This window comes from Ochotona princeps, chromosome 19, assembly GCF_030435755.1.
Source record: "Ochotona princeps isolate mOchPri1 chromosome 19, mOchPri1.hap1, whole genome shotgun sequence".
Lineage (NCBI taxonomy): Eukaryota > Metazoa > Chordata > Mammalia > Lagomorpha > Ochotonidae > Ochotona > Ochotona princeps.
Genome location: NC_080850.1, coordinates 35,308,981 through 35,422,028, shown reverse-complemented (window position 1 = coordinate 35,422,028; position 113,048 = coordinate 35,308,981). Strand labels below are relative to the sequence as shown.

General features: G+C 51.0%; 1 protein-coding gene across 6 annotated transcripts; it reads left to right on the top strand.

Moving 5' to 3' along the window:
• Positions 1 to 34,381: 34,381 nt before the first annotated feature.
• Positions 34,382 to 112,094, top strand: JADE2 (jade family PHD finger 2). Of its 6 annotated transcripts, none has more exons than XM_058677838.1 (12): positions 34,382 to 34,633; positions 80,195 to 80,252; positions 82,161 to 82,255; positions 92,199 to 92,356; positions 95,955 to 96,097; positions 96,714 to 96,925; positions 97,821 to 97,988; positions 99,301 to 99,417; positions 100,545 to 101,009; positions 105,739 to 105,856; positions 107,335 to 107,463; positions 108,312 to 112,094. In XM_058677838.1, exons 2-12 carry the CDS (start codon positions 80,195 to 80,197, stop codon positions 109,124 to 109,126), a joined length of 2,478 nt encoding a protein of 825 aa, XP_058533821.1. In that variant the 5' UTR covers positions 34,382 to 34,633; the 3' UTR covers positions 109,127 to 112,094. The 6 variants fall into 6 exon arrangements, with proteins under 6 accessions (XP_058533821.1, XP_058533820.1, XP_058533816.1 ...); XM_058677837.1 differs by lacking the exon at positions 34,382 to 34,633 and adding an exon at positions 71,401 to 71,480; XM_058677835.1 differs by lacking the exon at positions 34,382 to 34,633 and adding an exon at positions 72,941 to 73,081.
• The last annotated feature ends 954 nt before the right edge of the window (positions 112,095 to 113,048 follow it).

Below are 113,048 nucleotides of genomic sequence, written 5' to 3'. Positions count from 1 at the left end.
CACTGTCAAATCCTGTGGCTCAGAACTCCTGGCTTTCAAACATGGGTCTGGGAAAACAACCAGCGAAAATTGACCCTTCAGCTCTTGCAGCTCTTCTGTGCTGATTTTGAGCTTTTGCAAGAAGAGTCAGAGAGATGGGGAGTTAGGATAGCAGAAAGGAGGCAGGAATTCCAGCAGGTTGAAGCCCCTCTGGATGGTAGGAGCACTGAGCCATGGATCCCAGAGCTGCCTTTTCTTGCCACCACAGGCAGCATAGGAAGTAAGTTAAAGTCCCAAAAATCCCAAAAGGGCCAGGAAGAAAAAGAATATTGATTTTCCTACATAGACAACAAAACAGTTCCAAAAGAGCCAAATGAATTTGAGAGGCAGTTTGAGTCTTGGCCATCTTGCCTGGGAAAAGCTGAAAAACAAGTATTTTTGATATTTAAAGGGAAACATTCAACTTAGAATATTTGATCATGGAACTGACTGATGGAAGCCAGTGTCATAGGTACTGAAAAAATCCCCCCAGAGCCATGGGAGAGTGATTTATTAAACAGGCTGCCAGGGAGCGCTGGAGGCTGAGTGTGGGCCAATGGGCGGGGCGGCAGGGGGTAGGGTGCTTGCTTCCTCGCAGGTGGGGTGTTTCCTATGGTCCAATGGGCTTTTCCAGTTATGTAATTTGCCTTTCTGGGCGGAGCTGGGGAGTCTGCTCTGTGCTTCACTAGGGACTTTCCCAGTGCACCAAGTGCTCCGCATTGACCCTTCACTTTATTATTTTTTTAAACATTAAGAAAAGAACTCAAAGCTCTTTGATCTGCTTCTCCATCTGCAGTGGAAGGGAAAAATGCTTTGATACCTGTTGGAGAAGTATCTGCATTCCAAATCCTGTCATCCCTTTGTAGCTTTCTTGGGTCCAGTGTCTCCTGCAGATACCAGAATCCAGATACTCAAATCCCCCAGAGAAAATTGTGCCACACATATTTGCATATAACCCACTCATATCCTCCCCTATGCACTACATCTTCTCCAGGCTACTTAGAATTCAAATATACTGTAAATGAGATGTAAATAACTGTTATACTGTATTGTTTTGGGGGAATAATGACAAGAAATGTAAGTCTGTACATTCCGAGACAAGACTTTCCCCTAACATCAAAACACATTTTTAAAAAATTATTTTTTAAAGACAGGAAGCTCCCACCCACTTTGGTTCACTTGCAAATGCTATAAAGGACAAGGCAGGGTCAGTTCAAAACTGCGAGTAGGAAACGCAGTCCAAGTCTCCCACATGAGCAATAGGGACTCAGCTGCTTGACCCTGTTTTCTCCCACAGTGCTTGTTAGCAGGAAGCTGGAATCAAGAGCTGGAACCACAGCTGAGTTAAGCAGTGGCCGCAGACATCATGGAGTGCCTACCGTGAAAAGCAATGACCATTTGGTCTTTTTAAGGAAGTTTGCTGACCAACGTTTTCGATTACACACTTTGGGAAAAAAAAAGACTTTGTGAATATGTAGTTTTCGATATACAATTCCTGATCCAACTCTGTGCTTAATAAAATAGCTAACGAATCTCCTTTATAATAATTTCTGTAATAGTGGCCTAAATAACATCTTAATCTGAAATACAGAAAAAAGAGAGAACGAGCTGGAACCTGGCCTCAAATCCGGGAACTTGGCGAGGAGACATGGGGACTTTGCTGAAATAAGTGTCTCCTTCTCCGTTGACCTACTGTGCTCTTCTTGTAGGGTTGTTCCTGCATCCTGGCCATCTGCACAGGGCTTTCACAAGACAGAATTCTGTGCAAAACCTTTTTAATATACTTGTGATAATTGCTTCAAATTGGCACGACAAAGCATTGGGAATGACATTCCCCAAATCTTTCTACTGCAAAGGTAGTAAGGATAGAAAATGAGGTTAGCTTCTGTCTTCCAAAAGTTTGTCCATTGGGCCATGAGTTATAGTCATACAAGGCAGCAATTTTCCGTACACAAATGCATGAACATTGCTGCCTATTGTAAAAGTAAGCTCAAGTTTGTTGTGATGAATTCAACAATTCTCTGCTAGCAACCTGAATATCGATGTTCTCCTCACAGCAACCTAGTGGCTGGTTTTCCTTTGCTAAATGGATGTTCAGTGCTCAAATCACAGAAAGTTGAAGTTCTTTGCTATCATGGACGCCTCAGGCCATGCTAGAGAGTTTGTGTCTGAGTGACTTATTTTAAGAACAACCTTGATGAATCATGTGCTCCCAGGGAGTGGGGTGGAGTAAGGGACTGGAGACCAAGTTGTCTGAGAAGTAGAGGATTCCGCTTGGAGAGGCCCTGGAACATCTTCAGATCTCAAGGGCTGCTTCAGAGAAAATGGCTCATTCTTTGTTCTATTTCAAGGCAAGCAGAGAGCCCTATATGAGAGCTCTATAAAGACAGATTTCATCCTTAAATGGAAACACTTACATTTTCTACCCCCAGCTGTAGGCAACTGCCTAGATTGCTTTGTACCTAGAAAAGTGTTCCACTGCTGGGAAAAAAGCAACCAATAGCTGGTGAGCATTCTGGGCCTGGTTAATGCCAAATTTGTGTTAACCATACCAATATGCCAGTACAGTTGTTTATTCTTTTTTTTAATTAAATTTTTTTTTAATTTTTAAAGATACGTGAGGAAGATAGGGAAGATATGTGCAGGCTGGGCTGCAGTTCCCACTGGTGGGTTCGAGAGCTAGGGCTGTGGACTGACCAGGCAGCCGCATCTACTGGGCTGTGCGTTGGCTGGTGCAGATAAAGACCAAACCTGACTCTGCACTGACTGGTGTACACAAGAATCAAGTCTGAGGTTATCCCAGATGAAGTTTCTTGGGGGACTCAGACCCTGACCAGGGAAAATCACAGAATGTGTTGTCCGTCCTTGGAGTGTGTGTACTGGGACTGGGCAACAGACAGCATAGATGCTGATGCCTGTGCGATGGACAGCATGCTCAGATGCAGACGAGGGGTGGGGCATGACAGCCAGCTAATCTAGACCAAGAGGGCATTTTGACTGTCTCATCAGAGGATGGAATGCAGAACAAGTTGGACAATTCTCCTGGTCAAACTTTGTAGCATGTTCCTGGGTCTGTGAATGTAGTGAGGTAATCTTTGTCAACCAATAGACTTTGGAAAGATATTCTCAACCCTGAAGCAATGAAACCAACAACTTCTCAGAACTGTCGAAACTGCTCAAGTAACATTCTTGGAACATATCAAGATCCTAAGGCATGCATCATCAAAGAACTGTCCCCCATCCCCAGATGCTGATGTAGTTTGATAGCAAGGAGCAGTCCCTTCTCTCTCCTCCTCTGGGCATACAGGAGGAAAAAAAAGTGAAACATTTGTCCCACTCAACTTCCTCCATACCTAATCCTTCCCATCCTATTCAGAGGTCCACATGGGCATACATCCCTCTCAAGTATGTAAATAACATTAAAAATGAAATTAAAAATTAACAAAAATGTTTTTAATTTATTTACTACATTTATTTGCAAGGGACACACACATATTTGTCCATCCTCTATCCACTAGTTCACTTCCCAAACCCCTGCCAGAGCCAGGCCAAAGCCCAGAGCCAGGAATTTAGAATCTCCCATACAGGTGGCAGGCACCCAACCATTGGAGCCATGGACTGTCGGCTATCCCCGCCGTCACCCTGGGGAGCATGTTACTAGGAACATGGGTTAGAAGAGGAGGCAGGACTGAAACCCAAGGGCTCCAGCAGGGGATGCAGACCTGCCAAGCAGGGATTTAGCCACTGCATCATATGTCTGCCCCACACGAAAGAATTTTGAATAAGGAAAGGTGTATCAAAATAAGGAAAAGTTGATGAAGCTCCTGTACTTGGGAGAAGTCAAAGGAATGGTCATCTCACTTGGCTTTGATAAATTCACATCCAAACTATGTACATAATTAAAACACTTTACTTTTTTTTTTCAATAGGGGACCACAGCTTTTTGTTCTTAGACAGCTCTGACCATGTCTAAGCCAATACTTCTGCTATTCTGACCACAGGCCACAGGTTTTGTAGATCAGGACTGTGTGGTTAATTGTCTTCACCTGAGTTGGGTTTCTGACCTGGGGAACTCGCCTGGCTGGCTGCTAGTGCACATCAAAGGGATAATTAATGTCAAAAAACAATACAAATACTTTGAATTCTGCATCTTTTTTAAAAAAGATTTATTTATTGTATTACAAAGTCAGATATATAGAGAGGAGAGACAGAGAGGAAGATCTTCCGCCCGACGACCCACTCCCCAAGTGAGCCGCAACGGCCGGTGCGCGCCGATCCGAAGCTGGGAACCAGGAACCTCTTCCAGGTCTCCCACGGGGGTGCAGGGTCCCAAAGCTTTGAGCCGTCCTCCACTGCTTTCCCAGGCCACAAGCAGGGAGCTGGATGGGAAGTGGAACACCTGGGGTGTGAACCAGTGCCCATATGGGATCCTGGCAGATGCAAGCCAAAGATTTAGCCACTAGGCTATTGTGCTGGGCCCCTTATCCTTAATTCTAAAACCATGGAAGAGCAGTTTCATAGGGGAGGGGGAAAAAAGGCTTTTCTCCACCCTCTCAGTTCCTTGAGTGGATGCATTCAATTTGCATAATGCAGGTTAATAGAACCCCCCTATGTAATTACATATGTGTGTGCAGGAGTCCCACAGAGTGAGAAGCTCTGAGAAGGATCAAGTGACTGAAGTTTCCATAGCAGCTGGAGCTACAGAAAGGAGCAGGGCAGGGGCTGGGGGGAGAGGGGTACCAAGGCTGTGGGAAGGTGGGAAGGTGAGGACAGGGGCGGTAAGCAAAAGCTATGCAGATAAAAGGCCTCTCAGGTGCTCAAGGAGGTCTCTGAGAAGCACCCCGAGAACAGTTGGTGTCAGGGGGTACTGTCAGTCTCTAGCATCCCCCTGGCTTGAGGAGAATCCCAGGGTGGGGGTTCATGGCTTTTGGTAGACAAAGTACTGGGGCAACAATGGTGACCTTATTGAACTTGCATAAACATCTCCCCTGTCACTATTCCCAGAGCCACATGTGGGACAGCTTTTCACACAGCATTAGCGAAAGTGCACATCTGTGACCCAGGCGTCCTGGAAGCGGCCCCTGTCCATACTAAGGGACCGCAGTTATCAGGATCCCAAGGGGCATTCTCTGATCTCCTTAGGTTTCCTAAGCACAGGGGGAAAAGATGACCCCTTCCTGCCTTGAGTCAGTTCAAGGAGCAAATCCTCCTCTGAGTGTTAAAGCTTTGAGTATAGCACATCATAGACAACTGAATACAAAATGTGTAAGTGTGCCTGAAGACGGGGTTTTCCATAAAAGGCAAGAAATGGTGACGTGCACAGTCCCACTCCTGAATTTAGCTGCAGGTGTGTGTGGGGGGGGTGGTGGGAAGGGGTAGTTCATGACCTACTACCCCGTCCCTATGAGGAGAAAGAGTGCAACCAGGGCCTGTCAAAGCTAAGAAGCATGTTGGGCCCAGCTCCCCATACATGTAGAAAGAAGGACCAGCCATGTGCTGGGTCCTCAGGAGCGGGTGTAGGGGCCCTGCTGCAGGTCCCCAGGACAAGAGCTGCACTCCCCTGCGCACTCCTGCACTCATAGACACTGGCTGGTCCTACGTCTCCATGCCTTGCACGTCTGGAACATACCCTGCATGGAACTCACAATGTGACTCTCTCAAGTACCACAACCAGCATGTGGAGGGATCTTAGTGTGAGAGCAAGGGCTGCCTAATACCCAGGTCATTGATTCCAGTTCTAGAAGGAATTCAGGAGGCTGGTGTTGTGATATAGCAAGTAAAGCCACTGCATGCCACATCATCACCTAAAACAAGCACCAGTTCATGTCCCGATTGCTCAACTTCCAAGGCAGATCCCTGCTAATGGCTTGGGAAAAGCAGCAGAAGATGGCTCAAGTGTTTGGGGCCCCTAGCACCTATGTGGGAGACCAGATGAAACTCCTGATTTTTTTTTAAAGATTTATTTATTTTCATTGCAAAGTCAGATATACAGAGAGGAGGAGAGAGAGAGAGAGGAAGATCTTCCGTCCGATGATTCACTCCCCAAGTGAGCGCAACGGCCGGTGCTGTGCCCATCCGAAGCCAGGAGCCAGGAGCTCTTTCCAGGTCTCCCACATGAATGCAGGGTCCCAAGGCTTTGGACCATCCTCGACTGCTTTCCCAGGCCACAAGCAGGGAGCTGGATGGGAAGTGGAGCTGCCGAGACTAGAACCGGCGCCCATATGGGATCCTGGCGCGTGCAAGGCGAGGACTTTAGCCACTAGGCCACGCCGCTGGACCCCCCCAAACTCCTGATTTTTTACTTCAGCCTGGTCCAACCTTGGCTGTTGCAGTTATTTGGGAAGTAAACCAGTGGAGGGAAGATTCTCTTTCTCTTTCTGGCTGTGCCTTTCAAATAATTAAATGGATCTTAGAAAAGGAGAAGAAAAAGAGGAACAGTGAATAGCAAGCAGTGAGCATTAGACAGAGAAAACAAAGAATACTTACAGAATGAGGCCTGCTGGAATGGGTCTGGACTGTGTTTACTGATAAATGAGTGGTTTAATGAAAGGGGAAGTTTATCCTAATAAATGGAAGGTACGTACTAATCGGGGGGAGAGATAGGCATGTGGTGTTTTTTTTCTGGGCAGAAGGTGGAGGTTTTCTGGAATGGAGCTCTTGCCCTTTTCTCTCCTTATATGGTCAACTGTTTGCAGGCAGGTGTGCCATTAACATGCCGCTGTGAGGTGCGGGTCAATCCAGTTAGCCGCAGGCCACCTCTGCTGGTGTGCACCAGGTCCAGGCAAGGGCCTGCTGGGAACCAAAGGCCACCTCTTGCAGCTCTCAAGACCATGGTTGCAGCCCCACCACCTCCTCACTTCCCATCTCTGGGAAAGCCTCAGGATGGGAGGCCTTCCCACCTTCTGTCTCTTCTACCTCCTTCTTCTCCCCCATACCTGGAATTCAACCTCCCCACCAAAAGTCAGCCAGAAAATGTACAAAGGTCATCCTGTCTCCTCCCTCCTTCGTCCTCCCGCACCCCTCCCTGGGAGCAAGGAAGGCGCCACAGAGGAGCCCAGAGGAATCTGAGCAGGCAGGTGCTGCTGGTCCCTACCCCGCCACCCCCCACCCCCAGGCCACATCCTAAAGGCTACTATGTTTCTACAGGACAGTGCACTCTGTCCAGCCTGAGCATAGAAGCAGTTTTCCTGAAACCTTTTTGTTTTAGTTTCTGAAGTCTCTCATGCCACCCCAAGAATTTGGATGCAATGAGCTTGTTTTGCTTTTCTCTTGTGGATCAGTCTTTTGTGAGTGGAGCTTGGGCTGTGACCTTTCTGGCTAAGGCAAGGTGTCTTACCTTTCCACCCCTGGATACGTGATCTGGGCTCAGCATCTAACCAGAAAGTGTCATCAACTGGGGTGCCCTTCTCCTACACTGTGAATATTCATTACCAAAGGCTTTTCTGGTTCCATTATCTCTTCAACCACTGTCCCAGCGCGTGGGGGCCATGAGACCCAAGTTGACATTTTATCTTCCCGAGTCTGGCAAATAAAAATGAAGGATGACTAGCTACATTTGAATTGCAGATAAACAACAAATAATTTGTGGTGTAAGTATATATCCCCAGTGCATAGAATCTGGCAACCCTGCCACATTTTTCAGTCAAAAATCTAAGCTCTGGAAAGAAAGAAAACAGAGGGAACTAGAGAAGGGGCAGTTAGCAGGACAGAAACAAACCAGAGATGCAATTAATGGCTAACACTTCTTGTCATTTTTCTCAATTTAAAAGCCTGCTCTTTAACTTTTTTTTTTTTTTTGGGGTCCTTTAACTTCTAATAGTTATGTTTTGAGTCAGACATTTGGACTAGTGATGGGAAAGTCAATTGAGATGTCCACATTCTATATCAGAGTACCTGGGTTCAAGTCCCAATTCCATTCTCGCACCCAGGTACCTGCCAAAGTGCACCCTGATGGCTCAAGTATTCGGGTTCCTACTACCCTACATGAAAGACCTGAATTGTAGTCCTGCTCCCAGCTTCAGCCTGGGCCAACCCTCACAATTGCAGACATTTGGGGGAGTCAGCCAAAGGATGAGAATTCTGTGTTTGGGGCTCTCAAACTAAAAATAAATAGGTGAAAAGTACTCTCTGATTTGTGTGAGAGCAATGTGGATGTGCACAAAAATTAAGAAGTTGAGTAGTACTCATAGGCGTGTGGTGATGACAAGGCCCTGACCCTCCCACTCCTGCTCCTACTCTGGTCTCTGCAGGTCTCCAGTTCAACTCTTTGGTCATTTCTCCCAGTTTTGTTTCTTCAGATAGAGAGAAATGTTAGGAGGGAGAGAGGTAGGGAGAGACAGAGAGAAAGAGAGATAAAGGGAAAGAAAAATGCTTCTGTCTGCTGAGTCACTGCCCAAATATCCACAACAGCTAAAGTCAATAGCGCATCTATAATGGTCTCCCTTGTGATTGATCATCCCCCAAGCACCACTTGGGTCATCTTCTGCTGCTTTCCCAGCACATGAGCAGGGAGCTGGATCAGAAGTGGGGCCCCTGGGACTCAAACCAGCATACACATAAGATACCGGCATTGCAGGTAGTAGCTTAACTTGCTGTGGCACAACATTGGTCCTTGTTACACACTCTTGGTTGGGTGGAGGCCTTCTCAAGAAAGGAAAAAAAGGGAGGCAAATTCCACCTCCCTTGGTAGAAGCTTCGTTTAATTCTTTGCCTGTTGACAAAGGTATGGTTTTAGGTTAGAGTCCTGGGCTGTGCCTGACTCCCATTTGGAATGTTGATTCTCTCTCCATTGTATAGGGTGGCAGCATAGAGTTCAAAACCCCAGATTCCTGACCCCAGAAAGACCTGCTTTTCTCTTCCATGTACTTTCAGGTTTTTCCTTCAATCTGGTGTTTTTGCCATGTCACAGTAATGAACTTTGGCATGAAAATCTTCCCTTCCTAAGGATTTCATAGCATTTGAAAGGTTTTCTTCTCCACCCCAAATTTATCCCCCTTCCTGCCCTGGCCCTCCCCCCTTCCCTAAGGCATTCCTTAAATATCTGAGGATCCTGGCCCTCTGATCCTATTAAAGGATTAGGTGCTGAGGACTAGACTAGGCACCCTGCATGCTTGGGCAGAGCTTGTCTGAGGGTGGACTTCCCTGCCTGGTGCTTGGTCCCAAACTGGCTCTTTCACTGGTATCCCCACATGTCAGTGTCTACATGTCTTTGTGAGGTCAGGTATTGTGGCACAGTGTGTTAAGCTGCTGCTTGGGATGCACACAACTTGTATGGAGTCCCAGTTACTCCACTCTTGGGATTCAGCTTCCTGCTAATGTGCTAAATATGTGGGTCCTGGGGCTAGTGACAAATGCCCATGCCCTCCATTCCCATTCTTTTTTTTTTTTTTTTTTAAGATTTATTTATTTTCATTGCAAAGTCAGATACATACAGAGAGGAGGAGAGACAGAGAGAATTATCTTCTGTCCAATGCTTCACTCCCCAAATGACTGCAACGGCAGGTGCTGAGTCAATCGAAAGCCAGGAGCCCGGAGTCTCTTCCAGGTCTCCCACACGTGGGTGCAGGGTCCCAGGGTTTGGGCCATCTTCGACTGCTTTTCCATGCCACAGGCAGGGAGCTGGATGAGAAACGGGGCTGCCGGGATTAGAACTAGTGCCCATATGGGATCCCAGCGTGTTCAAGGCGAGGAGTTTAGCCACTAGGCCACGGCACCAGGCCCTCCACTCCCATTCTTTAAGTAACAGTACCATAAAATAGTTCTTTAAAGTTTACAATATCCTTAACATGCATGAAGAGAACAAGAAAGAGGCCAGAGTTGTGACACAGCAAGTTAAGCCATTGTTTGTGATGCCTATCTTGGAGTGGTGGTTCAAGTCCCACTCTACTTTGGCTCCAGCTCCCTGCTAATGCACTTGGAAAGGTAGTGGATAATGATGCAAGTTCTTGGGCCCTTGCCATTCACATGGGAGACCCAGATGGAATTCCTGGCTCCTAGCTTCAGCCTGGCCCAACCAATGGAAAATCTCTCTGCCTCTCTCTCTCTCTCTCTTTACCTTTTGATAAAATAAATAAATCACGTATCTGTCTGCATGTGTATGACTTTCCCTTGAATTTGCTCATATTGTATAGAAAAGGATTCTTTCACTTTCAGCTTGAGGATGAGGGGTGTGCCTGACTGCCAGCTCAACTTGAAGGAGGATGAGGAGAGTGGGCTCAGAGTTCACCTTTTAGCCTACATGGGGTTTTGTTGTTCGCCCTATTTTCTTTCTTTTTTTTTTTTTAAGATTTATTTATTTTATTGGAAAGGCAGATGTACAGAGAGGAGGAGAGACAGAGAGGAAGATCTTCCGTCCGATGGTCCACTCCCCAAGTGACCGCAACAGGTCTCCCACACGGGTGCAGGGTCCCAAGGCCCTGGGCTGTTCTCGACTGCTTTCCCAGGTCACAAGCAGGGAGCTAGATGGGAAGTGGAGCTGCCAGGACTAGAACCGGCGCCCATATGGGATCCCGTAGCACTCAAGGCGAGACCTTAGCCACCACACTATCACACCGGGCCCTGTTCGCCCTATTTTCAGTCCTGCACCTGGTAGTATCCTCCATAGTCCCTGAGGTGCTGACCCAGAGTCCTCGGGAGGTGAACTTCAGATCACCTGCAGGAGCCAGCAGGTGCAGGCCACCCATTTCTTACCTGGTCTCTCACCTGGCCCTCATGCAGCCCCAAGTCTCCCATCCCAGCTCTGTCTTCCTTTCTGCTGGCAGCCTGGCCTGCTTCTCCCACCACTCTGCCTATGACTCATGGCTCCCTACTCTCCTCCTACCTTCCAAGATGTTACACAGCCCCTCTCCTGTGCAGCTTGCTGCTCCTTGGAGATGCAGTCAGTTTGTCACTCTCTCTTGACTCCTCCACAGTTGCTCTTGTAGGGTTTGGGGAGGGAGCAGACTCTGCCATGTTGGACAAGAAGTTATTGGTGTCACATTTTGTGCTTAATGATTTATTTTCTTATTTTAGAAGGAGAGAAAGAATGATCTTAGACTCACTGGTTTACTTCCCAAATATCCACGGCTAGGCCAGGTGGAAGCCAGGAGCCTGGAACTTCAACCAGACCTTCTAGGTGGGTGACAGTGACCTTAAGCACTTGGGTTGTCTTCAGCTGTTTCCCCAGGGGCATAAGCAGGGAGCTGTACTGGAAGTGGAGCATCTGGGACTGAATCAGCACTATGAACTTAACCACCTGTGCCACACACCAGCCCCTGGTGTCACTGTACTCCTAAAACACTTTCAGATGACAATGTCTAGGTCCGTTCTGAAACCACAGCTTTCCACTTAGGATTGTATTTTGGAGGTCCATGTTTTTTGATGGGAAGCAGAGCTGAGCCTAAACACAGGCATGGTTTACGGAGTTATTAAAGCTCTCTTGACCTCCCAAGGAACAGCACAAGACCCATAGGCCACACAGGACTCTAGGTACACTCTGTATGCTGGTTCTTGCATCACAAGACATGTTCAGGACAAGCTCCTTGTCCTTAAGGGCTTTGAGGCTTAGAAAGGGGCAATCCCCCATTGCTAGGGCTTTGCTGTGCCCAGCAGCAAGCTTGAAGTACAAACATGTCATGGGGCAAAGCAGGGCTAGGGGCTGGCCATGGTGACCATGAATGTGAAACGGGTGTGAACACCAAGGACTGGCATGTACAGATGAACACAGCCTTGAATGCCACACTAAATGCTCTAAATGCAGTGGAGCCACCTGTGAAGCAGGAGAATGACATGAGATAACCCTCAGTGTGAGCAGATCAAGTTGACAGCTTTGGAGGGGAGGGGCCGCAGAGGTAGAAGCTGAAATTTAGAAAAAGGGCTCTCAACTGGACCAGGCAGGCCGCTGGGGGAGCTTCTGAAAAATCCAGATGCTGAAAAAAGATTCCAGATGCTGATCTCTATCTAGGTGGTCTGGGTGTGGTCCAGGAGTCTGTGTTCTCACAAGGATAAGTAGGTGCCACCAGGGAGGCACTTATGCCAGACTTCTCCAGGGGAAGTAGACTCCATGCAGAGGGGGTGACTCTGGGAAGCAAGGGCGGAAGCAGATTACAGTGAGCTCCTCAAATGGGGGACTCCCCACCTGACCTCTGCTCTCTGAGGGTCTGGGGAGATGGCAGAAGGGAAGACCATGGAGTGGGCCCAGAGACTCTCAAAGAACTCAGAAAATCAGAGGTTTCAGGGTATTTTTGAGATGTATTATGTGAAAGGCAGAGTTACAAAGAGAGAGAGAGATTTCAAAACATTGGTTCAGTCCCTAAATGGCCACATGGCTGGGGCTGGGAAAGGACAGTTAGGAGCCAGGAATTTTGTCTGGGTCTCCCCTGTGGGTGGCAGGGACCCAAGCAGTTGGGCCATTTTTAGCTGCTTTCTCAGATGCTTTAGCAGGAAGCTGGATCAGAAGTACAGCAAACTTAATATAAACCAGCACTCATAGGACATGCCAACTACTTAACTCATCATGCTATGAAGTCAGCCCCAGAAGACGGATTGGAAGTGGCTAGTGACAAGGAGCACCCAGGAGCCACAGGGCCCTGGGACTGGGGCTGGGGAGGAGTAGAGAACCTGTGAGCACCTCACTCCTCTCATAGTCAAAGAGCTGGGAAGAGGAGGCTGCAGCCCAGATCCTTTGAATCTCTCTCACACACACACGTGGTACACACAGGGACACATGAGGTCATGCACATAGACAGGAGGACATGCACATGTCTTCTGCAGGAGGTGGAAGGGGTGGTGACTCGGACACCAGGCTGAACGGAATGCCATCCTGGGTGGGTCACCTGTGCTCTCCTCAGCTGCTGACAGCAGATGATATCAGCCCTGATGGAAGATGGGCACGGTGATGGCTGCATGAGGCACCATGCTTGCCAGCCTGGGAGCACTGAGAGAAGCCCCCAAGGATGCACCCTCCTGTTTGAAGCCCGTGGACCTCATAGTGGTCTCCTAAGCACCAGCAGACAGGGCCTGCACCCTTGCCTTTGGTGCCCCCTCCCCCCCGATCCAGCAGGCTGTCTGTGTGTGTGGTGGGTCTTTTGCCTTTGATTTCCAAGGACTAGTAGAGGAATGACAGTCCCTAGCTGCTGCATTTAATTGGAGAGGAGCACAGAGACCGAGATTATAATTATGACGTCTTAAATGTCAAGCTCTTCAAAAGTCTGCCGTTGCCCTCCCTGTCACCCTGAAAAGCTCCGGGAATCGAAACCCTGCAGCGCCCCCAGAGCGTGCCCCAGGTCTCTTAGCCAGGCTTCACCTGGGAAATGTGAGTGACAATGACGTGCAGGCAGCTGGAAGACGCACAGTGAACCGCGGAGCCTGGGATGAGCTCACAAGAGGTGAGTTGATGATCTGCTATTTATAGCTCCACTAAGAGGCTCTGGCCGCCAGCTCCGTGTGAGGCTGGGTGGAAATGATGCCTTCGCAGAGCTGAGAGCATAAAATGAAATTGGTGATTCACGGGCAGCAGCCGCCTGGAACACAAACACTCCCGCGGCCTGGCCCCACCAGCTTCTCATGCCCACTTGGCTGCAGGCTATGCCCTAGCCGGCAGGTGTCTGGGCACAATGGGGGCACCAGCAGGCTCTTTCTTGGCCAGGGCCTGTGAAGCGCAGCAGCTCCTGGGAGAGCTTGGAGGACCTCAGCCCACCCCTCCCAGAGGCCTGGGCTGGACCCCGGTGAGAGACAGGAAGGCTCCTGCTCCTGCCTGCTGTCTCCCTGGGTGACGCTGGCAGCAGGTTCCCAGTGATCCTTACTCTGCTGAATATGCAAAACTGTGTAACAAGGAAATCCTTGAGGCTTTCCCATTCCTGTTCAAACCCATAGCCTAGCACCTGTCACCTGCAGGAGCTGCTACTTATTTTCCTGGGTAGCTTGTTGACTTCCAGGCTAAAGTCTACTTGGGAGAGGCCAACGCAACTAGTCCTGTGGTTGGGGGAGGGATGTTCTGGAGGCTCCTTAGTGTCCTGCAGCCCAAGGTGGAATAAAAGAGCCAAACCAAGACACAGAGGCAGGACACAATCAAGTTCTGAAAGCAATGTGCCTGGGTTCAAATCCTGTTCCATGCTGACCTCACTGCAGGACACACAGTTCTGGGGCACTGAGGCTGCACAGATAGGAGTTGTCCAGGAACCTCATCCTGTCATGACCACATCCTGTCTCAGGCTGTCCAGATAAAGGATTTCACCCCTGGGCAGCTCAGCCTTGGCTTAACCAATTCCTTGCCCTTGAAGTTGACCTTGCTGGGGCTTGACCACCCTGATTCTTCTGCTCCTCTGGGTCTTGGGGTGGTGTCTGGGGTCATTCACTCTCCCTTCCCAGTGGAGAACCTCACCTGAGAGTCCCAGGTGCTAGCTGAAGGCAGGAGGCAGCAGGCTGCCGGCTGAGGGAGGACCCGTATGATAGGCAAGAAGGGTCCACCTAGCCCACCAGCTGGACATGCAGCCTAATCTGCTGATTCATGGACACTCCAGAAGCTCAGCAATTTGTACGTTCTCTCAGTTCCAGCTGGCAGCCAAAACCTAATTGTAGTTATCACTTTGGCAGTGAGAGACTGTGATGTGTCCTAATACCAGTGCCTCGTGAGCTTTTTGGGGTGGGTGCTGCTCCCAATGAGCCAGCCATTCTAGAAAGTGGTTTGTGTGGCATTTGCCCAGGTGTAGAGCCAGGAGTGGCCTGAGCAATGGTAGAATGTATGCTGTTGTTGCCTGCATCTGTATCAAGAGGGATACAGTCTCTTTCCATTAACGAGGGAGGCTGCGTTGAGATGGGTGAGGCATCTGAGGCAGCTGTGAGAGCTTGGAAAAAAGCATTTAGACCTGTCCCTGGGTTGGATGGCAGCATGTGTGGCATGAACAGGTGGTGAAGCCATGGAGCATGTGGTATAGGGAGGAGGTGCAGATATGGGCTGGGACCAGTCTGAGAAGGAAGGGATTTGAAGGCCAGGCTATACAGCTGGGACTTGGGTATTATGGAATGACTTAGAGGACTGTGGTCAAATGGCTTAGTCTGAGCTCAAATATCCTTGAGCAGTAGCAATTATGTGGGAGACCCTACCTTCGCAAGTGGGAGGTGCGTACTGCTTGAGAAACTCCTCATCAAGGTTCAGGCAAGATTCAGACTGTGGCTCTGTCTGACGAGCAGGAGAGGCACTGTGCACCTGCCTTCTCTCTTCTTCAGCACTTCTTGCCTTGGAGTGCATTCAGGTAGCACCTGTTGCAGAGGACAGAGTATGAGAGACTGCACATACTCAGCACCAAGTGGTGGGCACTCCCAGGACTGGGAGGTGGCCCCACTGCCCGTGGTGGGCAAGCTGACTTGGCTGTGGCATTCCTAGAAGGCAACTTTTACCCTTCTGTGCTTAAGATCAGACTGGTTTATGAGTTAGATAATGGAGACAGAAGAATATAAGGTGCTGGGAGGCCCAACCAGCTGATGATTCACCCATGAGCATAGAAGCCAGGGCATATCTGAACCATCATGTAAGTCAGGAGGAAGACAAGATTCAGTTGACAAAAATGCTGTATACCTCTCAGAAGTGCATTGTGCAAGACACGGCTTGGCAGGTGCCCACCTTGAGGGCAGGCAGTGAGGAGGGGCCAGTGGAGCCCATCTTCTATTCCAGCTTTATCCTTCCATTAAGGGCTCTCTGGGCTGGTCTGCCAGGGGCCAGCTACAGGCAGTACCTGTTGCATGAGGGTGTAGTGGGGGCCTAGAACCCTGTGATATGGGTACAGTGGAAACCAGCCATCTTCCCAGAGGGCAGACCTGTGACCTAACCACCCCCTGCTTATCCATGTCTGGCTTGCAGCAATATGCCATGGTGTAATGTTGCCTATTGCTTTGTGTTCTCCTTTAAAGTTTGAACAACTGAATGATAACATGTACTAGGTTTTTTATTTAGTTTTTGAATTTTGTATTTGTTTATTTGAGAGGTTGAGAAAGAGAAAGATAAATAACAAGAGCTTGCACGTGTTGATTCATTCCCCAAATGCCCACAGCCAGGAACCAGGAACTCAGTCCAGAGCTCCCATGTGGATGGCAGGAACCCAACTACCAGAACCATCATCACTGCCTCCCAGGGTGTACGTGATCAGGAAGCTGAAACTAGGACCTGAAGTCAGTATTGAACCCAGGTACATGGATGAGACATGGGCATATGAGCCACTAGATTAAGTGATTCCTCATGTATTTTCTGGGAGACTGCAGGGAGCTTTACACATTGGAAACTGCAACATACCACCAGAAAAGTTCAAACAAGTCCTACATAATTTGAGCTTAACAGATAATTATAAAAGTGCTGTAGTGCCCCGCATTTTGGCATAGCAGGCAGAGCCATCACCTAAGAAAACTAAATTCCAGTATAGGCACAAGTTCATGTCTCTGATGCTCCTCATCCTATGCAATACCCTGATAATGCCCTGGGAAAAACAACCAAAGATGACCTATGTGTTTGGGTCTCTGTCACACTAGTAGGAGATTCTAGATGAAGCTCCTGGTTTTAGCTTGTCTCAGTCAGGGCCATAGCAGCCATCTGGAGAGTGAATCATCAGATGAAAGATCTCTCTCTCTCTCTCTCTCTCTCTCTCTGACTTTCAAATAAGAAACTTTCACATCAATAAATAAATTTTAAGAGGGTTAATGCTGTTTTTTATTTTAAAATTTAGTTTTATGAGGAAGGCAGATTTACAGGGGAGAGGAGAGATAGAAAGATCTTCTCTTCTCTGGTTCACTTCCCAAGAGGCTGCAATGGTCAGTGCTAAGCCAATCCGAAGCCAGGAGCCAAGAGCTTCACATGGGTACAGGGTCCCAAGGCTTTGGGCCATCCTCTACTGCTTTCCAAAACCACAAACAGGAAGTTGAATGGGAAGTGGAGTAGCCGGAAGCCAACTGGCACCCATATGGGACGCTGGCAACTTGAAGGGGAGGATTAGTCAATTGAGACATTGTGCTAGGTCCAACGCTGTTTTGTTTTTTTTTAATACAGAAAAATTATTTAAAACAAAAGCAAACAAGTGAACCGTAAGCAGTTGCCTGGGCAACTTTCATTAAAATTCTTTTAGCATATATTAAAAATCAAAATTATTCAAAAAGACAAAGGATACATGCTTGTGCCTGGCTCGGTAGCCTAGTGACTAAATTCAAGCCTTGCACACCCCAGGATCCCATGTGGATACTGGTTCTAGTCCTGACTGCTCCACTTCCCAACCAGCTCCCTGCTTGTGGCCTGGGAAAGCAGTGGAGGATGGTCCAAGGCCTTGGGATCCTGTACCCACGTGGGACACCCAGAAGAAGTTCCTGGCCTCACATCAGCTTAGCCCATATGCCTCCAACAGCTGCAACTGGGTCAGGGTAAAACCAAAAGCCTGGAACTGAAGCCACTTGGAAGGCAGGGACTCAGCCACTTGAGCCGTCACCTGCTGCCACCCAGAGCATTCATTAGCAGGAAACTGGAATCCAGAGCAGAGCCAGGGCTCAAATCCAGGCACTAGGGTATGGGAGTATCCCAAGAGGCACCTTAACTGCTAGGTCAAATGCCTACCCCCACTATCAAGTTTTTGTTTGTTTGCTTTTTTAAGATTCATTTGCTGGGCTCAGTATAAAGGCTAGGTGACTAAATTCTTGCCTTGTACATACCAGGATCCCATATGGGCTCCAGTTCATGTCGCAGCTGTTCCACTTCCCATCCAGCTCCTTTTGTGGCCTGGGAAAACAGTCAAGGATGACCCAAAGCCGGTACCCACGTGGAAGACTCTAAAGAAGCTCCTGGCTTTGAATCGGCTCAGTGCTGGCTGTTGTGGCCACTCAAGGAGTGAACCTGTGGATGAAAGATCTTTCTATATCTCCTTCTCTCTGTAAATCTACCCTTCCAATAAAAACAAATAAATATTTTTAAAAGAAATATATTTATTTAATAACTTGAAAAGCATAGTCGGTGATTTAGAGAGAAGCAGAGAGAGAACACAAGATAGCTTTCATTCACTTGTTTGCTCCCAAAATGGCCATAATTTCCAGGACTAGACTGGGCTGAAGATAGAGGCCCAGAATTCCATCAGGCTGTCCCACACGTGTGGCAGGGGCCTGAGTACCCCAAGACCACTATCTGCTGCCTCTTCAGGCTCATTGGCAGGAAACTGGATGGGAAGCAGAGCAGGTGGAACTTTAATCATCACTCTGCTATGGAATGCAGCTTTGAAAATTGAACACCTGTCTTGGGAGAGCTGAGAAATAGTCTAAGACAGTAAGAGGCAGAGATAATCTAGATGGACAAACTGTTCAGGATACACAAGCTTTCCAAGTTCTCTCTATATTTTGTTTGGCTCCCTACCAATAGCCCTTGGGAGTTCCCCTAGGCATATTCCCTGATGCCCTGCCTGTACCAGTGAATGTAGCCTATCCTCCCACACTACAGTGATGGTTAGGGCTGAAAGCCTAGGTTAGGGTGGGTGGGATGACTGCCAGCCATAGGCTAAGCCTAAAAACGCTCCTAAGGCTTTGCAGCATTCTGCTTCTAGGGTAGCAGGCACTAGGCCATGAGTCAAGGCCAACTCAGGGCTGATAGCCATGATGGCTTGCCAAACATGGTGAAAGGGTTTTGTGAAAAGGGGAGAAGATCAGTAACACAAAAAGAAGACTGTAGGTAGGGCAGCAAGAGAGATGGAGGTTGCCCAATGGGATTCCAGTTCCTGGGATGTTCCTGTATTTCTGCTCTTTTTAAAAAAGATTTTATTTATTTGAGAGGCAGAGATCTTCCATCTGCTGGTTCTCTTCCCAAAAGGTTGCAACAACAAGGGCTGGGTCAAGCTGAAGCCAGAAGCTTGGAATTCCATCTAGGTCACTCATGTGGGTGCAGGAACCCAAGCATTTGGGCCATCATCCCCTGCTTTCCCAGGACATTAGCAGAGAACTGGATTGAGAGTGCCAGGACTCCCAGCAGTGCCAACAGGGATGCTGGCATTGCCAGCAGCAGCTTTATCTGCTGGATCACAGCACTGGTTCCTGCATTTGAATTCTTTGCAGTCCGTTTCTGGCTGGGTTGGCTTTCTGTCCCAGGATGTGCCTACTAAGGAGAAACGCTGACACTTAAGTCGTCCAACGACCTCACGACTTCCAGGCCTGTGTGCACATCTCACTCCTCACTGGCCACAGGGAAGCTTCCCATGGTATCTAGGTCTGTGTAGGCATCACAGACCCTTACATCAACCCCACCATGCTTAATGGACTATGACTTGCCCTGTCCCTTGGACCACCACCTCATTTCCTTATGCAGGTTTTCTTCTATTAGAAATAGGGAGTGAGACTTTGTGCCTCAGTCTCCAGAGCTGGCGTGGGGGTCCAGTAAGAGCCACAGCTGGGAGTGTAGGGCCAAGGCAAATCATGAAGCAGCAATGGAGCTCTGGCTGGGTAGGAGAGCTAGCTCTCTGCAAAAGTGCTTTGTGAAGAGACATTTTGTGCAAATGGCCAGTCATGATTAATTCATGGGATGCTCCCAGGCAGAGGATCAGCTTTCACAGATCTATTCATCTATCTATATATATTCACATAGCTTGCCTCTTTGGAGAAGGAAATGTTCATTCAACATAAGGCAAGATTGAGCAGGGTAAGCATATCTATCTACATCAATGTTTGTCATTCCTTAAAAAAGACTATCTTCCTTTAATATATACATATATATATATATATGTATAAAATGTGTGTGTATGTATGTATTTTACCTATTTGGAGAGTTACAGAGAGAGAAATAGAGAGAACTTGCATTTGCTGGTTCATTCCCCAAGTGGTTGTAACAGCTGTTGCTAAACCAGGACAAAACCAACAACCAGGAGCTTCTTCTGGATCTTTCACATAGGTGGCAGTTTGAGTCCTGGCTGCTCCACTTCCAATCTAGCTTCCTGCTTATGGCCTGAGAAGGCAGCAGAAAGTGTCCCAAGTGCTTGGGTCTCTGTACCCATATGGGAGAGCCTGAAGAAACTCCTGGCTTCTGCCTGACCCAGCCATGACTGTTGCAGTCATTTGAGAAGTGAATCAGCAGATGGAAAATCTGTCCTGTTTTTCTTCACTCTCTGCCACTCTGCTTCTCAAATTAAAAAAAAAAACTTTATATATATGTGTATTTACATAAATACATATATCTAAGGACAGTGTTCAGGGTTGCAGTGGCTCTTATAGCTCCAAAACACCAAGACTCCTTGTATCTTGTTGCCTTCTTCTATTACTGAGGAGTGATTGCGTCAAAATTCAGTAGTCTGGGGCCCGGCGGCGTGGCCTAGTGGCTAAGGTTCTTGCCTTGAACGCCCCAGGATCCCATATGGGCGCCGGTTCTAATCCCGGCAGCTCCCTGCCTGTGGCCTAGGAAAGCAGTCAAGGATGGCCCAATGCTTTGGGATCCTGCACCCACGTGGGAGACATGGAGGAGGTTCCTGGCTCCTGGCTTTGGATCAGCACAGCACCGGCCATTGTGCTCACTTGGGGAGTGAATCATCGGACAGAAGATCTTCCTCTCTGTCTCTCCTCTCTGTATATCTGACTTTGTAATAAAAATAAATCTTAAAAACAAAACTCAGTAGTCTGCAGCAACCAATATCTCACATTTTCCTTTTTCTAAAAAAAAATTGTTTTAAATTTATTTGTACATCACAGAAACAGAGATCTCCCTTTCATTTGTTCACTCCTCAAATGCCCACAGCATCAGGGCTGAGCCAGGTCAAAGTCAGGGCCAATAATTTCATCCAGATCTCCCTCTTGAGTGGCAAGAACCCACTACCTGGTGTCACCAAGCATGTACACTGGCAGAAAGCTGGCATAAAAAACAAAGTTGGGGTTTGCACTAATATATGGGATGTGGGTGTCACAAGGTTCCTGTAGATCACCCTCACACTTTGTGTGTCAGGATTTGGGGTTGTCTTTGGGGTTGATTCCAGCCTGAGCCAGCTTGCAGCCAGCCATCCGATGGAGCTGTGGGGCTCCAAAGGCTTTCTGGTGACTGCCATTTCTCTGGTAAGATGCCCTTGGCTGCAGGCAGGAAGCTTGGCTTCCTCTGCGCTTTACTTCCTGGCCAGGGTGACTTGTGTGGCTGACAACACAGCCGCCGGCTTCTGTGCTAGACAGGTGACTCAAGAGAGGGTAAAACAATATCTCTTACAATGTCATCTCAGACGTCATGTGCCCTCATTTGTGCGAGAACCCATGGCCCTTACAAGTCAGCCCTATGGAGGGAGGGAAAGAACCACACAAAGACCAAACACCAGAAGGAGGGCATTTACCAGACCTGCCACCCTCTTGGTTTGTTGACATCTTTGTGTTCCCAAACAGGTGTTCTAACTCCGGCTTTGGTGTTGCTGATCAGAACCTAGTCTAGCCACAAAGGAGGCTGAGAAGCCTCATGTTTATTCTGGTTTAGTGTCCAGACACTCAACCAGCCCAGCCATGGGGGAGTCAAGTATCTAGGCATTCTGGCATTAATGAATCTGAGCCTAAAGAGAAAACAGTCCCTAGAGGAGCTCAGGAGACATGAACCTGAACACCAAAGAGGCCGGGGAAGCCCAGGCAAGGGTTGTCCTGACAATGAAGACAACTCAGAAAGCGGAAGCTTAGCACTGGAGGCTCAGTGAGGGCAGCCTCCTTCTAGTCTCTGGCCTGCAGGTGTCAATGAATTGCCAGCCAGGCTGATGTGCAGAGCCAAGTGTGGAAGCACAGATGGGCAGCTCTGTCAGCTGTGTTGTTGAAAGATCATATGATTCCTGATCAATGAACTGGAGAGACCAAATGCAGAAGCATTTTGAGCTGAGCTGCAGGTTTGACCGGAGACCTCTTAGAGCCCATGGCCAGGCCTCTCACAGCAGAGTGCTGACTCAAGCTCAGGAGGATATGGAGGGTGGGGTTGGGTGGCAGAGCCTGGATGGGCAGAGCATGAGCTATTGGTCAGCTAGAGAAACCGTGGGAAGAAAAAGCTGCCCTGGCAGAAGGAAAGGAGAGGCTCCGGCTTGGTGAGTGATGACTGACAGGGAGTACTGTGACCCAAAGAATGCAAAGTCTGGAACAAGAAGATCAGGGCTGGTGCACCCAGGTGGGCAGTGGGTACTTCCCAGGACTTCTTGACAGGGCCTGGGTTTCTTTTGCAGTCCACAATCTGCTGGACAGTGGATTGAATCAAGGGTGGAACAACTCAGTGGCACTTGCTGAATGGTGCATGGTGTCTCCTACCTGCTTGGCTAGATTCATGCTCTCTGTCCATGGCTAGGGGTGAGGGACCAAGCTGGGTGACATAGGTCCTGGGTCCTGTATGCCTACCTGGCTACTGGCAGTATTAGGCTGCTGGGTAAGAAGTGTGTTGTCTCACTCAGGCTATAGCACATGCTTCTCACGTTGCTCGGGGTGTCAATCAGCACCACATTGCTGCTGCTGCTGCACAAAGACTCAATTGTCAAAGTAGAAAGCAGATCACCAAAGCTCCCCGTCTTCCCCAGTCTATCTCAGTCAATCCCAGGTTCACCAGCAAGGCCTTGGAGGATGTCTATAGACTCCTTGCTTGAAGGCCCTTGCAAGAGAGATACCTCCAGTCACAGCTGAGGTCAGAGTCCCAAGGGGAAAACAAGGAGGGGAGGGAGGAGAGAGAAAGCAGCTGGAAGGGCCTGCAATGGACTGAGACATTCCATTTGTGGTTCTGCTGCACCAATGCAGTTTGAGCATTTGTCCTACCAGTTACAACTGGGAGCAAAGAGCAAAGACAGGCTCTGATGAGACATTTACCAAGACACACAGATAAAACAACAAAGGGTGCAACATGCAGTGAGAGGTTAAGGGCAAGGTCCAGTACTAATGTGGAAGCAGAAAATGCCTGTGGAGTGGGGAAGGAAAAGCTTCACAGAGGAGGCAACATGTGAGAGAAGGCGCTAGAGTTCCCAGCTGGCAAGAGCCAGCAGCAAGGACCTTCCAGGCAGAGGGAGGAGTAGGCCCTGGAATCCCAAGATACAGGAAGGAGGTTTTCTGGCCTATAGTGTTCTCTGCCCTCTGGAGTTTCCGGGATCCTTGGGGACAGAGGGAGACCTCGATTCTCTTACCACTGAGGCAGCCAGAGGAGTGAAGTCACTCCTCAGCAGGAGTTGTTGAGTGTGCTGTTGTCTCAGGGTCTTTGGTGCCTGACTGTGATGGTGGAGGTCCCACAAATTGAGAAGGAGGTGAGACCTCCATCTTCTTGGAGAACCTGACTGTCTTGGTCCATTTCCTACTGCCTGATGACACAGTATCACAGTCTGGGTAAGTCTAGAGAAGGGAAGTTGATCTGGGCTCATGGTTTTGGTTCCAGGTGTAGGGATTACATTTGGTGATGACCTCATTGCCAGAAGGTCATGCAGGGCATCACATGGCGAAGGGCAGGTGTTTGTGTGTGTGTGTGTGTGTATTTCCTCTGGTTTCAGACTGCCACTTCATACAAGGTCACAGTGCTCAGTCATGCCCCTCCCTCCCCCGAGAGCCTCATCTAATCTTAGTTTCAGAAGAGCTGGAAGCAGGCTAGAGCTAACAGGGTCACATTGCTCAGGTTCAGAATCTCTCACATCACATAGGACCTGGAGGCTACGATGTCAATTAAGACTTCCACATCATGAGCCCAGCGTCGTGCCTAGCAGCTAAAGTTCTCACCTTGAACGTGCCGGGATCCCATATGGGCGCCAATTCTAATCCCAGCAGCCCCGCTTTTTATCCAGTTGCCTGCTTGTGGCCTGGGAAAGCAGTGAAGTATGGCCCAAAGCCTTGGGACCCTGCACCACATGGAAGACAGGAGGAGGTTCTTGGCTCCTGGCTTTGGATCAGCACAGCACCAGCCGTTGTGCTCACTTGGGGAGTGAGTCATCGGAGGAAAATATTTCTCTGTGTCTTTCCTCCTCTCTGTATATATCTGACTTTGCAATGAAAATAAATAAATCTTAAAAAAAAAAAAAAAAGACTTCCACATCACCTATTGGAATGCACGGGTACAGCCTGGCTCCAGCCTGTCTTCAGCTCCCTGCTGGCATGGACCCTGGGAGGTAGTGGTGATGACTCATAGGATTGGGTTTCTGCCACCAACGTGGAAGACCTGGCTTGAGGCCCCAGATGCTTCCCAACATGGCACTCTGCTCAACCCTTGCTACCACAGCATTAGGGGAGAGAACCAGAGGATGGGCTTTCTCTTTCTCCCTACTCCACTAAGTGAACAAATATTGTAAAGTATTACAAAGAAAGAAACCCTCTCATTATAGCCTCCTTGGTCTTGGCATTCAGGACCTACTAACTAACCATGTGCCTGTCCTTGTACATGCTTGCCCAACCTCTACCCTGAGGGACTACCAGATCTCGCTTTCACCTTTCTTAAATGTCCCCTTGTCACTGTTGTGGCTACCTGCCCGCCATACCCAACTGTCCTGTGCTAGGTCCAGCTTCCCCGCAGCCTTACCCATCGAGCTGCGCTGTCATCCTCTGCCCTCTGAACCCATGGCCTAAGGGATGGAGCTTTTTACTAGATTTGCATCTGTAATTACAGAGGTGATCCAAGCTTGTAAAAACATTCCCACATTACAGTAGTGTGAGTCTCAGCCCGGCTTTCTCCTCTCAGGAACAACCCCAAGAGTTCAGCTTGCAGTGGGCTGTACACATGAAAACCCACTTCACCCAGCAGCAGGGGGCCTGGGGAACCTTCCAAAGCCCATGATGTGCTGGTGGCAGCATCAGAGATGGTGGAAGAGGTCAGGCGGTGCATATCTGGGTTCCTTTGAAAGAAAATCTGCAAGGTCAACTAGTTGGATCCCTTGATTTTGTTCACAAGTTGCTTCAAAGACCAGAGTCCCCAGGAGGCATTCCTAGCTTATGTGGGAATAGTCATTCTATTCACCCGACAGCCAGCAACTCAAGTTCAAAAGGCAACTAGGCCTCCAGAGACTGGCCTTGACCTTGTGCAACCTGCCACTACAAGCCCAGGCTGTGCTGAACCCAAGTCTGGCAACCTTGGCCATATGATCGCTCAGACGGAGGCACAGCTGGAGCCCAGGCTGCTCCTTCTCTACCCTGGGCCTTCGCCAGACCGCACCCCTAAAGCCCAGCCTGGATTCCCTGTGTTCCAATTGGCCAGCCTGGAACTCCAAAGACCTGTGTATGTCCTGGTGGCCAAGCAGTGATGGTCCCTACAGTGTGCAAAGCCCACTGGAATCGGTGCTTTAGTCTAGAGTGCCAGCATCACAAGCACTGACTTTTTCTGCTGTTGCCACACCACCATCCCCTGTGGCCCAGCACAGAATATGGGTGAATGGCATAGCTCAGAACTGGGAAATGTGCCCTGTGGATGGGCCTGGAGAGCTCTGCTCATGTGTCCATCCCTCTGCCCACAATGATGAACTGGGTGAAGAAGTTATTCAACGCCAGTCTTAGGGCTCATGGGGCACCTCACAGTAATCTAGACTGCAGGAGAAGGCCACCCATGCACATTTTCTGAAACTACTGCATGTGAATGTCATCTGTGGAGGTCTTGTCAGTGTCTTACACATGTAATGTCCTTTATTCAACTGGACATTATACAGCCAGATATACAATGTGCATTAAATACCTGCCCTGGAGCCCACTCTTGGATGGAGAATGCTCAAGAAGAGGCAAGGCTTCTGGTATTTTTGAAGATGGGCATTCATTGCCACCACCCTTTGATACACTAAGCCTGGTCTTTCTCTTCTGCTCAGCCGTTCATTGTCATCAACATGCTACCTTCCAGTCGCCTTGGAAGACCCTCACTTGCCCAGCCCTCTTTAACATATGAGTCAATACTATTGTTATCAAATCATTATCAAAATCCCAATTTTTGTTAGAAATGGTAAAATACCTCCAAACAGATTCATGTGATCCCTAGAGACCCTGTGTAGCCAACACAATCCTGAAAAAAGACAAAACTGTAGATCTTGCACCTCCTGACCTCAAAACTTGCTGCAAAGCCACAGCCAAGGAATTGGTGTTAACATGGAGACAGACATCCCAATGGAATGAGACTGAGCTCAGAAATAGCCCTCATGAGCACAGGGTCAAATGATTTCCAGCAAGGAGGCCATAATGAGGAAAACAGACTATTTAACAAATGGCTTTGGACAAAAGAAAAAAAGAACAGAACAGACTGAAGAATGACACTGAAGCCTTACTTTGTACTATATATCAAAATTAACACGTTTCAAAGATCTAAACACAAGAGTTAAAACTATAAAACTCTTAGAAGACGGGTCTGGCGCTGTAGCCTAGCAGCTAAAGTCCTCACCTTGAACGCTCCGGGATCCCATATGGACTCTGGTTCGCATTATGGCAACCCCACTTCTCATCTAGCTCCCTGACTGTGACCTGGGAAAATGGTTGAGGACAGCCCAAAGCCATGGGACCCTTCACCCATGTGGGAGACCTGGAGAAAGCTCCTGGCTCCTGGCTCCTGGCTTTGGATCGGAGTTGTGGTCACTTGGGGAATGAATCATAGGACGGAGGATCTTCCTCTCTGTCTCTCGTCTTCTCTGTGTATTTGACTGTCCAATAAATAACTAAATCTTTAGAAAAAAAAAACCTTTTAGAAGAAAACCTAGGTGAAAACTTCACCATATTGGATTTAGCAATGATTTCTTTTCTATGATCCAAAAATTCAGGCAATAATTTTTAAAAATTATGCTTCATCAAAATGAAAAATATTCAATGGATACCCTTAGTGGGCAGCTTGGTGTTCCAGCACAGTCCAACCTCACATGGTTGCCATGAAGAGTAAACCACACTAAACTGCTCAATGATGTAAACCATGCAAAGATGTTTAGAAGAGTATCGGTCACATAAAATGTGGTCAGTAAGGGACAAAGACGATGATGATGATAACGGTGACAACAGTGAAGACAGGCTGTGGTTAGCTAATATGTCTGTAAGATGGCAGCCCAGGAGCTGTGCAGGTGGGAAAGCCACAGTGGAGAAAGAAAGGGCATGTGGAAAGAGATCAATGTGCCTTTGGGCAGTGGCCAAGGCAGCAAGAGATGGAACTGAAGCCAAATAGGGGAGGGAGTTTGTCTGGGGTGGTGGGAACAGAGCCTTCAAGGGAGGAACTATTGGCTTGCATCTGGGTGCTGACTGTGGATCGCAGGGGGCATGGGTGGGAGCAGGCAGAGAGGAGGCTGCCGCAGGAGTTGCAAGGGGAGAAGGTGCTGCTCAGCCCAGGGGAGGTGAAGGACTCAGGCATTTCAGAACAGGAGGCACTAAGACCTGCCCCAGCTTTGGCTGTGGGCCTGGGGGGCCGTGTCCCCAGAGAGCCTGGGTGGAGGGCATACCGTCAGACTATTTCCCAAGTCCCAGCAGAAAGAGTAGAAAGACCAGGCTGGCACCCAGCTGTTGAGAGCTGAGGGCTCCACATATTTCTCCCCTGCCACCAGTTACACATTCACAGTCGTCCCAGCCAGAGCGTTCTTGGCATCTAACTTGGTCCTTCCAGCTGTAATCTGAGCCCAGACCATTGCACCCTGCCCTGGTGCAGTCTGCCAAAGTGCTGAGAGTCCGTGGGAGTGAAGGGGTGGCCTGGGGGTCTAGGCCCTGGGTGGCAGGCATGCCTGGTGCATGACCACCATCCAACATGCCAAGCCCCGCGGCCTGTGCCAGGGTGCGTGGGCTGCAGGACCCAGTGCAGGAGCCTCCTGCCCTAAGCACTTCAGGTCCACACACGTCCTTCCAACTCCGCCTCTGCAGCCCTCTCAGATCAGAGCATTCCCCAGGGCCCCCAAGATAGCTTCTTCCTCGTGGCTCCCTCAGAGGTAAGGAGGTGGGGAACAAAACCTCTGATCTTGATGCCAGGCATAAACCCCAAGAAATTACTTACTAGAGGGCAGGACTTCAGAAACCCAGGCCTGAGGCCCTGGTCCCATGCTCTGATGATTAGAGTTACTGTTAGCAGGAGTGCTGGCTTCTTGCACTGGGCTATCCCATCTACACCCTGTCCTACCAAATTGCAGGTGAGGGCAGAGGATCCATGTGTCCCTCAAAGGCCCCACCTTGCTGAGATTGATTTGCCAATAATTTGGGATCTCTCATTCCTGATCCTCCACCTTGTCCTTCTTGGTGCTACAGTGCCCCATCCTTATCCTGGAAACCTGCTCCCCAATACTAACTGAGTAAATGTCCCAGTCTGAGTGTCCCCCAAGCTGCCAGGATCTGGTCACCAATGTGCTCCCTAGGGACTTCAGAAAGTTAGAAGCCCTCTCTTCCACCCTCTTGCCACAGGGAACTCATCCTGCCAATCACTCCCTACTCAGCTTTCCTGGGGTGCATCCTAGGCCAGTCCCATGCCTGCCAGAGGGCAAAAGAAAGAGGCCTGGACAGGTGATTGTGCAGTGTGAAGTACAATCAGTAGGGCACCAGCAATGTGGGCAGCAGACCTAGCCCAGAGAATGTTCTCATGGATCTTGAGTTCTGCAGGGGTAGAGTGGGTACACAAAGGTGGCCACGCCCCCTTCACCCTGAACTGGGTTTGTCCTCCATGACCTGGAAACATGGACCCTGGTTGAGAAAGGGTGAGGATGCCTCCTATACAGGAGCAAAGTCTCTTGGGCTCTTAGTCCCCATGCCTGGCTGTAACCCTGCAAACAACAGAAATGCCTGGCCCTTGTCCCCACTCTACAGCCTGGGGAGTTCCCTACCCTGCAAGCTCCAGAGGACTGAGTGGAGTGAGAGAGACCTCACAGAGTGTCCTGGTTGGGGGGAGTACGGTGGGGGACAGAAGATAACACTTGGGTTGGTGCCTGTACAGAGTTGGGCATGACTGAGTGACTTGCAAGGGAGAGGCTTCCCAGGCACAGTGAGGGTGCCAATAGAGAGGCCGGTAGCAACCAGGTGAGGCTGTAGAGGGGGTCTGAACACAGTGGGCTTTGCTGGCAACCACTTGCTCCATTGCTACAGTAGTCTGCCATGGTTCCATGGGCTCCTCTGATCACATGGTAGCCTTCAGATCCTCTGGGGCAGCAGACTGTGAGGGCCAGCTGCCAGCTGAGCCAGCCAAGTTAGCATCACCTTCTATCTTCCTTCTATCCTTCTGCCTTCATCTGGGGTGCAGAACAGGGACAGAAGAGCTGTGTCCACTTGCCACCCTGGCCAGACTGTGTCCTGTGGTGCCTCCTCTACCCTCACCATCAGCTCCAGGCAGGGTCTCTGGCCAGTGTGTCTCCTCTGCATCCAGGGAGGGAGCATGTCAGGGCATTCAAGGGCTCTATGTCTGTTCCTGGACTGCCCAATGACAGGAAACCCAAGTCCCCTAAGGACTGAAGGTCAGGCAGGGAGGGCAGATTGAGCCAAGGACAAGCAGACAGCCCTTGCACTGTGACCCTGCTCCGGCCAGGCATTTCTCCCACTTGACACCAGAGTAGGGGCCTCTGGGGCCTCCCCATGGGGGCTGTACACACTGGAGCAGATGGGGTTGGGTAGTGGGACTGTGGAATGAAGCCCCTGGTGACACCTGTAACCTCTGCAAAGGTGCTTCTGGGAGTAGTCCACCCGCTTCTATCTTGTGTCCTGTGGAATCCCCGCCACCACCACTCCACCTGCAGGGCCAGGCTTGCAGGGGCTGGAAGAGCATCCCATGCCACTGTAAGAAAAGCCCCCAGGGACCCAACCACAGGGGTCCTGGGGTTGCTTGGACCAGTTGGCTTGGACCAGTTGCCAGTTTCACCAGTCTCTGTCACTCTCTGAGCTACTTTTTGAAGCTGTATATTGGGTGTTGTTATTCCTAAGGCTTGAGAGAAGTCTCTTTTATCTCCAAAGAGCTCCCTTCTCTGCCTGTCATTCATTCCAAAGCCCACTGGCCCCTTGTCAAATCCACGTGGCTCTGGTCAGCTTTCAGATGGGGTTTGCATCTGTCTGGTGGCCCAGTGCCTCTATGCAGCACCCTTGCCAGCTGCACCCTGCCCTGTGCCCAGGTGATCCCAATCCACCGGGCCACAGCTTGGGCTGTGGTTGGCCCAAGCAAGAACCCTCAACCATGTCCCTTCCATTTCCTCTGACACCTGTTGGTTATCTCACATCGTGCACTGAGAGAGTGGTCAAAGAAGAGGAGCCATGTAGATCACGGCCTGGAGATTCCACTGCAGCAAAACTATCCAGGAGAGTTGTTAATGCACCCAGCAAGAAAAGCAAGGAGTGGATCAGGCAGGTGCCCAGGCCTCCCTTGCTACCTGGATGAGGTGCAAGGGCCATCCAATGTCTGATCAGAGTGAAGTTCTCTCACGCTGAAGGGAAAATGGGATGTTGGGTTTCTTATCAAGGCTCAGGAGCTAGCTGGTCACAAATCCAGGACTGCAAGCAAGGTTAGTGCTTCCAACTGAATCTCCAAGCCCAGAAAACAACTGTGCATTAAAATCTATTGAAGGGGGGGAATCTATTAAAACTTCAGGAGAAATGCTTTGCTATAAATTAGATTTTTCTGCCAACCAGGATAATTCAATAATTTCCCCTTGACATTCTCGAGATTGCTCTTTGTGGGGGGAATTATGTTGCTTTGAAGTTGGGAGAGGTTTGTTGCCAAGTGAAGATACAGAGGAGTCTTGGAGTGGAGGTGAGAGGGTGGGGGTTGGGGGGGCTCTTCTGATTCAGAGGAAGGTCCCCCTCCTGGGCCTCAAGGCTATTGATGGTGGTCTGTGATGCCTGTGAGGATTGCAACACAGGCATTGACCACTAGATGCTCAAGGTCAGTTCCCGATCCAGAGGAGAATGCGGAAGGAATCTGGGGTGCCTCCAGGATTTTCTTATAGTCAGGGGCAGCCCTAGCCTTACAACTTCCCTAATGAGCTGCCTGACTGCCTCAGCCGTCCTGGTACCAGTTCTGGTCTTAGGTCCTACCAGGGGGGCTTTGGTCATTCCCAGTTTGCAGGGGTCAGGGAAAGGTTGCACACACTCCTAGACTTCCTGTACAAGGTAAGAGCCCAACCCCCAACCCATTTCACCTTCCAGCTCCTGAAACTTGGAGCTCTGATCCAAGCCCCTGCCAAGCTCAGTCTTTCTGCACAAGGTCCAATGCAGTTGTGATGCCAGACTTCGTCAGGTTGGCCAAAGCTGCCAGAAGAGGCAGAGAGAAGGTGCCAGGCAAGGTGGGGAGCTTAGAAGGCTGAGCACAAGAGCCTGGGTCCTTGGGCTCTGGCCTCCAAGACAATTGTGGAGGAAGGCATAAAGCCAAGAACAGGGAACTGTACCAGACCTTGGGCAGGACTCCAGAGTCAGTCTCCCTGGCTCTGCATCCTGCCTCCTCCACTTTTCAAGACTACTTTAACACTTGTGAAATGGGGGGTAATAATAGTTAACACCTGTTTCAAAGTGACAGTGTACATGAAGCACGTGGGGTTATGCCATGCACCCAGAGGCAGAATGCAGCAGTATCTTTAGGACACTGGTCCCCTGCCTCAGGCCCACTGCAGGAAGCCCAACCTTCTGTAGCCCCTTGTCATATTCCTTGCTCTCTATCTCCTCTCCAACTCAACCTGCCTGTCTTTGGGAACCTGCCTCCTCCAGACAGAACCATGTGTACCTTCAAAGTTGGGCCTTGCCACTCTGTTAGGCTGGAGAAGTGTAGTTGAGAGAGGAAGTTTTCTCATTTTGCAGGGGCTCTGGGAGGTGAAAGGACACAGCCCAATGTTCCACGTTTGGGGGAAAGAGTTCCAGGTCGCACCAAGTGAACCCTAGAGCCATGTCTCGGTTTCCTCCTTGCACCCTCTACCCCTCCCAGAACCCACATACACTGGTCCCGACTTCAGACCAGCAGACTGCAGCAGAGACACGTGGAAAGGTCCTTTGATCCTGCAGGAGGAAGATCAAGGGCCCAGCAGAAAGAGGTCACAGTGGGAAGGAAGTGGTCAAGCCTGGGAAAGTTTCCTGAAGGGAGCTGTGCAACTAGGAAGGGTCCCAGCACCCCACCCTCCCTGCCACAGGTGCTCCCAAACCCCCACATTCACCACACCCAGCACAGCTCCTTCTGCAGGTTGCCTTTTTTTTTTTTTTAACCCAACCTCCGCTGGGGCTCAGGCTGGATTTGTCCTGCCCCTGCCCCTGGCTGGGCAGGGGTACCCACTTCCAGCCCGTCCTACAGGAGTCTGCTTCTTCTCACTTGTCAAGGCCCCAGGTTTCAGGAGCTGTGCTGTGAGCAATCTGGAACTTTCTAGAAACTACCTCTCTCGCAAGCGGCAAGGCCGAACGTTGCAGTGGGTGTTATTCCCAAGGGCGCCCAGCCCCCTCCCTAACCAGGACTTTCCCTGAGTGGAGATCTAGGGCAAATTCTAGGCTAGGGCACTCTGCACCCGTCTGAAACGTGCCTGAAGACTCAGCAGGCGCTTAATCAATACTCCCGGAAAAATGTTTGCACGGAGTTAGTCCCCCAATCCAAGGAATATCTGCCTTCCTGCCTAGGAAAACACTCCCTGGGGACCCGCCGGCACCTGGCCGGGTGGGTACAGGAGTTGAGACTCCCAAATTGCGGCCTCTGCCACTCACACCTGTGACCTCGAACAAGTCACCCGGTCCCTTGCATCTACCAGGAGAGACAGCAGGAGCACCTGCTTACAGAGGTGTGTTGGGGAAATATGCGTGACACCCGCGTCGGGCATAGCACATGGCGAGCGCTCCGAACGCGTCAGCCGCCGCCGTCACTATTTGCAGCAGGTGGGGAAGCCCGTGGGAAATCCGGGCGCCGCTGGGAAGCCGGAGGCGGGGGGCGGAGGGCGTGCCTTCCCGGAGCCGGAGGCGGGACGCCGCAGGCCCCGCCCCGGTCCGCTCGAGGGCTCCCGCAGCGCTGAGTCACCGCGGGCCGGGCGGGCCGTTGGCCTTATCTCCTCACGTCGCCACTGCCGAGTCCCGCCAGGCCGCCGAGAATGGTCGCCAAGTCCCTCCAGCACTTCTGGAAATAGTCCCCGGGGCCCGTGGGCTGGGGTCGCAGGGAAGGAAGCAGACGCCTCCCGGGCCGCCGTCTGGAGGCCTTCCAGGAAGGCCTGGCCGCCCGCCCGCCCCACACACACCCAGCTACTGGCTCCTGAGGAGTCAGCCCTCTGCAGAGACCCCTCGAAGGACAGCCCCTACTCCCAGAAGGCGGGCGAACCGGGGGCAGGTTAGGGGCTCTGGTCTCCTGGGAGGGGACCCACCTGGGACGTGGCGGCAGCTGCATGCCTCAGCTCCCTCAGGACCCGCCCGGCCTCTCCCCCACCCCCGACTCCAGGGGAAGTGGTGGGTGGGGGAGGGGACCCGAGTTGACAGATTCTGTAAACAGAGCCGGTTTGGGCCTCTGCCAAGGACGGGGTGTCCTGGGCCAGCCTGGGTGTGAGGCCCATCCGCGGCTCGGCAGGACACCCCGCCCTGCCGGGCTGCCCCTGGGATGCCCGGCCTGCAGCCAGTTCCAGCCAGGATGTTTCTAGAATTTTGGGAAGTGGCTAGTTCCCTCCTAGGGACTGTGTCTGGGATTAGGGGGTAACTTGAGGGAGGAGACTTCTTCCTAAGGACCACCTTAGTCCTCCATTCACCAAATGCCAGGCTCTTGGCTGAGACCAGCCTGGGGGCTTTCCCTCCCCACCCCCATCTCCACCTCCAGTCCAGTCCGGTTCCCTACTCTTCTGCCTGAGGTGGAGTCCCTGTGGGGTAGGGAGGCAGAGGCTCAGGTTCTGAGAGGACATCAAAGGCCAATCATGCCCCTTTGGCTTGTTGTCATGTGTGGTATGCCATGGACTGCAAGGAATGCCTGCAAATAGAGAGGGGGATGGTGTGTAGCATCTGGGGATCTGAAGCCAGAGGCGGCTAGGGGATGAGGTGGGTTCATTCAGAGATGTAGGCACCGCAGTAGGTGGAGGCTTCTGTGGGGGTTGCGGGGTATGGGATATGCCTTGTAACAGTGTGTGGAGAGGAGAGGAGCTGGCCAGTGAGGCTGGCAGGCTGTCAGCACAGGCTCTGGTCCCAAATATGGATGGACACAAACACTTCTGGACCTAGCTGAACACCTATCAGGTCTTGAGCATCTTGGTTCTCCAAGTCCCCAGGCTCCAAGGACTTGTGTCCTTGAGGCCCAAAGAATAAGAAGTACTTCTTGGTTGCTCTAAACATGCTTTTCAAGAAACCATTTTCGACGACCACCTCCTCACATAGAACCCCAGGAGAGGGTGAGAATGTTCAGGGTAAACTAGTTTGGCAAACTTCCTGGAAGATCTGGGTCCCTGCATCTGATCTGATTCAACCTCAGGCTGTGGCAGAGAGCAGGCTGAGCACAAGTTGTGAACTGTGGCAGGAGTTGCAATTTTGAGGCTGAGTGTGGAGTCATTCCTCTGTATCTCCAGAGTGGGGCCCCAAGTAGCTTCACATCTGGGTCCACCAAAAAAGATACTGGCATTCCTCACCCCCACCTAGGTTATGTGACTCAGGCGCCCTCAGACAGCATGAAGCTGACACCAGCCAAAGCTACACCTTTGCTGGGAAGCAGAGGGAGACCACAGGTGACAGACTGCATGGGATGCCTTCTCGGACATATTCCAGAGCTCACCTGCAACAGCCCATGAGGCAAGCACAAGCCACTGGGGCACCAGCAAGGGACTAAGGGGACCAGCCTGAGCAGGTAGGAGAAAGGGCTGCTAACACAGCTCCTCCATCATATGCCTGGGGAGTCAGGGAGAATTGGGGGGGGCGTGTCGTGACTACATCCTTCCCATGCTTGTAAGCGTGTATGAAATTCACATGCAGTGTGGCATTGCCATCTTGGACTCTGCCTGAAAGCAGGCTGGGAAGGGAGTGGTCAGTGGAAGCTGAGAGCTGCAGGCTCCAGGGACAGGCTCCAAGAGGAGTAGGGTGTGGCAAGTCCTCCCAGGTGGCTGAACTTTTAGGAGAGTCCAGAGGAGAGGACTGGCCTGGCCGGTCTGGCCAGCATTGGGAAAGCAGGCTGGAGAAGATCCTTTGAGAAACCAGGTCTCAGGCTCCATGTCACGAAATCTTCTGGGGGTCCCCCTCTCCCCACTCCCCTTACCACACTGCCCCGTTGTGGCCACTCCCTCCCATCAAGTTGCATTCTGCCTTCTTGGCCAGCTGCACTCCCTGTCTTCACATCTTTTTTCCTAGATCAAATGCGCTTAACCCCTGCCACTGTCCACCACCCTACCATGGCATCCAAATAGGATGCCTGCATCACAAGTGGTACATTAACTCCCGAAGCCACGAGTTTAGCTCCAAGTGTGTTTTCAAGGTTTATGTATGAATGTTTTCAAGGTTTAGGTAGCATGTATGAATAGCATTCCTTTCTATGGGCAAATGCTATTGCATTGTATGGATATAACTATTTGTTAACTAGTTTGTGGACATTAGGGTTGATCCACTTTTAGGATGGTGTGAGTTACTGATGCCATGAACATTCATGCACAAGTTTTTGTGTTTTGGTTCCTTTTGGATGTTTCGCTGGTAACAGAATGTCTGGGTTGCATGGAAATTCTGTGTGTAGCCGTTTGAGAAACTATCCAGTGCTGTAAGATGGTCTTTTAAAACAGCCACTCCATTTTACACTGCTACCAGCAGTGGACCAAGGTTCCAATTTCTCTGTATACTTCTCCAGCAGCTGTTATTCCTTATCTTTCTGATTGTAGCCATCTTTGCAGTATTGAGATCTCAGGTTTTAATCTGAGTTAATCTAATGGCCAATAATGTTAGCATCTTTCCATGTGACATTTTTGTGTTACCTTCTTTGGAGAAATATCCAGGTGTTTTGTCTACCCCCTTCCCACACTGGGTTAGTTGTGTTTTTATCATTGAGGTGGAAGGGTTCTTTACAGGTACGACATACCAGTCTGGAGTTGGAAAGCTGTCTTGACACTCTCTTGTGGTGCACTCTGCTGCAGAAAATGTGTATTTTGATGAAGTCTGATTTATACAATCTTTTCCTTCATTATTTGAGCTTTTTTAATTTTTAATTTTTCATGCTATAGTTTTTAGGTTCAGGAATGGCTATTTGAGCTTTTACTTTCACAGCTAAGAAACTATTGCCTAGTCGAAGTAATGAAGAATTACGTGTCTTATTTTGGATATTTTAGCTCTTATATATTTGATCCAATATGAGTTAATTTTTGCATATGATGAGATGGGATTCAGTTTCATTTTTTCATATGTGAATATGTATAGATATCTCAGAACTACTTATTGACAAGGCTTTTCTTTCCACTGTTGTCTTTATACACTTGTCAAAAATCAATTGGCCAGGGCCAGTGCATGTTGCAGCATGTTAAGCCACTGCCTGTGAGACCAGTGTCCCACATGGATGCTAGTTTGGGTCCTGGCTGCTCTGGGTCCAGTCTGGCTCCCTGCTAATGGCCTGGGTAAACAATGTAAGGGGGCTCAAATGTCTGCATCCTTGCCCCCTACATAGGAGAAGAGAAGATGCTCCTGTCTTCTAGCTGCAACGTTGGTCATCTGAATTAGTGGACGGAAAATGTCTGTGTGTAACTCAAACTTTCAAACAAATCTTAAAAAGAAAATTAGTGGGCCCAGCACGATAGCGTAATGGTTAAGGTCCTCACCGATCCCATATGGTCTCCAGTTCTAATTCCGGCAGCTCCACTTCCCAGCCAGCTCCCTGCTTGTGGCCTGGGAAAGCAGTTGAGGATGGCCCAAAGCCGTGGGACTCTGCACCCGTGTGGGAAAGCCGGAAAGAAATTCCTGGCTTCTGGCTTCAGATCGGCGCAGCACTGGCTGTTGCGGTCACTTGGGGAGTGAATCATCGGATGGAAGATCTTCCTCTCTGTCTCTCCTCCTCTCTGTATATCTGGCTTTCCAATAATAATAAATCTTAAAAAAAAAAAAAAAAGAAAATTAGTTGACTTTAAAACCTAAGAATTTGGGGCCCGGCGGCGTGGCCTAGCGGCTAAAGCCCTCGCCTTGAATGCCCCGGGATCCCATATGGGCGCCGGTTCTAATCCCGGTGGCTCCACTTCCCATCCAGCTCCCTGCTTGTGGCCTGGGAAAGCAGTGGAGGACGGCCCAATGCATTGGGACACTGCACCTGCGTGGGAGACCCGGAAGAGGTTCCAGGTTCCCGGCTTCGGATCGGCATAGCACCGGCCCGTTGCGGCTCACTTGGGGAGTGAATCATCAGATGGAAGATCTTCCTCTCTGTCTCTCCTCTCTGTATATCTGTACATCTGACTTTGTAATAAAATGAATAAATCTTTAAAAAGAAAAAAAAAAACCTAAGGATTTGTTTCTGGATTTTCAACTATCTTCAATGTGTATATCTGCTCTGTTTTTGTTTTCAAGATTTATTTATTTTTATTGACCATTTTTTAAAATAAACATAGAAAGAAGAAATGACAGAAAGATCATCCATCCACTGCTGGAGCTGAGCCCATCGGAATCCAGGAGCCAGGAGCTTCTTCTGGGTCTCCCAAAGGGGTGAAGGGTCACAAGGACTTGGGGCATTCTCCATTGCTTTCCTAGTCTATGGATGGGAACTGATGGGAAGTGGAGCAGCTGGGACATGAATTGGCGCTCATATGGGATGCTGGCACTTTACAAGATGGAAGATTAGCCAATTGATCCATCATGCCAGCCTCTGTGTGTCTGCTGTTTTGGATATTGCCATACATACTTTTTATTTTTAGATTTTTAAATTACTTGAAAGGCAGAATAGGATGCAGAGAGAGAGAGAGAAAAAGAAAATGTCTTCACTTCCTAAATGACTCAGTTGCCAGAGCTAGGCCAGGCTGGCACCAAGGGCCAGGAACTTCTTTTGGGTCTCCCAATCCCACTTGGGAGATAGGGATCCAAGTACTAGGGCTATCTCCTGCTGCTTTCCTAGGTATATTAGCAGGGAGCTGGATCAGAAGTGGAGCAGCCAGGACTTCCCAGTTAGAGATACTGAGGTTACAACTAGCAGCTTAACCCACTGGGTTTACTGCAGTTTGCCAGTAAACCTTGTGAGAGGTACCTGCCTCCCAGTTTTTTTCTTCCAGACTGTTTTAGCACTCCTAATTGCTTTGCATTTCCATATGAATTTTAGGGTCAGCTTATCAATTTCTGCAGAAGGCAACTGGTATTTAATGAAAATTATATTGAATGTGTAGTCCAACTGAGGGAGTTTTGCCATCTCAGCATTAAAGCTTCTGATCCATGAACATGGGATGTCTTTCTGCTGACTAAATTTATTCCTAAGTATTTTATTATTATTTTTTAAGATTTATTTTTATTGCAAAATCAGATATACAGAGAGGAGGAGAGACAGAGAGGAAGACCTTCTGTCCAGTGATTCACTCCCCAAGCGACCACAACAGTTGGAGCTGAGCCAATCCAAAGCCAGAAGCTCAGAGTCTCTTCCAGGTCTCCCATGCAGGTGAAGGGTCCTAAGACTTTCCTCAATTGCCCTCCTAGGCCACAAGCAGATAGCTGGATGAGAAGTGGGACCCCCAGGGTGAGATAAGAACCAGTGCCCATATAGGATCCTAGCATATACAAGGTAAGGACTTTAGCTGCTAGGCTACCACACCAGGCCCTAGTATTTTATTATTTTTTAATTGTTTTCTTAGCACATTAAAAATTTTTTTTGCTAATATATAGAAACACACAGGGTTTTTTTGTATAGTCATCTTGTATAATGTGACCTTACTGAACTTCTTTTTAAAGATTTAGTTTATTATTTTTATTGGAAAGGCAATATATAGAGAAAGGCAGATAAAAAGAGAAAGAGAGACAGAAAGGAAGATCTTCCATCTGCTGGTTCACTCCCCAAGTGGCTCCAATGACCAGAGCTGAGCTGATCCAAAGCCAGGAGCCAGGAGCTTCTTCTGGGTCTCCCAAACAGGTGCAGTGTCCCAAGGCTTTGGGCCATCCTCAACTGCTTTCCCAGGCCACAAGCAGGGAGCTGGCTGGGAAGTGGGGCAGCTAGAATATGAATCAATGCCCATAGGGGATCTCAGTGCATGTGAAGCAAGAAATTAGTGAGAATTTAGGCACGAGGCCATTGCACTGATCCCTGAACTTTTTAAAAAAATTGTTTTAGGGCCCGGCGGCATGGCCTAGCGGCTAAAGTCCTTGCCTTGAACGCCCCGGGATCCCATATGGGCGCTGGTTCTAATCCCGGCAGCTCCACTTCCCATCCAGCTCCCTGCTTGTGGCCTGGGAAAGCAATTGAGGACGGCCCAATGCATTGGGACCCTGCACCCGCGTGGAGACCCGGAAGAGGTTCCTGGTTCCTGGCATCGGATTGGCGCGCATCGGCCTGTTGTGGCTCACTTGGGGAGTGAATCATAAAAAAATAAAATAAATAAATAAATCTTAAAAAAAATAAAATAAAAATAAATAGATAAATAAAAATAAATAAATAAATAAATCTTTAAAAAAATAGAAAAAATTGTTTTAGGGCCTAGTGCGGTATCCTAGTGGCTAAAGTCCTCAACTTACATGAGCTGGGATCCCATATGGGCACCAGTTTTAATTCCAGAGGCATTACTTCCCATCCATCTCCCTGCTTGTGGCCTGGGAAAGCAGTCGAAAATGGCCCAAACGCTGGGACCCTGCAACCATGTGGGAGACCTGGTAGGAGCTCCTGACTTAGGATTGGCTCAGCTCTGGCTATTATAGTCACCTGGGGAGTGAATCATCGGATGGAAGATCTTCCTTTCTGTCCTCCTTTCTGTATGTCTGACTTTCTAATAAAAATAAACAAATCTTTAAAAAAGGAATATTCCTAATAGATAAACCATAGAGAAATAATGCAGAGTGAGGAGTTACCAAGGGCTGGAGGAGGGTGTGGGGATTGTGGTGAAAGGGAAGACAGTGACTTATGGGCAACAGTGCTTCCTTTTGCAATGATAATGAGATTTTGGAACTAGATAGAGGTACTGGAAGCACACCTTTGTTAATAGACTGAATGCCACAACATTATTCACTTTAAAGTTCGTGTTTACTTTTTACTACTTATTTTACTTATTTGAGAGACAGGAAATGAAGAGAGAAACATCTCTAATACATGGATTCACTACCCAGATCCTGGCAACAGGCAGGGCTGGACCAGGTTGAAGGAGGGGCACAGAATTCAACCCAAGTCTCCCATGTAGCTGACAGAGACTCAAGTCCCTGAGCCGTCACTATGCCTCTTATGGTGTACATTAACAGGAAGGAGGAAGGGAGAGCAGACCCCAGACACAGTGTGGAAGTCCCCCCATGGCATCAGGATGTGGCATAGGCACCACTCTGTCCTATGCCCGCCCCTGAAGAAAGTGTTTAGAGGTCATAGGCTATCGCAAAAAAATTCATCTGCATACCAGCATCTGTTACAAATGTGGGTGCAGACATCCTCAGCAAAATGCTAGAAAGCCAAATTAATTTTATGTCATGTGAGTTTCACCTCAATAAAAATTTATACTTGTAAGCATCACTATGTAATTTAAAACCCTTTAAAAGTGTGATTTCAGAATATTTTATTAGATTTTTAAGCTTCATATGTACGTATTTGTTCATGATAAAGTGAAATAACAGTTGAGGTTTATGTGCAAATCTCAGAACCCTATAATGATTTTTCAATAGCTGCAGAATATTTCATTAGAGATTAGATTTATTATATATCTAACTTCTCTAAAATTTTTATTATGTATTAAGTTTAGTGATTATTTTTATGATTATTTCTTAGCTGTAAGTTAATTCCTGAGGCTCATTTCTTTACATTGAGTCCTTAAAGTGAGTGAGCAAGTCAGGGAGGACTTATCTTTTTTCTTTAAAGATTTATCTATTTTTATTGGAAAGGGAGATGTACAGAGAGAAGAAGATACAGAGAGAAAGATCTTCTGTCCCTTGGTTCACTGCCCAAGTGGCCAAAATGGCCAGAACTGATCTAATCTGAAGCCAGGAGCCAAGAGCCTCTTTTGGGTCTCCCATGTGGGTATAGGGTCCCAAGGCTTTGTGCTGTCCTTGACTGCTTTCCCAGGCCACAGGCAGGGAGCTGAAGGGGAAATGAAGTAGCCAGGATTAGAACTGGTTCCCATGTGGGATCCTGGTGAGTACAATGAGAGTACTTTAGCCACTAGGCTACTGTGCCAGGCCTAAGGACTTACCTTTTTAAAAAGAATTTTGCATATCTGTTTTATTTAAGAGATACAGAAAAGAGACCTCTCATCTGCTAGTTCATTTGTGTACCATAATGCACAAATTGGGCATTATTAAAGTAAATACTTCTGCTCATCAAACTATTATTACAAAAAATGTTATAAAGGGGCTGACACTGTGATAACTGGTAAAGCAGCCTCCTGTGGCACCAGCATCCCATAAGGGCACCAGTTTTCATCCTGGCTGTTTCACCTCTGATCCAACTCCCTGCTAATGGTCTGGAGAAAGTGGAAGGGTTTGGCTCAATTACTTGAACGCCTAGCACTCTATAGGGGAACTAGAAGCAGCTCCTATCTCCTGGCTTCATGCTGGCCTGAAGCCATTTGGGGAGTGAACTCGAAAATGGAGTATCTCTCTGTCTCTGTTGCTCTGCAACTCTTTCGAATAAATAAACCTTAAAAATATATCTAGATCAATAGGAAATATGTACAAAGCATGTAATTAGGAAATTACGTGTATGCAGAATAGAAAACTCAATTCATAAGAAAAAGAACTAACAATGGATATAGGTGTGTGTGTGTATATATATATACATATATACACAAATTTATGTAATTTACATGGCACTTATATATCTTTGCTGCACACACATGCGGGTGTAGCTAATGTAGTATGTAAAGTTTTTTTTTTTTTACTTTTTTTTATTAATTATTATGCATTATGTGACAGTTTCATAGGCTCTGGGAATCCCTGTAGTATGTAAAGTTTTGATGTATATATTTTAAAAGAATTATTGTAACAATGCAATAAATATTCATCTAGAAAGTTATGCTTAAATAAGTACAGGAATTAAATAATAAATATAACAAAATGAATCAATGAAATAAAAACCAAACATACAATTTTTTTCAAGTACTAAACTTTGACTTTCAAAAAGATTAACTAAATTGATAAAACTCTGGTGAGACTGAGACAGAAAACGAGAATGAACAAATAATTTCTATTAGGAATGAAAAAAGGATCATTTTCAAGAACTTTCTATATGCACTTATAAGATACTAAAGTATAATGAATAACTTAATTCCTATACATGTAAAAAAGTTCATAGGAAATGGAAGATTCCTAGGAATTATAATTTACCAGGTGACTCATGAAGAAATGGAAAACTAGAATAGTCCTACAGTGACAGAAAAGATATAAGCAATAATATAATATTTCTCAGAAAGAAAACTTCAAACCCCAATAGACTTACTTGTGAGCTACATTGAATATTCAAGGAAAAAAAGGAATTCCATTCACATAGCTACAATTTCATTCACATACAAAGTCTTGTGGAAGTTTAAAAGTCTGTAAGCATGTGACTTAGCAAGAGTGTGGAGTTCAAGTCCCAGCTTTGTTCCTGAATCCAGCTTCCTGTTCAGTCGCATCCCGGGAGACGGCTGGTGATGGCTTGGGAAGTGGGGTCCCTGCTACCCTTGTATGACTGAGTCCCTGATTCTCCACTTCAGTGAGCTTTTAGAGAGTGAGCTGGTGAATGGAGGATCTGTCTTTGCTTTTCAAATAACTAAAAACAATTTAAAAATCAATTAATTTAAAAGAACATTTTGGGGCCCTGCGCGGTGGCCTAGTGGCTAAAGTCTTCACCTTGAACACGGCAGGATCCCTTATGGGCGCTGGTTCTAATCTCAGCAGCTCCACTTCCCATCCACCTCCCTGCTTGTGGCCTGGGAAAGCAGTCAAGGACAGCCCAAAGCCTTGGGACCCTGCACCCACATGGAAGACCTGAAGGAAGCTCCTGGCTTCTGGCTTTGGATGGGTGCAGCATCGGTCACTGCGGTCACTTGGGGAGTGAATCATCGGACGGAAGATCTCCTTCTCTCTGTCTCTCCTTCTCTCTATATATCTGCCTTTCCAATAAAAATAAAATAAATCTTTAAAAAAAACCATAACGGAACATTTTGGAAGTTGCTAAAGAACTGAAATTATCTTCTTCAACTCATTGTATGAAGGCATATCACTGTGACCCCCTAAATATGATAAGTTTGATAAAGGAAAACAAAAGGCAAATTTCATTTATGAACATAGTGAAAATATCAAAATCCTAAATAATTATGCAGAATTTAGCAGTACATACCTCTGACCACCAAGCTGTACTTAATTCTATGTTGCAAAGTTTAGTTAACATTCAAAAACCCATCAGTGTCACTTATCACATTAGTGTGTAAAAGGAGTAAACCCATGGTTATCTCGATGGATCCAAAAAAAGCATTGGATATAATTCAGTGCTGATTGAATTAAGTACATAGGTAGTGTTTCTTAAAAAAAAAAATTTCTGCCAACTAGAAATGGAAAGAAACTTCCTTAATCTTATAAAGGCTGTCTTTTAAAAATAAGTAAAGCAAACATCATACTTAGTGGTGAAACACTGTAAGTTTTCCTTTGAATTTTGAACAAAACAAAGATATCCATTACTACCACTTTTATCTGACATTATGCTGGAGGTTCTGGCCAGCACAGTGAACAAAGAAAAAGAAAGAAACGGAGTGAGGATTGAAAAGGAAAGAAATAAATCTGTCATGATTTACAGATGTTAAAACTGTATTTAAATGATTTTTTTCACTCTACAGATAGTAGAATGAATCTATAATTCAACTAGTTTCCTGTATTAAAAAAACTACAAAAATCCTGTATCTTAAAGCAACAAAGAGAAAATTACATTTTAAAAGCCTAGATTTAGGCACAGTAGTCTATTGGCTAAAGTTCTCACCTCATATGTGCTGGGATCCTATAAGGGTGTCCTGGCTGCTCCACTTCCCTTCAAGCACCCTACTTGTGGGCTAGGAAGCAATAGAGGACAACCAAAAGCTTTGGGACCCTGCACCCGCGTGGGAGACCCAGAGAAGGCTACTGACTCCTGGCTTTCAATTGGCTCAGCTCCAGCAGTTGCGGCCACTTGGAGATTGAACCAATGGGTGGAAGATCTTTGTCTCTCATTCTCTCTATAAGTCTGAATTTCCAATAAAAATAAAATACATCTTCAATAAAAAAGATTATTTAAAATAAAAAGCTAGTATTTAGGAGCAGGCCTAATTTATTAATTAGCCATACAGTTCTTCATTGGAGGGCATGGGTTCCATACACACTTCTGGTTCCTGTCTCCAAATGTTTGCTAATGCAGATCCTGGGAGGTATGGTGATATTTCAAATAATGCACACCCACATGAGAGACCTGGGTTGTCTTCCTAGTTCCTGGCTTAGTCTGACCCAGCTCCAGGTATCACAGATATTTTAGGGGAAGCAAATGAGTGGATCAGAGCAGAAGGAAGGGGTCAGGTTTGTGCTGCAGTGTGAGTTAAGCATCAGAATGCCAGCGCTGGCTAATTGGCTTCAGATCTAGCTTCCTGCTCACACACCCTTCAAGGCATCAGTAGATGGCTCAAGTAGCGGGGCCACCCACATGGAGATCTGAGTTGAATTCCCAGCTCCTAACTTCAGCATCACCCAACCTTGGCTGTTGTGAGTATACGGGGAAATGACCCAGTGAATGGAAGATCTATCACCCTCTCTGTTTGCATTTCAAATAAAATGGAAATAAATAGATATGATACCATTTAAAAAAAAAAAGTAAGGAACAGCTGTGTTTGCCAGGTCACCCAATGAGATCACCACTTGCTGCTCCTCCTGACAGTCACTTACAGATCCCTGAGTCACTTCCCTCATTCCTTGAAGATGTTGGCTCCTGGCCCAGGGTCCCATTCTGCAACCCTAGCCCTCACTGCATGCAGTTCCCCTCACCGCTGTTCATGTGGAGGAACAATCCTCTCATCGCCTGAGCTTCCCCTCTGAGATCTTGGCTTCAGCCAGACCTCAGCCTCAATCCCAGAGCCAGACCTTAAACCAGCCTTTTTCTGCCAATGCAATCCATCATCTCAATTCCATGTGTCCCACTCTGACAAACACTGCCTTTCTCTCCAACTCCCTCACAGTCCTCCCTGGAGCCTGGGGACCCAAGCCAGTCTCTATCATCCCTCACCTTGGGATGCTGCTTCTTCAGCTTGGAGTCCATGATTCAGTGTTAGACTCAGTCCTTGGCTCCATTGTAGCCACCCTGCCAAACCACGGCTCTGGCAAAATCAGCCATGCAACTGCCCTCCCCCTTCCCCACCCCCAAACTGACCAGCACTACAGAAAAACCCACTCTGGGGCTGCCCAATCTTACCTTCAGTTAGTGAACACCACCCTCCCTAAGTGAGACCTTGAGGCTGCCCGTCGCCTGCCCAACAATCCTACTACCTCCGGGAGTCTGTTCACATCCCCTCTCCTAGACGGCTGCTTCACGCCTCCTCCTCCACTTCACTCTCAGCTGACAACCTCTTCCGATTCTGCTAAGAAAATAGAAGCCCTGGGAACAGAAGTTGCAGGGCTCCCCGCCCCTCCCCCGCCCACCTGCATCTGTGCTCATCCACTCTGCCTTGCCTCCCACCAGTCCCCGCCAGCCGACTCCTATTTCAGGGCACCCCCACTTCTGTGCACCAGATGCATCCCCACCTGCCCACTCAAGGGCTCCCCGCCAGCGCTCACCCCTTCTCTCCAGGAGTGACTCCATCAGCACACAAGGATGAGGCACTTTTTAAAAGAACCTGCTGTTGACCTTATAGCTCGTTCAAAGTCTCACCCTCTTTCTGGGCTCCTCGTTGTGGCACAGCTCCCAGAAGGAATACACTCTGTGCTGCCTTGTGCTCTCCTTCCTTCCTACCTACCTGGCACCCACTTCTCTTAGGCCTGAGGCCCCGCCAGTCACAGTGAAACTCTCCCTCTATTTAAATCTGGCTACCAATGCCAGTCCGGCCTTGCCTCTCCCTGGTCCCTTCCTACCTCTCTGCCTCCTCATCTCCAAGGCTCAGTCCTCAAACCTTTTCTCATCTCTGCTCTCTTAGCTACACTTGCTGGTTGGATAACTGCTTCCTCTAATGTCCTGACTTTTTCTGAAAGAGGGAGAGTGTATTTTCTTTTTTCTTTTCCCATTTTTTTATTTTTGACAATCTTTACATAGTTAATTAGGGTAAAAAGGTTCAAGGGCTACAGGAAAATGGGTAAGACTATTATTTGTTTTTTTTTAAAGATTTATTTATTTTGTTGGAAAGGCACAGAGGAGGAGAGACAGAGAGGAAGATCTTCTGTCCGATGATTCACTCCCCAAGTGGCCGCAAGGCCGGTGCTGCACCGATCCAAAGCCAGGAGCCAGGAACTTCTTTCTGAGCCTCCCACGTGGGTGCAGGGTCCAAGACTTTGGGCTGTCCTGGACTGCTTTCCCAGGCCACAAGCAGGGAGGTTGATGGGAAGTGGAATTGCTGGGATTAGAACCGGCACCCATATGGGATCCTGGCACGTTCAAGGTGAGGACCTTAACCATTACGCTATCACGCCGGGCCCAGACTACTATTTCTATATTGTTTCCATCATATATCTGAGGTAAAGGGGGATTTTAAGGGAGAAGCCCCACCCAGTCTCCAACTCACCCCAGGTCCTTGGTGTGGAGTATGCTCTAAGGGTCTTGCTCAGTTGGTTTTGATAGTTCAACAGTTATGAATTGCTGCTAATTTCGCCACTCCAAGCACCATGAGGTGAGAATGTATTTTCATCCACCAGTTTGCTCTCCAAATGCCAGCTCAGAAAGGGCCAGGCCAGACGGCAATGGGAATCTGGAAATTCAATCTGGGTCTCCCACATGAGTGGCAGGGACCCAAATACTTGAGCCATCATTTCTGCCTCCCAGGTGTACATTGCCAGAAAGTTGCAGTCAGGAGCTGGAGGTGGACAAGGAACCCAGGCAGTCCTGATGTGGTATGTGAGGTTGTTAACCAATAGGCTAACTGCCTGCCCTCAACAATCTGGCTTTAAACCTCTTTCAGGTGCTAATGACTTCCCAAATCTTTGGCCTAACCCCTTTTTTCTGAATTCTATCGCCCATGGTCCCCAGAAGTTCTCCTGTGGCTAAATCGCAGCCACTCTGTAACACTCAGCTGGTCAGTTCTCCCCATCCTCATCTGGCTCACTTTTCCATGGACACTGGAGTTTGACTGCTGACCTCAAAGATGAAAACGGAGACCTTCTCCTGCCCCCCACACAGGCCCCGGGGCGAGGGCAGTGGCTCAGTGCTTGCTGCCAGTTTGTAGGCTCAGGTGCTCACTCATTTTCCATGTTGGGCTGGTCAAGCCTTCCCAGCCAGGCTGTAGGGGACCATCCTGGCTACATTCCTGTGTATTATATGCGGATAGGGCCTGGCTCCTGCCTCCACTGTATGCTGCATGCTCGAAGTGTCTTCCTGCATGCTTCTTGACGCACCGGGACACACACTGGCTCTCCCCTCACACTCCAGCTCATGCTGATGGAGCGCAATCTGACCTGGGGAAGCCGCCTGAGCTTTCAAGGCAGGTTAGCTCTCCCTAGCTCAGAAACCGCAAATGGTAGGCCAGGAGTGTGTATCGGCTGCTGCAGGAGGTGTCTGTCCCCCAAGATGCCTCCTGGGTGGGCTTCTCAGCGGCAGATGGGAATATGGAACCAACTCCCCCTCCCCACACCACTCAGAGCTGCAATTTTGCAAACCAAGAATTAAAGTTGGGATACTCAGCGTCCTGTGGTCTTCGAAAGGGGGAGGACCCTGAGCAGGCTCCAGTGCTCTGGGATGCCAGGCTTACTGGCAGGAGGTAACTGGGTAAATAAGCAGTCTTGGGGACGATACAAATCTGCTTTCTCCTCTTCATGGTGTTTGGCTAAGCCCAAATTGAATTATTAATATGTGTGCCCATGTCACTTTTCCAGACTTTTTCCTGACTCGCACACTATCAATTTCAACATGTAATTTGCAATGAAATTTGACTGATCAGCAATACTGTAATTAGTTGCAAATGTCTGTGCTTGTGTTTGTTTGGTGTAGGGGTTTTTTCATTAAAGTGATGGAGGCCAATAAAGACCATGACTTTGCCCTGGGATATGGCACCAGGAACATCCATGACATGAGACAGGGACAGGACAGCTGAAAAAGGTTGTGAGAACCTAAAGCTGTGCAGTCTAGGAGTTGCATTTTTGATTCAACACTTTCACACTGACCAAGAGCATTCTGGGTTGAAAAAGGGGTCATCCTTGGTAACCTCTTCTTAAAATCCATACCTCCAGTGATAGGAGTTTCCTATCTGGTCTGGTAGTTCTGCTTAGGAGAAAGTTCTTGCTGGTAGCCCAAAGAAGCAAAAGCACAAGAATCGTCACTCTGAGTACAGAGGCTGGCCAAGCTGGCAGAGCTAGAGGGCGTGGGCAGCACCAGCCTTTTTGACTCCACATCTAGTGCTCATGGTGACAGTGATATCAGCAAGGCCCTAAGCCAGTTCTGTCATGGGACTGGGGCCTTGCTCCCGACTCAGCAGCCTCCGGAGCTTGAGCTTGGAGCCCGTGCTTCATTATCAGAGCCTGGTTCAGGTGCCCTTGCCTGGCCACTGGGAGGCTGGGAAAGCCAGCCTGTGCTGCCTTGAGCTTCCAGGATGGGCAGTGATCTCTGCCTCGGTGGGGAGGAAGGGCGAGCAAGACCAGGCAGCCCAAAGAAAAAACAAAGAATCCAATAAAGTGTAGGCATGAAAGAGGCCAGAAAAGGTACCAGGTACTACACATTTGCCCAAGATGTATAGTTATCCAGTTTGTAAATACCCCTGCATACATGGAGAGGAGAAAGTTATAGGCCATGCCCTGGAAGACCCACAGCACACTTGAGCATAGGAGGCCTGGCGATTGTCAACACCTGGCCTGAGGAATCCTGCCCAGCGTGCTGCTCTATGTTGACACCTGCTATAACATCCCTGCTTAGCATTCCTTTCTACTATTGCAGCCCAACTTTTCACAGAGAAACAATTCTTATAATTTTGAGCTCAGAGTCAGTGGGTGCTATTCATTTCCTGGCATGTGAGCCACAAGTGAGTAAGTCCAGTCACTCAGGGTTGTGTAGTGATTGGTTAGGGCTGGACAGGGCCCAAGGCAAACCAGAACATCCATTCAGAGCTGGGATAGGGTATCTGCATGGTCAGAGAAGAATGTACTCCTTTCACCTGGACTTGAGATGCAACAGTCCATTAGCAGTTTCCCTGCTACCACGGAACCCAAGAACAGGGCCAAATCTGAAGGAAGCAGAAGTGAAGAATGACCTGGTAACCAAGCATATACCTGAGACCCTGGATCAGGCTGGGCCTGAAACCTCTGAATACTTTATTACATAAACCAACCAACCAAATGAATAGTTTCTTTTTACTTAAGCTAGGTTGAGCCAGTTTTTTTTTTTATGTGTGTTTTTTAATGGTTTATATTACTTTATTTTTAGAAATTTGTTTGTTCTCATTGGAAATGCAGATTTACATAGAAAAGGAGAGATAGAAAGATTTTCCATTCATTTGTTCATTCTCTAAGTGGCCTCAGTGGTTGGAGCTTGGGGAGTGAACCAGCGAATGGAAGATCTTTCTCTCTGTTTCTCTTTTCCCTATAAATCTGACTTTCCAATAAAAAAATAAATAAAATTTTTTAAAGGAGCAGCAAAGGAGAGAAAGAATTCTTCCATCTGCTGGGTCACCTCCCAAATGCAAACAACAACAGGAGCCAGGAACTTTACTTGATTTTTGTATAGGTGGTAGCACCGTTGAGCCATCATCTGCTGCCTTCCTAGGTGTGTGTCAGAAGCAGAAGTGAGACTTGAACTCGACACTCTGACATGGGATGGGGCATTCCAGGTAAATGGCTCAACCCACTGTACCACAGTACCCAACCTAGGTGGGGTATGTATGATTTGCAGCTAGAAGAGTTCTAGTTGATTTTCTCTCACACGTCTCACCAAAACACCAGCCAACTCCTTGGGTTGTCCACAAGAAATACAGCAGAGGGCTTTCTCTGTAGCACACCGGATCTTCACATTCTCATAACAAGGCAAATCCTCTAGAATCAACCCATTTTGCCCATGGGAATACAAGGCACCAGCTGGTCAACAATGACTCTTTCCCATCTCAGGAGGAAGCCTACAGGAGTCCCTCTGGAAAGGTATACCCTGAAGCAGCCTGACTAGTGGGTAAGGCAATGACTGGTATAGGCTGTTTGACCAAGTACACTTATTTTCCATGTAGGGCAGAAGAAATTACCCTAGGTCTGTTATGAAATCCTTCCTGGTACAAGGGTGCTCCTCAGAGTCAGGGCTTTTCCTTTTTGTAACTTCAAGATTTGTTTATTTGGAAGGGGGAGCTACAGAGAGAAAGAAGTAGAGACAGAAAGAGAGAGAGGTCTTTCATCTACTAATTCAATTCCCAAATGGCCACAATTGCCATAGCTGGGCTGGTCCAAAGCCAGGAGCCAGGAGCTTCTTCCAAGACTCCCACATAGGTATGGAAGCCCAAGGACTTGAGCTGTCTTCTTTCCTAAGCACACTAGCAGGGAGTTGGATGGGAAATGGAGCAGCCCAGATTTGAACTGGAATCTATATGGGATTCTGGCACTGTAGGTGATGGCTTTATCCATTATGCCACAACACTATACCCTACCCCACCCACCCTGTCCATTCTTGGTCCAGGTCTCTGCAAAGGTAGTCCCCAGAGAGCCCAGTCCCTCCTTACAATGAGATGGAGAACAAGTGACCGTGGGTTGACTTCCACTGTTCCCTCCAGTGAGTTCACTGTGGCTTTTGTCCTTAATGGCCACTCAGACTGATGGAAACACTACCCAAAACTTATGGAAGCCACCCTCTTTCCATGGATAACACAGAGATTATTTCAGTGATGCACTCAGCTGTGTCCTTCTAGGGGAAAGGGTTAAGAGGCCTTTGAGAAACCTGCTTGAAGATGTTGACAATGGCAAGGAAATCAGGGTGCTCAAGCTGGAAGCAACTCAAAGTGAGCTAATGGGGACCAAGCTCTGGGAGCAGCCTGCCAGCCCCCCAGTGATTCTGGATCAAGTCATTGGGAATGGTCTTAGCACAGGTAGAGATCTGTTGAAGCCCAGAGAAATCCTGCCATGTTGAGAGCATCACTTGACTATGTTGGAGTACCAGGCCCTATACAAACCCAGAGCCAGGAAATATGGGCTTCCTGGGATTGCCCTAGTTCCAAACTTTTCATCCAGCTTTCAGAGCCCATGTTGTGATGTGGGGTCTGGTGTGTAGGGCCCACTGATAACTGAACAGAAATCCTGCTGCTTCTGGGACTAAGGACTTGGCAGCATGTGTGCCCTTCCCCCAATTCCCCAGCCAGGCTGACTCTGCGGAGCTGGGCCACAGTTTGAGGAGGGAAGCCACAGAGGCTGCCTGGGCAGTGCTTCCGAACCACAGTTGGAGCTGGCCAGGCAAATGTTTGCAGCCTGAGAGATGGGTGGCAACATGGCCTTTCCCCAGTAGGGCCTGGTTTGGGTTGCCCAAATGAGGGTTACAAGGCTATAACTGTGGGAGTTGTACACTACACTTTGTGTGTACAGAATTTGGAAACATCACCTGAAATATCAGCCTGTGCTTCTGAAAAAACTGACCCAAGTAAAGTCATTTGAAAACTTCAGCAGCAACCTCCAAAGCAACCCGTAACCTCACAGGTCCTCTCCTAAATGGGTGAGTCTACTTTAAAAAACTCATGGAGGGCCTGGCGTGGTGGCCTAGTGGCTAAGGTCCTTGCTTTGCATGCGCCAGGATCCCATATGGGTGCTGATTCTAATCCTGGCAGCCCTACTTCCCATCCAGCTCCCTACTTGTGGCCCGGAAAAGCAGTCAAAGATGGCCCAAACCCTGGAACCCTGCATCCACGTGGGAGACCTAGAAGAGGCTCTGGGCTCCTGGCTTTGGATTGGCTCAGCTCCAGCCATTGTGGCCACTGGGGGAGCGAATCATTCGATGGCAGATTTTCCTCTGTCTCTCCTCTTCTCTGTATATCTGACTTTACAATAAAAATAAATAAATCTTTAAAAAAATCATGGAGAAATTAACACAGTAGAGCAAATTAAAAGTACAATGGAGAGACTCCAAAATAGAATGAAACAAGCAGAAGAAAGAATCTCAGAATTGGAAGGTATTTCCTGTCATCGGGGGAAGCAAACAAAAAACTGGAAGCAGAGCTAGATCAGGCCAAACAAAGTATTCAAGAATTGAAAGACACTACTAAGATGCCAAATATAAGAGTTATGGGAGTCCCAGAAGGTGCAGAAAGAGAAGCTGAGTTTGCAAATGTATTTAATGAAATAATAAAGGAAAATTTCCCTAATCTGGAGAAAGAATTGGGAAACAAGATCCAGGAGGGGCACAGAACTCCCAACAGGCTTGACCAAAAGCTATCTTCACCAAGACACATGATCTTCAGGTTCTCTTCAATTGAACATAAGGAAAAGATCCTTAAATGTGCACGTGAAAAAAAATCAATTGACATATAAAGGAATGCCAGTTAAACTCACAAGAAATCTCTCACAGGAAACTCTACAGGCAAGAAGAGAATGGAGTGACATATTCCAGATTCTAAAAGAATCTGTCTGCCTAGGATAACATATCCAGCAAAGCTTTCTTTTGTTTTTGAAAATGAAATAAAATTCTTCCACAGTAAAGAAAAGTTAAAAGAATTTTCCTCTTCCAAACCTGCCCTACAAATGATACTTAAAGATGTTCTCTTGACAGAGAAGAGGAGTAGCACCAAAGAAAACCAAAGGCAAATGGGAAGAACATCCCAGTAAAATGACAACAGAAGACTAAACCAATGAACAACCCATTCCTGAAATGACAGGACCAAAGTACCATCCATACATTTTAATCCTGAATGTAAATGGCTTAAGCTCAATCAAACGTCCTAGATTAATAGACTGGATTAAAAAAACCCCATCTATTTATTGTCTAGAAGAGACACACTTCACCAACAAAAATCAGTGGAAACTATATCTCATGGGATTTGATGTTTTCTGTTAGTTTCATCTCTTCAAAACACTTTCTTCTGATTAAATCATTCAGTGACTCCTAGATCATACAATAGCATCATTTTCTGCAAGAATGTTTTAAGATTTATTTATTTTTATTACAAAGTCAGATATACACAGAGGAGGAGATATAGAGAGGAAGATCTTCCATCCAATGATTCACTCCCCAAGTGACTGCAACGGCCAGTGCTGAGCCGATCCGAAGCTGGGAACCAGGAACCTCTTCCAGGTCTCCCAAGCGGGTGCAGGGTCCCAAAGTGAAACAGCCAGCACACGAACCGGTGCTCATATGGGATCCTGGAACTTGTGAAATGAGGATTTAGCCATTGAGCAACTGTGACAGGCCCAACTCTGCCTTTCAATTAAAGTAAATAAGCATTTTTTAAAAAATTCATGGAGAATGCCTGCCTATTGGAAAATCTACATGTGTATTTCCAAATATTTTGCACAAAATAAACTTATTTTTTAAAAAAAAAAATTATTTTTGGGCCCAGCGGCGTAGCCTAGTGGCTAAAGTTCTCACCTTGAACACACCGGGATCCTATATGGTTGCTGGTTCTCATCCCGGCAGCTCTACTTCCCATCCAGCTCCCTGCTTGTGGTCTGGGAAAGCAGTTGAGGACAGCCCAAGGCCTTGGGACCCTGCACCCTTGTGGGAGACCTGGAGGAAGTTCCTGGCTCCTGGCTTCGGATCAGCACAGCACCGGCCGTTGCGTTCACTTGGGGAGTGAATCATCGGACAGAAGATCTTCCTCTCTGTCTCTCTTCCTCTCTATATATCTGACTTTGTAATAAAAATAAGTAAATCTTTAAAAAAAAAAAAGAAAAAAGAAAGTGCCGGGATCCCATATGGGCGCCAGTTCTAGTCGTGGTAGCTCCACTTCCATCCAGCTCCCTGAGTGTGGCCTGGGAAAGCAGTTGAGGACGGCCCAAAGCCTTGGGACTCTGCATCCATGTGGGAGACCTGGAAGAAGTTCCTGGCTCCTGGCTTTGGATCGGCATAGCATCGGCCGTTGCGGTCACTTGGGGAGTGAATCATTGGACAGAAGATCTTCCTCTCTATCTCTCCTCCTCCCTGTATATCTGACTTTCCAATAAAAATAAATAAATCTTTTAAAATAATAATAAAAAAATAAAATATATTTATTTTTACTGGAAAATCATATACAGAAAATAGGACAGAAAAAGATTTTTCCATCTATTGGTTCACTTCCCAAAAGGCTTCAACAGCTGGAGCTGAGCTGATCCAAATCAGGAACCAGGAGCTCCCTCTAAGTTTCCCATGTGATTACAGGGTCCCAGGGACTTGAGCCACCCACCATTGCTTTACCAGGCTACAGGCAGGGAGCTGGATGGGAAGTAGAGCAACCAGGACACGAACCAGCATCCCTTATGGGAGGCTGGCGCTTGTAGGCACAGGATTAGCCAATTGAACCATCATACTAGTCCCCAGTAAAATTCTTTAAATTCCACTTTCCATGAATTTTTCATAGTACTCTTGTATTTTCCTAGTGTAGAGAGAGGCTTATTCACATATATCCCAAAAGCCATGCACAATTTGTAGTAGCCAAAGCTGGAAGCAAACCCAATTTCCATCAGCAGTGGCATGAATAAGCAAATTGTAGTAGTCATAAAATGGAAATACAGCAAGGAGATTAGACAGAGGATTTTGTACTTAACAACAGGGCTGAATCTGAGTCAGAGGACTCAGATGTAAAAGCAGTACCCGCTGTATGATTCCATTGATGAAAAGTTCAAACATGGGCAGAAGTCATCTTGGGTGATCTGGACCCCCATAGTGGTTCACCTTGGAGACAGGTAGGTGCAGAGGAGCCAGTGGCTCTGGGGGCCAGTGAGGTTCCTGTTCTGAATTCGCAAGTGGTGATTCCAAAGTGTGAACACGAGAGCTTGACTTTTGGCAATTGTGTTCTTTGTATGTATATATGTGAGTTTGTGTACACACACACACACACACACACACTCACAAATATATATATGAAGTCTTCAAAAAGGTTATAGAAAATGTAATTATGAAAAACTGTGAGTAGGTTTATTTATTTACTTACTCTATACTTTTTAATTCTTTTTTTCCATGAACTTCAGTTTTAAAAACTTACTTAAAAAAAGAAACAAACTCTGACCCAACCTACTCCAGCAACTCAAGGGAGAGCCCGGAAACCGAGCATCCCTTTGTGCGGTGACTTCTGCTGATCCTTGGTTATTTGAGTTCCCTGACATCAGCAACCAGAGCTGTGGGGACACAGGAGAAGAGGGAGGCGTCTTGGCGGGTGACTCTCCCAGGAGGCCTGCCTCCAGCCTTGCCTGTGTAGACCAGAAGATGGCTGCTCATTAACCTCATGTGCCCAGGAAACACATTATTTCACCTTCCAGGGACAGGGGGAGATCCTCCTCCTGTGGGGCTGGGATACAGGGTCCCACTGTCCTTGGTCTTTTTACCCTGTTTGGCTCCTTGTGGATTATCCATTCCCTGCTGACAGCTCAGCAACACTTAGGACATGGCCCATCCCTAAGGGAGTTTTTGGTGACACAGGGTGGGGGATGGAGGCTAATAGCCCCCCCATTCTTTCTGTCAGAGGAGAGAACTCCCCAGCCCCAATATCTGGATAAAGGGAAAACAGGGATTCATTAGGCAGTGGGAGTCTGACATGCCTCATGCATAGTGGGTGCATCCTGACTGTTGTCAAAGTCTGGATATTGAGGAGGTTCCAAGCCAGGGATAGGATTGGGGCTGACCCAGCCCCCATGCTGTAGGATGCAGGAACCTCTCTGCCTGGTGTAGGTTACAGCCACATCTCTCCCTTGTGGCTGGGGTGTTAGAACAAAGCCCACTCTCTCTGCCTTCACCCCACTGTACAGATGGGTGCACCAAGTCTTGGGGGGAAGTTGGTGCCTGCCTCACATCCTTTCTCTCCTCACATGGCTCTGGGTTCTTCTGCAAGCTCTGCTTCTCATCCATCACTGTCTGGTCTGCCCAAACAGCAGGGGTTGGCCACCATGAGGGTCAGAGCATGAATCTCTTTGCCTTTGCAACCAAAGGCCGTGTGGTATCAACACAGCCAGAGACAAGCTGCGGGCAAACCCCTTACTTATGCATACTACAATTTGAATTTCAGATCATTTTTAACATGTCATGAAGTATTAGTTTGCTTTAATTTTGTTTGCAACCATTAAAAATGTAAAAACTATTCTTAGCTCAAGAGCTGTACAGAGACAGGCAGTGGGCCAGCTCTGGCCCTGAGGCCATTGCTTGCCAGTCCCCCTGTTTTAGAATGTACTGTCTTGGGGCCCAGGCTCCTCACAGTCACTAAGGCAGTAAGTCTTGGAGTTTCATAGGAGTGGCAATGGAATTTACCAATGGTTCTGGTTTGTCTAGGCTTGAGAAGTTCCTAAAATTCAGGACAGAGAGAAAAAGAGAGAGCGAGTGTGTGTGTGTGTGTGTGTGTGTGTGTATTAAAACCAAACAGTTCCAGGCAACCGGGCACAGTTGACTACCCTAAATGGTCACCATTCATACAGAGGGACAGGCTCAGGGAGCCAGGGTCCTGGCGTGGCCTGGTGCCTGTGCACTGCCCAGTCCTCTTGGTTTGTGGTAGGGCCTCGTCCTTGGCCCTCTGAAGGGAGGTGCTCCCTCCTCCTCTGAGGAAGAAAACCTCTGTGGTCTGGGCACTCTGAAAAGGCAGGAAGTTGAATCACTAGCTCTGATAACCTCTCTCCCAGTGATGGCCTGTAGGCCTGCCCCAGGAGCTCAGGGCTCCTGGCCCAGAGCACAGGCTCTGCACCGCACTCTTCCTGCCCAGGAAGAGTTCCAAGCAGCTTCTTATGAGGCTTCTGGAGAAACAGAAGGCAAGCTGGCTGGCACAGTGACTTGGCCACCAGCCACCCTGTCCTGTGCTCGGTTGCATGGCCCCAGCTGTACTCTTGCCCTCACCCTCCCTGGGCCTTGGCCTTGGCTTCCACTGCAGAAATGCTGAATCCTGCGCCCAGCGTGGTAACCTAGTGGCTAAAGTCCTTGCCCTGCACGCTCCAGGATCCCATATGGGTACCAGTTCATGTCTGGCTGCCCTGCTTCCCATGTAGTTCCCTGCTTGTGGTCTGGAAAAGCATCAAGGACAGCCCAAAACCTTGGGACCCTGCCCCCACATAGGAGACCTGGGAGAGGCTCTGGGCTCCTGGCTTCGGATTGATGCAGCACTGGCTGTTGCGGCCACCTGGGGAGTGAGTCAGTGGTTGGAAGATCTTCCTTTCTGTCTCTATTCTCTGTATATCTACCTTTCCAATATAAATACATTAATTAATCTTTTTTTTTAAAGGTTTATTATTATTGGAAAGCCGGATATACAGAGAGGAGGAGAGACAGAGAGGAAGATCTTCCATCCTATGTTTCACTCCCCAAGTGAGCCGCAACGGGCTGATGCGCCGATCCGATGCCGGGAACCAGGAACCTCTTCCGGGTCTCCACGTGGGTGCAGGGTCCCAAAGCTTTGGGCCGTCCTCAACTGCTTTCCCAGGCCACAAGCAGGGAGCTGGATGGGAAGTGGAGCTGCCGGGATTAGAACCGGCGCCCATATGGGATCCCGGGGCTTTCAAGGCGAGGACTTTAGCCGCTAGGCCACGCCGCCGGGCCCACATTAATTAATCTTAAAAAAAAAAGAAAAAAATGTTGAGTCCTGACCTCCCCAGGCCTGAAAGCGTGAATGATGCCCAGCGTGTAGGCCCCCGGGCTCTGGAGGAGGCGAGATTCTCAGAATCACATTGCTTTGCCTTCTGCTCTCCTGGACTTGACTAGCTGGCTCCATGCCAGTTGTGGGGGCTCTTAGGAAGGGGCAAGACTGGGTCTGCAGGGTCAGAGGACATGATGTCCCTTGGTGAGGCTCTTTGAGGTAGGGATTAACATAATGTCCATTTTATACATCAGTTGAGTAAGGCCCAGGGAGATTAAAGACCCTGCCCTAGGTCCCATAGCTACCAGGAATGATAAATCTGGCATCAACCCTTGTGTCAGACTGTAGCCCTGAGGGCTGAAAGCAAGCTTCCTGGGGAAGTTTCAGGGATGGTTGAGGGAGACAGTGTTCTCCCAACTCAGAGCGGCACAAGGGATCCCACAGACTTTCTGTGGAATCCACTACTACTGGGTCTGGGGACTGTACTGCTTGGACTCTTCAGGGGAGTCTCTGGAGACTGGTGTGAGGCGAGGGCAGCAGGTGTAGCATTCACTTCCTGGACACAGACAGGTTGCCTTGCCTCATGGGTACCCATAGCTGTCTCTGGCTCCTTCCGTACTCAGCCTGGCAGCTGCACTCAGGGCACAGCTGTGGCCCACGAGCTCCAGCCTGTGCCCCAGGCTGTGCTCTGCATGGTCTCCTTATTCCCCCATCAGCCAGTGGCCAGTAAGGGCACCACTGGACTTGACCTCTCCTGGCAGAGAAATGGACCACTGGTGGAGTATGCTCCCCATGGCATTGTTGGTCTCTGACCTGCTACCTTAGCATCATAGCCGGCAGGCAGTCTTGGAAAAAAGATGGCTTCTCTCCTGCAAGCAGTGTATCTAAAACCAACCTTAGCTAACTCCCTGCCCCATCCCCCCCAAATTTTTATGCCCTCCCCCTCAGGGCCACCAGAAAGTTCTCCATGTCTTTTTTTTTTTTTTAAGATTTACTTTATTTTTATCGGAAAGTCAGATACATATAGAGGAGGAGAGACAGAGAGAAAGTTCTTCCATCTGCTAACTCACTCCCCAAGTGGCCGCAACAGCTGATATTGTGCCAATCTGAAGCCAAGAGCCAGGAGCCTCTTCCGGGTTTCCCGTGTGGGTGCAGGGTTCCAAGGCTTTGGGCTGTCCTCAACTGCTTTTCCAGGCCACAAGCAGGGGAACTGGATGGGAAGTGGGGTAACTGCTGGGATTAGAAGCAGTACACATAATGGGTCCTGGCACATTCAAGGCGAGGACTTTAGCCATTAGGCCACCACCCTGGGCCCTCTCCACAAAGTCTTAATTCAAGACATCTTTGGTCCCTGTCTGTTATGCAGGCACTGGCCATGCCCAGTTAAAGGTAAGGGTAGGCTTAAGTACCTGTGAGGGGTCAGGTCTACATTCATGCACTGGGGACAGGTAGGGAGGGAATGGGAGGTAGAGAACTCTGTGAAACTGCACCTACCTGTCCACGGGGAGGGACAGTCGTGGCCCTCTCCCTGCGAATGCCAGCCTGAATGTGGGGCCCAGAGGCCGCAGTGCCTGCCTGGTCCAAAGAACACTAATAGCCAGCAGCTGGAAGAGCATGAGGGCAGAACTCTAGCCTGGAAGGGCAGGACCAGGGCAAGTGGGAGGGAGAAAGGAAGAAGCTGAGCCGAAGTTGGGCCCTGGTGCCCTGCATCTGCCTAGGCAGAGCAGGCTAGCAGGGTGGCCTCCGGGTCCACGCATCCTGCAGCCTGCTACCTCCTCTGGCCAGAGTTCTGTGGAGGAGCCCCAGCTTCTCCATCCTCCCCTATTCCAGGGGACAAGTCTCCTGTAGCACTTGAGCGAGATGTCTCTGGGCACTCAGGCTCCCAGAACACAGCCGTAGGAGGGAACACACCTGCTTCGCGGAGGGGGAGGCAGGGAGAGGACAGTGCTGCCAAGAGCTGAGGAACACCCGGAGACTGCCAGAAGCTGCAGGAGGGGACATGGCCCTGTCAGCACCTTGATTTTGGACTCCTCACTGCTATAAGCCATCCAGTCCCTGGTGCTTGATCACAGCAGTGAGGCCAGTCCTGCAAGCCAGGATAAACTGGCCCTGTCTCTCTAGCAGGTCCTCTCACTGTCTACAGGTCCCATCGCTAGTTCTGTGCACCTGGCTCTGAGACTTCATTTGATAGATTTAATCTTTCTCCATGGTTAGTGAGGAAGTGCCTCCAAGGCAGGGCAGCTTTGGGTCAGGCACACTGTGTATGCCCCCTAAACAAGAGGTGGAAGGCAGGGTGGTCGGGGGCAGTGAACCTGTGACATGCTGGGTGGAGCATGTGGTCCTCGTGTGCACAGACTGTCCCCAGCTTCTCTGCCTTCCTGGTCTGGTATGAATGTGGTGAACTTGGGGAAATTCCTGACCCGCCTTTTCAATGGGGCCATTGGCCCTTGGAGCCAGCCACAACATAACCTCTCAGGTCCCTCCAACAAGAGGACTGTGTCTGTGGCCCAATGACTCATGCAAACTGCTCCATCCCGCAACCTTGGGCGGGACTCAGGGCTGGGGATAGCGCCAGCCAGCACAGGCTAGGAACTTGGATGCCCCGTTGCCCCAGTCCAGTCCCTGGGAACAGCATGTACTCCAGGCATTAGGACAAAAATTTGGAAGCAGCGTGGCAGCTCTTGCTGGAACTGGGTGACAAAGAAGGACAGAAGCAAGAGGTATAAAGGACATGAGGTAGGAATGATGTTAGTGCCATCAAGGTTGGAGGATAATGCCGGGGAGATTGGGACTCAGGGGAAGAGAGGCCAGCAGTAAGTCATGGGCAAGCCTGCCTGCTCTCCCCTTCACAAGCTCCTTAACTCATCCACATCTGTCAAGTACTTTACCAGGAAAGCTAAGGTAGCTAGTTACAGGTGCCAAGATATGTGGATATTTTTGCAGGTAGTAGTTACTCTAAGTTACTCTAAGGCTTGGTGTGGTAGCCTAATGGCTAAAGTCCTCACCTTGCCGGGATCCTATAAGAGAACTGGTTCTAATCCTGGCGACCTGCTTCCCATCCAGCTTCCTGCTTGTGGCCTGGGAGGGCAATTGTGGACAGTCCAAAACCTTGGGACCCTGCACCCATGAGGCTCTGGGCTCCTGGCTTCGGATTGGCACAGCTCCGGCCATTGCAGTCACTTGGGGAATGAATCATCAGATGGAAGATCTTCCTCTCTGTCTCTCCTCCTCTCTATATCTGACTTTCTAATGAAAAATAAAAAATAAATCTTAAAAAAAAAAGAGTAGTTGTTATAGCATCACTTCTCTCTCCTTTTGTCTTCTGGCATTTTATTCTTTTGTGAAGTTTTGTTTGAGAGGCAGAGTTACATAGAGGGCAGAGTGGAAAGAGAGACCCTTTTATTTGCTAGTTCACTCCTGAAATGCCCACCACAGCCAGGGCTGGGCCAAACTAAAGCTGAAGCCAGGAACTCCATCTAGGTCTTCTGTGTAAGTGGTGCAGAGCTAAGCATCTGAGCCTTCATTTGCTGTGTTTTCAGGCTCATTACCAGGAAGCTGGATCAGAAGCAGAGTAGCTGCAACCAGAACCAGGCACTCCATGCATGATGTGAGCATCCCAAATGGAGGCTTAGCCCTTTTGTCTGTATCATTTGCTCTGTTACCACATTACTGTTACCTGTCTCCCTAGCTCTTTGCATCCAACCAAGGCTCTATGAGCCTGTCACATGACCACAGTTTATCTCTCTTCCTATCCCTTTATCAAGTATCAACACGTTATTTGCCAACCTCTCATCCCTTAGTAGATTTGGAACTCTCAGAATCATAACTGCCCTAACCCTCTATCTAATGAGTTAACTCTTAATTCCAGGCTTCATTTGCACTTGTGTCCTACATGATGGGTTTTCTGTCTCTCAATGTGCACAAACAGATGTCATTAGTACCTGTTGAGGGACAGTCAGGTGTGAGTGAAACAGGGGCTGCTAACACCCCCAGTGGCCCTACCGAGTTTTTTTTTTCATCCTCTTGTCCCCACCCATGCCCACCCCCATTCTCGCCTAGTCTGATTTTGTCATCCATATGAATTTTTTGTAAGAACTTTTAGCCAAATCCTGGCAGCTCCAGTGTGCATTGTGCTCCCAGCCATCTTGTGTATGCATAAATAATGCAGGCTCATTTTAACTCGATGTTGATCTTAGATAAAATGTGGGCAGAAGAATGTGTCTGCCAGGCCAGCACCTTGTACATCAAACAGAAAATCCTCAAGTTGAGTGGAAATTATTTTTAGCTTGTCTGTGCAAATAGTGCCAAAGATGGGGACTCCAGAGGTATGGCCTCAGGTGGATTCATGCAGATGCAATACACACACACACACACATACACACACTCCCTCTCTCCCTTCTGCCTCCGCAGTGGCAGTTCCTTCCTGACTCCGCCCTCCCACTCACACATAGGGCTATTTGAGCACTAACTCATGTCTCCTACTTCATCTTGTTTCAAGCCTCGCACTGTTACCTCCCCCCAGACTCTGAGTTCTTCTGCAGCAAGAATGGGGCCTCCCAGCTTGGCCGGCCAGAACCGGGGACACCCAGGAGCCACTGGCCTTGCCCTAAGCTTTAAGGAGCAGTTGGGCCTCAGAGAGTATGGGGACTTGAATATCTGGGGCAGATGCTCTCATTACCCCCGACCCCTCATCTCCATCAGGCATTGGCCCCTCCTACCAACCTAGGTGCCAGGACAACCGGGAGGTCTCCTTGCTCTGTGGAGAACTGTTGGAAGGACTAGGTAAGGTAGATAAGCAGCAAGAGCTGGTCCCAAGGTGGGTCAGCTCCACAAAGGTTTCTTGTGTCCACTCCTCAGTGCCCACAGTCCAGTTCATGTGCAAGCTACAGAACTGGCATGTTTTTTTCTTTAAAGATTTATTTATTTTTATTACAAAGTCAGATATACAGAGAGGAGGAGAGACAGAGAGAAAGATCTCCAGTCTGATGATTCACTCTCCAAGTGACCGCAGCGGCTGGTGCTGTGCCGATCCGATGCCGGGAACCAGGAACCTCTTCCAGGTCTCCCACGTGGGTGCAGGGTCCCAAGGCTTTGGGCTGTTCTCAACTGTTTTCCCAGGCAACAAGCAGGGAGCTGGATGGGAAGTGGGGCTGCTGGGATTAGAACTGACGCCCATATGGGATCCCGGCATGTTCAAGGCGAGGACTTTAGCCGCTAGGCCACGCCGCCGGGCCCCCAGAGCTGGCATGTTTGAAGACAGCTTACCATCTGTTGGAGATGCTGGTCTAGCAGGTCCAACAGCCACCATACCTGGAGCCACCCCACCAGTCTTCCCTGTAAAGGTCCTGAAGTAGGGACAGCTTGCTCACCAGTGCAAAAAGGAGGCTTCCTGAGCAACTGCCTTGCATGCTGGAGTGCTGCTCAGTTGCAGGAGGCTGGTCAAGGCCAGGACTCTATTAGTGAAGCCTTGACCAGTGTGAGGCATGTCAAGGCCAGCTGCTTCTGAACACATATTGAACCTTGATCCTGTTCAAATCCAAGCACCTCCTCCTCCTCCCCCATCTTGTGGTATCCCCAGGGCAGAGACCTCATCTAACTCATTCCTGTAGCCTGAAGCTAGTCCAGGGTTGGGCCCATAGCAGCCAGGGCAAGTATGTGCAGCACAGTCCTGCCTTTGAGCACATCTCATACCAACATTCCTCACAGGTCCAGGTCCACAGCCCAAGCCCTGGCCTTCAGCAGTGTCTATCTACTCGGCTCACTGGTGATCAACCCAGAGGCTCCAGTCCATGGAATCTTGTTAACTATACAGAACCCATCAGAAAGCAAATCCTCTCCACCTTCACAGCCTCAGCAGCCAGGCTGGCCCAGCATGATGTTGGAAGAAGCAAGACTCCCAACACTGGAGGAGGGAGCTGAAGGCCAGACTGCTCATGCCAAGCCTGACCCTCCTAAGCCTGGGCAGGCCAAAGTTAAGTGAAGCCTCCCTGAGAAGGCTCTAGACTGCCCATAGGATCTGAGATTCGGACAGCTGAAGCATCCTAGAGATCCAGAGTGGTCTTGACCCACACAAGAGGCAGCTCTGGAGCAAACAGAAAAGGGAGCTTTCCCAGGCTGCTCATGCTCCCCACCCCCTTCCCTGGGCTGCTGAGCAGCAGGTAACACCTCGATTCCAGTCATTTTCACCATACCCCAATATGGGCAGCAGCCATTCTGGGCCTGGGGTCTCACTTTGCAAACTTCCTTTGTCTCTGCGTGCAGATTGAAAATGTGGCTTCTCCTTGTGTACCAGGAACAAACTCAGACTGTGCACACCACCTGAAATGTGCTGGCTCCATCATACCTTTCTTGGGGCCTCTTGCCGTGCCAGCCACATAAGTCTTGTGATATGACCTCTGTGGCTACTTCATTTACTTTATACTGTACCGTACTTCATCCAACCTTCAGTGATGTATATTAAAGCTGCTTCTAGCTTCTCATGGTCACGAACAACCCCATCATGACTATTCTGTGTCTCCTTCCCGCTTTTTTTTTAAATAAAGATTTTGTTTATTCAAAAGGCAGAGTTTCAGAAAGAGATATCTTCCATCTGTTGGTTTGCTCCCAGAATGGCTGTAATAGTTGGGGCTAGGCCAGGCCGAAACCAGGAGCCTGGAATTCCATCTGGGTCTGCCACATGGCCTGAGCATTTGGGCTATCCTCTGCTACTCTCCAAGGTGCATTTGTAGGGCATTGGAATGGAAGCAGAGCAGATGGTATCACAAGTGGTGATTTGGTAGCTTGACTTGCTACACCATGATGGAGACCATATGACTGCTTTTTTTTTTTAAGATTTATTTTATTTGAAAGAGTTTATATATATATATATATATATGGAAATATTCTTTCTGCTGGTCTACTCAAATGGCTGAAATGCTAAAGCTGGGCAGGTTTGAAGCTGAGAGTCAGAAGTTCCTTTTGGATCTCCCACATGGGTTCAAGGCCCAAGGACTTGAGTCATCCTCTGCTGCTTGCCTAAGTCATAAGCAGGAAACTGGACTGGGAAGTGGAGCAGTCAGGACACAAACTGACTGTTCTTAAACAGGCTATGTCTGGTTGGCCTTGGGGTATAGCAGGTTAGGCTATCACCTGCAACACTGACATCCCATATGGGGACTGGTTCAAGTTCCTGCTGCTCCATTTCCTATCCAGTTCCCTGCTAATATGCCTTTGCACTCCTTTGGGGGACCCAGAGGAAGCTTTTGGCTCCAGGTTTTGACCTGGCTCAGCCCCAGCTGTTGGAGCCATTTGAAGAGGACCCCTCTCTCAGTCTCTTCCTTTTTCTCTGTAACTGATTTTCAAATGAATAAATCTTTTCTTTTTATGTATAAAAAAAGACAAAACCACAGGCTTTGTGCCCACATCATGGGGGAAATCTCCTTGGGGGAGATTCCTGGGAATAGAATTGCACTTGCTCATACCTTTCTTCAAACTTGGGGCAACTGGAGGTTCCCTGCTTCCCTCCAGCAACTCCCCCAAAGACTTTTGTGAATGCACATCAGTTTCCTCCACAGCAGGAGCCCCTAGGGGTTGGCATCTTGCCCTCTACATCACTTATAGCTGAAGGCCAGGCAGACACCCGTGTCTGCAGCATCCTTCCTCCCTTGTGTCCTCTGAGTCACCCTCTGCATGTCCATCCATCTCCAGGTCTGTCTCAGGAAATCTTCTTGGCCATTCCAAGGCCCAGGCCTCTCTGTGGGTTTGTTTGACCTTGACCAATCATCATGCATATACTTAAGGAGCTGGCTCTGTCCCAGCACTGAGTCTTGTCTGTGTAGGTGTTTTCGAGTGCATGTGCTCCCCTCCACCGTGGCTGCAAGCTTGTTAGTAAATACGTAGGAGGACTATCACGTGGAGAGAGATGTGCTTTGTGTTGTTGGGAACCCTGAGGAAGGCAAAGGGCTTTGTTTATGCTGCTCAGCTTCACTGACAGCTCATGCCTTTGGTTCTTGGTGGTTCCAGGATGGGGCCAGGCCAGATAGTTTAAAGCAGGTCGTCTCACATTTGAACTCTGACAGCTGGAGTTCCTGGCTGCTGGCCAGCTTTCAGGGAAGCACTTGGACACCTCAGGGAGAGTCACTGCCTTCTGCCACTTCTGGCCTCTGGGCAGGTTCTGAGAGTCTGAGAAGGGACAGGTGGCCTGGCTGGCACGTTTTCTAGACATCTCCTGGGACTGACAAGTCCCAGCTCTGAACTGGTTGGCTGGAGCTCCACAGAAATGCCACTCCCAGGCATGCTTGTCCACCCTGTAAGAGCCAAATCTAGACTATGCCAAAGCAGTCCTCAGCCACCAGCACAGCCCTGGGTAGCTGCAGTTTCTGCCAGGAACCCAATAGGCTCCTGAATGCCAAGTTATGTGTTTTGCGGGGCCTGCCACAGAGCGGGCACTCAGGAAATACTTATGGCATGACCAACAGGATGAATGTTCTTCCTCTTTCAAAGGAAGCTACTTCATGCCTCTGACCATGGGTGAAAGGAAGGGTAAAGGCTAGATCCCAGAAACACAGGAGACAGATGGAAGTGTGGGCATTCCTTACTTGCATCTGTGCCATCAACAAGTCTTCCCAAACTCCATGTCTTCCCTCCAGGATTCTCAGGGATTCTCTGGGAACCCTTCAACTAGGGCAGGCTCTGACTCAACTCTCCTCATCCCTGCACTCAGCTACTTCAAGTGTGATCTGTGCACCAGCAGCAGCCTCCAGCAACTTGCTAGACATGCAGACTCTCAGGCCCCACCCAAGACATAATGAATCAGACTGTGCTCTTGAACTGGATCCTGGGTGATCTGGGTGTGTGTTGTCACTGGAATAACAGTGTCCTAAGCAGTGGACTGGAACCCAAATGAAGACTTCCTCCTCAGTACAGAGGCGGGCTGCTAGGGAGCACAGCCAGCTCTATCTGGGGCTTCTAGCTACTTCGATGACTCAGATAATTGCATCAGGTGTTTTCTCTATCTCTAGTCACTGACTATTGCCTGGAACATAGCAGGCACTCAATAACTATTCAATGCATGAATGTGAACAAAGCTTGTGCTGTTTTCTCAATTTAGGGTGCTTAAGGTATGTTGAACCTCTGCCTCCAGAGATAAATTGCAAGTTAGTTTGTTCCCAGTGAGAACAGCATTGACTAATGAGCCATGACTGAGTGCCAGGCCAGTTCTTGGAACCATGTCCACATGCTCTCAGTGTTGTACAAAGTGTGGCTCTTGGTCAAGGGCATTAGGTATGACCAGGTGCTTGTTGAAAGTGCCACTCCCTGGGCCCTGCCCCAGAATCTTTGAGGTTAAATCCCAGAAATCTGCTTTGTTGTTTGTTACCACCCGTCCTAGATAGACTCAAAGTGTGAGATAATTGCATCCCTAGTACACAGAAGGAGTAAGGCAGGGCATAGGGAGGCCAGGTGGCTTGTACAAAGTGCAACAGGACTCACACCCAGGACTGCCTGACTGTAGAATCTATACTTTTCACCAAGTATCCTACTACACTGGAAACTCAGGTTGGCTGTGTACTTAAGCCATATGTATTGTTTTGTATGTATCTGACATGTCATCAGTTTGCACGTCTCAAAACTCTGGGAAGTCCGTCTGTGTTTTATTTATTAGCACTTGCAGCAGCCATGACCATGCCTACCTCATAAGAGAACCTCAAAGGAAGTTGTCTGAACTGAAGCTTTACAGCCTTGGGATTATCCATCTCCATGCACATTCACAGATAAACATATACACAGGACATCTCATTTTGCAGGTGGCATCTCAGAAAAGGCTTTGACAGCCATAAACTTTGCCAGCTTCTTTTGAACTCTTTCAGTTGACATCACTTTCATCAAGCCACCAGTGCAGAACCCGGTGATCAGTGCTCAGTCTTCAGCTCACCTGACCCCTCAGTAGCTTTGGACACAAGGATGCCTGCCCATCCTCCTGAGGACATTCCTCTCTCTCCTGATGCTTCTTCTTAAATGTCTAATGGTTTCTCTTTGTTTTCCAGCACTCTTGCAGGGTCGGGCAGTGCTATCCTTGAATCCTTTCCCTGTCTATGCTCACTGCTTTGATGGTCCCAAATAACCCCACAGCTTTAAAGACCACCCTTATCCTAATCACTCTCAAGCATCTTTAATCTGGACCTTGCCCCTCAGTTGAGGATACCATGTCTGCCTGTCTGTAGACAGTTGCACTTGAACGTCTAACCAGCATCTCAAGTTTAACATGTCCAGTGCTGGGCTACTTCTCTTTCCCCAAACCTCCTCTTTCCACTTCCCTCAACCCTGTTAATGCCTAAGCGTAAAACCTGTAGTTACCTCAACATTCCACTTTCCCCCATCCTCCCGCCAATTCTGTCAGAGCTACCCTCCCGATAGACACAAATTTAGACACAGAACCTATCATTTCCACTGCTGCCACTGTGGTTCCAATCCGTGTGCCCTGTCACCTGGTTTGTTATTTTCATGGTCCAGCCTCAGCCTTGCCCCCTTTGTTTTCAGTGACACTGGCCAAGTGACCTGTACTAATCCACTCTTGTGTTCCAAACCCTCCATGTCACTCCAACAAAATCCCTAATGATGTCCTACAAAGCCTTTCACAAGCTCCTGCTTTCTTCTTCTTCTTCTTAAGATTTATTTATTTTTATTGCAAAGTCTTATATACATAGAGGAGGAGAGACAAAGAGGAAGATCTTCCATGTGATGATTCACTCCCCAAGCAGCTACAATGGCCAGAGCTGAGCCAGTCTGAAGCCAGGAGCCAGGAGCTTCTTCCAGGTCTCTCATGCGGGTGCAGGGTACCAAGGACAGGCTCCTACTTTCACACACTCCTGCCTCAGAGCCTGCCTACTTCATGAGGTCTGTGGACTGTGATCCTTCATCTCTCCTGTATACCAAGGACAGCTTTGGGCCACCTATGGACTCCTGAGTGTAATACCTTTAAGTTCGTAAGAGAAATTCCATGAGGCCTGAAAAAAAACAAGCTGACTCTCAAAATACCTTAAAATTGTGAAGTAGCTAATATACATGCCTTATAAATTCATCAAACTATAAGTAGTAGTAGCATAATTTTGAAGTAGTGATGAATATCATGGTATCTTAAGATATCTGCATAAACTTTGAAGTGATATAAAATATCTGATTTCTACTAGCAACCATATCACGGGTGATGGCAGCACCACTGATTTGTTATCTGTATTCATAAGGAAAGAACATGCTCAGTTTAAATTAGGAAAAAGGTACAATTCTTTTCTCATCTATGGTATCAGGACCTCCAGAATTCTTCACACAGGCCAAGGGAGAACGACGCCTGTGACCTACAAATTTGAGAGATTTCTGGAAAACAAAATTTTAAAATGTCTATGTGGACACAATACTTTCTGAAATCTGCACGTGGTGTTCCCTAAGGCACAGTTTCTAGGAGCTTCTGCAGGCTCTCTGGATCTTCCTTTCCCTCGACAGCCATTTTCCCAGCCCTGTGCCTTTTTTCAGATCACACCTCCATACTGCTTACTACCCATGTTAAGTTTTTCTCCATAGCAATGAATCACCTGCATACGTATCTTTATTTTACCTTTTAAAAATCTGTCATCTCCTCCCACTAAAAAGTAAGTTCCCCAAGGACTGGCATTTTTCTCTATTTTGTGTTCTGTCTTCAGCACTGACAGTGGTGCCCTGTAGACACGAGACAGCCAACAGACACTTGTGGAGAACAGCCTGAGTGGCTCCTCCTCCAAGCACTCTACTGTGTCTTCTGATTCTTTTTTTCCTGTGAAAAGTTAATGAATAATTGGTGAGACCTCTAATAAAGATTAAGGAGTTATAATTAGATTTATTGTTATCATTCTGCTAACATTCCCAAGGTTAACCTTAAACTGTAGCAGAGAGCTCTGGAAATTCAAGGATTGCTATGGCAAGAGGCAATCCCTGGGATTCTGGAGAGGGGGATTGGCTCTCACCCCAAAGCAGGAAGCCAGCTCAGAGGCAAAGTGACAGCAACCAGTTCTTCCAGCTGCGGTCAAGCCAGTGGTCACATGGAGAGCAGAGAGGTCTGAAGGTCAGATGCACCTAGTGGCCAGCTCTGCCTGCACTTACTTACAGTGTGACTATTGGTAAAATGAGGATGAAATGACAAAGAAAAAGTACTGTTAAAACTGTGCATGTCTGTTTTTGTTTGAAAGGCAGAGAGACCCGTCTGCCATCCTCCAGTTCACTCCCCATGTGCCAGCAACTCAGGACTAGGCCAGGCTGAAGCCAAAAGCCAATCTTAAAATGAGCACGCCTTCCTCTCATGTCTCTCTGGTCCTTTCCTAGCTGCTTGCCAAGGCTTTTTCCCATTCCCATTGATGGAGCCCTGCCAGTTATTAGGAGGAGTTTGTCTTGCCCCCTTCTCTATGTAAACACGCTGCCATTAGACCCAATCAGAACCGCTCTCTTAAATTGCGCCTCTGACAATGCCACTGCCACGTGTACTCTACCCGTATGGCTGAGACTGTACCTTGACCATCAAGTCCACTTGAACTCGGTTTCCTCCCACTGAGAACTTTTGCAGAGTGCTGTCACCCCTCAGAACTGAAAATCAAACCAGCAGGCACTGGGCAGTACTGAAGCTCATGGTGTACCGCCCCCTTCCCAACCTGGGGCAGGCTTGGCTTTGCATGGTCAACATGCATCTGGACATGTTTATGTGTGTGTGTGCACACGTGTGCACATGCAGACACACATCTATGACCTCAGGAACCCTCTAACCCATCCTTCATCCTACAGAAGAGGATAGACTGGAGAGAGGAAGTCAGCAGTCTGACACCCCACAGCTTCCCAGCTGCAAAGTTGGGGTTAGAATCCAGGTAGCAAACTGTAGTGCTACCCATACCCAGCCTGCAACACCTGTCCCAGGCACTGAGCCTGGTCTGTGAGGATCTTACTCGCTGGCCACAGAGAGCCAGAGCCAGGTCTAACTAAGAGTGATACCCAGTGCCCCAACTTCTCCAGACTTTGTGAATGAAGCCCAAGGCAGTCTCTTTGGGTTCCCATTTCTTTGCTGTTGTAAAAAGTGCTTATTTCAGCATCCATCATCCCCTCTTTGTTGTGCAGACAATCACCCTGTCAGAGGATTTGTGCTGTTATTATGAGTTTGTTTATTATTAGATTTATTTCTCCTATAAGCAAATGTGTTCACAACATTCCATTGGGGAATCTTCTTAATTGTCACATAAATGTCATCTTACGTAAATTGAATATTTATCTTTCCAAGGAAGGGGCTGGGGGGCATGAGGAAGAAGAATAAACAGCCTTCAGTCTTGGGGGGGGCAGCTCCCAGTCCGGTGCACAACTCACCCACGTGCCGCCAGAGTCGAAGGTGAGTGAAGGGAATTATTGGCTCACCTTTGAGGGCCAGCCAAGCGGGGGGGGGGGGGGGGGGAGTTGGCAAAGATGCTTGGACAGCTTCCTGGTTGCCCCCAGCAGCCTCCACTCCAAGGCCAGACCCTAGATTCCCTAGCCTCGGGCATTCGGAGGAGCCAAAAGTTTGTCCCCCCCTGCCCCTCCCCACCCAGGAGGCCAGCCCTTCTCCTTCCTCGAGAGAAAGGTGAGCACCACGGGCGCAGCGGGCTGGGTGGGTGTGGCCCCACGGGCTCCGGGAAGCAGCCCAAAAGCCAGCGAGCAGCCCGCCTGGCGAGCAGAGGCTCCTCTTCCAGAAACTGCGAGGATCCGAGCGCACTGTTTGTGCACCACAAGGTCAAGTCGGGAAGTGGAGCCGGAGGAGGAGGGGCGAGGCGGTCCAGGGTGGGGAGAGGGGCACTCGGTTCCTTGCCCCAGAGCCAGCTAGTGGAAGTTGCCCCCTCGGTTGTTAACCGTTTGTGGGAGGAATGGCAGGAACGAGCAGGGAGGGGGCTTTGCCCCTGGGGAAACTCCTGTAGGGTTCAGAGGAGCAGCCACCCAGCCACCCAGCCAACACCGCGTTCCCCACCCCCCGGAAATGCGGAGCGAGCCGGGCGCCAGGAGGCACCCGAGAAGGGGGAGGGGGCGACAAGCCCGAGAGGGACCCTCTGCATGGACCGCCCCTCTCCCCTGAATGTTGCTCACAATTTCAAGTCTCCCTCCCCCCACCATTCATTTCCATTTCGTGTGGAGGGGGGCGGAGGGCCTCGCCCCCTCCCCCAGACTCTTGTGCGCCCCTACCCTCTGCGCCTTGCCAGCACTTTCTGTTCACTTCTGGCGCTGCAAAAAACGCCAAGCGATTTCTGCGATTCACATTTTAAAACCAGCGATTCCGAAACCGGGTCAAGGGCTAGGGTCTCCCAACACCAGAGCCCCTGAGGGGCGGGGTACTGTGCAAACCGCGTTCTGTCCGCGAGTGTCGCCTCCAGGCTGTTATTTGCAAAGAAACGTCTTTTTGACGCAGGGAGAAATGGCAAATTTTAAGTACGTCATTAATATGGCGCCAAAAGATTTTTTAAGTATAAGCTTGCTTTTTTTTTTCCTCGTGTTGCGGGGGGCGCTGCCCGGGTCTGGGTTGCGAAGGGGGCGGGGTGTGAACAGAAAGTGTGAGCGAGAGAGTGGAGGGGCGGGGAACGCGCGTGAGTGTGCGAAGTGTGAGCAGACCTGATGGGACTTGCACGGGCGCAGCAGCCGCTGGGGCCTGGCCCTGGGGACAGGGCGGGCTGGGGGCGCCCGGGAGTCCACGGAGAGCCCGGGCTGGGGGTGCAGCCGGCCAGTGGGGGGCCTGGCGGGTGCCCGCCCCTTCCCTCCTCCCCGCCTCAGGGCCCCCACCACGCTACCTGAACCCGCCTGGAGGCCCAGCAACTGGGTGGGGGGGAGGAGACGGTGGGGGGGCGCGCCTGCGATGGGGGGTGTTGGAAGCGGAGATCCGAGTGAATAAGAAAAAAGTGGCTACTCCCCCTCTCTTGCGCCTCCAGCCCGCCCCCACCCCACCCCCACCCCAACACATTTTTTTTTTCTAAAGAGATCACAAGGAAGTCTTGGTTTAAAAAGAAACAGAAACACACAGGGGGGTTGGTGAATGGTGCCGACCGCGGCCATCGCAGTTGGAGCCTATTTTTTTTAAGAGGTAGGGTGAGTAGCGTCCATGGAGTTACTTTGTGCCCATTCCTAGGGGCACCGGCGGGCTACTAGTCCCCGGCAGGGGCAACAGGGCCGGGATACCGCGGGCCCGGCCGCCTCCCTCGCCACGACCGACCCCGGATGGATGCGCGCCCCCCGCCCTCTCGCGCTGGCCCCAGGAGCTCCTGGTTTGGGGAGCATCCTTCCCGCACCAGTTCCCCCGCCGCTGCACGTAGCCGGGGGCAGCGCCCCTCGGGTGGCCACCGTGGAGCAAGGTAAGATCCAACCCCCCTAGCGGATGGGCCCTGCGCATCTTCACGTCGTTATTTTGTGTTTTTGCAACACATCTATCAGACCTCCTTGCTCCCTCTCCTCTCTTGCTCGCTCGCTTGCTCGCTCCCTCTCTCTCCTGGCTGCCTGTTCTAGGAAGCCAGCGCGGGGGGGGGGGGAGCGATTCACAGCATAGGGGAGAGAGATTGCGCATGTTGGTCAGTCCTGTTTTAAAAGAGTGCGGTGCGAGGAGGCCGAGAAGGCGCATGCAACCACAACTTTTGGAAGGGTGAGCCTGGCGACCTCTTTTATTAATGACTGCGGCAAAGAGCCCCCGGGCCCGGCGTGGGGGGCATGGGCTGGCGGGCGGGGGCGCGCTAGGGCTGTTAACTTGTCTCGCTGGGCTCCGGCCGGGCGGGGGGGCGGCTACTGGCGCGAGAAGGGCACGGGGAAGGGAGGTCGAGTGGCCGTGGGTGAGGGTCTTGTAGAACCCCAAGCTGTCTGCCCTCCTGGTTGCCCCGAGTTTCATTTTGTTGATACGCAGCACGACCGGGCTCCGAACCAGAGGCTGAGCTGGTGCACATGACCCCACGCTAGGCTCACGTGCAGCCGGTCCAGTCTCAACACCTGGGAGCGGGGATGGGGGGACCACCACCTCCACCCTCTCGGCCCCTCTCCCCTGGGCTGGTTGCACGCGGGCGCTGCACGCGGGGGCAGCATGCTCGACTCTGGGGTTCGGAGGCGCTGCACAAATGAAGACACAGTTGGCTTTTTTTTTTTTTTTTTTGGAGGGGCGGGGGATACCCTTTACAGGTGAGTGAGAAGGCTGCGCAGCTCTGTCGCCAAGGTTGCAGAACGGGGGTCTCTCAACCGCCCCATTTTGGGCCCGCGGGGGAATCCGGCGGGGAGAGGCACTGGGAGAGTGGAAATGTACCGGCAGCGTCCAGAGCGCGGGTGCGCGCCCGCGGGGCGACGGCAGGGGGCGTGGCCCTTGTTTACCTTCTCCCAACTCTGCTGGTTCAAGTCCCGCTCTGGGGATGGCTACGCAGCCACCCCGACCCCCACCCTCTTCCCTGGCCCTCCGCTTCCGCCCTTGCGCTCTGGCTGGTACCGGGAAGATGCAGGCAAGTGGTAAATCCTGCCCGAGACTTGTACACCTGACCCACTCCCCCCTACTACCCCGTGAGTGACACCGTAGCCCCCGCCCCCATTAAGCAATGCTGCAGTCCCTCAACCGGATCCCGGGCCGCGCCCCGCCCCCGGCAGTGGCATCTTCCCGGCTTCACCTCCTTCCTTTCTCCCTCCCTCCTTCCCACCCACTCGCCTGTGCCTGTGGAGCGTCTCCCGCTTGCCTCCTCCTTCCCACCCGGGGTGCAGACTTGAGGTTCCCCAAGATACCTTCCCGCCCTGCCGTGGGGTCCTGAGATACCGCTCTTCCATCCTGTGGGTCCGTCCTGTGATTCGAGCCTGCTCGGCCATAGCATTAGGCGGTCAGTGAGAAAGGGAAGCTCTCGCTTCCAGAGGCCCAGCCCCCCTACCCAATCCTGTCCCCCTACTACACATAGGCCACCGCACCCCACCAACCACTTCCCTGAGGGCTCAGTCGCCCCAGGCCTTGTCTCCCTGGCTCCTGCTCCTCCCCGGGCTTTCAACCCACCCACCTTCCAGCGCTGGCCCCGGCCCAAACCGCATCTAGCTCTTCCTTTGCCTGGGCCGGAGACCCCCGCGGCCACCTCCGGCTCCTCCTCCCGGCTCCGGCGGTCGGAATCACGCCGGCGCGCCTCCGGCCTGCAGTCCCACGGTCCGCCTCCAGGGGCAGGCTGGAGGCGCATAAGCCCCTTAGGATCTCGGTAGTCACTGCCGGGGCACCTTTTTTTTTTAAACCAGCCTGCCTGCAGGCTACATGCCAGGGGGCTGTGGGCGGGGGAGGGGCGGCGCCGGTTCCTTTACTGGGAGGGGGCCCACTGCAGTCGGACCCCCTCCCTCCCGGGTCGCTGCAGATGCCTACACCTCACCCCTGCACCTGACAGCCCACGCTCACCAGCGCGGTTCCAAGACACAAAGTTTTGTGCCAGAGCAGTTTGTAGGGAGTGGGAGATCGAGGGAGGGGTCATCTGAAGGTCATTGTTGGTACACTGAGCCCTGCAGGAGGGGCTGGAGTGGGACTTTGTGGGATCTGTTCCCTTGTCTTCCTGGAACCTGAGGGGTCCTGGTGGAGGAACCTTCCCCTGACACACACCCCTTAACGTTGAAACTGAGTGCTGGGACCTAAATGCCAGAGTGGCATCTAGTCCCTCCATTCACTTTGTGGGATTCCCAGTAAGGCTTCCAGCAAGGAGCTGCCAGTCAGGTCTGACTGTGGTTCCTGGGGTGCTGGCTGCTCCAGTACTGCCACTTCTTTTCTCACCTTAATGCCCCCATTCCCCTGGTGGTCTATGGATGATGACTCCCATCACCCTCTAGCCAGTTGGGACTCGCAGGGTGTTCTAACAGGGCAGAAGAGGAAAATAACAACAGAATAACTGGCCCGGAGGTTGGGGAGGGGGCGGGGTGAGTAATAACCTAACCCGGGCAGAGAGGAAAGCTTTCATGTTTAAGAGATGCTATTTGCTTTTTAGGTCACAGGCTGCAAAAACAGGCTTTGATCCGAAGAGGGCAAATAATTTATTGAGAAAGTTTGCATGGTCGGGGAAGAAAGGCATGTTTGATGTGGAGCCCTCCTGCTTGTCCCAAGTGCCGCCACTGGCCGCTGGCTGCTGCCGGGAGTGAGAGACGCATTTGGTTCCACAACAGATGCCTTGCGGAGGGAAGCAGGTTCTGGCCTGGGTGGCAGGACTACTGGCAAACACTGGGTTTGAGACTGTTTGGCCCAGGATCTCTTGGGCACTTCTGGAGGTGAAGTGTTTAAGGACAGATTTGTTTGGGCTCGGGATGCAGCCAGAGTTTCCACAGTGTTTTCCCGTCCAACACGCCTTTGCTTTCCCTCAGTTACTGGGCCAAACAGCCTGTAGCACAGATCCAAAAGGCTGTCACAAGTCTCCACCACTTAGCTGTCCCTTGCTGGGGAAGGGGGCTGGCTGTTCCCTGGTGCAGCTTGGCCTCTGACAGTGAGTCTCAAGTCCTTGAACTGCAACAGGTACTTTGTTCCAGAAGTCATAGATGTACTTGTCTTATGCTCTAGGCCCAGGCAACAGGCTCCAAGGCCAGGTTTGTTCCAGCTCTGTGAGGACCTCTACAGATGGGCTCTGGAGGGAAGCTGGCTCAGAGACGGAGGTGGGGGCCCTTAGCTGTCCCTGACTGCTGTGTTGGCTTGCAAGGCTTGTTACTGCAGGTCTCAGCTGAAAGCTTAGGAACCCAATGAGATTGGTCCTGGGGGCTTCCTCCTGGACAAGCTGTGGGAATCTGAAACATCTACCTGCACATTGGGGAGCTTTAGCTCTTTATGGTAGACAGCCCAGGGTTGAATTCTACCTGTGTACTTACCAGCTGTGGTGATGGCCTAATGCCTCACTTTCTTTGCTGCATTGAAAAAGACAAAGTCCAAAGCCAAGCATGTCCAATCAGCTTTTGGTTAGTACTGGCCACCCTTGCCATTACTATTAATGACCTGGCAATAGCCTCTGACGCAGCTTAGCCCTTCTGGCTGAGCCAGAGAACCAGCTCCTTTCTCCAAAGGGTTCTGCCTGGCGGAGAAGGATTGAGCTTTTATATCCATCCTTTACCCAACTCTCCCACTCCCCAACTCCCCCAGTCAAGTGAAGAATGGGCTGAGTAAACGAAGTCCCCTTTATTCTCCCCAAATGCCCTTGTAGATTTGGAGGGCCGGAGTGGGAAGCATGTTCTAGGGGTGTTGGGTCAAGTGATAGGTGGGCCATGATGGATTTTGGAGGAGTTCAGCTCCAAGCAACAGGCCTGAGGATGCCCAGTGGTGGCTCACAAGTCGATGTGCACCAAATCTTTTTTTTTTTCCTTTTTTGTAAATCCAATTATTGTACCTGAGAAGGCATTAAAGTTAATGAGAGGTAGGAGAGCACATAGCTCTGACCCCAGTTTAAAGCGATTTAGGGGTGTGCAGCTTTTGTTTTCTGAATGTCTCGCGTTTCACAACACAAGGAGGCTCTGAGGACAGGTTTTCTAGCTGAAATATCATTAAATTGTATTAGCATCTTATTACACACATGCCTTCACGGGCTGCCTCAGACAGGCCAAGTTTTTTGTTGCTCTTTGGAAGATTGTGTCTGGAATGGTAAATTGCCTGCTTGAAAGCCCCCTTGGCCCCCACCCACTCAGGTTTAAAGAGGAAGATGAAATCCTGCTGTGTGTGGTGGTGGGCAGGGCAGACCTGGTTCCCCTCCCCTCCCCCTAAGCAGAGGCTGGGGGCTGGGTTGGGGTGTTTTAACTGCCCTGAGGTGGCTGCAGTAGTACATCTGAAAGGACCAATGTTCCCAGGGTCAGTTGGAAGGGCATTAATAGTGGTCCAGGGTGTTTATTTGAGTTTATTTGCAGAGAGGTCTTTAAAAGGGGCTGGCATTGAGTGTGGGTGTTTCAAGTCCAGACCCAAGGCCCCCACCAATACCATTGGCTGGTGCTGCCAAGAAAACAGCTGCCACCAAATTGCTGCCCTATTACTGGGTTGACATTGATCATTAGCCAGGAGCCCGACCAAATAAAGCCTCCTGGAAAATGTGGGAGGTCAGGATAGGGAAAGCAGGCTGCAAAAACAGGACTGAGGCCTAGGCTGGGCTGTTTGTTCCTGCAGGCCGCAGGCAGGCCTGCTGGACTGTGTGGTCACCACACCCATCCATGCAGGGGAGAGGACAAAGGTACACCCAGCAGCCTCTCTTTTGTGCTGCGCTTTCTGGGGCGGGGGTCTGGGCAGGAGACGTCTTACTGCTGACCCAGCAGAACAGACACTGCCAATGACCAGGGCGCCTAAGTCCAGCTGTGACAGCTGCACTGAAGCTTCTGAATGGTAGCATGGCAGGTCTCTTCGAAGAGGGTGATGGGCATTATGGCAGCGATGACGTTGAAGCCCATGCTTGAAGGAGTCAGACACGAAGGACAGACATGTTCAGGGCAGGGGGTTGGGGAGCAGGCAGAGCCTGGAGGTGGGCCGAGGTGACTGAGAAGTAGTGAGGTTGGGGAATCCTTCAGTCGCAGTAAACTTGTTGGGCAGGCAGGAGCTGGTTTGCAAAGGGTCTTGTGGTCAGGAGCGTGTGATGCATTCTTTGATCAGCAGGAAGCCTTTGAAAGATATATAGTAGGGGCACTGATTTCTGCCTTGTTGAGAGGTTGCTCAGGCTGCTTTGTGTGGCTTGGGTTGGGGGAGGGCAGTTGTAGCCCAAGAGAGAAATGGGTCCAGGCAAGAGATGGCACTGGCTTGAGAGGAGAGCCACAGGGGTGAGGGGTGGAGGGTGGACTGGGGTGGGAAGGGCCTTCTGGACCTGATGGGGGTGGCTGTGGTGGGAACTCCAGGATGCCCACACTTCTGTCTGTGTCTCTGTGTGAGAGGGTGACCTGGGAGAGGTGCCAGGGATGGGAATAGGGGCTCCTTTCTTTCTTAGAATCTTTTTTTGGTCCCCAAAGGCCAGTGCCTTACAATGCTGAGGTATTTCCCAGCTCAGACTTTGCTTTGGAGAGATTGGAGGGGGAAGGGGAGGCCAGGATGAAGTGTGGGTACCACCAGCCTTACCTAGTGGGTTAGGGGCCTTAGGCTGTCTCCTGGTGGGGGTGCTCATTAGCCATGTGACACCAGGGACCCAGGTGAGGCATGGAAGCCTTTGGAATAGTCTTGGTTCGGAGGAAAGAGGCTCTGTTCCCCAGCAGCCAGTGGCTTCCTGCTGCAGTTCCGTGATTATTCCAAGGAAGCCACCAAGCCTTCTCCTTAATGACAGCCTGTGTATAGCCACTCTGACACTGGAGTCGGAACCTGAGACACTGTATGTCTTGTAGAGGGCAGGGTCAATGGAGGACAGGCTCTGTGTGCAGCATGGTCTGCACACTGACCCCTTGTCACCTGTTGCTCCCTGAGCACTAGCACACAACCTCAAGAAAGGGATGTGGGCATCCAGGGACTCTGGTCTGAGGCCTTAGCTTGTTGTCCTGGCTTACAGCCCTACTCCCAAGACCACCCCACCAGTTGAGCACTGACAGGAGGGGTGCTGCTGAACCCACCTGAGGCTGCAGAGTTTCTGGTGACGAACACTCTGTGGCGCTCCAGGCACAGCTGGGAACAGCACAGCCGCAGCTTTATGGCTTTCATTTATTCTCACCAACTGATTCTGGCTCATGGATATGTTTTGTTTGGCCCTCTCAAAGTGTTTCAAAAATTCGGATTCAGTTGCCAACATTTTAAGTTCAGATTTACGTGAAAATACAGATCCAGTCAGTGTGCATTCTCTGGGGAGAGTCTGTCTTCCCCAAGGTCCCTGATCCAGGGATGAACTCAGCTCCCCCAATACCTCCTGCTCCTGCTTTCAGTTCTACAGGAGACCCTGGTTTCAAAGTACCTCCTCTGCTGGAACCCAGGAAAGCAGGTTTTGTGACCAGAATGGCTGAAACAAAGGGGGTGCCCCGGCAGGACCAGGCAAGACGTAGGGCAGAGTGACCTGGATTGTTGCAAGGGACAGGGAAGTCTGAAGGTCAAAAGCATGGTTTCCTGAGTCACATAACAAGTTGTGTCATCTTGGACAAGTCACTTGACCTGAGCTTTGACCTCATCTGTAAAAGGGAAGCCACCAAGGTCCCTGCATTTCATCCCAGGACAATCCCCTTCCCACCCCCCTTCCTCCGCAACAGTACATGCTTAGCAGTCAGGGCCAACAGTATGTTCCTGCCTGAGTCCCGCAGCTTGTACCACTGTCTGATTTCCCTCTACCCCATTTCTTACCCCGAGGAAGCCACTTGGTCAGCACTTTCGCATCTATGTGGGTGGCAGCCCCCTGTGAGCCTGCCCAACCCTGGAAGGCTTGGGTAGGTGGGAAGAGGGTCCTGCTGGCAGAGAAGCAGGCCAGGTGCACCGGAATGAGTGTGGGGCCAGAGGTTCTAGAAGGTTTGTCTGAGAGGCTTGGGGTTTCCCAGGCCGTCCGCAAGTGTAATGGGTCTGCCTTCTATTGCAGATGGAAGAGAAGAGGCGAAAATACTCCATCAGCAGTGACAACTCCGACACTACTGACAGTAAGGCCTTCCAATTCGGGGCTCCTCCTGGGAAAGTGTTTAAGTGATAATCAGGACCGTTGCCGGGCCCTGGTCTATGGGGAGGCCATTCCATGTGGGCTGTACACCATCTGGGGCTGTACTGTTGGATACACTGATGAGGTCAGGTTCAGCTGCTGCTGAGAATGGTCCTGCAGCTGATCATGGCCTCCAAGGCCTTGCTGTCCCCTCCTCCATTCCAGCTTGTTGCCATGGTTGGGCACCTCAGCTTCCTGCTGCCCAGAATAAGCAATCCTTTCTTGCTTATAGGAAGTCTGCCCTGCAGGTGCAGCACCTATTGCTCTCAAACTAGCCAATGCGTGTCATTTCTTGCACATGAACGAGCTCCCTGCTAACAGGGCTAGGTCTCCTGTGTGTGTTGCTGGCCCCCAGTCAGTGCTTGGTGAACAATGACTGAGCAAGTCCGTGAAGCCTGAGCCCTCTGGCGTCTTGGCAGGAGACCTGTGCGTTGGCTGGATATGTTGGGGGCAAGTCTGCTGTTGGACTGCAGTTGGAGAAAAGATGCGGTTCAGACAGCTCCCTCTGAGATCTGGAGATGCTAAGGGAGGCCAGGGCTCCTCTTTGGAATGAGGTCATGAGGTTCTTCCCGGATGCCCTGGCAAGCCAGGCTTGCCCATGCCTGTTGGAGTAAGGAGTTCATCGGCTGTGGGTAGAGAGGATAGGTCAGGGAAGGTCTCTTCTAGTGGTGGTTGCCCTGTGGGCATCCAGGCTAAGGAGGAGCCTGCACCACTAGATCTGCATGTCCACACATGTGGTGAACAAGTAGGGCTGACAGATCTGTGAGGCTTCTCCTGCCTCCCAGGAACCAAAGGAGAAAATGCCCTAGGGCAGCTGGTCAGGCCCTGGCCCTGGCCTCCCTCTGGGTCATCCTTGCTATGCTTTGGGCAATGGGTACACCTGTGCAGCTCTGGCCCTCCTGGACAGTATGCCCTCCCTTAACAGGAGATCCTAGAGTCCGGCCTTCTGGGCCTACAACCCATGGCCTTCTGGCTTGGCTCCAAGGAGCCCAGAACCACACTCTGCTTCTCACTGTGATGGAGGCAGAGGACTCCTTGAAGAAAGCAAGGCACCTGCAGGGTGGGTGCATGGGCTGCCATGTCCTAATGTTGTATCAGGCCTGGGCCAGGCCCACCCATGGTGCCAAAGCCTCAGGATTGCCCATGGTACTCCTTGTTGCTCCTGTGACTCATGGGCCTGGAGGCCACAACCCTGGAGTCCAGCCAGGGCCTCAGATCCTGGTCCTAACAGCTGGTACTTATCGAGGCAGCACCGTGTGCTGCAGACTGTGCTTTGACTTTGCAAGTGAGTACTTTTGGAGAGCTAGCTATTCCTTTGCCCTGTTTTGCAGAGCAGACTGAGGCTGTGCAAGATGCCTTGTTTGCCTGGAATGATAAGCTAGTAAGTGTCTTGGTCACAGTCAGGTCCCCATGTCCTCTTCAGAGCTGTATCTGGCCCTGCCCTGCCCTGCTCCTGCATACTCTGCCCATCGGTTAACCCAGGGTGGACTGTGAATAGCTGACCTGGGGCAGGTTGGGGAGAGGGCATGGAAGACTTCTCTGGTGGCTTTCCAGGGCCACAGAGGAAGAGAGGCCCAAAGAGCACCAAGGACTTGTGTGGGGTCACATGGTAGGTCAGCACTAAGTATGGGATTGGCTGCCTTTTTTTGCTGGTTGTTGAGCGAAGGTGGCTTCTGTCTCCACCCATGGAGAGACTGAAACTGAGGCAGGGCCAGTCCACCAGGTGTTCCCCCGAGCCCTCTCTCCCTGAACTCTTCAGCAGGGAGCTTTAATTGTGGGCTGCTCAACCTCAGGTGAGGGTGGCTTTTGTTCCTGGCTTCCAGGGCCCCTAAAGGGCTCTTCTCTCCTGCAGGTCATGCAACATCCACATCAGCATCAAGATGCTCCAAACTGCCCAGCAGCTCCAAGGCCGGCTGGCCCCGGCAGAACGAGAAGAAACCCTCCGAGGTTGGTTTCGCCAAGCTTCCCACAGGAAAGAGGAAGCTAGGGTGGGAGGTTTGTGGAGAACCATGGGTCAAGAGAGTGTAGGCAGGAGCGTCCTGGCCTCATGCATGGTTAGTGCAGAGGGAGGCTGAGGAATCTGCAGGATGGATCGGGCCTGCAGGGCTGGTTTTTCTAAACCCTGCAGGGGTTTGCTATGCAGATGTTGCTAAAAGCTGCAGAGGGAGACAGATTTTATTGTGCTTGTTCCAGGGCAGTAGTTTGGTTTGATATCTTGGTGAAAGGTCCCACAGATGTGTGAGCAAGGGGTGGGTGACCAAGCACAGAGCTGGCTGGTGGCAGTCGGATTTGGGGTATCCTGGAGCTAAGGCTGTCAGCATTCGCTTGGTCAAGGGGATGGAGTCCTCAGAGCCTTTGTGACAGTGGTGCATGTCTGATTGTGCCTGCTTGTCGTGTATGTCGTGTATTTCAACCTGCTTTGCTTTGACCCAGAGTGTTTGTGAGAGCAGGTGGAGGGCACTGGCATGGGCAGATGAATGGACCTCAGGACCCTGATTACTATCTTGGGAAGCTGACACCCTAGGGCTATCGTGCCCCTTCTCAGATCTTGATTGTCAGTACCACTGGGCATTCCTGGCACTGGGCACAGAGAGGGCTGGTGAACTTTGGAGGATGCTCAGGGTTTTCCTGCTATACAGTCAGGTATTGGGCTGGATACTCCTCCTTTTGTTTTTAAGAATTTATGTATTTGAGAGGCAGTGATGAGGAAAGACGGGACACTCTTCTATCTGGTGGTTCATTCTGCAATAGCCAGGAGCCAGGAACTCTTATCAGGGTCTCCCGTGTGAGGCAGGAACCCAAGTACTTGTGTCATCATCTGCTGCCTCCCAGCTGCCTTAGTGCAAAGCTGGGTTGGAAAATGCTAAGAGCATCCCCAGCAGCACTCCATATGGGAAGTGGGCTTCCCAGAAGGTGACTTGGCCACAACTTGTGGCTTTACCGCTGGGACAGCTGGGGAAGCAAGAGGCAGGCAAGGCCCTGGGGGGCTCTGGTGGGCTCTGCACGCCCGGCCCTTGTCCTGAGCTCACTCAGGGGATTCTGCAGTTGCTATGGTTGAATTGATGAAGCAGGAACTGCCTTGCTGAGTTTTCTTGCCTCAGGTTGTGTTTTTTTTTTTTTTTTTACAACAGGAGCTTGCTGGTGGGGGTGGGACAGGAAAGTTCTATCTGAAGCTCCTGCCATCACACTCCTCTCCCACTCTGTCCAGGCACCAGCTGGGGGAGGGGCCGCCTCCATCATCAACACCCTGTCTAGATCTGTTGTAATCTGGTCTGGTCTGGCCTGGCTGGGAGGAAACAGGTGTGTCAGCAGAAGCTGAGAAGAAAGCGATTTGCATGGGGTAGAAAATTCCCCTGCCTCTTGGGTTTTCCAATGCAGAGCTTTGTACCTAAAAATAGTCACCCATGCTAGAGCCCTGCTGGGGACTGAGTGGAGGAGGCCCCAGGCCCAAGCCCAGGCTCTGCAGATGGCTCCTCCATGGCCTGCCTGGGAGACCCAGTTCCGCTGAAGCCCCGAGCCCTTGTGGGGTGGAGGAAGTCCTCCCTGCCTTGAACTGCAGCCAAGGACCCATGTGTCCTCCCACAGCAGGCTGGAAAGCAACCGCCAGGATTCCCTTGGCCTCTGAATGAGAAGGTTAAGCCAGGTCTGACATATATTGCAAGTAGAGGAGAAACCAGCAGTGGGAGTTTCCAAAGAATTCAGCTCCTAAGTGTGGAGTTAAGAGTAAGACTTGGCAGTGGCCAAAGTTCCGTTTGGTCTCCTCACAGAGCGCCTTCCCTGCTCTTTCTAAGGGCAGGTAGGGGTCTGCTGGGCCCTGGTGCTTCAGAGCCCTGATGGAAGAAAAGCCTGTGGATGGCTGTGTTTCATGGTCCCCAGCAGGGAGGCTTGCACAGCTAAAAGGCTCTTCCCCAAGGCCAGACAGGAGAGCTCTGGACCCTTGCTGCACTGCATCTCCTCATCTTTCAGCATGGACACTGACCAGCAAGGGCACCTGGGGGTGCTTGATCTGGCACTGGCAGTGGACACAGTTGAGACCCAAGGTTGTCAAAGGTATGCCCCAGTGCTGCAGCAAGTGCTTGACCAGTCAGGACCCTGGACAGGGCTGAGGTCTCCAGGCCTGGCTACCCATCTGGCCCTGACCCAGAGGTGGCTCCTCCTTCAGCGGGAGTGGAAGAGAAGGTGCTAGGAGGCCTGCGAAGCAAGATTGGGATTTTAGGTGGGAACACTGGAGTTAGCCCCTTCCTCCCTACCCAGGCTTCAGACCACTGCCCTTTTCTGCCTACCCTGGGGTACCTAGCAAAGCCTGCTCTGTCCCTAGCTTTAGGCCCTTAGTCCTGTGGGATAGGAAGGACCTAGCATGGGAGCATATTTTTTTGTAAATGCCTCCAGGGCCTCTGGTTTCTGGCTGGCTGGTCTCTCCCAATAGCACAGCCTTAACCCTTTGTGGGACAGAAGAAACTTCCTGAATCAGATTATTTTTTTAAAAAGCCTAACACCACACCCCTAACCTCCACCCCCCCACCCCCAGGTATTTGATGGAAATGTCTGGACTGGGTCCCAGCCACCTTAAAATAGCCCTTCTGTGGGGAGTCCAACCCAGCACTTCCACCATTGACTTCCCCCTTATTTACTCAACACTGGTCTTGCTCGCCTGGTTGCTCCCTCGAAGGGGGGTAGGGAAGCTGCTCTAGAGGGGTAGATCCCCAAGCCTTGAGGGGCTGACTTGGCTTGCCCAGCAGTGGATTACCAGGGGTGTGAAAGATAATTGGGGCTGAAAGCAGGGGTCAGCACTGTGGTTTGGAGGCCGCTGTGGTTTGGGGCTGGTCTTGCCCAGGCAAAGCAGCACGTGGCGGGCCAGGCAGTGGGGCTTTCCCTGGGCAGGCTGTTAGGAGGTCGCAAATTGAATTTTCCAGAAGTCAGCCAGAGGGCAGAGGCTGAGAACCAGGATTCAAGTTTGAAGGCATCTAGTAGGCCTATCCAATGCAGTGGCCAGTGCCAGGAAGTCAGAAAGCACAGGTACTGTCCCCTGGGAGCTGGTGCTCTGCTTGCTAGCAGGGTGCAGGTACAACCCTGAACACCTGGAAGTGTTGTGGGAGGTGCTGCTGGCCTTGTCTAATCCCTGGTGTTGTGCTGAGCCCTGCCAGGGGGTGTCTGCCCTGGAGATGGGACTACTGTCCCATGTAGGTGGGTGCTGTAAGATGAAGCAGGCAGTCCCAGAACAGGTGGGTGGGGGCTAAGATGCTGCTACCAGCTTCTCACCAGTTAGGACATCTGTAGATATTGGCATGTTCCCCAGGGTTCTTTCTGGGGCTAGAGCCTGGGAAAGAGGTGGATTACCTATGTCTGCTGCCAGTCAGGAAGTGTGCCCCAGATCTGTATCTGTGAAAATCCTTATGTAGGGAGGCCAGAACTCCCTCCCTTCACTGCCCCCAAGAAAAGGCAGTATCTACAGACACAGTGGAGAGCTTGCCCTATGCTGTCACAGAGGGATGCTCCTGCCCTGGAATAGGAGCACAGGACAGGGTGGCCATCAGCAAGATGTCCTCCTGTGGAGAAAGCATGTGGCCAGGTGTTAGGAATGGCATGTTTTAAATTCAGATGAGGATAGCAGATGCAGCAAAATGCACGGTGCTCATGGAATTGGGCAATAAATCAGTGGAAGCCAACCTCACCCCCCACAGCTGGGAAGAACTATTCCCCAGCTCCCAATACCTGCCCTGCCTTCCTCTGGGATGGGGTACAGCATCAACTGCTAGTATAGTTGGAAACATTGCTGCTCCCGCCAGCTGGAAGAGCTTCATGGTCTCTGGGATTTGTCTTGCAAAAGAAATGTGCATAATAAATTCTCTTTAAGAGCAGGAAGTGTTGTTATCCTCATGAATGAAAAGAAGTTTCTGAGGTTTATTTATTTATTTATTTATTTTTTAAAGATTTATTCATTTTTTTATTACAGCCAGATATACACAGAGGAGGAGAGACAGAGAGGAAGGTCTTCCGTCCGATGATTCACTCCCCAAGTGAGCCACAACGGGCCGATGCGCGCCAATCCGAAGCCGGGAACCTGGAACCTCTTCAGGGTGCAGGGTCCCAACGCATTGGGCCGTCATCGACTGCTTTCCCAGGCCACAAGCTGGGAGCTGGATGGGAATTTTTTAAGTATCCAATCAAACTGGCTTAGCGGTAGCTGGAAATGTGCCTGGACACTATTCCCTGTGTTTCCTACCCAATTTCCACCCTGTTTGCTGTGGGCTGAAGGAAGTTCTTTATCAGGTTCCAGCTCAGGAATGATTTTTTTTTTATAGAAGTTATGCCTGGCTCTTCCACAGGCAGTGTTTATGGAGCATTTTGGAGCTGGGTATGCAGCCAGAGGGTTGTTGGGATATGTTGGATCTGAGAACCAGCTCTGGCTCCTGACTCCAGTCTTACGCTAATGCACATCCTAGGAGGCAGCAGTGATGGCTAAAGTACTACCTTGGGACTCTTGCTAGGGACAGAAGTCAAGAACCTGGTGAAGCGGGGGCAGCTTCCCTGCCTGTACCCTTCCTGCTGGGAGAGGACAGGAAGTCTTCTCAGAGCCCAGTTGCCCCAATGCCAGACCCATGGTTCATTCTCACTCACTCCGCCAGCATTGCTTGGGCACCTGCTGTGTGCCAGACAATGAGTCGCAGGTGGGCACCATCAGGACAGGGAGAAGTAGGACACGTGCAGCTTCTGCCTTCTCATGGGCAGTAAACAAATAACTACACAAATAAGTAGATTTTGAAACCGCTAGATACTGGAGCCCTTTCTATAAGTAGCTGAACTTCCTCTAGGCCTGAAATAGTCCAGGACACCCGTTGAGAAAGGGAAGCAGAGAGCTACCATACTGCAGCCCGCAGGAGTGCCTGCCTCCCAGTCCTTCCCCCACCCCCCATCAGCATGTGTCACCTGTTGTCTGTTTGCTTTTGGAGGTCATTCAGACTCCACTTGTAACTTTTCCTGCAGAGCCTGTATTCCTCTAGCTTTGACCTTCCCCTGGCAGTGGTCCCTGGAGAAGGACCTGGAGGGGAACGCCAGTGTCCCTATATCTGGGCAGAGCAGGGGCCACAGACCATGATACCTCTGGCCCTCAGAGGGAAATTTGGTTAGAGAGGGAGTCCCCATACTGCTGGAAGAATCCACAGTAAATGGCTCCCTCCCAGGCCTGGCTGAGCTGGGTTGCCAGGCAGCAGACCTTTCAAGAGAAGTGTTGGTTCTCTGCCAAAAGAGGGAGAATCGTAGTAAAATCCACCTTCTGGGAAAATTGCTTGTTTCCTGGCTTCCAGCTTTCTTGCCACACTACAATCCTCCCCACCCCCTCTTCCTGTTCAACTGTGTCCACTAGATTCTTGTAGTTTTTATAAGTTGTTCAAAGGAGTTGGAGTTTAAAGAGAATAATTTTTAAATCATTTTCCAGTCCTTATCCCTAGCAGTTCAAAACAGCAGAATGTTTCAAGTTTGAGGACTGGAGTTTGTGGGCAGGTTCTACATAGAGGTCCAAAGTTCTTGCAGGATGTGTAGCACCCAGCTGCCTGGCTGGAGCCTTGGTCAGCCACTAAGGAAGGTGGCTGTTGACCCCTTGGAAGGGTCTGGAATGACTTCAGCCCTTCTGCCCAGCCAGACCTCGCTGAACTTACCTCCTGATGGGCAAGGTACATCAGAACCAAGAGATTCTGATATGGGGGCTAGGGAAGGCTTCCCTGAGCAGATAGGGCTAAACTGAAACCTGGTGGCTGAGACTTGCAAGTACCACCTGGGCTGGTGTCTGTGTGGAGGGAGAGAAGGGTGACCCAGGCAGGATCCTCCCCCGGATGAAGGGGAAAATGTACTTGGAGAGTACCCGGGGTATGCACGTAGTGGCCAGGCAGCAGGAGGACAGTGTACATGCACCCTGCAGGGCTTGCTGTTGCTTGCCAAGGCTGCTGTCAGATTTGCATATTCCCTTGCAAAAGCTGCTTGATTGTGCAAATGAGCTTAGCAACAGCCCTGAGACTTAAGCAGACAGGGGAGTTGTGATGGCCTGGGTTCCTATAATTCTTGGGTAGCTCGTGTAACTAACTTGGGGCAGCATTTGGCCTGGTGCATAGGACAGATGATCCTACCCCGGTATCCAAGCACCTAGTTTTGAGTCTGGCTCTATTCCAACTTCCAGCTTCCTGCTGTTGCTCAGTTAGTTGGGTCCCTGCCACCCCTGTGTAAGACCTTTTGTCTCACAAGCCCTTCATTGCAGAATAGGAATAATAGTAATGCTGTTGTCCAAGAGGTTGCACAGGGACTGATAATGAATGAATTATGTCTTTGCAAAGAGAGATCCATCTTCTATCCTCTGGTTCACTTCTCATGTGGCCTCGAAAACCAGGACTGGGTCCTCAGAAACCATCCTGGTCTCCTGGTGAGTGCAGTGGTCTAAACACTAGGGCCATCTTCTGCTGCTTTTCTAACTGCATTAGCAGGGAACTAGATCAGAAGGGGAGCAGCCAAGACTCGGCACTCTAATCCAGTAGTGGCTGTTGGTGTTACCTGTGGTGGCTTACTCTTCTGAATGACAGCACTGGCCCCAGTGATAAATTACCTTGAAGAACAGCCTCTAATGCTAGCACATAGCTGCTCTGTGTGCTGGTGCTGATGTGAAGACACCAGGGTCCTGCCTGGGAGAGCCATTCGTGTCCATTCTGCCCTAGCAGGTATCCTCCAAGTCTCTCACTCTGCTCTGGAAGGTGCAAAATGCCTTGCTGAGGAGCCAGCCATGGCCTGAGACTCAACTGGCTGTTCCCCAGGAGGCCCTTGTAGGTAGTGCCAGGTCCTGAGAAGCCAAGCACAATAGCAGCAGGACAGGTGTGGCAGGAGGGAAAGTGCTGCGTAGAGCAGGGGGAGGGCAACAATGAAGTTGCAGCACAGGGAACTAGGAGCTTTTCTCTCCCCCAGTGACTCTTGGGAGGGGAGCACTTACAGGGGTATGTAGGGGTTGGTTTCTGGAGCAAGAAGGCTGGCTGATCCCCATGGACAGGTCCCCTGTGGCACCAGAGCTGTTGGGCTGGGGCTGTCACCTGAGACTGTTGAGGTCACTCAGTTATTCCTACCATGGCCTGTTCTGGGGACCCCTAAGGAAACAACCCTGGTCGTAGCCCTGTGGCTCCTGATAGTTTCCTGAGGCCTCAGCCCAGGGTGGGCCTGAGCCAGCCAAAGGGGGTGTGCCGAAGAGCACCACCAAAGCTCCTGGCACCCATTTGTGCTCTGCCATAGCTGTGTGACTACTTACTAAGAAGCTATGCAAATTATCAGAGCTGTGAAATCTTAGCCACATTTCATCTCCTGTTTAATTAGCATTTAATCGTAGTCTGATTTTAATTTTTTTCACACTAGCACCCTAATGAAATGTTAGGGTGTTAGTCTTAACAATTATATTATGTTGGCAAATAGAGTCTTCCAGAAACTTGCCCTTCTTTGAGCCAGGGCCCTTGGCCCTGGATGCAGATGTTAATTAGGTTCTCCCAGATGTGGTTTCCAGGCACATTGGTTGCCCTGTTTCCATGTTTTCCTCATGGTTATGGCCCTTGGCTGCCTTGAGGCACACACAGGCAGTGAAGCGGCCCCTGGCAGAAGTTGCTGCTGCTGGCTCAGCTCATCATAAGCCTCTGATATCTGACAGTACAAGGAAGCTGAGCTGGACAGGGCAAAGCAGTGAATACACACTTTTCCCAGAAATCATATTTTGTTTTTCCCCCCATTAAAATTTTTACTTGCTTGGGAGACAAAAGAGGGCAATAGAGATCTCCCATTTGCTCTGGTTCATTTTCCTAATGCCCGCAGTAGCCATAACTAGTCCAGGCTGGAGCCAGCAGCTGAGAACTCAGTCTGGATCTCCCACATGGGTGGCAGGGATCCAACTGCTTGAGCTGTTATTGCTACGTCCCAGGGTGTGCATCAGCAGGAGGCTGGACTTGCAAGAGGAGTCGTGACGCATGCTAAGGCATTGCTAGACGTGGGTGCCATAAAGTGGCATGTGCCAGATTCTGGCGGGAGGGTGGTAGCTTAAAGATTTGTCTTCAGGGCCCGGCGGCGTGGCCTAGCGGCTAAAGCCCTCGCCTTGAAAGCCCCGGGATACCATATGGGCGCCGGTTCTAATCCTGGCAGCTCCACTTCCCATCCAGCTCCCTGCTTGTGGCCTGGGAAGGCAGTCGAGGACGGCCCAATGCATTGGGACACTGCACCTGCGTGGGAGACCTGGAAGAGGTTCCTGGTTCCCGGCATCGGATTGGCGCGTACCAGCCCGTTGCGGCTCACTTGGGGAGTGAAACATCGGATGGAAGATCTTCCTCTCTGTCTCTCCTCCTCTCTGTATATCCGGCTTTCCAATAATAATAAAATCTTTAAAAAAAAAAAAAGATTTGTCTTCAGCCTGATCTGCTCAGTATGAGGTGGTTTCTTTTGCCTCCTTGTGAATTCTTCTGTAGCTTGTTATCCTCAAGTGTTATTCACTGGTGTTAGAGACCTGAGCATTTCCCCGCAGGGGCGCTGCCCATTGCACTGCCATCATTTGTGGTAGGCACTGCTCGTGACAGCTGAGGCAGGAGTTCGTGTTTGTTGTGGGCTGGAAATAGGGAGCAACAGACACTGGGAAACGAGCTGCCCCTCCAACCCCACCCTGCTTGGTTATAAATGACAGGTGTCAAGTGTAGTGTTCCCTTCTTCCACCCTGTCACACTGGGGTGACTCCATGCAGGCCCTGCCAGGTTAGAAGCCTGTGTCCTTGTTCTTGAGGAACACTAGAGGCCCTGGCTCAGTGCAGGGTCACTCTGTAGGCTGTCCCAAGCCTGGACTCCCCTCAGAGATTGGCGTAAAGTCCTGGCCTTTGTTTTTCCTGGGGTTGGGTTGCTGTACTGTTTCATGGTTCTGTCCCCTAGAAAATCCCTCAGCAGTCACATAATGGCTATATTGCATTCACAGCAGCCTTTCTGCTCTCTAATTTTTTTAAGGTTTATTTCTGAATTTGGGTGATGGGGGGGGGACTGTTGTGGTATGCAGGTAAAGCTGCCATTTGCAGAATCAGCATCCTATATGGACACCAGTTCAAATCCTGACAATTCCACTTACAGTCCACCTCCCCGCTGATACTCCTTGGAAAACCACAGAGGATGGCTCTAGTGCTTGTGCCCCTGCACCCATATGCAAGACCCAGAGAAAGTTCTGACTTAAGACAAGCCCGTCTCCTGCCTTTGTGGCCATTTGGAGAGTGAACCAGTGGATGGATGATTTCTCTGTTTTCTCCCTCTTTCTCTCTCCTCTCTTTCTGTAACTGCCTTTCAAATAAATGTTTAAAAAAATATATATGTATTTGGAAGGCAAAGTTAGAGAGAGAGTATATTCCTGCAGTTTCACACCCAAAATGGCTAGAACAGCCAGGGCTGCTTCAAACTGAAATCAGGAGCCCAGACTGCATCCAGGTCTCCCAAGTAGATAATAGCAGTCCTCTACTGCCTTCCCCGGGTGCATTAGCAGGGAGCTGAAACAGAAGTAGAGCAGCTAGGATTAAATCAGTGCCTACCTGGGATGCCTATATCACAGGTGATGGCTCATTCCACTGGACCACAAAGCTAGCCTCTGTCTCTGATTGCTTTTTTTAATCCTGTCTTCTCACTTAGCTCTACTATTGTTTCTTGCTGCGTGTCCTTTCATGGGTCAGAGAAGAGTGAGTTCGTCTCATGTGTGCTAAGCAAGCGTGGGATTTGGAGAAGCGAGGTTCTTTCTTGGGTTCCCTAAACGTGGGTAGAATCCCTACCCATGGTGCATGTACTTAGCCTCTCACAGGGCCAGTGATCACACTGCCAGAGGCCGGCTGAAGCAACTGTCCTCCTCCTCCTTGCTCCTGCAGGTTTTCCGAACAGACTTGATCACGGCCATGAAGGTTCCGGATTCCTATCAGCTCAACCCGGATGATTACTACATCCTGGCAGACCCATGGCGGCAGGAATGGGAGAAAGGTGTACAAGTGCCCGCCGGAGCGGAGGCTATTCCTGAGCCTGTGGTGAGGTGAGCTGGGTGGGTAGGAGATGTGCTGGCACTGATGCTCCTTCCTAGCCTGTCTCACTGCTGTGTTTTCTGAAAGGTTGAGGTCTTGAGCTTAGTCTTGGCCATTCCATTCACTGACCTTGGAGCAGAACCTTGCCATCCCTGTGCCTCAGTTTCCCTTCTTGAGACATAGACACCTGCCTCCTGAGATGCTGAAGGGAGAGGAACACTGCTTGGAGGCCATTTAGCCTGGGACCAGGCACCCAGCCAGCATTCCAGGAGCCTGGTTGTGGCCAGAGTGTTGTTAGTCCAAATCAATTAATTTAGCTGTTCAGGAAGGCCCCCAGGCTTTAAGAGGGCTGAGCCGTGCTCTTGACATCCTGTAACAGGCCTGCTGATGATGGGATTCTTGGGAAGGGAGGTACACAGTAGGCCCTCAGAAAGCAGCTACTGTCACCAAGCCTTTGCTCCCCAGCCTTCTTCTCTTTCTGGGTCAGACAGACCCCTGTGTACTCCTAGCAGGAGGCAGCCTGTGGCCCTGGCCACCAGCCTGCCTGGTGTGGATGGCTTGGGCTATTGGCACTCGATCTTGGCTTTGGCAGCCCTGTGGACGTTCTTTGATCCCATGTGGACCAGGCTGGGACAAGGATTGCAGCCATTTCCTCCCTAGACATTGGCACTGTCACCTCCTGGCAGCTGTGTCTGAGACTGACTCACAGACACTGATAGCTTGGCTATGCCAACCTGTGGTGGGCATGGGATTATAGGCTAAATAGGATACTAGCCCTGCCAGGGCACCAGGTGGACACTGGAGGTTTGAGGCAGTTGCGTCCTCCCCCAGTGATTTCCCGGGGCGTCCCACTGGAGGTCCATGCACAATTGGGAGGATGCATTTCTCCTCAACAGCCCTGCCACCCCCTCACCTCCATAGATGGAAGGGCCATGAGTGACTCCCTCATCCTTATACTCTTGTGTGCAGAGAGGGTGATGCTGGGACCCTCCTGACAGTGTGGTGCTGAATGTATGTAGTCTGCCACCACTGTCATACCTGCTGGGACCTAGGAGCAGGATGAAGGGATAGGCCACCCATTCCTTGGAGTAGGGTGAGCCCCTTGATCTGTCCTCTTCAAAAGATGTTTGTCACATGGTTCCAGTGTGTGTGCCCTTAAATTGGCAGCTTGACTTCAGCCTGCCTGGAGTAGGAGACATGTTCATGCCGCTGTGGTTTTATTCTGTGCCCAGCCATGTTGGGCTGGCGTGAGCCAGGCGTCCTTGGCCTGGCCATGTTCTTTGGAGGGGAGAATCATGGGATATGCCAGAGCAGTCTCCCCATATCTCTTCTTCCCTTGTGTCCATCCCACTCCCCTGAGGTATCATTCCCAGCCCCTGTATCCAGGTTGTCTAAGAAACTCCATCTCCATATCACTGCTTTGCTCAGCCCACCGTATTGAGTCAGTCACTGTCCCCTTTTCAATAGGTGAAGAAGTAGGAAAATTCTGGGGAATTCCCTGCATGGCCCCCAGGGCATAGGGGACTGGGGCAGGAAATCCCAGGCACAGGAAGCAGCCCTGGGCTATCCCTGGGAGGCTCTGAGCCCCATGGTGTGCAGACTATCTCTGTCCCAGGCCATTACCAGGACCTTCAGGTCAGGAAGTTATGAATGATGGCTTGAGCTTCCCCCATTGTGGCCAACTCAGAGCCATCTCCTGATATCTGGGGTGGGTCTCAACTAGTCTCCTCTCCCCATGGTGGCTGAGGGTGAGACCTTGGCCTGGGGTCACCTAGTCCTTCTAGGTCCTTCTGCAAACTAGTAGCAAAGTCTCTTTCCAAGCCAGCGGGGACAGGCAGATGAAGATGAGAGCCAGGAAGCTCGGAAACTACAAGTTTCTGAACCCCTGCTGCCCAGAGCAGGCCTGGCCAGGTGGTAGGCAGATGTGGGGAGTTGGCCAGTGGGCGTGGCACTCACCCAAGGGTGGCACCAGGCCATAGGCTCCTAGATAGCCAGGCCACGATGGAAAGCAGGAAGCTTCCTGGGCAAAGGCAGGGTCAGGTTGTGCTATAAGTACTCTTGCATATTATCACCAAGGCCTCCCAGGACATGACCTCTCTGCTAGAAAGAGGCAGTGTCAAGCCCTTTTCCTCATGCCTCTCCACCTCACCTAGGCTGCCCCCCCCCCCCCCCCCCCCCCGCTCAAGCCTCTGCCTACCTGGTCTCCTTTGTCTTGATAACACCAAGTGACCGTTTGTCTCTGGGTCATGTTGGGTCCTGCTCTCTCTCCCTAGTTAATACTGAGTTACAACCCTTGGCAAGGTTGGCAGTTTAGAGGCCAGTCTCTGAGGCAATAACCATGGGAACTGGTGGGAGGTAGGAAGCACTGGCACTAGAGCTAAAGGGCGGTTCATAGCTCAGCAGTAGAGTGGAGGTGGTTAGGGGGAAGCTGTGCCTTCCTCCTCAGATTCCATTTCAGAAGATGGTGATACCCAGGGTTTACTTGATTCATAGCTAGGCGCATCTCATGACCTCACCTATGTCAGGATAGATAGCCCTCCCTCCAGTTGTCTATAGGACTCCTGTGTCCATCAGCCCATGGCAGGAGGGGCGGAGGAGGGGAGGACAGGGACATTGGGGCTTTCCCAGTGCCGCAGAGTCAGTGGTAGAACTGAGCTTCAGTGCCTTGCCCTTCTAAGCAGCATGTAGGGTGGAGCTATGGCCTTGAGAGGGCTGAGCCAGCTGTGACCTAGGCCTTTGTGTCCCAGGATGGGTGGGGGGTAGGCAGGGAAGGATCACAGGTGACACCCCAGCCAGAATCTCATTTCTCTGGTCCCTCTGTGAGGGGGTTGCCCGTATACTGGACCTATGTCTCGAAGGGATTCCTTGGGTTGCAGTGGGGTAACTGACAATCACAGAGCCAAGAGGCCATTGGAGAAGAGATGAATGGACAACTTGTGGCTCCCTCAGCTGAGAAGGATGACACCTAAGACCTAGAGGCCAGTGGGTGCTATCCCATTCATGGCCTTGTGGCTATCACAGGCTTTGGGCTGTGCTCTGGGTGGAATGGGACAGGTGTGAGCAGGGCTATGGATCTGGAAACTGCCCACCCCCTTTTTCTTAAGATTTATTCATTTTTATTGCAAAGTCAGATATATACAGAGAGGAAAGACAGAGAAATAACTTCCGTCCAATGATTCACTCCCCAAGTGACCACAATGGCCAGTGCTCTGCCAGTCCAAAGCCAGGAGCAAGGAACTTCCACCAGGTCTCTCACGCAGGTGCAGGGTCCCAAGGCTTTGGGCTGTCCTCTACTGCTTTCCTAGGCCACAAGCAGGGAGCTGGATGGGAAGTGGGGCAGCTGGGATTAGAACTGGCACCCATATGGGATCCTGGCATGTTCAAGGTGAGGACTTTAGCTACTAGACCACAGTACCAGACTCAGGACCTGCCCTTTGAGCTTTCAGGGTCCCTGCTGCCACCTGCAGTGTGTGCAGAAGCCACAAGAGATAGAAGAGGCACAGAGTATGGGCTACTTCCACTGAGTCATCTGCCTCCACCTTACTGGAGCTGTGTCACCCAGTAGGTTGGGGTGTCCTCCCTATATGACACCCCCTCCTGATTCCCTAGGCTTCTGCCGCCGCTGGAAGGCCCTAAACCACAGGTGTGCCGGAGCAGTTCTACACCAGAGTGGCCAGAGGGCAGCCGCTATGACCTGGACGAGATTGATGCCTACTGGCTGGAGCTCATCAACTGTGAACTCAGGGAGATGGGTAGGCAACTCTGTGCATCGAGGGGTTGGGAGGATGATCCAGGCAGCCAGGAAGGGTTCTCATTCCAGGACTGGAATGGGGTTTCCCCCAGATCAGTGGGTGTTACTAGGAAGCTGCCTGGAGTACCTCTGTCTCCCGAAATTGGGCAGCTGTCAGATGTGCAGAACTGTTGGATGTTGGATGTGGTAGACATGACTGGCAGGGGTTGTGGGACTTTGTAGTAAATGGGAATATCATAGGAAGAATAAGGGACCACACTACTCACCAGGGTGATACGGAGTCTGGTGAGTGGCTGCAGGCCTGCTTGCCAGAGGGGCTGGCACTGCCCTGGTCTGCCCCCTACAGAGATACCCACAGCCCACCCAGTGTACACTGTGGATTCCCTATGGTGCTGCTGCGTATGCAAGCCACTTTCCACTGACTGTCTTCACACATGCTCCTGTGTTCCTATGCCTCTGAGGTACAGGCCCTCATGCTGAGGCAAAAAGAGGTGTGTGCCTCGATCTCTCACTCCCAAGGCAACCTCTGCCCCAAATCCATGCCATAGAACTGGGTCCTGTGCAGAGCACACCACAGACGGGCCTCCCAACCCCATCCCCGTCATTGTCCCCTACAGAACGCCCAGAACTGGACGAGCTGACATTGGAACGTGTGCTGGAAGAGCTGGAGACCCTGTGCCACCAGAACATGACCCGGGCCATCGAGACGCAGGAGGGGTTAGGCATTGAGTATGATGAAGATGTCGTGTGTGACGTGTGCCGTTCCCCTGAGGGCGAGGATGGCAACGAGATGGTCTTCTGTGACAAGTGCAACGTCTGCGTGCACCAGGTTGGCAGCCACCCAAATGGTCTTGTATGGGCTGCACACACACCCTAGGGCGCAACGCTTGGGGCTACTCATCCTTCCTCTGGAGGAGCAGGGCAACAGGGTGGAAGGCTGTGTCAGTTCCTGGATCCTGTGGCTCAGTTCTGCCTGCCAGAGTGGAGCAGATTTATTTATTTATTGTTGAAGGACAGAGGTAGAGAGAGGGGGAGTGTTCCACCTGCTGGTTCACTTCCCCAATGGCCATAACCACAAGGGCTGAGCCAGGCTAGGCCATAGTCAGAAGCCTGGGTGACAGGGGTCCAAGCAATTTCATTCTTAGTTAGAATGCTGTTACGTTCTAAGGCTAGTTAGCAGGGAGCTGGATCAGAAATGGGACAGCCTAGATTTCAACTAGCACCTTCAGGGGATGCTGATATTGTAGGTGGTGGCTTAAGCTGCTCCAACACGATGCCCAACCCCCATTGCTGGTGCAGTCTGGCTGGGGCCCCGCCTTGATCTGGGGGTCAAGGTCTTGAGTGTCTTTGCCTCTCACACATTCCCATCCCTTCTCCCCAGTGGCGCTCAGCTCCCTGTGTCCTTCCCAAGCCCCAGGTCTAAATGGGAGGAACCCTGAATACAAACCCTTGTGTTAAAGGATGAGGGCTCTGGGTCTTGTCTCTAGAGAGTGTTGGCCTTCAGGGGTCTCAGGGCTCTCTTGAAGCCTAGCAGAGATCCCACAGGACCTGGGGGTGGGGGTGAGGACATCACAGGCGTTCTCTGCAGGTACTCTGGAACTCCCAGGTGCTCTCATGGCTGGAGGCTGCATAACAGTGGGGTTTGGGGCTTAGGCTGGGTGGACCCAGAGCCAGGTGAGTTGCACACCAGACTCATACTCTCACCATTCGCTTTCTCTCCCCAGGCATGCTATGGGATCCTCAAAGTACCCATGGGCAGCTGGCTGTGCCGGACCTGCGCCCTGGGGGTCCAGCCCAAGTGCCTGCTCTGCCCCAAGCGAGGAGGAGCCTTGAAGCCCACCAGGAGCGGGACGAAGTGGGTGCACGTCAGCTGCGCCCTGTGGATTCCCGAGGTGGGCAGGTCTTTGCTGTGAGCAACTCAAAACTCAGGCTAGAGCAGGACTCGGGCAGCAGCCAGCAGAGAGCTTGACCTATGAACTTGGCCAGAGCTCTGGTGGTGCCTTCTGTCAGTAAGGCTATGAGCCACTAAAGGAATCAGAAAGTCAGGCCACCGAAGACCATATAAGTGGGTTGAGGGATCCATCTCGATCAAGGAAGCCGAGCTCATGTGGCAGACAGACGTCACAGACGAGCAGACAATAAAGTGGTGGGCCAACCACTGTGATCATGGTAGCTGTGATCAGATCTGAAGAGTGGGCTGTGCCTGAGTCTAGGTGGGAGCATGGTGGGCCATCGGGACCCTGGAAAGTTACTGGGGCTTCTGGAGGACCCCACCCTACCCTGTTTCCTGCAAGGTACTCAAGTTTGCTGGTATCTTGGCAGCCTTGCTGTGCACCTTGACCCAAATCGAGGATGCACAGCCTGTGCCCAGGCAGGCCAGGTGGCCCTGTCAACACATGGCCTCCCCTACTGGGCGCATGCTGCAGGCCTGAGTGATATCCTTGTGTGTGAGTGGTCACTTGCTCCCCGATCAGGGTAGGGAAAGCTATATCCAATTCTGCATGTACCCTAAGCAGAAAGGCAGAACTGACAAGGGCTCCTCCCTCTGGGGCAATCCTCCAGTTCTGGCCCTTAGCATGGGCAACTGGGGACAGCTGTGCCCTACCTTGGGGGCTGAGGGTTGGCTTTGCCCTCTGACCTGGGTGAGTTTTAATCCACTTCCCTTGGACTGGGCTCAGACAAGGCACAGGAAGGATCCCAGGATCACCCCACCAGGAGATGCTGGCAGGAGGCCTTTGCTTGGTGCCCACAGTACATAAAATCAGCCCAGGTTGTAGAAAGAGCCTGAAGCTACTGTTACAAGAGTCTGAAGCTACAAGGAGGACTACATGCACACATGCATGTACACACACACACACTCAGACACACACTCAGACACACACCCTGAGGCATCTCTATCTCCAGGCACACTTTATCTAGTCAGCTGCACAAATAGCCATGCATTCACACACCCTCACAGATTGTTGCAGGTTGGTTACTGGGAAGCTCATACTAATGTACTCAGCCATTGTTCATCCTGGGAAAATTGAGGGGATGCAGATCTTGGAGCCATGCTTGTTTGGGGTCAAGAAGGAATAGGGATTTGCAGACTTGGCCAGTTTCTTGACTGCTCCGATCTGATTTTAGCAGATAGCCCCTCCTCCCTACTTGGGTGACCCCTGGAGAGAGGCTGGGGACCTCATGCAGCTTCTATGTATTGCCCAGGTCAGCATCGGCTGTCCAGAGAAGATGGAGCCCATCACCAAGATCTCCCATATTCCAGCCAGCCGCTGGGCTCTGTCCTGCAGTCTCTGCAAGGAGTGCACAGGCACCTGTATCCAGGTATGTGGCTCACTTCACCCCCAGTACACACACACACTCCTGCCCCCATGAGCCAGCTGCAGAGAGCTGAGTCTGTAGTGCCTTGGGAAATGGATGGCTGCCACTGCCTTCTGCCTGCCCCAAGGTTGCTGCACATCAGAACACTGACAGGCCTGGTAAGTGTGGGTCTGGGCAGAGCTGAAACTGTACCAGGGGAATCATTCTTCCTCCCTATCTGGTCATTTACAGAGTGGGTAGAGGACCAGTACTCCCTAGGAGTATGGGGAATTCTGGCTTTGGAGTAGGCATCTGTGGGTGTGACAGACACGCGTGCACTGGCTTCCTGTTAGCCTTCAGGCTGAACACATGGAAGGGGTGGGAATCTGACTTCTCTGGCTGATTTTTGGTAGATTCTCCCAACTCAGGACACTGCCACACTGCTCTGTCTCCAGTAGAGGTTCCCAGGTTAGAGTTACCTGGAAAGATTGGCAAACACAGCTTGCTGGGCCCACCAGAGGGTCTGACTCAGTGGGTCTCACATAAGGCTGAAAATCTGCATGTCTCTCAAGTTCCTGGGTGGTGCTGATGCCTGTGTCCTGTACTGTGGGGGTGGGCTTCATCCTCTGCCTGACCATCCTTCCACTCCAAGAACAGTTGTCATTGTGCCTCCCTGCATTTGCAAGACTTTGCCGGTGGCAGTGGTCACCAGGAGTTAGCTGTTACTGTGCAGCAGTTAGGTTTCCCAGGCCATTGTCCAAAGTTGACTGAGAGGATCCAGCCCCAGGTTGCCTGGGTAAAGCCAGAAAGAAAAGGTCTATTTCCTTCTGGAAAACAAATGTCCCCACCTTAGCATGGTAGAAGTATAGGAAGTGGTGACCCAGTATCTGCCTTTTTTATGCGTTTGGTGCCAGTCATTCTGCCCATATAAAGCTGCCACCTATGCCTATGGGACTTGCCCAATCTTCTGTGATTGTTGGCTCCTTTAGCTCACCACCTGCTCCGTCCCACCTGTGTAGGATACTGGGAGTCCTTTTGATTTGGGGTGTCCCCAGCATTCTGTGTTCTAGGTGGAGCCCAGGGGAGGCCCCACTTCCTCTCCTCCCACTAGGGCCTGCTCATGCCTGACACTGCCCCGCCTCTCCCTCCAGTGTTCCATGCCTTCCTGTGTCACAGCGTTCCATGTCACATGCGCCTTCGATCATGGCCTGGAAATGCGGACGATATTAGCAGATAATGACGAAGTCAAGTTCAAGTCGTTCTGCCAGGAGCACAGTGATGGTGGCTCACGGGGTGAGCCCCCAGTCGAGCCTGCAGAGCCCAGCCAGTCCGGCGAGGATCTGGAGAAGGTGACGCTGCGTAAGCAGCGGCTACAGCAGCTGGAGGAGGACTTCTATGAGCTGGTGGACCCAGCTGAGGTGGCGGAGCGACTAGACCTACCAGAGGCACTGGTGGACTTTATCTACCAATACTGGAAGCTCAAAAGGAAAGCCAATGGCAACCAGGCCTTGTTGACCCCCAAGACTGACGAAGTGGATAACCTGGCCCAGCAGGAGCAGGATGTCCTGTACCGCCGCCTGAAACTCTTCATGCACCTGCGGCAGGACCTGGAGAGGGTGAGTACCCTTCTGTCTGCCTGTACACCTGACTCAACACCGAGCTCTTGAGCTAGCCAATGGTTCTGGGTCCCACACATGGCAGGCTGACCAATACTTAACTAAGAAGGATCTAGCTTTTCACTTTGCAACTTGTCCCTGCACTTTTGCGGGCGTGGTAAGGATTAGTGAACCTGCCTAGCGCAAAGACTTGAACCTCAGACCCTTGGTCTGGCCTCTGCATCCTGCCCAGTTCTGGTTGAGCTGCTGCTGAAAATCCACGATCAGGAAAGGATGGGGGCTCCACCAGCCAGTTATGTATGAGCCAACACAAGTGGATGTCTGCGCTTCCTACCCCGCTTGTGGGCTGTTACCCAGCAGTGTAAGCATGGGCTTCCAGAGCTGTGCTTGTGTCCTCGGATCCCATGTGCCTTGGTGGACCAAAGTGCAGCTGGAACTTCTGGCATTTCCTTCTGGAAGTACATGATTAGTTTTCGTAGAACCCTCCCAGCTACTTGCTGGAGGCAGGTTGGAGGTGGGGCTTGCAGGATGGGGGAATCTTGAGAGCTGAGTGAGAGGTCCTGGGACCCCTGGGTCTGTTGCAGGGGGACTGTTTGGCTCTTGAATCTCTGCTACAATGAGTTCCAGAGTTACAGAGCCTGTGGAGTCCTAACAGGTGTCCTCCACAGGTACCCCTGAGCTCAACTTGTCCCCAGGCCCTGGGCAGCAGCATTTGAGGGTTTTTGTGTGACCAGAGGCTGTTGCTGATCTGTTGTAAATCTATTGGGCCATCTGGGCGGGCATTGTACTGTACAGCAGCTAACAGTACAGTATCTCCTTGCTCCTTCACCCAACTCCTCTGCCCTGGGGTCTGTTGGCTGGAATCCTACTCCCTGCTACTGTGTCAAAGGGAAAGGTGGAAGTGAGCAAAATTGGCATTGCCGGCTCTAGCCAGGGCAGAAGGTACACTACCTCATCCTGGGAGGCCCAGCTTCCAGTCACGTGGCAGGTGCGTGAGAGCCGTTGTCAGACTGAAGCAGCTGCGAGAGTTGTCCCAGACTCCCTGAGTCCCAAACTCCAAGGGTCTGCAGTGCAAACCCCTGATTGTTTCCTTTATTCTTTTTTCATTCGTTTTATTTATTTATTTATTTTATTTAGCTAACTATCTATTTATTTATTTATGGAAAGGCAGATATACACAGAGAAGGAGATACGGAAAGAAAGATCTTCCATCCACTGGTTCATTCCCCTAATGGCTATAATGGCCAGAGTGAAGCTGATCCAAAGCCAGGAGCCAGGAGCTTCTTCCAGGTCTCCCATGTGGGTGCAGAGTCCCAAGACTTTGGGTTGTCCTCTGCTGCTTTCCCAGGCCACAAGTAGGGAGTTGGATGGGAAGTGAGCAGCTGGGATACAAACCTGCGCCCATATGGGATCCCAGTGGTGCAAGGCAAGGGTTTAGCCACTAGGCTGCTTAGCTGGACCCTCTTTTTTATGGTTCATTTCACTTAAAAGGCAGAGTGACAGAACAAACGAGATCTTATGTTTATTGGTTCTTTCCCTCCCAAATGGTCACAGCTCCATCCTGTCCTCCCACGGATCTGACAGGGACTCAAGTACTTGGGGAATCATCTTGCGCTGTTTTCCCAGGTGCATTAGCAGGAAGCTGGATCGGAAGTGGTGCACTCAGGACCGGAACTGGGGCTCACACTGGGATGCCGGCATGGCAGGTGGCAACTTAAGCCACCTTTCAGCCCAACGTTGCCCCTCCTCCTAATACTGTATTCCTGCTGATTCCCAACAGTGCCATCAGGTCCGCACCAGTCTGCCCTATAAAGTGACCGGGCTAGGCTGTCCTGGAGATAGAAAGCCTGGACAAAGGGCCTGGAAGCAGGCCATCCCAGTTCTGCCCAGGAGATGAGGAGAGCTGACGTCACAGGAAGCCTTACAGAAACTCATTTCCTGGGGCTTGAGCTTGGACTTGGTCCTGGATTGGTGCTGGCGGGTGGTGGGGGACTGTGGTCAGGAGAAGAGATGGCTGCCTATTTCCTGAGCCAAAGTGCAAAAGTGCTCTCTGGACTGTCCCCTAACCTCCTGGCCCCACGATTGGAGCATAGGTGGGGCTGAGGGCTGAGCTTGGGTGCCCAGGTGACTGGAGCTCTCTGGAGGAGTAGGGTACAGAGTCCTCCAAGTCCAGGTGGCCTGGACATCCCCCTCCCACACACATGTCAGGAAAAGGAAATGGGCTGACGTTGAGGGGGCCACTGCACAGGGTGAGAAAGGGTCCAGACAGGGCTGAGTGTCAAATGGAGGGGAGCTGGGTCTGGGTGCCACTGCCACAGGTTGCTGACTAGAGTACCTTTCAACTGCTGCGAAGAATGGTTTTTGCAGAGCCCTATGGTGGGGGGTAGCCAGCCCTGCCTGTGGCACCCAGCCAGCAGCCAGGAGGATCCAGCCTGTGACCGGGCGCTGAGCCAGCTCAGGCTCAGTTCCAGCTGGGAGGCAGGGAAGGGCTTGAGATCCCGGCACTGGGTGGGCTGGGTCTGTGTCCGCTTCCAGCCTGGCCTACTGCATACCGCCTCTGCTTCTCTTTCCATTTCCCTGAGCTTTGGGTTTGGCATCTGGAAAATGAGAGTCTGACCCCGGGGACAGAGCTGGCCCCATGCAGTTTGTTGGGGGATGTTAGGTCTGGCCTCAGTCTGGACTCAGATAGTTGGCCTCTTGGAAGAAGTGGGACCCAGGGATCAGGGCTCCTCCCTGATGGATTTGCCTACAGCCACTGGGCAAGGGTCCCATGCCACTCCCAGTGAGAAATCCAATTTACAGTCAGTCTAGAAGACAGGCTTTCCTAAAGTTCAGCTGTAGGCCCCTGCGGCCTCCAGAGTTATTCCCAGCTGACAGAAACATTGCTGCACTGACAGCCAAATGCCGGCCGCATCCCCTAGCAACCATGCCTTCCCACAGGCTGCGCAGGAAGATGCCTGTGCTGCGGTCCACATCTCCTCACTAGGGCTTCATCCAGGAGTCTGACCTGGCCTGAGGGTGCACCGAAACAGTACAGGCAGCTCTCTGGCACCCTGGGGAACAGCTGGGGACTCCCCAAGGCTGTTGCTCCCGCTGCCTAGGGGGAAAGGGTTAGTGGGAAATAGGCCCTGCCCTCCTCAGATACTGGCTACCTGCCAGCTTGTCACTTCATCACTCACTGTTGACTCTGTCCTGGATGTCTACAGTGAGACCTATGGGCCCCCACCCAAGCCCACCTTGTCCTTACAACCCCATGTTCCATAGTCCTATTCTCACTGCACAGCTCATAGCCAAAGCCACGCCCTACACCAGGAGATCCTGGACAATGAACAAGTGAGTCCGTGGGCACCTGCCAGCCAGCCTGGGCATGATGCAGTGAGGTTCCCATGTGGGACTTCCCTTGGCTCTGCCCTCCTCCTCAGGGCTGCAGCCTACTCACAGACACCTCACACCCAAGCCCATGTGCTTTCCCACATTGGAGCCCTCTGGATGCCATCTCCCTTCTTCACCCTTCCTGTGGCCCGGGCCAAGGGAGCCTTGCCTTGGCCACCATACAGTTCCCTTTCCGCTTCCATTAGAGTTAGCTCATCCTACCCTTTTCCCTTGGGAGCAGCCCTCCCTCCCAGCTCCCAGACCTTCCTGCCTGGCAGCCCACATGGTTTTACTGCCTTGATTTCCTGCTGCCACTGTCACATCTCAGCTGTGCAGCTGGGCACCTAGCAGCTCCGCCTCTCCAGCTGTAGCACCCAGGCTCTGAGCACCCCCATGGTCAGATCCATCAGTTACAGATGCTCCAACTAGGCCCTCACAATGTCTGGGGCCGTCTTAGACACTCTCTAGCCCCATTGGCCATACCACCAGGTCTCTCTCAGGGCTGGAGGAGGCCCCAGGTTCCACCTTGAAGCACTCCATTCCTAGCCTCGACCTGAGTTGGGATCTGACTGCAGCAAAAGCTCTGGATCTGCACATGCACTCCAGGCGTCCCCTGCCTGCTGCCCCCACCACCTCCCCCTGCCCCGCCTCTATAAAGACCCCAGCAAGTCCATGCTAGCTGCACAAGCCCCACATCTGGGCTCTGTCTGCAGAATCTATTGCTACCAAAACAACTTAATCAAACCGGAAAACCTGCGCTACCAATCCCTGCCCTAGTTACTGGGGACTTTTCTGCTTGATTCATTTTTGTACTGCTTAATTTTTTTGTAATGACACTATTTTTTCCTTCAATTAAAAAACAAGACAAAACCTGGCAGTGTGAGGAGGCTGGGTAAACATCTAAAATAAGAGCAGCATTTTGGCCCTGAATGCCATTGTGGTGAGAGAACTGGATAATGCAGTATTTGGTAAAATGGAGCCTGAGTACCTCTGAGAAGCAAGCAGTTGATGATTCTAGGAAATGAGGGATTGAGGGGATCAAAATGTGGGCCTCATATCAGCCAAGAGTGTTGGATTCACACAGGAGGAAGTTCTATTTGCCTGGGCCATCATGGACTTAAAGGAAAGAAGCTGTGTGGGAGGGGCCTTAGGGGCAGTATGGCTGACCTGGCTATGATTGGCCCTGTGGTTTGGATCAGAAGCATGTGGCCCTGTGCTGAGGCTGATCCCAGGGCCTGGGAGCCGATTCCCGGATGCTGTAGGCAGCACAGGGGGCAGCGGCAGCCTCTGTCCTGAGTGCAACCTCCACAAGCGACTCTGCGTGAGTAAAGCGGGGAATGTCTCTCTGTGTCCTCAGGTCAGAAACCTGTGCTACATGGTGACACGGCGTGAGAGGACGAAGCATGCCCTCTGCAAGCTCCAGGAGCAGATATTCCACCTGCAGATGAGGCTTGTTGAACAGGATCTGTGTCAAGGTAGGTGCCCTCCCTACCTGCTGCTGTGTGCATGGTGGCCTGAGCCTAGCTCCCTGGGAGCAGTGAGGGAGGGAGTATTTCAGGGTCCCAGGGCCACTGCTCCTGCCTGGTATCTCTGTCACCCAGCTAGGAGGTCCTGAGGGGGCCATGAGGGAGGTGGACACTGTGGTCCTCAGACCTTCCTGCAGGGAGCTTCCTAGTCTGCCCGGCCCCAGCAATTCTGGAGCTGTGGCTCATGAACAGGGGCATTCCAGGCCCCACATCTTGGTGGCTCAGCTGGGGCTGAGGTAGGAAGGGCCAGGAGCTGGCAAGTTATTCCCACAGCACAGCCTCATAGGAGCTGCCCCAGGGCTGGGACGTGGCCTCGTGTTCCTTCTGTACGATGCTACTGACTACATCAGCCACAAGTTCTGCTGTTACTCTCCTCTGCCATCATGTGCATTTAGCAGACCTGGAAACTGTAGGCCAAAGTCACTGACACTGATCTCAGCCATTCACAGGCCCTTCCCACTGTGTGCTGGGGAGGAAGTCCTGATGTTTAGTTGTCATGTAGCTAGCAGGCCTGCCATTGCTTCATCAGCCCTGGGTCAGGCTGGGCCTGGCGTGGAGCTGTGGGAGGAGAGCAGCAGGGCCACTGCTGGAGCCCGTGACTGAGGACCTGGTACAGCCAAGTACGGGTGCTGGGTCAGGGCAGGTCACAGCCAGGAGGAGCTCACCCTGTACCCAGACTGAAGCATTTCAGGCTTCCTGGAACCATGTGACCAGGGACAAGTTAAGTGAAGGACAAACCAATCACAGAGCAGATTTAGAACAGCCCAGAGGTCAAGCAGTGGCATGGTAGAGATGCTTGCAGCTGGTATGCCACTGCTGGGCACAGGGAGGCTGTGATGCCTCAGTGAGGCAGAGGGTCACTGGCTGTGGCCTGGGAAGGAGTACAGGCCCTCCTGAGGGCAGCAAGGAGCCTCCCTCCAGAGGACCTGGGGATCTGTCCCAAAGGTGGAGCAGGGCCATGTCCCTCAGCCTTGTTCAGGATGCCCTCCTCTGGCGAGCCCAGAAGCTGCACATGAGGTGCCTTCCTCTGCTCAACCTTGTCGGCAAGCCGGACATCCAGGCCAGAGACTGGCTCCCAGTATTTCGTTGACAGTGGTGTAAGGAATGCCCACTAGGCTTCTCACCCTCAGCAGTGCTCTTTGCCCCTCTGTACTCAGCCCCCTGGCCTGGTACTTAAGGCCTGCCCTGTCCACACTCTCCCAAGGCCCAGGGCTGCTGGGACCAGACCACATGGTCCAAGTGCTCTGACAACCTCCCTCCTGGCCCTGTGCCCACCCCAGGAGCAGCAGTGAGCAACTTGTCCCCTGGCTGTGACCTTCTGTGCCAAGAAGGGTGAGCCCTGGCTGGTGGAGGGCGCTTGGGCAGCCATGTGGTAATGAAGGTCCTGTGTCTGTTCGGGTCACCATCTCTCTCCTGTCATCCTCTAGAACGGTCTGGGAAGAGAGCCAAGGGCAAGAAGAGTGAGTGCAAGAAGAATAGTCGTGAGGCTCCCAAAAGCAGCCCCGAGAAGAAGGAGAAATTGAAGGCGGGGCCCGACTCCGTCCTAGGGCAGCTGGGTGAGTGACCATCATCCCATGTTGGGTCCTGGCTAGGTGCTCACCCCTTCCACACTCACACCCTGCCCCCTCTCTAGGCAGTACCTGGAGGAGGCCTGGCCCAGTCAGTCCCACATTACCAGCCCCAGAATCCTTCCGTAAGGACCCATCCTTCAACCCCAGCCTGGAATTAACCCTGGGAGATACAGCGGGCTCTACCTCTGTTGTCCCTGTGTCCCTGAGGGACAGGCCCTCATTTGGGTCTTGGCCTCCCATGATATCACACACAGCCTGAGAGCAGAGTAGGGTCCCCGTCTAGGCCTCATCCCCAGTATCAAGGAAGTGACAGTTTGTGTGTCTGTGGGGGAGGCCAAGTCTCAGCAACACTGACATCTGTGAGGTGCCACCTGCCACCTTGCACCTTGAATCTACTTTGTGACCTCTCTTGGTATCCAAGCTCTTTGCCCTGGTACCCAGGCAAGAAGTGCTCATGACCTTCCAGCGCCCTCTGGTGGCTTGAAGGTGTTCTCAATTTCCCTTTTCCCATTCCCACCATCCCTTCCCTCACAGGCCTCCTCTGATGGGTGTAGTGTCCTGCCCTTGCCATCTCAAGGATCTGCATGATACAGGATCGAAGGGCCCACATCCTGACTTTGTAGCCACTCCAAGCGCTGGTGCTGGTGCCAGTCCAGGGGGCAGGATGTCTTTAGGGGAGAAGAGGGGAATGGACAAGATGTCTTGCCTGGATGTGGCCCAGAAGGAATGTGGGAAATCTATGTATATTTGAGCCGGGAAGGCTCCCCTCTCCCCCCATCCCCGGGCTTCCCAAAGGAGGGCTTTTGTCTCACCTGCCTCCTATCCCTCACCAGGCCTGTCCACTTCGTTCCCCATCGACGGCACCTTCTTTAACAGCTGGCTGGCACAGTCGGTGCAGATCACAGCTGAGAACATGGCTATGAGCGAGTGGTCACTCAACAATGGGCATCGCGAAGACCCTGCCCCGGGGCTGCTGTCGGAAGAGCTGTTGCAAGACGAGGAGACCCTGCTGAGCTTCATGCGTGACCCCTCACTGCGCCCTGGTGACCCCGCCAGAAAGGCCCGTGGCCGCACCCGCCTGCCTGCCAAGAAGAAACCTCCACCACCCCAGGACACGCCTGGCTCACGGACGGCCCCAGACAGACCCCCTAAGAAGCCCTGGGCCCAGGACATGGGCAGCGTCAAGGGTGGGCAGGAGCCACCTGCCCGGAAGCCACCGCGGCGGACGTCTTCCCACCTGCCATCCAGCCCTGCCACCAGGGACTGTCCTCTCCCAAAAGTCCCTGAAAACCCCCCACTGCTGGACCCCGAGACCCCAGACGAGGCAGCCCCAACAGCTGCTGACTTGAATGTCCAAGTGCCTGGCCCTGTGGCGAATCCTAAGCCCCCAGGACGGCTGAGGCTGTCCCGTGAGAGCAAGGGAACCCGACGGTCCTCAGGCACCAGGCCTGACACTGGGACAGGACCGCCCTCCACCTTGGCCGAGCGGCCCAAGGTCAGCCTACAGTTTGACACTGAGACTGATGGCTACTTCTCAGATGGGGAGCTGAGTGACTCGGATGTTGAAGCTGAGGACGGTGGGGTGCAGCAGGGTCCCCGGGAGGCAGGGGCCGAGGAGGTGGTCCGCATGGGAGTCCTGGCCTCCTAAAACTCACCCCTGGCCATGCCCTGGCCCGTCCCTTCCCCACCCCATGGCCTCAGCCCAGTTACAACTGCCATTTCTGATCTCTGCTGAGGGCCCCCATCCTGAGCCTCGAGCTACCAGTCCTCTGTGGGTTCCTTCTAGATGTTGGACACATTTTGGATTCCACACTGTCGTTTTTCCTCCACCCTGGCCTAGGATGTCAGGAGTCCTTCCTGCACTCCAGCCACCTGCACTGGGCCAGGCCTTGCGCATCACCCTTGCCTGGCCCACGCTGCGTTGCTGGGCCTTGGCTTAGCCAGAGGTGGTAAAAAGTGGCACTCAGGCCCCTGGCCCGAGGCCGCTGGGTAACTCGCACTGTCGTTTGGGCATTATTTCACAACGGACAGGCCAGCCCAGGGCCTACCCACCTTGTCCCGGGGTCTCACTGGGGCTCATTTCTTTTTTTCTGTTTGTTTGTTTTTTGGGGGGCGGGTTGTTTTTTTCTTTGGAGGGGGCGGGGGGTCCTGCTGCACTCCACTGATCCCCAAGACAGTTCACTAGGTGACCCCCAGCCAGAGACTGCTCACTGTCACAAGCACAACGAGTCTATCTGAGAAAGCACTGATGGGGTGCTGGGGCCTGCTGGCTCCTGGGCACCCAGCAGCTGCTCCTGACCAGCCCACAGCAGTGGAGGCCCACTCCCCAACCCTGTAACCCCACCTCACCGCCCTGCCCCTGCCAGCGCCGGGCCCAGCAGCTCTGGGGAGGTGGGGCTCCTCCAGTCCTGGAGCTGTGCTGTTTACTCAGGGGACTCCCATGCAGCAGCCAGTTGTGCAGGTGGCTGCCCGGGAGGGCCAGTGCCCAGCCAGGGTGGGGGACTCAGACCAGCCCCTTGCAGAGAACCACTCGGGGGGGGGCTCCCGCTTCCTTCCTTTCCTTTGGGGCCAGTCCTGGCCAAAGTCTGATCACTCCCAGAGTTGACCAGACCGGACCGTTTGCCTTTTCGAGTTTCCTAGTCCTGCTAAGAGATGAGCTTCTTCCTTGGTTTCCTCTAGGAAACCCCTGCTTCCAACGAGCAGTGGGATCCCGGGGCCCAGGGCAGCCGCCGCCAGCCTTCCTTGGGGCTGGCTGAAGTCTGGGGACATCCCCCTGTTCCTCCATTCCCCTGAGCCTTAATCCTGTCTTTTACCTGTACCCTGTTCCCCACCACTACTGCCCTGCCTCCTCCTCCCCTCACCCCTGTAGGTCCCAGGTAATGGCTGTGGAAAGTTTTAGTGGAGCGGCCCCAGGGTGATAGCTCAGGGAACACAACAAAAGGGATTCCTCGAAAACATTGTATTTTTTTTTCTTTTATGAATTACTCCGGGGTTACTTCTGCCACTGGTGAAGCCAGAAAATCTCCAGCAAGAACTTTGCAAAAGTCCAGTGAATCAGTCGAATCTTTCTATGGATGCCAAAGAATATTTTGACCATAACACAGCACAGCCGGGACCTGACAACTTGTCACTTGGACTTTTTGCCAATCAAGTTCTTGAGCAACAAAGGACGGAGATGGGCTCCTTGCGCACCTCCACAGGGATGGGCCCAGCCCTGGCAAAAGAAGGCTTCACTGCCGCTCCCTTGCACCTGGGTGTGGGGGTTCAGGTCCTGGGATGGGCCCCCCTCCCGCCCCATGAGCTGGCCTGGACTCAAACTCATGGTGGGGGGTACAATCCTGCCAGTGAAACCAGCATGGAAAAGTTTCGACCCTGTGGTTCCCACCCATCCACCCCAGTCTACAGAGCAAATAATGTCCAGGGGCAAGCCTGGCCATCGCCTGATCCCTGACTCAAGGTACGACAGTGGCATCAGCATTGACACTCAGTTCCATGTGGATTTTCGCAAAATGGGCAACTAAAGACAACTTTGGTTCAGACGCCGCACTCTTCGCGTGCAGTCCAAGGTGGACACCAAGGGTATGGGTGGGCGTCAGGAGGGCATGAGCTACCACGTAGTTAGTCTGCCTGCCTGCCTTGGTAGTAGTGACCAGTGCAGTGTCAGCATCAGCGTCCCAACCCCAGTCTCTGTTTACTGCCTTTGAATGGCCCTCCTCCCACCCCGGGGATTTTGTCCCTGCTGGCTGGCAAACTTTTCCTGTGGCGTTGTGGGAGGAAAGGCCTAAAGAACAACCAAACCCTGCTAGGGATTGGGCCAGTGGAGTATTCTGGAGAGAGGCTGGTTCTGGGACCCTCAGCACCCAAGTGTATGGGAGGTAAGCTGGTTGCTGGGCTGCTTCACTCCCACACCAGCCCTCACACCAACTTCACGAGGCAGCCCTCCACTTCGAGGGAGGCTGTAGGCTTGAAACGGGCTGGGATGCCAGGCTGCTGGCCCTGACCCCTTTGCCTGTCTCCTGTTAGTCATGGCTCCTTCACTCCTTTCCTGACCTCCTATCTACATGGTATAGGGGGCCTTGCCCGACTCCAAGACCATGGCAGAGCTTTCTCCCAACCGCATCTGCCCACACATTGGCTGCCTCCTATCCAGGAGGCAGCAGCTGCTCCGTAACTCATTCTGGCTGTTGTCCCACATTCTCACCAGTCCTGGTCACCCTACCTGACCTCCAACTCCCTCATCACATGATAAAGGATAATGTGCAAGGAAAAGTATTTTTCTGCATCATAAGTGTATTTTGAAAGACAAAAGCAGAACACTCCTCTCATAGGAATGCTGCCCTGGGGCAGAGTGTGAGCATTTGCATAGGAAGAGCCTCTGTCCTTGGGGAAGCTGCCTGGGTATCCAGATGTGGCACTGGAGTGTGGGGTGCATGTGTCCTTGTTCATGCATGGCTACAGGTGCATCCCACAGGACATGGCATTGTCCTAGAGGCTCCACTGTCCAGTTCTAACAAATCAGCAGCAACAGTACTTGGCACTGCCTTGCTCTGTGGTAGGTGTGGTCAACCTCTGCCTGTTCCTGACGCCCTGCAGAATGATCTGGAACCCTATAGCCTGGCCCGTCTGGCCACATTGGCCAAAGAGCCAGGGCTGGAGTCTGGGAACCTTGGTTGTTCTTTAAGGCGCTTCCTGCCACCTTCTCCCTCAGTCGCATGCCTTGTGCTGCAGATGGTCTTGAAGGGTGGTGGGGGGGTGAAATGAATGTCACAGGAGGAGACACCTTCTGTCTGTTTCAAAGAAAGTGATGTGCCATTTGTTAATATACAAGAGAAATATTGAAAATATATTGAAAAGAGCAATTTTAAATTATTTTTGGCTTATGTTGCAATATTTATTTTCTTGTATTAGAGAAGATTCCTTTGTAGAGAAAAAATGTATTTTTCATTACCGCAAAGACCTATTTCTCCTTTTTGTACATTGTCCATGTTTGCAACCCTTAACGAGCAATAGAATGTCTGGCAGCCTGTGTGTGGCTGCCGCCCGCTGTGCCCTGCATGATTCTGTGTTGCCGCTGCTGCCTCGCTCCCAGCCCCATCCTGTCCTGTTCACTGCCCGGGCTGTCCGGATCCCGGCCCCTCTCACCTCCACCCCATCAGGGCCTGTGTCTCCTGGAGCCCTTTGCACTCCTCATGTGTTGGCAAACGCAATCAATAAAGCAATGTTTTCTGTGCTGGCTGGTATGAGACTCCATTGCATGGGGTGTGCTGGGGACCTAAGGAATAGTGGCAGTGGGTAGGTTTGGTAGACATTTTAGACCACATGCAGGGGAACTGTGCTCAAGGGCAGGCCAGCAGTCAGTTCTCAGGGCTGTCCCTTGCAGCTCAAAGATCCAAATCATACCTCCGGGCAGAGGCGATGCTTCTGTGCCATGCTGGCTATGTGCCTGGGACAGCAAGACAGCTTCCCAGGGCATCCACCCCTAAACCTGAAGATGTCTGGTTCATTCCTTGCTTATTCACAGAAGCACCCATGCAGTAGTTAGTGCTTAGCCAAGCAGGTCTGGAAACAGC

Coding starts and splice junctions, on each gene's coding strand:
- JADE2 (XM_058677833.1), top strand. CDS start 72,948: ATGGATGCGCGCCCCCCGCCCTCTCGCGCTGGCCCCAGGAGCTCCTGG. Junction 101,010..105,738: donor TGCGGCAGGACCTGGAGAGG/GTGAGTACCCTT, acceptor CTGTGTCCTCAG/GTCAGAAACCTGTGCTACAT. Junction 105,857..107,334: donor TGAACAGGATCTGTGTCAAG/GTAGGTGCCCTC, acceptor GTCATCCTCTAG/AACGGTCTGGGAAGAGAGCC.